The sequence below is a fragment of the Manis javanica genome, chromosome 7 (genome assembly GCF_040802235.1).
Source record: "Manis javanica isolate MJ-LG chromosome 7, MJ_LKY, whole genome shotgun sequence".
NCBI lineage: Eukaryota > Metazoa > Chordata > Mammalia > Pholidota > Manidae > Manis > Manis javanica.
Window position 1 is genome coordinate 45,336,064 of NC_133162.1, and position 107,561 is coordinate 45,443,624.

General features: G+C 46.7%; 1 protein-coding gene and 1 non-coding gene across 5 annotated transcripts; both read left to right on the forward strand.

The window, feature by feature from the left end:
* Positions 1-4,886: 4,886 nt before the first annotated feature.
* On the forward strand, positions 4,887-103,581 carry LRRC20 (leucine rich repeat containing 20). 4 transcript variants are annotated; one of them, XM_036998929.2, is made up of 5 exons: positions 4,887-5,025; positions 10,477-10,621; positions 42,158-42,307; positions 70,860-71,027; positions 101,007-103,581. In XM_036998929.2, exons 2-5 carry the CDS (start codon positions 10,540-10,542, stop codon positions 101,159-101,161), a joined length of 555 nt encoding a protein of 184 aa, XP_036854824.2. In that variant the 5' UTR covers positions 4,887-5,025; positions 10,477-10,539; the 3' UTR covers positions 101,162-103,581. The 4 variants fall into 4 exon arrangements, with proteins under 4 accessions (XP_036854824.2, XP_036854826.2, XP_036854823.2 ...); XM_036998928.2 differs by having other exon boundaries at positions 4,925-5,080; XM_036998930.2 differs by having other exon boundaries at positions 4,940-5,086.
* Positions 100,130-100,233, forward strand: LOC118968485 (U6 spliceosomal RNA). Its single transcript, XR_005056184.2, has one exon. It is a non-coding gene; the product is annotated as a U6 spliceosomal RNA (small nuclear RNA).
* Positions 103,582-107,561: the final 3,980 nt, after the last annotated feature.

A 107,561-nucleotide genomic window follows, 5' to 3' on the forward strand; every position in this document is an offset into this window, starting at 1 on the left:
TTGACCAAGCCACTGGTGTGTCTTTACCATCTCCCTAACCCTTGTTAGTCTGCTTTTATAACAAAGAGAACAGCCCTCAGGAAGTCAACAATACTTTGCTAGAATTTAATAACATAGTTTTGTTTTCTTTACATTTTTTTCCCAGTTTCATAGAGATTTAATTGACTTAGTGTATTTATTTTTAAGGTTACTTTCTATTTATGGCAAGTGATACTAATTTCAATTTACAGTAATGATATAAAATGTCCTTTTAAAATAAACATTTTTAGGTTAAAAATTGAGTCAATTTAAAGGAAAAAGTAAGTAAGTAATAATGTACTGTGCTAGTAAATTGTATTGCTAAGGAAAAAAAGTTCTGATGTATATAGTGTGTGCTTATTTCCATGGTGTAAATTCTCTCACCAAGCCTACTTCCAATACCAAGATGATGCCGCTGAACACTGAGCTGGAAAAAGACATGCAGAATGAGCTGTCTGAGTCAGTACTAAGTTATTCATGCTCACCACTGGGTGGGGCTCAGATATAGCAAATATCAGGAAGTGGTACAGCAATGGCTAAAGATGAAGAAACACTTGATTAAAGTCACCTTTTCTATGAATTGTATTTTCCATAGCAAGGTGCTTGCATCTTAAGGATACTGATTGCTTCTTGTTCATCTTTACAAATCCTGCATTGCTGGAAGGCTGATCATGGTGATTACTACTCACCAGGCTGAAACTTCTGGAAGAGGGACTGGATGAATTGCTCTTCTGCTTAGGAAGACAGTGATTTGGAGTGACAGAACATTCCTGGCTGTTGCTAACTCAGCTCCAGGCAAAGGTGTGGCTCCAGGTGGAGGGCTCTGGGAGGCACAGGATGACGTATGGGGGCTGGCTCACACATGTCAATGGGATTTCATATTTTGTTTCTACCCAAATGTGCTTCTCCCTCAAGGGGTGTATGATAAGGACAAACATGAGAATAGAATGGAAAAGGAAAGATTTAAGACCTTATATTAGTTTGTTGGGGCTACTGTAACAAAGTACCATAAACTGGTGGTTTAACAACAGAAATTAATTGTCGCACAGTTCTGGGGCTAGAAGTCTGAAATCAATGTGTCAGCTGGGATGGTTCCTTCTGAGGGCTGTGAGGGAAGAATCTGCTCCAGGCCTCAGAACTTGGCTTGTAGATGGGCATCTGCTCCCTGTGTCTCATTACACTGTCTTCCCTTTACGTACATTTTTCTGTGTCCTAATTTCTCCTTTTTATAAAGACTCTAGTCGTATTGGATTAGGGCCCACCTATTGACATCATTTTAATTTAATTATCTCTATAATGACCCTATCTCAAAATAAGGTCACAGTCTGAGGTACTGGGAGTTAGGACTCCAACATCTCTTTTTGGGGAGATACAAGTCAACCCACAATGAGTCTTGAGATTGATTCTCAGAATTCTTTGATGAGAAATGATGAGCTCTGTCATAGGAGTTGACTGCTGGCTCTGTTCACTCAATAGTATCCCTTACACAAGTGCTGTGAGAATTTATCTTGCTCAGTGAGGGGTAAACCTTCCCAGAAACAACCAGGTTAACAATTTTGTCATTGCACAAGAGATTTCCTATCTGACAGGCAGCTTGAGAAGCTTTCAAGCACCAGCAGCGGCTGTGTCCAAGCCCTGGCAAACAGCTAGTCCCTCTCTATTTATAGGTGAAGGTTGTATGGCTTCCATCTCAGGTGTCCAGGCTTGGACTAGGTCCAAAGGGGGCCCAGACCTCCAAAAGATGCTCTGGATCTCTTTAGAGGGGCTTATTTGAGGCCAATTGAGCTTCTTCACTGAGAAGCTTCAGCAGGGCTCCCCCTTGCACAGCCCTATCTTCCTGATCCCCTCATTTATTCTGAAACTGAAGGTGACAATGGCTAACTTGTGACTGAAAGACAAAATTTTGCTAATTGTTTGTGTTGAATGAAATCTGTAGTACTGCAATTGAAAATCTTAGCACTGTTCATAAATATTTACTGAGCATCCACTCTATGCTGTATTGTGTGGATATTTATTGAGCACTGCAGAAGATTGCTGAACTAGTCCCAGTTTTCTACCCATCCCCATATCCATATTCCTTGCAATGTAACTGCTGTTCCTGCCATCAGATGGAGTCTACTTCCCTACTCTTAAACCTCTGTTGCACTTACAACTCGGTTTAGTTAATAAAACTGTGAAAGTGATGTAGTGTCAGTTTTGAGCCTAGACCTTGAGAGGCCTTGCACAGTTCCACTCTTGTGCTTGGAGCCCTGCGGCTCCACATGAACCCAACTATGCTAGCCCACTGGTGGATGAAAGACATGTAGCCCAGTTATCTCAGTTCACAGCTAGCCACCCCCCCAGAAGCAGAAGCCTCTGGCTGCCTAGTCACTGATCCCAGATGCGTGAGGGAGTCCAGCTGAGACTAGAATACTTGCCCAGCTGAGCCCAATCTAAAATGCTGACCCATAAAATCATTAAAGAAATAGTTGCTGTTTTAAGCCACTTCTAAGTTTTGGGGTGTTTTCTTATGTAGGGGGAAAAAGTACCCACTGATAGAGCATTTACCAAGTGCCAAGCTCTGATCTATTTGAAATAAGGTAGAGCCTTGGGAGAAAAGACTTGTGCAGAGATGGCATAATAATGGGCATGGTGTAGTAAGTGCTCTGGAGAAGCAAACACACAAGGAACAGAAAAGGTGGCATTTGAGCTGGGGAGTAGTCTTGTGTGTGTTGAGAGGTCCAGGATGAAATTCTTGGGAGAGAGGACTAAGTAAGGTGAGGCATGAATGTGGGATACCCCTGGCTGGGACCATCAGTCAGTGGTATTTACAGACCCCTTACTGTGTATACAGAAGGACTGTACTGGCTATCTCAGGCCTACATATGGCCTAACAGGGGAAAGAAGATATCCAATTGTAGAAACTGGCTAGAAATATACGGTTAATTTTAAGTGAAACAGAGTGAAACTGTGAAGCAAGGTCTGCTTTGTCCAGAATAATAAGGATGTTGGCTTGGGCAGAATGGGCTTCGATCCACTTGTTATTTGTATCTGGCACCTTGTATATATGTGGGAGCAACAGAGTGATAGTGAGGTAAGGGAAAGGTTCCCAGTCTTCCCAGGATGGTGTCAGAAAACATGGCTGCTCAGATGTCCACATCCATGGTAACTCCCTGAGGGCAGGGTCTGTGTCTGGTTCATCTTGATATAATCTAAGACACAGGACCTTGCATACCCTATGCATTCAGTTTCAAAGACTCTTTTTGGAGATGTTTCTCATCATCTTCCCTTTATTCCGACTTACCCATTGTATTCATTTCCTAGGGCTGTTGTAACAAACTGCCACAAACTAGGTGGCTTAAAACAAGAGAAATTTATTCTCTTATAGTTCTGGAAGCTCAAAGTCCAAAAGCAAGGTGTCTATCGAGTTGGTTTCTTTTTGGAGGCCCCAAGAATCCATTTCTTGCCTCTTCCAAGCTTCTGGTCCTTGCCCACAATCCTTATAGTTCCTTGGCTTCTAGACTCATCACTCCAGTCTCTGCCTCTGCCTTCACCTGGCCTTCTTCTTGTGTGTGTATGTTTCTTTTCTGTTGTTACAAGACCACCAGCCATCCTTTACTCCAGCATGACCTTGCCTTAATTAATTCTGTTTGCATGGACCCTGTGGATAAAATGAAGGTTCCTGTGGCCAGGATTCTCACCTGGCCCTGGTTGGCTAGCTCACTGCACACATGTGGGCAATATGTCATTATTGACTCTATATAAAGAGCCCTGCCCAGTGCTCTGAGTGACATGGTGGCAGGGCTGCAACGCTGCAGGAGAGCAGAGCAGAGGCTGGAGTGGTGGCAGCAGCACCAAGGACAGAGTCCCAGAGGGTGGCTGTGTAATCAGAGAGGCCCAGATGCAGAGCCCGGCTTGCTGCATGCAGACTTGTTCTGAGTGGACAGGATTTTAGTGATTGACCTGCCACTGTGGGAATAAAGTTGGGTAAAAAGAACGTTCTACTGTCATTACTTTGGTCACATTGAATCCATAGTGAACTTGCCTGGGGCTGAAACCCATTGGCAAGACAGACCCTATTTCCAAATAAGGTCTGCATGAGATACTGGGAGTTAAGACTACAAATATCATTTTTGGGGAGATGCAAGTCAACCCATAACACCCATCAAGACCCAGGGGAATGTGTGTTCCTTACCTGACTGCCTCAGTCCTCAGGGGCAGAATTAAATCTTCAGGACTCCCACGTAGGGCATTTGACTATCCATCCTCACTGGATGAAGTCTGGAGCTTCATCTCTTTCCTGTTTTCCATAAAGCTGAGTAAAGTGTATGGTGAGTGCTCCATAAATGAAGGCCTGTGGAGCAGCTCTTTCCCTCAGCTGTCATGCAGAGCACTGCACTAAACACTTCAGCTATTAATCCTCACCATGACCCTGTGAAGTAGGTATTCACATATTTTAATCCGTATTTTATAGAAGAGAACATTGGGATATAGAGAGATAAAGTAACTTTGTATAGTCAGAATTATTGTCTCTAAACACCTGTAGGGACAACCTGAAGCCGTCACATGAAAAGTTTCCTATTTCCCATCTAGGCGTTTTTCAAAGTGCACCTGATCTGCTAATTCATCTCCATTCCCTTTATAAAAATAAATCTGGAGCCTCAGCCCTATTGATCCCGGGAACTGTGGTACGTTCCTGTCCACACCCCCGCCTTCCCAAGCGTTTTCCCTCCAGAAGGCCCTCACAAAGCGGAGCCACCATGCCCACGAGAGCGCGCGGGCTACCTTCCCGTGCGCGCCGCGGCCTGGCGCGGCGCTGGGACTCGCGCGTTGATTGGTTGCCCGCGGGATATGCTCCCGCCCCGGCGCCTATTCTGGGGCGGCAATTGGCCGAGTGGCCGTGCGCGCCGAGCCCAGCCCCGCGCGCACCCTCTCTGCAGGCTCCAGCGCGCTGAGGTTGCATGGGGCGCCGCCGGCGGCCGAGGGAGCGTGACTGCGCTGCGCAGGGCGCTAGGAGGCATTGTAGCCGTAAGTGGAGCAGCAAGCGGCCCGGAATGGGACCCCACGCTTCGTGCACCGCAAAGTAAATGTACTCTGAGGCTAAACCCTGGAGTGGCTGGGGGAGAGAGGGAGAGAAGTGTCCCGGTTTCTGCAGTGTACCCTCCCCTCCCCCAGGTCACCCGGTGGAAAGAGCAGCGGTGCATCAGCTGCCGCTTATGCTGTGCGAAGGGGCCAGGCGCCGCGCCGGCTCTTGCTTGCACAGTGCGGCGATCCCGGCTGGGTTCGGGGAGTGGGCGCAGTGGTGCCAGAGAATAGGAATCCCCGGGAAGAGGTCCCGGGAGGGACTCCATCCCCGCGGGAGGCGCCCCAGCTAGGAAAAGGTTTTGTTTATTTCTTTCCTGAGGCAACGCATTCTGGGTTTGCTTCCGCTCTGAGGAGCTGCGGAAGCGTACGTCTCCTCCTCTGGGAAGCGCGGAAGTCCCTGGACCTTTGAGATCACCAGCGTTTTCCCCTCTGCCGGCTTTATTCAACCCAATCCCCGCCTTCCCGGCCAGCAGAAGGCAAAGGACGAGGAGCCATTGACTGTGGGTGCTGGGGGTGGGTTAGATGGGTGAGGCTAGGCGCAGGGACCCTGGCCGGGCCACGGCTCTCAGTCCTGGGAGGCGCAACCCTGAGATGCCTAGATGCCTGTAGCGGAGGGTGCGTGGGGCGCTGCAAACCCCAAGGCTCAAGAACAAGGCGCCAGCCGGTCCCTGTGGGCTTCTTTCCTTTGGGTGGAAAAGTGGGTCAACTCTTTTCAGGGCTTTCGGTGCTACTTGGGTCTGATCCAGCCTGTAGCCTCTCACCTCCCCACGTGCTCCCCCGCTTGCGTGGCCCAGAGGACCCGCTGGAGCCAGCCGTGGGGGAGCTTGCACACATGGCTCAGAACGCTCGAGTTGCCCTAAGGAACAGCTGCCAAGCTCTAAAGTTCCCAAGTGACCACACCAGTAACTAAATATAGGAACAGCTGGTGTGGACGGGGTGTTGCAGCAGCTCCCTTGCACAGATAGATCTCAGACCTCCAGATAAGGTAGAGTTCTCATTGGTGAGGGCAGGAGCCAGGGCAGGGGGATATGGACAGGGTTTAAGCAAAAACTGTTCCTCCTGCAGCCCTGTAAGCAGATAATATCGGGTTACAGATACAGGATGCCGGTATTAATAGCTCCCACAAAGCAGGACAACTTTTTTTCTCGCATGCACTTTATTATGTCCCAACTTATGTCTGTATCTGTTTAATCACCTATTGGTAATGCCTTATTGTAGGAAGCACTTAAGAGTTTGCAAGAACCTGTCTCAAAAGTTATATATCATTTACTTCTCAAAACAACCCAGTGAGGAAGGTGGAATTTCCATTTTACAGATGGGGCTAATTACGACACTTTCCAAACTGGTTGGATTAGGTTGCTGTCCTCAAAACACTCCATAGCTCCTTGTGGAGAACAGAGGTCAGACTTATGGGAGGGCCTTCAAGCCCCCTGCCCCAATAATCTGGGGACGGACTGGCTCTCTGTCTCCCTCCTCTCATCTCTTTGGGTACCTCTGCTCAGACCCTGTCTCTCTTCCTTTTTCCCAGCTGTGTCATATGCCTACATGGCAGAAAATACATGTTCCTTGGGTCTGGCGTGGAGGCCCTACTAATATCTGGCTCATTCTTCCTCTTGTCACTGAGTCTTTCTTATCCAGTGGGAGGCTCATCTGGCCATGTTCTGTCTCTGTACCTTTATTCTCCCAGTGTAGACCTTCTAGAGGATGTTTGTTAGATTTAAACAGTTCTTGGGATCCTGTTGCCAACTCTGGCAAAAGGAAATTGGGATGTATGGAGAAGGATGTGGTGCTGAGACAGCACAGGTTTGAACCCTGTGCGGAAGGGGCTCAAGGATTTGGAGCTCTTACCTTGAAATTTTCTAAGGTTCCCCCTGCAGTCCCTTTGGGACACTCTCTGGCTTTCTTTTACTCCCACCCCTGCCTGGGGGGTTGACCAGATGCTTCAAGGAGCACAAAACTTGAGCCTCTGGGGTTATCTGGGGTTAATCTGGTTCTGAGAGGGCTGCCTTGCATGTTGATTGCTCCCACCGGCCAGTGTGCTGTTTCTTTCATGGGATTGCGCAAGGTTGGGCAGCCAGGATGGTGTTGACACACCAACTTTGGTTGACTGAAATTGTTTATATAGACGGGGGCCCCTCACAGCCTAGGGACAGCCTTTGCATCCTCTGTCACTTATGTGTGAGTTGGACAGTGTTCTCTTTTTCTCAAAAACAGTTTAAAACAAAAGAAAAGGGCAGGGTGGGGGGGGAAGAAAAGAAGGGCAGCTTAATTTTTTTCTTCTCTCCCCCTACCTCCTTTCTGTCTGAGCCCCTGTTATATGCTAAATAAATTTTTGCTATTGTTTTGTCAAAGAGGCCCAGTGTTGGGTTGAGGCTGAGAGTTGCAATCAGTGAAGTCAGACAGGTTTGTAAGCACCCTTTTAGAGATCCACTCCAGACTCCTGTCATCCCAAGTTTTTCCTTCCCTCAGTTCTGGGGTCTGATTACCTCACCTTGGGCCTTATACCACATGTGGCTCTGCCACCCTCCCATCTCACAGCCTTGCCTGTGCCAAAGAGTGACAGGCCTTTGTCATCTGACCTGGGAGAGACACTGTCAGCTGCACTTTGTGAAGGAATCCTTCCTTGTAGAGGGGAGAGGAAGTATTAGGTGAAGGGGGACGTGGTTTCCAAGACACTTAGCAGGAGCCTCTTGGGGGGGTCTAGGGCACATCTGTGTTGTACCCAGAGCATTCTCAGGAATGTAAGAGGCCCCTCCTTCTAGTGACTTGCTCTGACACACAGACTTTACAGGTTGTTCTTTTCCCTGCTTTGATGTCCATTCTGTGACCCATGCTGTAGGCTGTTTGAGCTTGCTACCAGGGGGTGAGGTTTCAGTTTGACTACTTTTCATCAGTGGGCTCAATGGCAGAAGGCACCACTGCCCCCACCTGGTGACAGCTAGCAGAATTGCAGGCATGGTGCCTGATTGAAAGTCATCACCCACCCACTGTTAGCACAGACCCTGCTTGGGTCATTTGGAGATTTACCTTCCCTTTCTCCTCTGCTGTGAGGCCACGATTGCCTCAGTGATGTTCCCTAGAAAGCTCTCTCTCATCCGAATTCAAGTCAAAGCTATTTCCTATTTTCCTCTCTTCATTCTTATGCCCTGTATCTAATAACTGCTCAATGTATGTTTGTGATTTTTTATGATAAATATTGGAAATAGGGAAGGGAGGGAGTATGGTAGGAAGAATTCTAGGCTGGGAGTTAGGAAACCTCAGTTTTTTGTTTCCATCTGGCTGATTTACTTCCCCTCTTGGGTCCTCAGTTTTCCCATTCATAAGGGGTTAGACTAAGTCACGAAGATTCCAGCAACATTGCTGGGACTTGGTCTTCTGAGCCATGTGGTGAAGCTGTAGGGTCCAGTTTGTCATGGTCCTCACTGTCCAGCCCAGACTGTCCTACCCTGGCCCACCTTATGCAAGTTGCCTGCCTGGCATCATTAGGCATTTGAATTTATGACCCTTCTCATTTAGACAGTAATCTTAGAGATTTTCTGTAAGAGTCAATTGACCTATATTTAGGTTTGAAACCCAAATGATCCTCATCCTAACCATTGGGAGATACTAACTAAGCATCTGTGTTCAGTGTGGTATAAAGTGCAGGGAAAATCAAGAGTATAGACGTGCTTCCTGCCCCAAGCTGCCCGTAGGCCAATTGGGGAGACAAATAATGTGTATTAAAAGAAAGCTCATAAACAACCCAAGGGACTTGTGCTAAGGCATTACGTGCTGCTAAGATTCGCAGGGAGCAGAGAACACCGAGGGCTGGGGCAATGAAGGAAGACTTCCTGGAGGTGGAGAGATGGAAATCCTGCTCATTCTTCAAAGATGAGTTCCACTGACTCAAAGTCACATGGGTACTAAACTGGGATTAGATGCCAGCATCATGTCTGCACATGCACTGTTTTATCTCCTTGACTAGCGTTTGTTGAGTACCTACGTGTCCTGGGCCCTGGCCTAGAAAGGTGTAGATATTTTGTTCAATCCTCGAATGAACTCAGCCAGACAAGCGTTATCAGATCTCCTACTCTGATGAACAAACTGTGACTCAGAGTAGTAGAATGTTTCTCAAGGCTTCTTAGCTAATAAATGGCTGAGTTGGGCAATAGGCCTATCTTCAAAAAACAGTCTTCCCTCTGCACAGTGTGTCTCAAACCTTCAGGGTCAGGTTGCTTAGTGGAATACACACACATACCGAATTCACCACTGCCTGTTCCTAAGCAGCTGGGTGGGCTTGGCCAGCTCCAGCTCTGCCTTGCCTGACCCTTGTGTCCAGTGAGTGTAGGTGGGCTTTTTCTTGATGTCTGTTAGCAGCTCTGAGCACTACTGTCACCCCCTTCTCTCTGGCCTTCCCATTATTCTGCCTTTGACCCTCAAAGTGTGTTCATCAGAGCTTGAGCTGTCTGTGCATCTGGGATTGGGATCCAGGGAGGAGGAAGGGCCTGACCGCGGCCTCAAGTTGGCTGTCGCCGGTGGTGCGGGTGACCTCTGTAGTGAGCAGTGGATGTGGAGCTGGGCGGGCCGGATTACTGCTATTTACTCGCTTTGTCCTTGGTCAGGTCATTTAGTTCCTCTCTGTGCCTCAGTTTCCTGCTCTGTAATAAACAGGAGTTGGAGATGTTTCTAGAGTCCTTTATGTCTTTAACACCTCATAATTTTGTTGGTATTCCTCACCCTTCCATAAGCCTCTTCTCCCCCAGTGATCCAATTTCCCTCCTCTCATTTCCCTCCCCGACTCCACTTTTCTCTCCCGGTCTTGCAGATAAACTAAGCATCTGGCTGATAATCAGGTCTGCAGGCTAAAACTCCACTTCCCATCCATGTTGATACAGAAGGGAATTCTTAGAGACTATCTACTAGCCAGACTGTGAGCTCTGACCTGGCAGGGCTGTGTTTCACTTATCTTTGTGTCCCCCCTTCTGGGCATGCAGGAGGATGAGATGGCAAAGGTGGGTAAGATGAACAGGGTGCCAACCAGAGACTGTGGGATGGAGTGACAAGTGCCCCCCCTGCAGTTGGCTATGCCCCACCTCCTCCCCACTGCTCCACCTGTTAAGTGAGTCATAGGCCAGTGCACACCTGAGTTAGGCCCCGGCCCCATGTCTGGTGAGGTCACGCATGTCAATCGTCCTGGTAAACCAGGAGAGCTGGGCTGCCTCCACCCTCTGATGGGCAGATCAGCTGCTCCGAAGGCTGAGCCGGTTGTGGCCTGGGCTCTGGGCCACTCAGGAGGAGGTGAGTGGCCTAGGCCCTCCCTGCAGCCTTCCTGCAGCCTGGGTCCCCAGGAGGGTGGATTCAGGGGTGTGGCCCAGGCTGGTGGGCGGGTGCTTCATGGTTTTGTGTCTTCCCCAGGTTCAGGCTCCCCTGTGAGCAGCAGACCAGCCCCGTGGCTGGCAACAGGACACCCACGTCTGCATGCTGAAGAAGATGGGTGAGGCTGTGGCCAGAGTTGCAAGGAAGGTCAATGAGACAGTGGAGAGTGGCTCTGACACGCTGGGTGAGTGAGGGCAGGGCTTTTCTAACTGCCCTGTAAGTGGTTTGTGAAATATGTTTAGAAATGTAATAGTAAGGAAAGATAAAAGAGACCATATTAGACTGTGCCCTTCATCATGAGAAGCGTTACATGGAACTTCCATTGCAGCTGTGTTTAGTTTGTGTATTCCGGGTCCCAGTGTAAGACATAGTTCCTGCTCTGAATTACACAGAGGTTTGAAAAACACTGAGTGGCGGTTACATCTGCTGGGAGCCTGTCTGCCAGCCCTGGGACTGCTGATGACTCTGGGTATGTTTGTGTCCTTGGACCAGGTGCTGAGTAGCCCTGTGCCCCAGGACCTGTACAGGTGCCTCAAGAGTGTGAATTACTGAATCTTCACAACCTCACTGGCAGATGATATCACCAGGCATGACTGGTCTACAGATGAGGAGGAAATGGAGGGTTGAAGGCAAAGTGGGTTTTTCCAAGGATATCCAGCCAGTGGGTCCCTTTTCATTCTACTGTTTAAGCCTGGTCTTTGGCATATGGAGAGGAACTCACAGGCGGTGGGCATGATGTGCCTGTGTGTGTCTGTGTCTGTCTGTCTCACAAAGGAACATTTCTGTGGAGGTTACTGCCTGAGCAAAGACCCAGAGACTGGACAGGTAGAGCATTTCTGCAAGCAGTCATTGGTCAGGTGTATCTGAGGCTCCTGGGGCAAGGGATAGTAGCCCAGAAAGTAGAGGACACTCGGCCTTCAAGATAAGCTTGTTTGCCACCTCTTCCAGGAAGCCCTCAGCCCTATCCCATCCAGCCTTTGCTCCCTTTCTCCTCTAGTATCCATTTAGTTTGTATATACCGGGTCCCACGGTAAGACATATTTCTTACTCTGAGTCACACAGAGGTTTGAAAAACACTGAGTGTCCCTAGAAGGCAGGGAACCTGTGATCCTTGGCCCCCTATCCCCGCAAGAGCCAGAGCAGTGTCAGGCACTTTGTAAGCACTTAGAGGTATTTGCTGAACTGAGCTAAAGTGAGAGCAGCATCTCTTCTGTCAGCAAACAAACTTGAAGGTTGTCACTAGTTTGGGAGGGAAGTCTCTGGGGGGAGCCTTCAGCCAGAAGCTGATGGTCATGGGCCCTCAGTGAGGAATCTTGGAATCCTGTGGTGGTCACTGATATAGTTGTACTTACCCTAGCATTCAAGGCTGTCCACACTAATATGGCCTGGATTTGAATCCCCACTCTGCCACTTACTAGCCTGCTACCTTAGCAGGTTGCTTAACCTCTGAACCTTGGTTTCATCATCTATGAAATGGGGATGGTAACTGTGCCTGTCATCAAGATAGTTAGTAATAATTATAATGTCTGTAAGGTGCTTGGCATGTAGATAGCTGAATAAATGACAGCTATTATTATTTTTTGTTTTTCCTTCCTGCCTTTTACTATGTTGTTTATGGCTGGATCTGCAATTAGGTGCCTAGGTTGCAAACTACTTGATTAGGGTTGAAGGAGAAAAGACAGCTATTATTTTTTATGTTTTCTCATCTCCCAGGGCTGGAGGTGGGGCCTAAGTCCCTCCCTCCCCCACCATGCACACATCTTCTCCAGCTGTCAGCCAGCCGCCTGTCTTCACATTGCTTTCAAGTGGGAAGTTGAATGCAAATCAACAAATTTCTGCAGGCTATAACCTGTTTCTACCTTAAAATGTCTCAGTGGCATATGCAGCTCAGTCTAAGTGAGACGTGTGAAGAGGGCAGGGGGGCAGGGGCAGCCGATGGCAAAGCGGAGTTCTGACCTTCCGGGGGAGGTGCTTAGTGAGGAGGGGTATCACCAGCAGAGGTGGACCTGTCCGCAGTCAGGAGAGGCTGCTGCAGAGGTGCTGCTGTGGTGTGGGGAGGTGATGAAGGATGCCACCCGCAGGTGGAGAGCCAGGAAGGCCATGTTGAGTCTAGGCTTCCATGTCGGGGAGCAGAGAGTGCGACTCAGTTGCCTTTGCAGGCCAGGTGGGGATGTCTGAACTGAAGAGTGGCCGTCCGCCTGGGTGAAGTGTGCCTAGGGTAGGGCGTGCTGGGACCCGCTCCTCTGCTCTGCCTGCCACCTCCCTGCTGGAACGCTGACTGTCTGGCACCAGAGCCTGGGCCCTTTCCCCAACCACGCTTTCCTGGGGTAGGAAGCAGCTGGTTTCTGATTACCAAGGTTGTGAGCACAGCAAAGCTCTAGTCAACTTTTGAGAGGAGTTAAGCACTTTAACCCTGGTGGTCTTGACCACAGCTCACATGGAGGTGAAAGTTTAGAGGTAAAAGCGTGAACTTTAAAGTTAGGGCTGACCTGTAGGGGGCCTTTTAACCTCTTCATGCCCAGCGAGGAAGCAAAGTGCCAGACCAGGCTTAGAGGAGGACCTACCCCATCACTCTGGCCCTTTGTCAAGTGGAGCTTATCAAGCTCACGCAAACTGAGGGATCTGGGGTCTAAGCAGTCAGCACGGTGTGTGCTGCACGGTGTTGGGGGACTCCCAAGGGTATGTGCAGTAGAGTTCTGGACTGGAGACTAGCCCACCCATGTGAAATAAAGACCAGTGATGACTAGGGCTCCATGCTAGGCTGTCAGATGGACCATAGGTGGTCATAAATCAGAGGTGGGAGATGTTGTTGGCTGTTGAACTAATCCAGGAAGGCTTTCTGGAGGAATTGGGAACTGAAGTGGATCTTGAAAGATAGATCAAGTAACTCAGTATGGTTTTCATGTAAAATAGTAAACCATCTGAAGCTAAAAAACTTGGACCAGAAAATTGCTTTAATGAATTTTGTTATAGCTATATAATGCAAGGAATGTAGCTGTTCACAGTAATGCATAACATTTCCTTATATGCTCGAATGAAGACTGGCTGGCAAATTCTCATATATAATGTGAAGTGAAAAAAACAAGAATTTCAAACTATATAGACAGTAAGATGCCAGTTATGTTAAGCAGGTCTACACATGGAAAAAACTGGAAGGAAATAAACCAGCATCTACTATTCTGCCTTTTCTGAGTGTTCTGTGATGAACATGTTACTCTTATAAGCAGAGAAGAGTAGATTTCAGGGAAGGACCACCTGCCACTACAGAAGCCCACTTGCCAGCAACAGATGAGACTTACGGGGATAGCTCCTCCTCTAAGCCCCTGCCCCTGGGTGTGCAGTGGGCCTCCCTGGGCTCCCCTCCCTGCCTCCCTGTGTACAGGCCCCAGGGATGCAGGCATGATGGATGGCTGCTCCAGAGCCGCAGGTATCTGGCTGCAGAGTGGGAGATCCCTGAGAGACTGGGCTGGAAGAGCTCAGTTACTTGTCTCAGCTTACTTGGGTGGTGACGCAGGTAAGCATCACATGCACTCCCCTGGGTGCTCTTGGGTGCACTCTGGAGACAGGCTTGCTGCTCCCACAACCTGAGCTTTGGTTCCCAGCCCTTGGCGCCCCACTCCAAGCCCCTTCATCCCCTGAGAAGTGGGTTCCTTTCCACCTGGTCCTTAGTCTGCCCCCAAGCTTGAGGTGAAGATAGATCGATCAAGTAACTCAATATGGTTTTCATGTAAAATAGCAAACAGTGTGAAGCAACCTAAAAAACCTGGACCAGAAAATTGCTTTAGTGAATTTTGTTATAGCTACATGATGTCACTTACGCAGCTATTCACAGTGATGCGTGACATTTCATTGTATGCTTGAATGAAGATACATTTTCCGCCAGCCTCTTGCCCTTCTTCAGCATCATCTTCTATACTTTTTGAATGAGTTTTCAAAGAGTCAGGAACTCTGCATCAGACTCCCTCTCCTCTCCATCCACCCCGTGTTTCCCCAAGTTGTTCTTTCTCTTTGTGAAAGCCTCATACCCATCTGGGGCTCCCAGGAGCCTCTGTCTGACCATACCTTTCCCTCTGGCCAGTAGACCATCCAGCCAGGCCTCTCTGAATCCCACTCTTCTCCAGGGGAGAGGCTCTCAAGTCTTGGAGAATGACTTTTAAAAACTGATCCTAATTGAAGAGGAGCAGGATTTGTAAGGCCTGGGAGAGTGTGGGATGGAGGGCAAAGCTGGCTGGCACAGAGGCCTGGGCAAAGGTGGGAAGAAGGAAAGCCCAAGGCAAGCTGGGAAGGAAAGAAGCCAGTGTTTATCTGGGGCTGGTGGTGTGTCAGGCTGCTGTGCTGGGCACGGAGGTTTGTGATCTCTTCATTCTTTCTATATAGTCATGTACTTCCTGGCTGAGGAGGGGTCCAAGTCTGCTGTCCATGTTGACTCTTGCTAACAGTGGATTGTTCCAGGTGGACTTTATGTAATTTTAGGCCCTGCCCCCTCGCTTGGAGCCTTACCTGCTGACCCTGGGTTGAGGGTGTATGTCCTCCAGAGGGCTTGTGTTTGCTTTGAGCAGCTGCCTGAACGTGACCAGCTGAGAAACATGTTTTTAGTTAATTTCTCAGCCTTAGTTCCAGTTTCCCTTGGACTTTAAGGGAAGTGAATATTCAGATCCCAGACCTAAGTAAGGGCAGGCCTGATTTAGAGTCTTTAGGGAGATTTTGTTTATTTTTTAAGCCAGTGCCCAGGCAGAGACAGAACAGCTCTCTAATTACCAAAAAGTGGGTTTTATCCCTAGTTCTCTCACTAAAGGTAGTCCTTCAAAATAAATCCCAGCTTTCTGTAGGGTTCTCAGCTTCAGCTTCCTACCTCAAGCAGGCCCAGAGCTGGGTTTCTGATCCCTCTTGGCCTTTACACCTGACGCCCCTGGTTACCCAGACTGTCACATCAGCTCAGCCAGAAAAGTATCAGAACCTGCCAGCACTCTGTCTTCAAAACTCCTCTCTATTTTTTACTCCAAGGGCTTGTGTTTATTAAATACCAAGCACCATTGTCAGCACTTTACTGGTTTTGACTCATTTAATCCTCACAACAACTTGATGACAGAGGTGATACTAATAACATCCTCATTTTACAGATGAAGGAACTGGGGCATGGAACTTTTTTATCCAGCGTTTCTAAGTGCTTTGAGCACGGGGGTATTCAGCTGTCTCTTGCTGTATTGAAGTAGGAGTTTTGATGTAGGAGTTTTTCCATTTTATAGATGCTGGAGCTAAGACCTGAGGATGGGAGAGACTTGCTGGTGACACAGCTGTTATGAGGTGGAGCTCAGCTCTATGAACCCTGTGTGCCCTACCACCCTGTTGAATCTCAGTGTGAGCATGGTGATCCCTGTGTGACCTGAATGACTCTTCCCTGCCTTGAATTTTGAGAGCCATTGGTGTATGATTTACAGTCTGGAGCTTCCTTCTCCTGGTGGGTTTTGGGGAGCTGGGCAGGGAGGTGTGTTATCTGGGTAGGCCTTTGAATGTGTGTATGTGTGTGTGTGTATGTGACAGACAGAAAGAATGAATGAATGAGAACATGGATATGATCCACCCCCAGGGAACTGAGCATCCAGGTTGGGAGCTTTGAGATAATTAAGTCAGGAGACCAAGGCTAGAGAGCAGGCACATGAACCCCCACTTCCCTTCCATGCTTATCTGCCCTTGGCCAAGTGTTTTTCTCCTGTACTCACCAGCAGATGGCGCCGTGTCACCAGGTGACAGGTTACTGAACCCACCAGGCTATTGATGGGTGAATGCCAGGTTCTGACCTGGGCTTCAGCTCCCAGCCCAGCTCCAGTCCTATATTTACATCCTCAGCTGATTCGCACAGGGATCTGGTTTTTCAGCTTCTTTCTTGAGCAAGGGTACTCAGGAAGTGCAGTACTCATGAAGCACTTAGTATATACTCCCCAAATCAGAGTAACATCTTCCTTTGGGTCAGACACTGCCGCTGGCTGTTTTTTCAACACACATTAACATCTACTGTGTGTACACCACCTGGAGGACCCAAATGCCCCAGGAGGGCCGGTCTGGTGGGGGAGGCAGGTGCACACTCACATACTTGGGCCCTCACCCACATATCCTGTGGGAGGGAAGCAGCCAGGGGCTGTGGTGGGAGCAGTTTTCTTGGCCTGAAGAGGGGCTGCTCCTAGCTCAGAGCCCAGGAGACTAGTGCTGGTAGGAGTGGTGGGTGAGTGTTTTCCTGCAGTATCCCCTGACCTGGACAGTCCTGAGGGTCAGCCGGGCGCAGGTCAGCTCTGTAGGTGTGGAGGAGGAGTAGGCCTCAGAGGGCAGCCCTCAGCCTGCCCTGACCTGTCTGCTGTCCATGAGGACTGGAAGCCTCAGATCTGCCATCCTCAGCTTCCTGCTTCTCAGCTGGGGGAGCAGGCTGGGAGGGTACCAGTTGGGGAGGGGGACAGCGGGACCCATTGCACAGGCCCCTGCTGCTCTCCTAACTCTGCTTCCTACCCAGCATGACGTGAGAGGGTGACTAGGAACCTTCTTCCTGAAACTCTGTCTCTAGACACGGTGTCTCTGGATGGGGGTCCTGCGGAGCTAAGGGCTGACCTTCATCTTTTCTTCTACACCCCTCAGCAGAGCACTTTTTCCCTTGAGGGCCCAGTGCTATTTGAAGTGCAGGCTTTGTAGCCCTAGGTTTCTAGGTGCTGCTCAGTCTTGGCACTGTTGATTTCGGGGGTCGGATAATCCTTTGCTGGAGGGCTTTCTGCACGGTAGATGTTTATCGGCATCCCCAGCCTCTGCCCGCTAGTGCTACTGGCTGCTGCTCTTCTCCCAGTTGTGATGACCAAATCTATCTCCCGGCACTACATACAAAGTGTCTCCTGGGGCCAGAGTTGCCCCCACTGAGACCCAGCGCTCTGGGAGGTGTGCCTGGAGTTGTTGAGCCCACTGTGGTGCGGTCAGCTCTGCCAGGGCAGGACGGGCGCTGAGTGGAGTTTGGTTGGTGAGCTGAGAAGAGGATGGGAGTTTGTTTTGTGGGAAGGGCTATCCAGGAATCAGGAAGCTGAGGTTCTGGACTTCACCCTAACCACACCTGTGGGGCTGGCTTCCTGTCTATAAAATATGGGGCTCTAGTCTTGACCTTTAAAATTTTTCTCTGTGTTAAGCCCTCATTGACTTCCCCTTGCATAGAGAGTAAAAGTCAAGCTTGTACCACAAAGCTGGGGATGACTGACATCTGCCAACTTTTTCCACTGCTGTTTGAACCACTTGTTTGGGGCTTCCCTCATTGCATCCAGCCAGACTGGCCACCTTTCAGTTCCTTGAACTACTAAGCCCTTTCCTACCTCAGGGCCTTTGCACATGCTGCTCCCACTATCTGGATGCTCTTCCTTGTTCTTCATATGGCTGGGCCCTTCTCCTATGTTAAGGTTAAGTCTAAATGTTTCTTCTTTAGGGAGGCCTCCCTGGCCTTTTCTAAGCAGCTTTCAGCCAGTTGTTTTCTTAAAAAAAAAAAAAAGCTGTGAAAATTTATGCACACATAGGAAAGTCTATAAAACCATTCACACTTAGTTCTGCAGGTATTTATAAAACAAGTATTCATGTAGCTGTCATCCAGTTCTAGACAGGAACATCACTAGGACCTCCAGAAGTCTCTGCCGCCCCCAGAGGTTGCCACTGTCTTAACTGTTGAGGTGAACCTTTCCTTGCTTTGCTTTAGTTTGGTCTTGCTGTCCTGTAGTTTTCCTGGCCCTTGGGTTCTGGAGTGAGCAGGGTGTGGGGGATCAGGAGTCTTGCGCAGGCAGGATGTGCCAGTGCAGAGAAATGGGGAGGTGGTGTGTGAGGGTTTTATTCAGATGCAAATAACCTTTGGAAAGAAAAATCCACACCGCGGCTTGTGGCGCAGAAGCACAGGGCCTGACACTGGTGTGCTCTTCTTATTCCAAGGTGAGCGACTGGTGTCGGTGCTCCCAGGGCCCTTCTGAACTGGCTCAGAGAAGTGGACATGGAGGATGGGTGCAGGTGGGTGGGGCTGAACCGTGGATAAAGTGAAGGTTCCTGTGGCCAGGATTCTCACCTGGCCCTGATTGGCTAGCTCACTACACATGTGTGGGCAGTACATTGCTATTGACTCTATATAAAGAGCTCTGCCCAGTGCTCTGCGTGACACAGTGGCAGGGCTACAGGGCTGCATGGCTGCACAGCTGCAGGAGAACAGAGACTGGAGTGGTGGCAGTGCCAAGGACAGAGACTGAGATGGCTGTGGGGGCAGAGAGGCCCAGAGGCAGAGACTGGCTTGCTGCATGCAGACTCACTCTGAGTGGACGGGATTCTAGTGACTGAATTGACCTGCCACCGTGGAAATAAAGTTGGATATAACCCTTTTACCCCAGGAACGTTCCATTGTCATTTTTCGGGCTCACTGAATCCATGGTGAACTTGTCCAGGGCTGAAACCCATTGGCAAGACACGACCCACTGTTGGGCAGGCGAGGAGAGGACCTTGCAGGGGGAGGGTTTCTGGCAAACGTTTGCTACCATGCTGTGTTCTGGCATTTCCTCTTTGTGCCACATCAGCATGGGCTCAGTGGGGGCCTGTCTGGACACCATGGTGTCAGGTACAGAAGGTGCTGTGGAGAGGAAGAGAGCAGCTCAGTGTTGGGAGGTAGCTCTTGGGGTGGAAAGAGAAAAAATTTATTCTAAGGCTCCAACCCAGGCATTTGCACTCAGAGAAACACTTCAAAAATTGTGTATTTCAATCAAAATAACAACAGGTGTTACATGAGCCTGGTGCACAGAGCATGAGGTCCAAAGGGTAATCAGTGAGAAGCCAGGCTTCCTCGCACCCTCTGCTCTGGTCCCCAGGCCTCTTCCTCCCTGGCACAGGGTCCTTGGAACTAGAGGGTAGTTAGGAGTCACAGTTAGGGTCAGGCTGGCTACCGTGAGGGTCACTAGGGATGAGGATGGCTAGCTGCTGTCCTGAGGCTTTGTTAGGACTGCTTCTGACAGGGTGGAAGAGGACCCTGAAGCCTGCTGGTTGGGGCCCAGGTCTCTCTGTTGGGGTTCCCTGACTCCCCCTCTAGAGCTTTGGAAGCTCCAATGGGCACGAGTCCCACCTGCCCCCATTCAAGCCCTGCTGTAGACCTCAGACTTCTGGATGGGGGAGATGGGAGTGGGGGCCGGGGGTGGTGACCACAAGCACAGCTGGCCTGTCCTTTGTGTCCCATTTGCTGCCTGGCCCAGTGTCTGTGCTTGAAAGCACCTGTTGGATGGATGGACCAGCTCCTTCATCCAGTGGGTACTGATCATTGTCTTGTCTTCTCTCCGAGTTCTCCCCTTTCTCATTCCTTTCTCCTGCTGTGAGTACCAGTCTGACCTCAGGGGACTCTGCTCTGTATTTTGCCCATGAGTGGCTTCAGGGCTGAGAGTGATCTGCCCGAGGTGACTTGATAAGTTAAGGGCAGCAGCAGATCAGAATCCAGGTCTCCAGACGTGCTCTGTAGGGCCACATCTTCAAGAGGACATCAGGCTCCATCCCTTCTTTACTTACTGTGTGACCTTGAACAAAATCTTAACCTCTCTGAGTCTTAGTTTCCTTATCTGCAAAAGGGGGCTGATGATAATGTCCTCCCTCAGAGGTGGTTGTCACGATCGATCCAGTGAGATGATGCTCAGTCAGTGTTGGCTACTGTCATCCATGTAGAAGGCCTGAGAAGACCTCTCCAAGGTCTGGCTCAACGTGTGGCCTCAGAGGTGTCAGTGGCCACGATCTCAGCATCCTCTCGTGGCTGTGGCTGCCATTTCTAGTCCCTTTTTGTTCCTTCATGTTAGTGATGAGTCATCAACTAATTACACTAATCTTATTATCTCATATGGGTGGCTGGGTGTCATTTGGTTGTATTCAGTGTGGGATTTACTTCTGATTTTAATTAAATGAGGTTTTTTTTGAAGGTGGCCCGGTGGCTTGTGAGGAAGCAACAGGGATTGTTTGGGGAACAGCAGAGCTGAAGCACATCATTATAATGAGTTTTCATGTAAACACAATGTCTTTGCATACAAATAGCAGCATCTCCTCTTTACTGAGCACTCACCGTCTGCTATGCTAAGTGCTAAGCTTCTTGCGGACATTTCATTTCATGCTCAAAACAACTCTGTTAGGTGGATCATCTTGTCCTCATTTTTTTAAATTGAGGAATAATTCCCATCCACAAAATTCACTATTTTAAAGTATAATATTCCAGTTTTTAGTGTATTCACAAAGTTGTGTAACCATCATCATCAATTTTAGACCCCAAAAAGAAACCCGATACCATTAAGCAGTCACTCGTTATTCTTCTCATCTCCCCCACACCCTAGCAACAACTAATCTACTTTCTGTCTCCATGGATTTGCTTATTCTAGATATTTTATATAAATGGGGTCATATGGTATGTGACCGTTTGTGACTCAGCATGCTGATTTTGAGGTTCATCCATGTTGTCTCAGTATTACGTTCCTTTTCTCAGCCAAATGATGTTACATTGTGTGGCAGTACCTTATTATTTGTTTATCTGTTCCTCCATTGGTGGACATTTGAGCTATTTCTCTTTTTTTTTGGCTGTTGTGAATAATGCTGCTATGAACATACAGGTTTTCGCATGAATTCTTGTTCTCATTTTACTGAAGGGAAAACTGAGGCTGGGGTTTAGTAACTTGCCCAAGGTCCCATAGCAAGAAAGTCCCAGCTCACAGCCTCTGTTTGGATCCCGAGGAAGAGAGAGAGAGCTGCTCTCAGTCGCCGCTGCAGCCTCTTCCTGTTTAGTTCTTTGGCTCTGGTGTGGCTAGAGCACACCCTCACTGCTGGGTGTGATGGCCCCTGGCCAGGGAGCCATAAGCTCAGCTGTTAGCTCTTGAGGCAGACCCTTGGCAGTTACACCATTTACCAGAGAGGTTGGGGCTTCTACAATAGGTTGGTGAGAAAGCACCTCTGAGAGTCGATTCCCACGTGGGCAGCACTTGTCAGCACCTCTGAGCTTGGTCCCAAGGGGATTTTAGTACCCTTTCCCTTGTCCCCATCAAGATGGATCTTGCTTAACCAGACTTCTTAGCACTTGAGGGAAGACATTCCCCCCTTGGGGTAGCTGGATGTTACTGTCTTTAAACTGAGGATATTTGTAAGAAGTAATAGATGCTTGTTGTAAAAATGTCACATAGTACAGATGTCTATAGAGTGGGAATTAAACTCCCTCAAAACCATGACCATGTTCAAGTTAAATGGTCTACACATTTCCAGAAGGCTTCCTTGCCCATTCCCCCCTTAATGTGAAGCGCCTTTCGTTCCTTGTCTAACTACCATCCAGGTTCAGTGTGCTGTTGTGGTGGAACTCTCTGGTTCTGCAGTCCTCAGCAAGCTCCTCCTCCTCTGACTTTTCTCCAGGTGGCGGGATGTGGGGAAAGGCTGGGAAAGGCTGCCCTAGAGATGGAGAGTTAAACACCAGCAAATTCCCCCAAAAGACCTGAAAGCAGGTTGTCCCTGGGGAAAGGTATTTGTCAAGAGGGAGTAGGGCCAGGATTCCTTTTTGTCTTTAGCCTTCTGGAGGTAGTTAGTTTGGTAAATGCCGTACACGACTAACTGTTAAAACCTAGCCTCACTGTGTGCCACAGTACATTGCTGTCAGTCCTTGATGACTAGTTGTTTTGCCTTCTGTCTGTATCCCACACCTGCAGCTTTGGGGTGGCATTTCAGAGACTGGCAGCATGAGACACAGAGGCCCACCTGTTTACAGTTTGCTTCTTCAGACAGGGTGCCAACTCCCAGCCCCTAGCTCTTGAATACACCTGGAAGTGCTGGGAATGTGATCTTCTGGAAGGGGTGCAGGCTCTTCCCAGCAGGCCCAGATCTAAGTTTTCATTTTCATGTTCCAGAAAAACCTGCTTTCTTTATATCTGCCTCTGAATGAGAGTCCCACCCCACCCAGGTCCTCTGATCTGATGCCTTCATACAATCCCATGTCTAATTCTGTTAAACCGAGCTCAGGAGCCAGACAGCCTGGGTTTAAGTCTTTTCTATCTATCCACTCTGTCACAGTTTCCACAGTCATAAAATGGGATTGAACATAATAGTACCTACCTCATGGGGTTGTTAAATTAAATAAGGCATGTCAGGTGCTCAGAAAAGTCTCAGGCACATAGGAAGTACCATAGAAGGGTAAGCTATAATTATGTTGCTATTTTTTAGGACTATCTTCTAACCATGGTAGGCAGAGTGAGTGTAGTGTAGCGTAGACTAATACAGTGTTGTGGAAAGACCCTGGGCTTTGCAGTTGGACCTACTCTGGGCTCGAATCCCAGCTTTATACATAGACAGCCAACTTCACCTAGCCTCAGCTCTCCCCATTAGAGTGCATGTTCTAAGGCACAGATGTTCAGAAATGTTTGCCTGCAGCTTGTAGCCTCTCCTTTTTGATAGGAGTACTGGCCAAAGAGCCTTTGCTTAGAATCAGAGTCACAGAATGTCCAGCTGGTTGAGACCCTCCCCCAACAAAACCCATAGTCTCACAACCTTCATTTTATAGGAGAGGAGATAAGGCCATAGAGAAGTTGTCTTCCTGGGACCCCATGGCTGAGAGCAGAGGGCCTGGGATGAGAACGTGGGTCTCCTCAGCCCAGCCCAGGGCTGCTTCCACGCTGAGGGTCACCTGTGCTTCTTTCAGAGCTGGAAACACAAGCAAGGTGAGAGAGAAGAAGTGGCTCTGTCCTGAAGAAGCTGGTCTGAGGGGAAGCAGGAGGCACACAGGACAAAATAACTTGCCATGAGTAAATGTAAAGCTTCTACATGGGCACGGGCCAGCCAGTGCTCAGTAAGTGTGAGTTACTGTCATCATCACCGTTGCCATAGTCTGGAAGGCCCAGGTAACCACTGTCTCAAACTCAAGAGGCATCTGAGTTGGAAGACTTATTAAAACACAATGGCTAGGTAACCCCCCCATGCCACCCCCAGAGCTTCTGATTCTGTGGTCTCAGGTGGGGCCCGAAAATGTGCATTTATAACAAGTTCTGGGGTGGTGCTGATGCTGTGGGTCCATGGAGCCCACTTTGATACCTACTGCATTGGACTAGCCCTTGCTGTTGAGAGGGGTCCTCAGATTTGCCTGGGAGAATGCAGAATCTCAGGTGCTGCCCCAGAACTGTGGCATCAAAAGCTTCACAGTAGCAGGATTCCCTAGCTAATCTGTTTGTACATATAGTTTGAGAGGTGAGGGTGTAATGCAGAGTTCTCTACCCTCACTGCATGTTACAATCACCGGGGGAGCTCTGGAATCCCCAGATTCCCAAGCCCATGATCACACCAATCAAGTCAGAATCTCTGAAAGTGGGACTCAGGCATCTAGGGTCTGTAAAGCTCCCCTGGGGATTCCAGTGTGTGGCCAAGTCTGAGAACCACCTGCTGGAGTCCATAGTGGCAGCTGGGAGGGGTCTTGGGAAACAATCAGTTCCAATCCTGGCATTTGGCCAAGATGCCAGCCAAGGGCTTAAGAGCTGACAGGTCCTGCCGAAGGTGCCGCAGCCAATAAGTAGACACATCCAGGCTCCTGATACTGGATAATTCTTTTACCAGCTCTTTCAACTTTTAAGTCCCCTTCATTATAGCTCCATGGTAACTACAGCATATCAGTTCCACAGGAATCCGTCGTAAATCTTCTTAAGACTGTGTGCTCATTGGGAAGTCACAATCTCCTGTTTTGTTTCCGAGAAGCTGACCGTTCTGAATGAGAGCTGCATATTGCAGGGAGGCTGTGTGGCACAGCAGGCACGTCCTAGAGGCTCTGCCACTTACTAACCAAGGCCCGTGGCTCTGTACCTCAGATCCTTTCTCTAAAAATGTGGATGGTGGTAACAGTACCCATCTCATGAAGCTGTTGTGAGCATGGAGTTAATATGACAATGCTGAGACCAATGACTTGCACATAGGAAGCACTTTATAAATGTTTATTATTTCATTGACCTGGTGACCTTGGATAAATCATGTGACCTAGAGCAGTCCAATCCTTTAACTTTTCTGTGACTCAGTTTCCTCCTCTGTTAAATGGCGGTAAGTGTAGAACTGACCCTAAATGGTGGTTGTGAGGAATAGAAGAGAGTGTGGGTCTGAAGCCCTGAGCACAGTTTCCAGCACACAGCTGGCATCAGCGAATGGGAGCTGCTGTCATATGCTACAGACTGAAAGCCTACAAGCTTATAGGTGGGGCAGGGCCTGAGTCAAGCTGGTCCCAACTTTCTGGAGGCAGCATTTAAACGGGATTGAAGGTTCTGGGACGGTTTTGCCTGGAGAAAGGCTTATAACATCCTTCATCCTCATGTACATAAAAGATTGTCATGGAGGAGCAGATGTACTGTGTGTGATCCAAGAGGGCAGAGGACCAGTGTGCAGTGGCAGGCTAGCAGTTACCACATGACTGACGAAAGCACTGACAGTTAAAGCTATTCTGAGGGACAGAGGGTGAACCTCGGAGGTGTTCAAGGAGAACTCTGTGCCCTCTGGTGGAGACATTGATGGAATTTCAGGTCTAAGATTGGAGACTGTGTTTCTCAGTGTTACCCCAGTTTGCTTATTGCTAAGAATTGGAAATACTTGTTAAAAACACTAATTCCCCAGTGTCATCCCAGACCCACTGTAAAAGAATCTCAGGGGTAGGGACATAGTACCAGCCTCTCCAAATAATTCTTACTGGGAAGTTCAGAAAACATGAGCTAAATGACCTCCGATTTTCTCCTAACCCTGAGATTCTGTGAATAAAAACATTATGTGGAAAACAGACATTCTGGGTGGGATCAAGTCACACTGGCCCCAGGTTTGCTCCCGTCACCCTGGGAGCCTTGCTTCTTGGCTAGGCCACAGGGCCCATGTGCCTTCCACTTGAGTCTCTGATACTTTCTCTTTCAGCCCTGTGACTTGTTTATCAGGGGCTCCGCAACCCTCTTCACTTCCCCCATGGGGCCCTGTTAGCAGGTCCACCTCAGCAGGGATGGAGCAGGAGCCAGAGTTCTTTGTTTCTAAGAAACAATACAGGCCTGACCCAGCCCTCCTGACTTCTTTCCTTTTTGCATTTTGCTTGCTTTGCCCTGGTTCTGCCCACCAGTCACATTGCACTAGGCATTCATTAGAATTAATGAGGTAGATCCTTAATGAAGGATTTGCGCATTGTGGATAAAAAGCTTCTTTATTAACAACAGTTACTGTCTTAATTAGAGGTTTGGGAAGATGCAGTTTGGCCTTCTTGCAATAATAATTATATGCATACCTCAGATGTTGCGGGTTTGTTTACAAACTACACAGTAAAGTGAATATCACAGTAAAGTGAGTCAAGTGGATTCTTTGGTTTCCCAGTGCATAGAACAATTTTGTTTACACTATACTATAGTCTATTAAGTGGGTAGTAGCATTATATCTAAAAAAAAGTGCACACCTTAATTAAGAAATATTTTATTGCTAAAAATGTTACTCATCTGAGCTTTCAGGGAGTTGTAATTGCTGATTGCAGATCACCATAACCAGTATGATAATAACAAAGCTTGAAATATTGCAAGCATTACCGAAATGTGACACATACACGTAAAGTGAGCAAATGCTGTTGGGAAAATGGTGCCAGTAGACTTATTCAATGCTGGGCTGCCACAAACCTTCAATGTGTAAAAAAACATGCAGTATCTGTGAAGTGCAGTAAAACTTGGTATGCCTGTGTAATTATGGGGATAATTGTGCCTTGTGTTTATTACAGCCTCATTCCCCGAAGCTTCTCTGTTCTCTGCTGCAACTTCATTATGAGTGGCAGTGGGCACTGGGGGAAGGCATGCTTGAATCCAGCTGCTGTCCAGATGTTGGTGTTGTCCCTGTCACTGAGTACCCCTGAGCCCCAGTTGGGGACTGTGGGCATGCATAAACCAGCAGGTAGCAGGAAATGATTCCAGTGCCAGAGCCTTCCTCTCTAAGAAGCAAGGACAAGGCTCTGGGAAATTGCAGAAGGCAGGACTCAACAGTGGTGGCCCAGAGGAATGAAAGCCCTCTGGCCTTTCCTTGTGTCGTGGCCCATGTTTGGGTTGCCTTCCCTCTTTCCCCTCTGATTCTAGTCAACTCTCGTCCCTTAGCATCCAGCCTGAATCTAGGATGATCAAGTGTCCAGAATTGCCTGGGACTGAGGAGGGGTCCCCAGGGTGCAGGACTTTTGGTGTAAAATTGGGAACATTGTGGGCAAAGCAGGACAAGGTGTTCACCCCACTGAAATCTTTGTATTCAGATTCTTCACGTTCCATCATCTTACCAAAATGACCCTGGACAATATACCTATCAACATGGGCCTCATTTTCCTCCTGTAATGGTAAACTCATGGTTGTATGGGAATTTAATGAGTTAATATATAAAAAGTGCCAACTACCATGCTTGGCACATAGAAAATACTCAGTGGTGTTACCTATGTTTGCCTTATTGAGTTGTGAGACCTTTGAGATCACCCAACCTCTGTCTGGTTCGAGAATCCTCCCTATGGTGACCCTCCTTGATCACACCCCATGATGTGGCCCTCACTCCCTCACACAGGAACCTTTTCGTTATGACTGGTGAACTGTTCCTGTATGTCAGCTCTGAGCACCCGTAGAGCATGGGAACCTCTTGTTGATGATCTCCCACAGCTCCTTGTGCATGACCCACCTGTCCCCATTCTGGGTCTTCTCTTCCCTGGATGGGACACCATACTGCCCTTGGTGGGTCCTGGCCCCTGCCTCATTCTGGCTGTGTTCTCTGGAAGTAATAGTGCTGTCTGTCCCTGAAAGCCCGAGCACCCAGCATTGAACTTGGCTTAGCTCAGGGGAGCTTTTTTCTACTTCACACAGTTATAGTAGGTATTGATGGTACCCAACCTCTAAATTAGACCTAGAGAAGAATTTCCTGAGAACAAAGTGATTGGCTCATGAAGAAGGCTTTGGGGCCTCTGTTCCCAGAATCTTGGTGTCTGAACTGGAAAGGACTACAGGCGTTTGTAACCAAGACCCTGGTTTCCTGATGAGATGCTCTGCATAGGCTCTTCTTTCTCTGGCCCCGCCTAGAGGCAGGCACCTGGGCAAGACCTTGACTCAGGGGTCAGGATACAAAATGGTTAGGATCTCTGGCTTCCTGATCAGCCTAACTATTGTCTAAATCTTACTCCCCTACTTTTAGCTGTATGACCTTGCACAAGTCACTTAATTGCAGTTTTCGTATATGTACAGAGGGGAGAGTTCTTACAACCTAGCACATGTGAACAGTCAGTGATACTATTTCTGGTATCAGCATCCTCAACCCCCAGGGAATGAACATGAAGTGTTTTGCTGCTTGTGCACAGATGGGAAGAAGACTGGGCGAGGTTGAGATTTGTTTTAGCTTGTCTGGGTACCTTTACCTCCATGTTCTTGTCTCAGGGACCATGGAGAACTCTTCCCAAGGCCACGGACCTCTCTCAATAGGAAGTGGAGTCCGTGTGCTGTGCTGGTGGCTGGTGATGTGGCCTAGATGGGTGTGTTTGCATCCTATCCCTGTGGAGCCCTCTGCTGTCTGTGGCAGCCAGACCATCTTGAATGGCAGCTTTGCGGTATATCCCTCCCACACACCAGCTTCTGGTGGGCAATGCTGGAGTCAGAAGGTGGAGGGAACAAATGGAGTCCCCAAGAACAGAAGCATTCAGAGGGAAGTCATCAGGCCCAATGTGGAATGGTGCCTGGCGCACAGTAGGGCCTCCATAGCTCTTTGTGAAGAGTAAATGGAAGCAGCAGGTATGGGTTCATCTCGGGCCCGTGGCACCCTCCTGATATGGGGGCCATATGCTTCTGTGACCTGTGTCGGTTGGGAAATGAGGCTGCAGAGGCCCTGTGTTGCTTGACTTGGAGACTGGAAGAGTAGGAGTGTAAGGCTTGGGGGGCAGTGTGGGCAGCTCGGGTGAGAGGGGTGAGGCTGTGGGCTGGGCCCTCAGGGAAGACAGGTCCTTTGAGGACCCTGGGAAATAACTTGAATGGTTTTATGGCTTTATGTCCCTTCTGCCTTCATCATGAGCACTTTTCCCGCTTTGGGGCAGGGGGTGCATTGTATGATTGATTCTTCAGTGCGGACCTGAAAATTCCATCTTGTAGCTTCTGCTCCAATCCAGTAGAGAGTCACCATCTTTCTTTGATGAGTCTGCCTTTCTCGTTTCTCTTATTGATGAGGAGCAGGCTGTTCTCAGTTTATCCTTAAATTTGCCATGATATTTTTTCCAGTAAAAGCTATTTTTTATAGATTTTCCTACTTTAAAATTATAGTATCAGTCCATGAAAAATATTTTTATTTAAATATGTGGTGGTTCTTTACTTATTTTGTATAAAATAAACAGTGGGACTATAAATAGAAGCACATTGCTCAAATCCTTTTTAATAACCATTTAACATTCTGGTTATTTTCCTTTCTATCTTCTCTCCTAGTTATGTATACTTTTTTACCTAGTTGGAATTACAGTGTGCATATAGTTTTTTAATTCTGTTTTAAAACAAAAAAGCCTCAATGCTATACTTTGAACTATTAAACAAGAAAGACAATGAGCAGCCGTAGATTGATAATACTATTTAAGGAGATCTGCAAACATATGGTAGGGAGTAAATGCCAGAACTCCACATAGAAAAATATTGAGAGACACGAACAGTGTTTTCCACAGGGAAAATAACAGTGGTTAATTAACCATGGAAGATAATCAGTCTCATTATTGATAGAATTGCAAATTAAAGCAAGGGATATCATTTCCCCTGATTGTATTAGCAGAGATTGTGTTTTAATGATCCTTCTACTCGTTGGACAGGGTACATGTAAATCAGCATAAATATTCTGGAAAGCAGTTTGGCAATACATATCAAGAGCCATATATTTGTGTACTAATTTTACTTTCTCCCTTGTGAATATCTTATATTGTTTTCCCATCTTTCTCTGGTGTCTTAATTTTTAAAATTGAATTATATTGAGGGTTTTAAATAACAAAGGTAACTCTTTATGCATCCTATTTATAAATTCTTTTTCACAGTCTGTTGTCTTGCCTTGTTTTTTTAAGCACCCGGATGTTTTATATTTTTTATACAGTTAGATTTGTTAATCTGTTCCTTTGTGGTTCTTTTTATGGCTCATAGCTTTAGAAAGTTATACTCACTTAAAAGGTTGTATAAATGTTAAATTCTGTTTACTTTTTATTTCTAAAATTTGATTTCAAAAAATATTCAAGTGTAAGAATATCTAGAGTTTATTTGATTCTGAGGTTGAGAGTCTCTCTTTTGTTTTCCCCAAATTGTTATCGGTTATTCTGACACCGGTTATTAATCCTTCTCTTCCCCAGTGTATTTGTGAGGCCTAATTTAGCACTCATTAAATTATGTAGTATTTCTGGACTATGTATTTTCTATGAGCTATTTTTCCTGTTGTCCCCTATGTTAATTATTGTAGCCTTATAATAATGGTTATCACCTTCCCTATCTTCTTCTTTTAGAGAGAAGTTTATCCTTTCTTATTCCCTCAGATGAAATTTAAAACCATTTCATGTTAACAAAAAACACCTCTTTTGGGATTGGAGTAGGAATTACATTAAATAGTCTATAAATTAATTTATTAAAAATATGACCATCATTTCAACATTCTGACTTGCCATGTTATGTTATGTATCTTCACATATGTATGAATCTCTTTTAAAACAGCTTTGTGAACTTTGCTACTTCTCTTAATATTGGTCAGATATGTTTTACATTATGATTATATATTTATATTATTGTTGCTGTTTTGTAATAGGATCCTTAAAACCCTATTTTCTTGCTGGCATATAGGAATATTATTGAATTTTGTATATTTATTTTGATTTGCCACTTTGCTGAGTTTTTTTTAATTTGCATAGTTTGTCAGGTGACTACTTCGGGTTTTTGAGGTTATGCTGTCATTTCATATGTATATGAAATCATTTTGTCTGTTTCCAAGGTTTGTTTTCTGTTTTGTCAGAACTTCCAAGACCATAGGCAGGGATACTGGGGATGGGAGGCACCCTTATTTTGCTCTTTGTTTTAAAGGGAAATTGTCTGACATCTTCCTTGATGTTGTTCCTCATGTGTATGAAATCTGTCCCTTTTACCCAAAGGAGTGGTTATGATTTACAACAGCCCCAACAAAGACTCCTTTCTGCGCTTTGCACATCTGGCAAAAAGCACTATGGGACTCATAGTTTGGAAGTGTTTACTCTTTCTAGAGCTCCTACATTGACCCGAACTTTGTACCTGCAGAGCTGGTCTGGTTCCAGCACTTGATTTCTGTCTGCTAAGAGCTTGACTGCTGGGGATTTGTTTCTTCCAGCACCTGCTGATAGAAAGGCCAGTGCCTGACACTGGGCAGCAGAAGGGCTGAGCTCATCTTGGGTAGCCTCAGATCAGAGGAAGCAGTAAAGACACTTGTGAATAATTTGCTCTACAGAGGACCCCTGTGGGCTGCCAGTCATCTAGACTTTTGTCCTTACCCTATCTGTCCTCCTTCTTTCCTCAGACCAGCCAGTGAGGTCACCGATACCACAGCCCTACCCTCTGAGCCTACTGGATTTCTGCTGGCTCTGTGCTTTGGGGGTCTTCCCAGTCCAGGGGGAAAGGAGACACAAAAAAGAGTTAATACAATACATGATGAAGAAGTGTCATTGGCACTAGGTGAGACTCAAGAGACTGGAGCAACTAACTGCTTAGGGCAGCCAGAGAAGGCTTTTTGGAGAAGATGACATTTGAGTTGGTCTTAGAGAAAAGTAAAAATTTTGTGAGGCAAATGAGGGAGAAGGGCTTCTATTATGATTATTTCTAGACTGCATCACTGTTGCTGTAGAGAATAGGTCTTTAAAAGCTATGGCATATAGGAATATTATTGAATTCTGCACATTTATTTTGGAACAGTCTGCAAAGGCTTAGAAGCCTTGGGGAGAGCCTGGCTTCTTTTTTTTTTTTTAATTTTTTATTAAGGTACTATTGAATTACACTCCTATGAAGGTTTCACATGAAAAAAAATAAGGTTACTACATTTACCCATATTATCAAGTCCATACCCCGATGGAGTCATTGTCCGTCAGTGTAGTAAGATGCCACAGATTCACTATTTGCCTTCTCTGTGCTACACTGTTTTCCTCATGACCCCCCACACCATGTGTACTAAACATAATACCCCTCAATCCCCATCTACCTCCCTCCTGACCCGTCCTCTCCTGCCCCTCCCCTTTGGTAACCACTAGTTCCTTCTTGGAATCTGTGCGTCTGCTGCTATTTTGTTCCTTCAGTTTTGCTTTGTTGTTATACTCCACAAATGAGGGAAATCATTTGGCACTTGTCTTTCTCTGCCTGGCTTATTTCACTGAGTATAATGTCCTCCAGCTCCATCCATGTTGTTGCAAATGGTAGGATTTGTTTCTTTCTTATGGCTGAATAGTATTCCGTTGTGTAAATGTACCACATCTTCTTTATCCATTCATCTACTGATGGACACTTAGGTTGCTTCCGTATCTTGGCTATTGTAAATAGTGCTGCAATAAACATAGGGGTGCATATGTCTTTTTGAATCTGAGAAGTTGTATTCTTTGGGTAAATTCCAAGGAGTGGGATTCCCGGGTCAAATGGTATTTCTATTTTTAGTTTTTTGAGGAACCTCCATATGCTTTCCACAATGGTTGAACTAGCTTACATTCCCACCAGCAGTGTAGGAGGGTTCCCCTTTCTCCGCATCCTCGCCAGCATTTGTTGTTCTTAGTCTTTTCTGTGCTCGGGGAGCCTGGCTTCTCTGGGGAAAAGACAAAGTGCTGAGAGATGGGCCAGTGTGGCAAGTTCTCCTGGGGTTCAGGAGTTGGTGTTTATCACCAGTAATCAGGGTGATCCAGGAAGATTGGCAGAAGAGGCAGGATGGGAGCTGGACTTGAAGCGTAGAGAGGATTTGGATAGAGTGGGAAGGGGAGTGTGGGATGGGAGAGATATAGAGAAATAACATTTGAAGCCTTCCTGCTATATACCTGCCAGGCATTGTGTAAGTACAGGCACACCTCATTTTATTGGGCTTTGCAGATAGTGCATTGAAGGTTTGTGGCAGCCCTGTGTTGATCAAGTTTATCAGTACCATTTTTCCAATAACTTCTGCTTACTTTGTGTCTCTGTGTCATATTTTGGTAATTTGTGCAATATTTCAGACTCATTCATTATTATTATGCTTATTAATGGTGATCTGTGATCAGTGATTATGACTCACTGAAAGCTCAGATGATGGTTAGCATTTTTTAGCAATAAAGTATTTTTTTAAATTAAGGCATATACAGTTGACACTTGAGCAACATTGGGGTTAGGAGCACCAAACTCCTGCAATTGAAAATCTGTGAATAACTTTTTTTTTTTTTTTTTTTGAGAGGGCATCTCTCATATTTATTGATCAAATGGTTGTTAACAACAATAAAATTCAGTATAGGGGGGGTCAATGCTCAATGTACAATCATTAATCCATCTGAAGTCTAATTCTCGTCAGTCTCCAATCTTCTGAAGCATAACGAACAAGTTCTTACATGGTGAACGAATTCTTACATAGTGAATAAATTCTTACATGGTGAACAGTACAAGGGCATTCATCACAGAAACTTTCGGTTTTGATCACGCATTATGACCTATAAACAATCAGGTCAAATATGAATATTCATTTGATTTTTGTACTTGATTTATATGTTGATCCCACATTTCTCCCTTTATTATTATTATTATTTTTATTTTTAATAAAATGCTGAAGTGGTAGGTAGATGCAAGATAAAGGTAGAAAATATAGTTTAGTGCTGTAAGAGGGCAAATGTAGATGATCAGATGATCAGGTGTGTGCCTATGGACTAAGTATTAATCCAGGCTAGACAAGGGCAGCAAAACATCCACGGATGCAGAAGATTTCTCTCAAAGCAGGGGGGGTGAGGTTCTGAGCCTCACCTCTGTTGATCCCCAAATTCTCACCTGATGGCCCCCCTGCGACTGTGCCTGTCTTAGGTTGTTCCTCCCTTGTTCTTACCCGTCTCTGGCTAACCAGTCATCTTCCGGGGCCATACAGGGAAATGTAAAGTTGGTAAGTGAGAGAGAAGCCATATTGTTTGAAAAGGTTAGCTTTTTACTTCTTTGCAGATTTATGCCCTGTGGCTTCTATGCCCAGCACTTGTCTCGAGGTATCTTTACCACCTGGAGGAATTATGATACTCGGTAAATTCGATATGAGGCACGAATTCTATTTAAGGGTTGTAATTAGGAAGGAAGAAGAAAAGCTATAGAGGTAGCATATGGGAGGATTGATTATTTCTTTGACATATCTTCTTGTAGAGTACCTTAAGTATGTATAGGTTTTAAACTACTAACTAATTTGCACACACATATTAACATAATAGGAATATGGTGACATAAACAAAGCAAATCTATAATTACCATCCATCTCCAGTGAAGCCAAGAAAACCATTTAGGCACCCTAGGCATTTGTGAAAATTTGTCTGTGATATGATGGATATTGTCCAACTGTACTTGAACAGTCTGAGAGAAATCAGACAAATTAGAGCAGCCCATTTCTGGGATCTGTTCACATCCCATATGTTCTTTTAACCGTAGATAGTCTATAGTCATAAGATTTTGGAGCGCTACAACTTGCACCCCTCCCAACTCCTGGTTGAGTTCCAACAGTACAGATCCGGTCAAATTCGTTGTCTCACTGTATGCACATGCCAGCCTAGACATCTCCCTCCTCATTCCAATGGCAAGTCCAGGAGACGGTGGGGTGGATTGTCCGGATCCCTGTGGAGGCTCTTTGATGATCATCCCCCGGCACAAGTCCTCCAGAGAGTGCTGATGCCGGAAGCTCCTCCTCATATCGTATCTTAGTTCATTTTCTGGGTATCCAAGCTAGGCCTTGATCTTCTGCATAGAAACAAACAGACCCTTTGCCCACACTTTGACATGCCCTCTATACCACTGTGCAGAACTCATTGGAGGTCAGCACACAGTAACTGCTTTTTTTTTTTATTAAGAGAAAGGAATATTATCAGAAAAGAGTACCTCCATACCTGATCATCTGACACCCTTTAAGTGATCAACATTAGGGATATTTAAAGCATGCATTGATCTTTGATTTACCAATAGTTTTATCCTATCAAGGAGTAATCCCCCTATTCTTTCTTTCTTTCTTTCTTTCTTTCTTTTTTTTTTTTTTTTAATTTTTAATCTACACTTACATGAAGAATACTATGTTTACTATGCTCTCCCCTATACCAGGTCCCCCCTAACAACCACATTACGGTTACTGTCCATCAGCTTAGCAAAATGTTGTAGAGTCACTACTTGTCCTCTCTGTGTTGTGCAGCCCACCCTCCCCTTTCTCCCTCCCCCCCGTGCATGCTAATCTTAATACCCCCCTTCTTCTCCCCCCCCATCCCTCCCTGCCCACCCATCCTCCCCAGTTCCTTTCCCTTTGGTACCTGTTAGTCCATTTTTGGGTTCTGTAATTCCACTGCTCTTTTGTTCCTTCAGTTTTTCCTTTGTTCCTATACTCCTCAGATGAGTGAAATCATTTGGTATTTCTCTTTCTCCGCTTGGCTTATTTCACTGAGCATAATACCCTCCAGCTCCATCCATGTTGCTGCAAATGGTTGGATTTTTCCACTTCTTATGGCTGAGTAGTATTCCATTGTGTATATGTACCACATCTTCTTTATCCATTCATCTACCGATGGACATTTAGGTTGCTTCCAATTCTCGGCTATTGTAAATAGTGCTGCGATAAACATAGGAGTACATCTGTCTTTCTCAAACTTGATTGCTGCGTTCTTAGGGTAAATTCCTAGGAGTGGAATTCCTGGGTCAAATGGTAGGTCTGTTTTGAGCATTTTGATGAACCTCCATACTGCTTTCCACAATGGTTGAACTAATTTACATTCCCACCAGCAGTGTAGGAGGTTCCCCTTTCTCCACAGCCTCGCCAACATTTGTTGTTTGTCTTTTGGATGGCAGCTATCCTTACTGGTGTGAGGTGATACCTCATTGTAGTTTTAATTTGCATTTCTCTGATAATTAGCGATGTGGAGCATCTTTTCATGTGTCTGTTGGCCATCTGTATTTCTTTTTTAGAGAACTGTCTGTTCAGTTCCTCTGCCCATTTTTTAATTGGGTTATTTGTTTTTTGTTTGTTGAGGCGTGTGAGCTCTTTATATATTCTGGACGTCAAGCCTTTATCGGATCTGTCATTTTCAAATATATTCTCCCATACTGTGGTGTTCCTTTTTGTTCTATTGATGGTGTCTTTCGCTGTACAGAAGCTTTTCAGCTTAATGTAGTCCCACTTGCTCATTTTTGCTGTTGTTTTCCTTGCCCGGGGAGATATGTTCAAGAAGAGGTCACTCATGTTTATGTCTAAGAGGTTTTTGCCTATGTTTTTTTCCAAGAGTTTAATGGTTTCATGACTTACATTCAGGTCTTTGATCCATTTTGAGTTTACCTTTGTATATGGGGTTAGACAATGGTCCAGTTTCATTCTCCTACATGTAGCTGTCCAGTTTTGCCAGCACCATCTGTTGAAGAGACTGTCATTTTGCCATTGTATGTCCATGGCTCCTTTATCAAATATTAATTGACCATATATGTTTGGGTTAATTTCTGGACTCTCTAATCTGTTCCACTGGTCTGTGGCTCTGTTCTTGTGCCAGTACCAAATTGTCTTGATTACTATAGCTTTGTAGTAGAGCTTGAAGTTGGGGAGTGAGATCCCCCCTACTTTATTCTTCTTTTTCAGGATTGCTTTGGCTATTCGGGGTCTTTGGTGTTTCCATATGAATTTTTGAATTATTTGTTCCAATTCATTGAAGAATGTTGCTGGTAATTTGAGAGGGATTGCATCAAATCTGTATATTGCTTTGGGCAGGATGGCCATTTTGACGATATTAATTCTTCCTAGCCATGAGCATGGGATGAGTTTCCATTTATTAGTGTCCCCTTTAATTTCTCTTTAGAGTGACTTGTAGTTTTCAGAGTATAAGTCTTTCACTTCTTTGGTTAGGTTTATTCCTAGGTATTTTATTCTTTTTGATGCAATGGTGAATGGAATTGTTTTCCTGATTTCTCTTTCTATTGATTCATTGTTAGTGTATAGGAAAGCTACAGATTTCTGTATGTTAATTTTGTATCCTGCAACTTTGCTGTATTCTGATATCAGTTCTAGTAGTTTTGGAGTGGAGTCTTTAGGGTTTTTTATGTACAGTATCATATCATCTGCAAATAGTGACAGTTTAACTTCTTCTTTACCAATCTGGATTCCTTGTATTTCTTTGTTTTGTCTGATTGCCGTGGCTAGGACCTCCAGTACTATGTTAAATAACAGTGGGGAGAGTGGGCATCCCTGTCTGGTTCCCGATCTCAGAGGAAATGCTTTCAGCTTCTCGCTATTCAGTATAATGCTGACTGTGGGTTTATCATATATGGCCTTTATTATGTTGAGGTACTTGCCCTCTATTCCCATTTTGCTGAGAGTTTTTATCATGAATGGATGTTGAATTTTGTCAAATGCTTTTTCAGCATCTATGGAGATGATCATGTGGTTTTTGTCTTTCTTTTTGTTGATGTGGTGGATGATGTTGATGGATTTTCGAATGTTGTACCATCCTTGCATCCCTGGGATGAACCCCACTTGATCATGGTGTATGATCCTTTTGATATACTGTTGAATTCTGTTTGCTAATATTTTGTTGAGTATTTTTGCATCTACATTCATCAGGGATATTGGTCTGTAATTTTCTTTTTTGGTGGGGTCTTTGCCTGGTTTTGGTATTAGGGTGATGTTGGCTTCATAGAATGAGTTTGGGAGTATTCCCTCTTCTTCTATTTTTTGGAACACTTTAAGGAGAATGGGTGTTATGTCTTCTCTGTGTGTCTGATAAAATTCCGAGGTAAATCCGTCCGGCCCTGGGGTTTTGTTCTTGGGTAGTTTTTTGATTACTGTTTCAATTTCTTTGCTTGTAATTGGTTTGTTTAACTTCTGTGTTTCTTCCTTGGTCAGTCTTGGGAGGTTGTATTTTTCTAGGAAGTTGTCCATTTCTTCTAGGTTTTCCAGCTTGTTGGCATATAGGTTTTCATAGTAGCATTAATAATTCTTTGTATTTCTGTGGAGTCTGTCGTGATTTTTCCGTTCTCATTTCTGATTATGTTGATTTGTGTTGATTCTCTTTTTCTCTTAATAAGTTGGGCTAGAGGCTTATCTATTTTGTTTATTTTCTCAAAGAACCAGCTCTTGGTTTCATTGATTTTTGCTATTGTTTTATTCTTCTCAATTTTGTTTATTTCTTCTCTGATCTTTATTATGTCCCTCCTTCTGCTGACTTTAGGCCTCATTTGTTCTTCTTTTTCCAGTTTTGATAATTGTGATGTTAGACTATTCATTTGGGATTGTTCTTCCTTCTTCAAGTGTGCCTGGATTGCTATATACTTTCCTCTTAAGACTGCTTTCGCTGTGTCCCACAGAAGTTGGGACTTAGTGTTGTTGTTGTCATTTGTTTCTATATATTCCTTGATCTTTATTTTGATTTGTTCATTGATCCATTGATTATTTAGTAGCATGTTGTTAAGCCTCCATGTGTTTGTGAGCCTTTTTGTTTTCTTTGTAGAATTTATTTCTACTTTTATACCTTTGTGGTCTGAAAAATTGGTTCATAGAATTTCAATATTTTGGAGTTTACTGAGGCTCTTTTTGTATGCTAGTATGTGGTCTATTCTGGAGAATGTTCCATGTGCACTTGAGAAGAATGTATATCCTGTTGCTTTTGGATGTAGAGTTCTATAGATGTCTGTTAGGTCCATCTGTTCTAGTGTGTTGTTCAGTGCCTGTGTGTCCTTACTTATTTTCTGCCCGGTGGATCTACCCTTCGGGGTGAGTGGTGTGTTGAAGTCTCCTAAAATGAGTGCATTGCAGTGTATTTCCCTCTTTAGTTTTGTTAGTATTTGCTTCACATATGCTGGTGCTCCTGTATTGAGTGCATATATATTTAGAATGGTTATATCCTCTTGTTGGACTGAGCCCTTTATCATTATGTAGTATCCTTCTTTATCTCTTGTTACTTTCTTTGTTTTGAAGTCTATTTTGTCTGATATTAGTACTGCAACCCCTGCTTTCTTCTCACTGTTGTTTGCCTGAAATATGTTTTTCCATCCCTTGACTTTTAGTCTATGCTTATCTTTGGGTTTAAGGTGAGTTTCTTGTAAGCAGCATATAGATGGGTCTTGCTTTTTTATCCATTCTATTACTCTGTGTCTTTTGATTGGTGCATTCAGTCCATTTACATTTAGGGTGACTATTAAAAGATATGTACTTATTGCCATTGCAGGCTTTAGATTCGTGGTTAGCTTCTTTAGTATCTTACTGCCTAACTTAGCTTGCTTATTGATCTCTTATATACACTGTCTGGAGATTCTTTTCTTCTCTCCCTTCTTATTCCTCCTCCTCCATTCTTCATATGTTGTGTGTGTTTTTCTGTGCTCTTTTTAGGGGTGCTCCCATCTAGAGCAGTCCCTGTAGGATGCCCTGTAGAGGTGGTTTGTGGGAATTGTTTAATCCCGCCATCATATTTAAATGATAGTCGTGCTGGATACAGTATCCTTGGTTCAAGGCCCTTCTGTTTCATTGCATTAAGTATATCATGCCATTCTCTTCTGGCCTGTAGGGTTTCTGTCGAGAAGTCTGATGTTAGCCTGATGGGTTTTCCTTTATAGGTGACCGTTTTCTCTCTAGCTGCCTTTAAAACTCTTTCCTTGTCCTTTATCCTTGCCATTTTAATTACTATGTGTCTTGGTGTTGTCCTCCTTGGATTCTTTCTGTTGGGGGTTCTGTGTAATTCCATGGTGTGTTCGATTATTTCCTCCCCCAGTTTGGGGAAGTTTTCAGCAATTATTTCTTCAAAGAGACTTTCTATCCCTTTTCCTCTTTCTTCTTCTTCTGGTATCCCTATAATACGAATATTATTCCTTTTGGCTCGGTCACATAGTTCTCTTAGTGTTGTTTCATTCCTGGAGATCCTTTTATCTCTCTCTATGTCAGCTTCTATACGTTCCTGTTCTCTGGCTTCTATTCCTTCAATGGCCTCTTGCATCTTATCCATTCTGCTTATAAATCCTTCCAGGGATTGTTTCACTTCTGTGATCTCCTTCCTGACATCTGTGATCTCCCTCCGGACTTCATCCCATTGCTCTTGCATTTTTCCCCTGCATCTCATCCCATTGCTCTTGCATTTTTCTCTGCATCTCTGTCAGCATGTTCATTATTTTAATTTTGAATTCTTTTTCAGGAGGACTGTTTAGGTCTGTCTCCTTCTCAGGTGTTGTCTCTGTGATCTTTGTCTGCCTGTAGTTTTGTCTTTTCATGGTGATAGAGATAGTTTGCAGAGCTGGTACAAGTGACCGCTGGAAGAGCTTCCCTTCTTATTGGTTTGTGGCCTTCGTCTCCTGGGAGAATAGTGACCTCTAGGGGCTTGTGCTGGGCAGCTCTGTGCAGAGAGGGCTTCTGCTTCCTGCCCGGTTGCTGTGGGGTTTATCTCCGCTGTTGCTGTGGGCATGGCCTGGTTGGGGCTGTTCCTCCAAAATGGTGGAGCCCCGCTGGAGGGGGAGCAGCCAGGAGGCTATTTATCTCCGTAAGGGGCCTCTGTGCTCCCTGCTGCCCAGGGGGTTAGAGTGCCCAGAGATCCCCAGATTCCCTGCCTCTGGTCTAAGTGACCTGTCCTGCCCCTTTAAGACTTCCAAAAAGCACTCTCCAAACCAAAACAACAACAGCAACAATGAGAGAGGGAACAGAAAAAAAAAAAAAAAAAAAAGGAAAATACACGTGATTTTTTTTTTGTCCCCAGGCGCCGGTCCCAGGCACCCGCTCACTGGTCCCGCTGCCCTGCCTCCCTAGCACCAAGGTCCCTGTCCCTTCAAGGCTTCCAAAAAGCACCCACCCACTGGTCCCGCAGGGAAAAAAGTGCGATATTCTTTGTCCTCAGGCGCCGGTCCCAGGCACCCTCTCACCAGTCCCGCCGCCCTGCCTCTCTAGCACCGGGGTCCCTGTCCCTTTAAGGCTTCCAAAAAGCACTCGCCAAAAAGAGAAAAAAAAGGGGAAAAACGCGTGATTTCCTCCTTCCTCAAGTGCCTGTCTCAGGCACTTCGCAAGGTGCTGGGTTCTTGCAGGTGTGGATGTGGTCTGGATGTTGTCCTGTGTCCTGTGGTCTCTATTTTAGGAAGATTTTTCTTTGTTATATTTTCATAGCTCTATGTGTTTTTGGGAGGAGATTTCCACTGCTCTACTCACGCCGCCATCTTGGCTCCGCCCTCTGTGAATAACTTTTAACTACTAAAACTTAACTACTAGTAGCCTACTGTTGACCAGAATTCTTACTGATAACATAAACAGTCAATTAACACATATTTTGTGTGTTGTATGTATTATATACTATATTCTTACAAAAAAAGTAAGCTAGAGAAAAGAAAGTGTTTTTTCAAATTGTTGCAAATCTCTAAAAAATTTTCCAGTGTATTCATTGGAAAAAAATCCATGTGTAAGTGAACCTTCCCAGTTCAAATCCATGTTGTTCAAGGGTCAACTATACATTGTGTTTTTAGATGTAATGCTATTGCATACTTAATTGGCTATGGCATAGTGTGAATATAACTGTTATGTGCACTTGGGGAACCAAAAATTTGACTTGCTTTCTTGTGATACTCACAGTATTGCAGTGGTCTGGACCCAAACCTGCAGCATCTCTGAGGTCTGCCTGTACAATGAGCACTTTTTATTATATTTAATTTTCCCTGGCAGTCCTGCTAGGTAGGTGATGAGACCCCCATTTTACAGATGAGGAAACTGAGGCTCAGGGAACTTAAGTGACTGAGATGAGCTGGAGACTAATTTATGAGCCTCCGTGCTTTCAGTGTTTCCCTGTTGCCATATGTATAACACAGCCCTACTGAGATTACTAAACAACAAGTTCCATTTTATGGATAATACCACATTTTGCTTATCATTTATCTGTTGATTGACATTTTGGTTGTTTCCACCTTTTGGCTATTATGACTAATGCTGCTCTGAACATTCATGTGTGATGTGTTTTTGTGTGGATATATGGTTTTATTTTGGGTATGTACCTGGGAGTGGAACCGCTGGGTTATATGTCAAGTGTAGGTTTAACCATTTGAGAAACTGCCAGACTGTTCTCCACAGTGGCTTCCCTGCTGCCGTTTGCACAGGCTTGCCTTCAGAGTGACAGGCCTGGGAAGAAGGTCAAACCATAGAGTCTGAACTGCCTCTTTTCAAAGAAGTAGACTGTTAGAAAGTACTGTTAAGACTGCAGCTTCATTGTTGAGTCTTGGTGATTCCAGAGGGACTTGTGGGTTCTGCAGGGCCTCAAGGACACTGCTGTAAGTGCTGATCATCATTGTGCCAGCAGAATCTGCCTTCTGCATCCATTGCTGAGCTATTAGAGAAGGTGCTAGAATAAAACCTAAGGTTCAGGGTGCAAGATAAGGACAAGTGTGGTTAATGGTGATGAAGCCTCTTAGAAGGGGACAGACATGACGGCTAGGAGAGAAAGGAGTCTGGAAGGAGTGACAGGGTCAGGGTGCAGGTGGTTTGGTTTGGGGCAAGTCCTTGCGTGGCTGTGGCTGCCTCTCTGATGTCTCTTTGTTCTTTGCAGACCTAGCCGAGTGCAAGCTCGTTTCCTTCCCCATCGGCATCTACAAGGTCCTGCGGAATGTCTCTGACCAGATCCAGCTCATCACTCTGGCCAACAATGAACTCAAGTCCCTCACCAGCAAGTTCATGACCACGTTCTGTCAGCTCCGAGGTAGGCCCAGTCAGCTAGCCCTGATCCTTCAGGCTCTGACCCTGTCTGGGGGGTGTCTCCAGGGCCAGACCCCCATCAGTTGGACTCAGCAGATCATTCCAGGGGAGGCTTTGTGGATGGACTGTCTTCCCCACAGCTTGGAAATCTCTGCACATCATTCCTGCTTCTTTCTGCCTGTGAGTCTGACTGGCTAGTTCAGTGCTGTAGGTCCTAGAATGGTTCTCTTGTTGAACAGACTAGTGGGCATTCAGGGTCCTGAGGCCTAGGAATAGTTTTTCCTCGGTAGAATAGAGTGAGCCCCTTCCCGCCTCCCAGTGTAGCATTCTTCTCCCATGCTGCTTTCTCAGTTCAGGAGTGACAGATGCCAGGGTGCTGGTGTTTCTTCTGCTGGGCACACAAAGACCAAGTGGACAGGGTGCTTGGCAGGGAGATGGGCAGAAGCCACAGGTGGGAACTGCAGATGCTTCAGATTCTTTTGAAAGAGCTTCTTTGGATGGACAGGCAGGATGCATCAACCACTGCTGTGTGTGCATCCCTGTCCACAGAGCAGTCCTGCTGTCCCTCTGTGAGCATCCACTGCCACTCAGTGGCCCGTAGGGTGGAGCTACAGCCTGGACACTTGGTATGTGTTTGTGAAATGGTGGGGCCTGAGAACTGGGGAGGGTGCAGGAGGCATAGGAGACGTGATTCCTGCCTTCTAGAATTCTCTATCTGATAGGGGCATGAAAAGGGTCTAAGGAGCTGTTTAGAGAAACCAATGTATAAAATGCTGATAGAACTTGAGGGACTTGAGCAATCATATCTCATACGGCTTATTTTAGGCTTTCTAGAGGAGATGTGGGCATTGAGCAGAGGCCTTAGGGGAGAGGGAGGCATGAATTGGCAGACTTGGTCCAGGGACAGGAAGCAGCTTGTACCTGGCTCAGGAGGGACCTAGAGGCAGGACCTGGAAAGGCCACCAGCTCGGTGCAAACACAAGGGCAAAGAGGAGGGGTTGGTCTGTGTAGTCGTTTCTGAGGGAAGCTCCTAGAGCTCATTGATTTGTGCCTAAAAAGCGAAAGTCCCCTATGACTGAGGGACAAGGAAACCTAGGCCAAGACTTGTTTTCCCAGAGGCTCCTGTGGGTGCTTATAACTAGGCCTACTCTAGCCATCCTTCCTTCTCGGGTGGCTGCATCATCACACAGGTGTGATGGGTCCTCACAGTCAGCAGGCCCCTTGGGCCAGCAGCTCTCAGCCCTGGCTCAAATTACAACTATCTGCGGGGCTTTTCTACAAACATAGTTGGCTCAGCTATACCCCAGGACCAGTTGAATCAGAATCTCTGGGCCTGAGCCTGGGCCAGGCATCTATTAAACTATACCAGTCATTCTAATGTGCCAGCAGCTAAGGTTGAGATCATGGCTCAGGGGTTATAAATGCAGGTGCCTAAGAGACTAGCATGTAAGTAATGAGTGACTCTGATTGGGTAAATGGTAAGAGAGAGTGGTGGGGACTGTGGCAAACTAGTACACTCCCTGCTCAGCTTCTGCCCTGTTCTTCAAGCACCATGAGATTGTTCTGATTGTTTTATTCATTAGAAGTTTGATATGGATTTTCAGGTGAATTTTACCAATTTTTATATAATATGGAAGCTGATAAAACATATTTGCAAGCTAGATTTAGTCCAAAGGCCACCAGTTGGGAGAATCTCCCATGAAATACTAGGCTCTCTCTGCTGTCTCATTCCATAGGAAGGTCAGGGAGAGAAGGGACTCGTCAGGAGCAAGCAGTTCACCCAGGTTGCCCACCTTGCAGGCCAGGGCTGCCTTTCTAGGCCATCTGTGTTAGCTCAAGGGTCCCTTGGAGATGTTTGTTTTCCAGAGGAGAGAAAGATAGAAAATGGATGGGGGTTGGGTGGTTGGCTAGGACGCTCAGTAAGGGCACAGTTAGGCAGCGGGGCTTCCATTTGCTGAGAGGAGAGTTCATTTGTGCTTTCCTTCATTCAGCCTTCCCTTGAACACCTGCCATGTAGCAGACCTGTGTCCAGAGGCTGGGAAGCAAAGGCCAGTAGACCAGGTCTGTCCCTGGAGGAGCCCAGGGTAACGGGACAGAGTTATCCACAGCACTGGTTATGGGGTACTGTTAGGCAAATCACTGGGGCTGATGAGAAGAGGGACTAATTCTTCCTGAGAGTGGCTTGGCATGGAAGCAAGGGCTTTCCAAGGACTTGAAATGGGCAGCTTCTTGTGGGATGTGTAAGAGACCCTCTCCATGGATAAATACACTCAGGAGCCCTGCATCCTCACCTTAGCCAGGGAAGTGTTTTATTGTGATACCCTTCAGGTTGGAGCCTGTTGAAGGATGCCGTTGCAACTCCCTGTGGGGCTGCTGGTGGCTCCCCACTCCCTGTTGGATGACAAAGGGAAGGCGGTGCTGTGGCCGGTAATTAGATTTCACAGAGGCAGTAGCAGATAGCAGGAAGGTGACAGGAGGCAGGGAGGCGCTGGAGCTGACACCACCTCCTCTCTGCTCCAGCAGAGACAGTGCTGGGCCCCAGCCTTTGTTGTGGTTTCCTTTTCAAATAGAAAAACCTCTCTTCTCTGTGTGAAGAGGAGGCTTGAGCATGCTTTGCTGGGCTCTGCACAGTCTGCCAGCATCCTCTTCTTGATTCTTGACAGAGCATAGGCTGCTTTGGTGCTGGAGAGAAAGCTGTCTGCTTATTCCCTGCCTACCAAGTTGTCTCCTGTGGGTGCCCTGTGGACTGTCTTCTGCTGAGCTCATGGCCCCTCAGAGTTGGGTCATCTTTAAGTGATTCCATCCCCTTGATAGCCATCACCAGTTTTATGGAACGAAAAGCACAAAAGCCAGTGGTGTAAATGGAATCTGTCCAAAGGGAAGGCGAACCCTTGGAGAGTGGGTCCCAGTGTCTGGCTCTGACTCTTATGTCCCCTCTTCTCCTGTGTTCCTACCTCCCCACCTCCTCCCAATGCAAGTCAGCCAGGTCTTTTTATTGAGCATGTCCTGGGCCTGCCAGGGCACACCTGTGGAAATAAACGAAGGCCACCCAAAGGAAAACACACAGAGGCTGTTCATTCAGAGCTTGCTGTAGCGAGGGCGTGAGTCACTGTCACTTGCACTTGGCAGAGACTCAGAGGCAGGCAGAGTGGGAAGGCTTTATAAAAGTGGGTAAAAAAGATGGTTTCAGGTAGGCCCTGGTTAGGGGCACAGCCCTGGGGATGCTGGAGACAGGCCAGCTAGTAGCAGGGCAGCCTATGGGATTGGTTAAGGTACATACTTGGCTTTCTCTGATTGGTCCTAAGTTGGAAGTAGGGACAAAAGTTAGGGAAGCTGTTAGTTATCAAGCCCTGGCCACTTGGGGCCAGTTGTTGTAGGGATATTACTCGGCTTCCTGGCTTGTCAGGAGAGAGCAGTCTGACTTCCTGCAGGTCTCACTTAGAGCATATGAGCTTCCTGGGCTGGTTACTGGAGCTCATGGGGTGGTTTCCTGGGCAGGCTGCTCAGATGGTGGGTCGGAGCTCTGATTTCACATTTGGTCCTGCCACTGTCTGCTCTCTCACATTCAGTCTCTCCTAGCCTGTCTTTCAGCTCAGTTCAGCCATTCCTACTGAGCACCTTCTCTGGCCTAGCCATGGGCATGAACAGGTGAGTCATAACTCAAGAGTCCAAATCCACTGGGCACTTAGCCCTCCTAGCTTCATGCTGAGTGTTTTCCACACATCATCTCATTCAGTCCTCCTAGCACCCAACCTTTGGAAAAGAAAAAAGAAAACTTAAGACCTAGACCTGGACCTTGAGGAAGCCCCTCTGGGGCGTGGGTGTATAAGAAGACAACACCTCATAACGTGAGGGTCACACAGCAGACATTTACTCAAAGCCCGCTGGGCGTGTGGAGGAGGCAGAAGTCAGTTCTGCTGTGGTGAGTGGGTGTGTGCTTCTGCTAGGGCTGCCTTCACAAAGCAGACTGGTGGCTTTGACAGCAGACATCTGCTTCTCTGAGCTCTGGAGGCTGGAATCAGACATCCAGATGTGGGCAGGTTTGGTTTCTCCTGAGGCCCATCTCCTTGGCTTGCAGGTGGCTGCCTTCTCACTGTGCCTCACATGGTCTTTCCTCCGCATGGATCCCTGGTGTCTCTCTGTATGTCCTAATTTCCTCCTCTTACACGATACCGGTCAGTTTGGATCAGGGCCCACCCTAACGACCTCCTTTTGCCTTGATCACCTCTTTGAAGACCTTATCTCCAGCTGCTGTCACATTGTGAGGTACTGGGGACTAGGGTTGCAATATACAACTCTGGGTGGGGGGACACAGTTCAGCCCCATAATAGTGGGGAATCAGAAAACTTCCAGAGGAAATGGCTTAGAGGGTACATTTGACAGATGCTTAGGAGTTTGTGAGATTGAAAAGGGGGTGTTCCTGAGGCATCTTTCAGGGAGATGAGAGGTGTGTTTGAGATATGACTAGAAAAATGGTATAAGACTGAATGTTATAGAGCAGGGGGTTATGGTGTGTCATCAGGGACTGGCTGGAGGGAAAGTTCTGCCCAGGCAAGAACACCTGGGAAGGATGCTGGGCCTAGGGGATTGGGTAGGCCTATGCAAAAGGATGAGAAAGTTGTGAAGTACAAGAGAAGTGGTGTGAGTCAAGTTGTGAGGCCAGGACGGTATGGGAGGTGACATCAGAACCAGGCAGGAGAGGTCTCATGGGCCAGATCCATGTCAACAGGACCTCAAATGCCAAGTCCCAAGCTTTATCCAGCTCCCAAGGAAGGTTATGGGACCCTTCCACCTGCTCAGAGTGGATTAGTCCCCTGACAGGGACAGCCTGGGCTGGGGGAGGAAGGGCTGCTGCAGGGTGAGGCTGGGTTTGGGCTGGTTGGGGTGGGGGGTGGGGTTCATTGTGGGGGTGGGTAGCAGGGAGTCTTGGCTGCTCTCTGGTCAGGCTGGGTGCCTCCGTGGAGGCTAGCTGGCCTGAGGCCCTGCAGCTGGAGAAAACTGGGCCTGATAGAGGCTGGCCTGTCAGAGCTGGGCTCCAGAGGGCTCCTAAAAAGGCATTGAGCTGGGGAGCAGTCACCTGGATGGACCCTCAGTCAGAGGAGAGTTGAGATCTTCTCTCTGCCTGGTCTGGTTTTGTGCTGTGATTTTCCCAAAGCAACTGGCTTCTCGTCCTCTTCCTAATGTTCCCCCAAGTGTGTGTTCTTTGAGCTCCTCTAACAGGGAGATGCCCACCAGCCATAAGCCCCAGGAGAATGTGCTGGGGTCCCCTCCTCAAGCCTGGGCCTCGCACGCAGTGACATCCGGGAGATGTCGGTAGAGCAAAGACTCCTGGCTGCTACCAGAGGGCTGTTGTCATCACCGCAGCGGTCTCCCAGGGGCAGCAGGGCATTGTTTGCTGAAAAAATGGGTATTTTTTGTCATCCTCTCAGCTGTAGCGCATCAAGAGAGTGGGAGGAAAGCACAGGGCTTTATTTTCATTGTGGCAAGTCCCTGGTGCCAGAGGGCATGGCGTGTCACTTCCTCTGGGCTCACCCTGGGGCCCCACCATGACTGGCACCTGGGAGTATGGGGCAGAGGGAAAGGACAAGCTGGCTTGAAGAAACTGGGTTCCTGCTGACCGGGGGGATGGGGGAAGTTGAAGGAAGACAGGGCTGATCCCTCTGTTCCTTAGGTCATGCCATCAAAGGAGCCACTGCCCACAGGTCAGGGATCTTGGAAGTATTTGGGGGCAGGAAGATCGTGTATGTCAGGGCCCCAGAGGCTTCTTTCCTGGTATTCTGGGAAGGGAGAAGAGGAGGTAGCGAGGTCAGTGGGTACAATAATGACCCAGAGCTGGCAGAGCCAGAGAGCCGTCCTCAGAAAGTCCCTCAGGCAGGAGCCGGGACATGTGGCCCAAAAGCATGGGAGACTCTGGGGTCTCTCCCAGTCCTACTTTGCCTGGGCTTTCTTTTCTTTAGCAGATGGCACTTAGTGGACAAAGAGGGAGGAAAAAGGGGATCCTTTTCCCTTGTGTTGGGAAAGCAGGGCAGACATTAAGGCTTTGCAATGGTCATTTGAATGTTGACATCTTGGGTTTAGTCTGGAATCAGGCAGATCTACTGAGTTGGGCATGAATTTTATGGTTTCCTCTGCACAGGCCACAGCGGGGTCTGGGAGGGTCCATCTTACATAAGTTGTCTACAACAGGAAGCTCCCAGTTGCTCATGATCAAGAGTCCCTAACCTGATAATTGAGGCCTTGATGAGATTGTGGCCTTCTTGCCATCAGTCTTCAAGGGCATCTGTCCTCTGGGGTCACCTGGCTGAGCTCAGTAGGGCAAAGGCCAAGCTGTTTGTGCCCCCTGCATGCTTGTGCGTAGTGGGTCATCCCTCCCTAACAGAAAGTTAGAGGAAACTAAATGTCATGGGCTTCAGCATCCTTAGGATAGAATCCCAGAGATGGGATTACCAAGGCTGGCATGAGCATTTGAGGCTGTTGGCATACACTGTGAAGTCATCAAGCATTGATGTCACCCTGAGCCTGAGACCCACCAGGGGGTGAGGACCAGCCTGCCCTGTGGTCAGGCTGAACCAGGACCCACAAGGGAGAAGCTGGGCTGTTTGGTGCTCAAGGCACAGATGCCGAGTTCCAGCCCAGTTCTGGGGTGCAGTGTCTTCCATTCGCCCTGTGAATACACTCTCCACGCTGATCCTAGCCCTTCCTTCCTCCTTTCCTCCCTGGATGCAGCCAGTGGTGAGCCCCAGCGAGACTGAGGAAGAGTACAGAATAAGATGAGTGAGTGTATTCCCCTGCCCACCTGACCAAGGTGAGGTCCACCTCGGGCTGGCTGAGCCCCCCTTCTGAAGGTCACTTCCCTCGAGGCAACCTCTATACAACTCTCTCCACCCAGGGTTCCTCTGGGTGGGAATAGCTCCCTTCTCCTGACCTGAGTCACTGTATGATCCCCTGAGGTTCCCCTGTAGCCTCCCACACCTTTGTAAATAGTTTGTTGTAAATAAACCCTCCTTGAACTATCCTAATTTGAGTGCCATCTTTTTTTGGTTGTGGCCTTGACTGATGCTCTCTGCCACTTATTAGCTCTGTAACCATGGGCAGTTTGTTTAACTGGTCTGTGCCTCAGTTTCCCTCATGGTACAGTGGAATAGTAATGGTCTCTACCTTATAGGCCTCTTGTGAAGATTGAATGGTTAACCCCCACACAGCCTGGGAGGTAACAGGCATTGAGTTACCTCCCTGGCCCGTGAGAGTAACAGGCATTGAATCCGTGAATGGGTGGCTTCCCACCACATGGTCAGCAGAATAATGACCCCCCTGAGATGTCCACTTCCTAGTTCTTGGAACTGTGACTGTGCTGCCTTAGACGGCAAAAGATACTGCAGCTGTGATTAAGTTAAGGACCTTGAGATAGCCTGGATTAAGTGGGGGGTGCCTATGTAATCACAGGAGTCTTTATAAAAAGGCAGGAGGGTTAGAGTCTCAGAAGATGTGACAATAGAAGCAGAGATTGGAATGATGTGGCCATGAGCTTCCAGGGGCTGGAAAAGTCCGGGAACAGATTCTGCCCTAGAACCTCCAGAAGATATGTAGCCCTGCTGACACCTTGATTTCGGTCCTCCAAGACCTGTTTGGTCTTCTGATCTCCAGAACTATAAGGTGATAAATCTATGTTGTTCTAAGTCACCAAGTTTATAGTAATTTTTACAGGAGCCACAGGAAACATACACAGGGTCAGAGCTTCCTGCCTCAATATCCCCACCTTGCTTGCTTTTCCTGCTCTCCCGCTCCACCTTATTGTGGAGCCAGGGCTGTGCCCTGAAGGGGAAGCCTTCCCCAGGGAACTGCTGGCCTGCTTTTCTCAGCTGCCTTACTTCCCTCAGTTCCTCCCAGTGTCTGCACCCTCCTGTGGCACACAGGCTAGGTTCCGGCAGAGCTTGAGGTTAGACTCAGATGTTTTGTTAAAACCCCTAGTAGGAGCTGCTGCCCCGGCCACTGTAGTGGTGGCTGGAGAGTGCAGTGGGTGAGAGAGGAGGTTGAATTGTCCCAGTGGGGCAGAACCTGGGACCTGCTTTCCTCTTCAGCACAGCTGGGGCCTGGGATGCTGGTGGGAGGTGGCTAGCTCTCCTGAGAACATCCAAGCAAGATAACTATTGTTCCATCTGAGTCCTTGGCAGCACAGTAATTGTTTCTTTGATCTGTTACAGCTAAAGGAACTGCCTAAGGATTGCTGCTTTAAAACAACAGTGTGTTACTTCCTCCAGCTCTGTGGGCCAGCTGGTCTCTGCTGGTGGTTCTTCTGCCCCACATGGTATATAGGCTGAGGTCACCTCTCTGAGGAGGGAGGTCCCACATCCCCAGGATGGACTCCAACAGGGAGGAAGTGCCGAGCTTAATCTGGGCTTGGACATCCCACAGCATCACTTCTGCTGCATCCTATTGGTCTAAGTGGCCACAAATCCACAAGTCCAGCCCAGATTGAAGAGGTGGGGAACTAGTCTCTACCTCTTAATGGGAGTTGCTACAAAATCTCACCCAGAGGGCATAAGGGATGGGAGATACTGCTGGATCATCGGGGAAAACAGTCAGCACAGTGGCTTTTTTAGTCTATTGGCTGGAGCACAGGTGGATGCCGCCTTTATCATTCCTTGTTTGCCCAGCTGTCCAGTGCCTACTGTTTGCCATCTGCTGTGCCTGAAACAGATATAATTTACCATTGGGGTCTGAAAACCTGCCCTGGCATTTATTTCCAAGCTGTGTGACCTTAGGCAAATTATTGGACCATTCTGAGCAGCTACTTTCTTATCCTAAAATGGACATGATAATATCTCATGGGAAGTATATAAATCTCATATGCTATTTATTTGGTATCTTTATTTATATATCCTTACAAACCAAACTATATCCTTTTTTCTGAAAGTGACAGTAATAAATAAAATAAATTCCCTTTAGAGGGAAGTTGTAGGCATCCTGGAAGGTATTCCTGCCAAACAAGCAGAAGAACGTATCCTCTGTCCTGGATCTTGACAACCCTGGAAATCAGCAGGGCCTGGCACACCCCTGCCACCCGCCTGGGACTCCTGTGCACACCTGGAACCCTGGAACATTGTGATTCTGCATAAACTCTGATACCTCAGCATTCCAGGACCCAAGCTAACACTTCTCGCCCCTGTGTGACAAGGGACTTCACAGTTACCCTTCATTTCCCTGTGCTGAACTCTAACGCACATCCCCTTTGCTCCTGGTTCTGAGATTTACAAGGGTTTCCATTTCCTGTCTGCCCTCCTTACCCACTTGCTGTGCATGTCTCTAGTGTTATAAAGCTCTAATGCTTCATTGGAAAATAGATTTCTATTACTTGTATTTGAATAGGCAATAGATGCCCACAGCATAACATTCCAAGGTTCACAAAGGGTTGTAGGGAAAAATAAGTGTCCCTCTTACTCCAGTCCCCAGATATCCAGTTCTCCTGCCCAGAGGCAACTACCATTACGAGTTCTAGAGATATTTTATGCCAACATGAACATAAATGTATTTAATGTTAGCATTTATAGTATACCACAATTGTAAACACTTGGCAAGTATAAAATTATTTAAATCTATGTAACCCTGTAAGGTCAGAGCTATGTTTTAGATGAGGAAACTGAGGCAGGGAGAACATAAATAACTTACCCGAGGGCACACTCAAGAAAGAAGGGACCGGAAAAAAAAAGAAAACAAAGAAGGGACTGGGTATATACACTGTTTTCAACCTGCCTTTTTTCCTTAGCAATATGTTTTAGAAATTGGTCTGTGTCAGTACAGTGAGAGCTGCCTTATTCTTTTAATGGGGGCAGCATGTGTAGCACTTCGTTTTAGTTTGTTCCAGACCCAGTTAGAAGAGTTCTCTCATCCTTTCCTTCTGCCCACCCTAGAATGGATATGGCTTTGGAAACTTTACTCCTGTCTCCTCCCGCCTCTGTCCCCTGTGGGCAGCAGCTGCCTCTGTGCTGAGCATGGGCCATTTGAAGGACACTTAGTGCCCCACTTGAATTGCTGACTGCTCTGCAGGGGGCCTTTTCAGGCAGGAACATGATTGCTCATTGATGCAGGGTCACAGGTAAGGTGCTGATTGATCCTCAGCGGGCAGGTATTTTTGGAGCTGGCTTATTCCCTTGCTGTCTGGCTACATAATTACTGCAGGCCAGTCTTGTCTGTTCTTTATCAGCAGGCTTCCTTTACCCAGTGACGTTAGTCTCAAACCACAGAGTCAGCCTTGGCAGTTGTCCAAGATAAGTATGATGTGGAAGTAGTAAGAACTTGGGGAAGGAGAGGTCCATTAACAGATACTGGAAACGACAGTTCAGTAGGGATAATAAATAAGGGAATGTCATGATGGTCTGCTCTTGGGTGGGGATGGGGTTACTCTTGGGAGTGGGATGAAACAGTCTCTTCTCCCAGAGCCCCTGTCTATTCTGGGGGGCCCAGGCTGCTTGGCTTTGAGCCCTGGCATGAGAGAGCAAGAAGAAACATCTGGAGCCCCCTAGGACCAGAAGACCCCAACTGTCTGTGTCCAAGTGAGAGGGTGGTGAGACCCTGGGCCTTCTTGTGACACCAGCAATGAGAAAGAATGTGTCATGACACCAGGGGTGAGAGGGAAAGCTAAATGCACCTGCGACTCCATTTAATCAGAAGCTCACACACCTGCCCATCAGGTGGCTGGGGCTGTTGGCTGCACTTTTGTTCTAACTCTGAAGTGAAAACAACAGAGAAAACCTCAGATGCCTGGATTGGGGCAAAATAAAGTCCCAGGAGTTAGACAAAGCTGAGTCTTTGATAGGTCTGGGGGCATCTATCCCAGGGAACCTACTTTCTTTGCCCTCCCTTGGTGAGAGGGCCTGGAAGTAGTTCCACGGTTTGGTTCCCACTCAAAACCAACCAGGATTATTATGAACAACTTTGCACTCATAAATTTGACAACTTAGGAGAAGTGGTCCATTTCCTTGAAAACCAAACACTATCAAAACTCAACCAATACAAAACAGACAACCTACATAGTCCTATAACCATTAAAGAATGGGATTCATTAAAGATATCCCCCAAAAGGATGAGTTTCATTAAAGTCTATGGGCCCAGATAATTTCACTGCAGAATTCTATCAAACTTTTAAATAAGAATTAACATTAATTTACACAAGTCTCTTCCAAAAAATGGAGAAGAAAGACACCAATTCTATGAAGCCAGTATTAGTTTAATTTCAAATCCAGATAAAGATAGTACAAAAAGAAAAACTACAAACCAGTATCACTCATGAACAAGGACACAGAAATTCTCACCAAAATGTCAGCAATCAAATCCAGCAATGTATAAAAAGAATTATAGGCTATGAACAAGTAGAATTTATCAGTTTTTCCAGATATGCAAGGCTGGCTCACCCTCACTGAATTTGAAATTTAGTCAGTTTGATGTATCATATCAAAGGCTAAAGAAAAAGAATCATGCAATCATATTTGTTGGCAAAGAAAAGGCATTTGACATGCTTCAACACCCATTCATGATTTAAAAAAACAAGCACTTCAAGGTTTAAAGATGGTGGTGTGAGAAGTGAGACAGAAACTTCCTCCTAAAATCACATATAATACAAAAATACAGCAAATACAATGAATCCTGAAAAAGCGACTGGAAAGAAGGTTGCGACAGACTGCCTACATCCAGGGAAAAGAGAAGACCTCACAGAAAAAGGTAAAGTAGCAAAGCTGCGATCCAGAGGGACCCAAGCCCTTCTCCAACCAAGCTATTTGGTGAGAGGAAGAGAAATGGAGTGGGGAGAGGGTAGAAGCCTAGGACTGCTGAACACCCAGCCCTAGAGATCTGCTTCAGGAGGATGAACCCACGTTATGTGGTGCTCTAGAGAGTAGTGGGGCTGGAAAGCAAAGACAGGCAGAATACTTGGAGAGACTGAGATTCCAGCTGCTTGTGGAGAACAGGTACTCAAGTGGCCGCTCCAGGACAAAAGAAAGGCGGACACTTTGAAAGACTTCCCAATGCTGAGAGGGCTGCTAAAGGGTCAAGGATTACACAGAGCTTGCTGCTCAGGAGAAAGGACAGGTGGACAAAATTGTCCCAGCACACTAGCCCAGCAGGTTGGGAACTTTCAGGAGCTTCAGGTGCTCCATCCCTGTGGCTGGTGACATGCACTAAGGCCCCACACCGCGATACCCAGTCTGCTGCTCCGGCTGCCCACCTGGCACCAGTTTGCAAACCTGCCCCTGTCATGGCACCAGGCCAGCCAGAGGGTGGCTCCGCCTATGGCAACTACAGGGGCATAATGCACAGCTCTTCCCTTTTTGCTCGGCTCACTGGCCCTGACAGCCAGGAAGCAGGAAAGAGCTCTTTCTTCCTGGGAGGCACCAGTGCCGCTTGCCTGCAACACCCACCGTCGCTCCAGATGCTGGGCAGCTCCAGAGAGTATAGCTTCTGGGCATTAGAGGGTGCTGCCTACACAAAGTTATTATTTCAGAGTAATCAATGCAAATATGAAATGGCAAAAGAACCTGGTACAAATCAAATCCCACAAACACCAGAAAGAGAGCTCAGTGAAACTAAAATCACCAATCTTCTTGATAAAGATTTCAAAATAAAAATCATAAACATGCTCACAGAGCTACAGAAAAATATTAAAGACCTCAGGGAAGACTTCAAGAAAGAGATACAAACTTTGAAAAATACAGTATCTGAAATGAAACGTACAATGGAGGGATTTAAAAGCAAATTGGATGAGGTAGAGGAGATGGTAAATGACATAGAAATTAGAGAACAGAAATAAAAAGAAGCTGAGGCACAGAGAGAAAAAAGGATCTCTAGGAATGAAAGAATATTAAGAGAACTGTGTGACCAATCCAAATGGAACAATATTCACATTATAGGGGTACCAGAAGAGAGAGAAAAGGGGATAGAAAGTGTCTTTGAGGAAATAATTGCTGACAATGCCCCCAATCTGGGGAAGAAAATAGTCTCTCAGGCAAAGGAAGTGCACAGATCTCCCAACACAAGGGATCTAAGGAAGACAACAACAAGACATATAATCATTAAAATGGCAAAGATCAAGGACAGAGTATTAAAAGCAGCCAGAGAGGAAAAAGATCACATACAAAAGAAAACCCATCAGGCCATCATCAGACTTCTCAACAGACACCCCACAGGTCAGAAGGGAGTGGCATGATACATTTAATGAAATGAAACAGAAGGCCCTAGAACCAAGAATACTCTACCTGGCAAGATTATCATTTAAATTTGAAAGAGGGATTAAACAACTTCCAGATAAGCAAAAGTTGATGAAATTTACCTCCCACAAACTGTATTTTGGTTGGGCTTCTATAGATGGAAGTGATCCTTATGCTAAATAGCTGTCACCAGAGAAAATAAAACGACAGTAAAGGAAGTACACCACATTACTAAGCAAATGCAAAATTAAATCAACTAACCTCCAAAGTCAGTCAAGGGATACATAAAGAGTACAAAATATGGCACCTAATATATATAGAGAGTGGAGGAGGAAGAAAAAAAAGGGAGATAAAAAAAAGAACTTTAGATTGTGTTTGAAATAGCCTACTAAGTGAGTTAAATTAGACTGTTAGATAGTAAAGAAGCTACCCTTGAACCTTTGGTAAACATGATTCTAAAGCCTGCAATGACAATAAATACATACCTATTGATAATCAGCCTATATGTAAATAGACTGAATGCACCAATCAAAAGACATAGAGTTACAGAATGGATAAAAAAATACAAGACACGTCTATATGCTGCCTACAAGAGACTCACTTCAAACCCAAAGACATACATAGAATTACAGTGAAAGAATGGAAAAAGATATTTCATGCGAGTAATAGGGAGAAAAAAGAAGGAGTTGCAGTACTTGTTTCAGACTTCAAAACAAAGAAGAGACAAAGAAGGACATTACATAATGATAAAGGAGTCAGTTCAACAAGAGGATATAACCATTATAAATATCTATGCATCCAACATAGGAGCACCCAAATATGTGAAGCACCCAGCATAGGAGCACCCAAATATGTGAAACAAATACTAACAGAATTAAAGGGGGAAATAGAATGCAATGCATTCAGTCTAGGAGACTTCAACACACCATTCACTCCAAAGGACAGATCAAGCAGACATAGAATAAGTAAGGAGACAGAGGCACTGAACAACACATTAGAAAAGATGGACCTAACAGACATCTACAGAACACTGAACCCAAAAGCAGCAGGATAAACATTCTTCTCAAGTGCACATGGAACATTTTCAAGAAAAGGTCATATACTAGGCCACAGAAAGAGCCTCAGTAAATTCAGAAGGCTTGAAATTGTACCAATCAGTTTCTCAGACTACAAAGGTATGGACTAGAAATAAATGATGCAGAGAAAATGAAAAAGCCTACAAACACATGGAGGCTTAACAACATGCTCCTAAATAATCAATGAATCAATGACCAAATAAAAACAGAAATCAAGCAATACATGGAGACAAATGACAATAATTCAACACCTTAAAAATCTGTGGGATGTAGCAAAGGCTGTGCTAAGAGGGAAGTATACTGCAGTACAGGCCTACCTCAGGAAAGAAGAACAATCCCATATGAATAGTCTAAACTAACAATTAACAAAACTAGAAAAAGAAGAACAAATGAGGCCCAAAGTCAGAGAAGGAGGAACATAATAAAGGTTAGAGCAGAAATAAATAAAATCAAGAAGAATAAAACAATAGAAAGAATTGATGAAAGCAGGAGCTGGTTCTTCGAGCAAGTTAACAAAATGGATAAACCCCTAACCAGACTTATCATGAAAACAAGAGAGTCTACACACATAAACTGAGTCAGAAATGAGAAAGGAAAAATAACTACAGACACCACAGAAATACAAAGAATTATTAGAGAATAATATGAAAAATTATATGCTAACAAATTGGATAACCTAGAAGAAATGGACAACTTTCTAGAAAAATACAACCTTCCAAGGCTGACCCAGGAAGAAACAGAAAATCTGAACAGACCAATTACCAGCAACAAAATTGAATTGGTAATAAAAAAAAACTACCTAAGAACAAAACTCCTGGACCAGGTGGCTTCACCGCTGAATTTTATCAAACATTTAGTGAAGACCGAATACCCATCCTCCTTAAAGTTTTCCAAAACGTAGAAGATGAGGGAATACTTCCAAACTCATTCTATGAAGTCAGCATCACTCTAATACCAAAGTCAGGCAAAGACACCACAAAAAAAGAAAATTACAGACCAGTATCCCTGATGAACATAGATGCAAAAATACTCAACAAAATATTAGCAATACGAATTCAAAAATATATCAAAAAGATCATCCATCATGATCAAGTAGGATTTATTCCAGGGATGCAAGGATGGTGCAATATTCGAAAATCCATCAACATCATCCACCACATCAATAAAAAGGACAAAAACCACATGATCATCTCCTTAGATGCTGAAAAAGCATTCAACAAAACTCAACATCCATTCAAGATAAAAACTCTCAACAAAATGGGTATAGAGGGCAAGTACTTCAACATAATAAAGGCCATACATGACAAACCCACAGCCAACATCATATTTAACAGCAAGAAGCTAAAAGCTTTCCCTTAAGATTGGGAACAAGACAAGGATGCCCACTCTCCCCACTTTTATTCAACATAGCACTCGAGGTCCTAGCCACAGCAACCAGACAACAGAAGGAAATAAAAGGCATCCAGGTTGGCAAGGAGGAATTTAAGCCATCCCTGTTTGCAGATGACATGATATTGTACATAAAAAACCCTAAAGACTCCACTCCAAAACTACTACAACTAATATCTGAATTCAGCAATGTTGCAGGATACAAAATCAATACACAGAAATCTGTGGCATTCCTGTGGACTAACAATGAACTGGGAGAAAGAGTAATCAGAAAAACAATTCATTCACAATTGTATCAAAAAGAATAAAATACCTAGGAATAAACCTAACCAAGGAAGTGAAAGACCTATACCCTGAAAACTACAAGACACTCTTAAGAGAAAGTAAAGAGTACACTAATAAATGAAAATTCATCCCATGCTCTTGGGTAGGAAGGATTAATATTGTCAAAATGGCCATCCTGCCTAAAGCAATCTACAGATTCAATGCAATCGCTATCAGAATACCAATGGCATTCTTCAATGAACTAGAACAAATAGTTCTAAAATTCATATGGAACCACAAAAGACTCCAAATAGCCAAAGCAACCCTGAGAAGGAAGAATAAAGCTGGGGGGATTATGCTCCTCCAGTTGAAACTCTACTACAAAGCCATGGTAATCAAGACAATTTGGTACTGTCACAAGAACAGACCCATAGATTAATAGAACAGAATAGAGAGACCTGATATAAACTCAAGCATATATTGTCAATTAACATCTGATAAAGGAGCCATGGATATACAATGGGGAAACGACAGCTTCTTCAACAACTGGTGTTGGCAAAACTGGACAGCTACATGTAAGAGAATGAAACTGGATTATTGTCTAACTCCATACACAAATGTAAATTTGAAATGGATTAAAGACCTGAATGTAAGTCTTGAAACCATAAAACTTAAAAGAAAACATAAGCAAAACTCTCTTGAATATAAACATAGCAATTTTTTTCTCAACATATCTCCTCAGGCAAGGGAAACAAAAGCAAAAATGAGCAAATGGTGCTACATCAAACTAAAAAGCTTCTGTACAGCAAAGGACACCATCAACAGGACAAAAAGGCATCCTACAGTAAGGGATAATATATTTATAAATGACATCCAACAAGGGGTTAACATCCAAAATATATAAAGAACTCACATGCCTCAACACTGAAAAAGCAAATAACCTGATTAAAAAATGGGTGGAGGGTCTGAACAGATACTTCTCAAACGAAGAAATTCAAATGGCCAACAGACACATGAAAAGATGCTCCACATAGCTAATTACAAAGGAAATGCAAATTAAAACCACAGTGAGATACTACCTCACACCAGTTAGGATGGCCAACATGGAAAAAGCTAGGAACAAATGCTTGTGAAGATGCAGAGAAAGAGGAACCCTTGTACACTACTGGTGGGAATGTAAATCAGTTCCACCATTGCGGAAAGCAATATGGAGGGTCCTCAAAAAACTAAAAATAGATATACCATTTGACCCAGGAATTCCACTCTAGAAATTTACCTTAAGAAAACAAGACCCCAGAGTCAAAAAGATATTTGCACCCCTATGTTTGTCACAGCACAGTTTACAATATCCAAGATATGGAAGCAACGTAATTGTCCATCAGTAGATAAATGGTTTAAGAAGATGTGGTACGTATACACAATGGAATATTATTTAGCCATAAGAAGGAAAAAAAATCCTACCATTTGTAACAACATGGATGGAGCTACAGGGTATTATGCTCAGTGAAATAAGCCAGGCAGAGAAAGAGATGTACCAAATGACTTCACTCATTAGTGGAGTGTAACAACAAAGCAAAACTGAAGAATAGAACAGCAGCAGACTCACAGACTCCAAGAAGGGACTAGCAGTTACCAAAGGGAAGGGGTTGGAGAGGGTGGATGGGTAGGGAGGGAGAAGGGGATTGAGGGGCATTATGTTTGGCACACGTGGTGTGTGTGTGGGTCACGGGAAAGGCAGCGTAGCACAGAGAACGCAAGTACTGACTCTGTGGCATCTTTCTACGTTGATGCACAGTGACTGTGGTGGGGTGTGGAGGGGGACTTGGTGATATAGGTGAATGTAGTGACCACAGTGTTGCTTATGTGAAATGTTCATAAGATTGTATATCAATAATACCTTAATAAAAAATAAATAAAAACAAACAAACACCTCTCAGCACACTATGACTATGGGGGAAATACCTCAACTTGATAAAGAACATCTTAAAAGTCCTGTAGCTAACACAAGACTTGGAATGCTTTACCTCAAAGATTTGGAACAAGGCAAGGATATGTGCTTTCATCCTGAAAGTTCTAAGCACTGCAATAAGACAAGAAAAAGAAACAAAGGACATAGTTTAAAAATGAAGAAATAGAAGTGTCCCTGTTTGCTCATGACATGATTGTCTACTTAGAAAACCCCAAGGAATCTACAAAAACAAAAACCCTCCTAGAACTAATAAATGAGTTCAGCAAGTTCTCAGGATACCAGATCAACATAAAACCTACGGGATCATGCACACTCAGTCCTCAGAATGCTTTCCTTGACTTCCTGTCTCACTTAGAATAAATGCACTATATTCCCAAGGTCTCTGAGACACCGCAGTCCCAGTCTTATCTTTACTGCTTTTCCTCTCTCACTCCACGCTCCAAGGACACTGACCTCTTTTCTGTTCCTTGCATGTGCCAAGTTCTTCCTATCCCAGGGCCTCAGTTCTTGTTACTTCCTCTTGTAACTTTTCCCTGGGCTCTTTGCACATCTGGTTGCTTCTCATCATTCACTCTGACCTTAAATACCTTCCTAGCAATCTGAAATAATCTTATTTATCTATTTTTCTTATTTATTACCTCCTCCCCCTACTAGTATATAAGCTCATTAAGAGAAGGATCTAGTGTTTGCCCCCATTTCCCCACAGTCATTCAGTGCCTGCCCAGTGGTGGGTGCTGACTATTATGTGTTGAGTGAGCGAGTAGAGAAGTCAGTCTTTCTGATTGACTTTCCTGCAGGCATTGTGTCCCAGCTGCATCTATCTTCTATTTTCCCTTTTCATTCCTGCCTGTAATGTTAGTTTTATAATCTACTTAAAAGGCTTATAAAGGATTATAAAAGCCCTCATAATCCAAGAATTACATTTCATGGATCTTCTACCTCTTTAACAAGTAATTCCATTTATTGAGTGCTTTTACTTTTCAAAGGTTATCCTTTTCATGGTCAAGCACCAGGCTGAGCATGTAGGTGCTTCATAAATATCTGTATTGTGAGCACATCCTGCCTTTCCCAGTACTCTCAGCTCATCCTTGCTGCCCTGCTCTGAGTGGGCAGGAAGACTTTTAGCATAAGGCCATCCAAAGAGAGGGTGGGCCCAAGGACACATGGGTCAGACCAGAACCAGGTCCTCTTGGTTCTCCCCTCTTCATTCATTCACCACTACCTAAGCAGGAAGTTGCTAAGTATCTACTCTGCAAACAGGTACTGCAGGGTTTAGGCATGCAACACTGGGGAAAGGTGGGTGCTGGAATGGCCCCCTTCTCTCGGGGAGCCTGGATGGAGTTCAAATCCTAGTTTGGGATTGGGAGAGGAAAGTCAAGTATCTGAGGGAGAGGTTGGTGTTTGGTCACTGTGTGCAAGTTATTTCATCTCTCTGTAAATTGGGGGTAATTGGTGACAATAAAATTAAAATGATGATTTCACATAAACCCCTAGAGTAAGTACCTGGAACATAGTAGTGCTCAATAGATGTTAGCTATCATTGTTACAAAACCCATACCCATTGAGCTAAATTTTGACATCGAGCAGAAGGTGTCTGTTCTGAAAACCCTGCCCCACTCAAGCTCATCACTTAAAACACTTTCTTAATGAAGCAGGAGCTTGATTGACTGCAGTGGGCTAACAGTGCATCTTTAGAGCACATCTGGGCTGCCTTGGAAGCCAGTAATGGTAAGCCTCTCCTTCCCATTTCAGGGCGGCCTTTTTGATAACTCTAATGCAGTTAAGGAGCTGAATGCCCAGGGTGCAACCCTGCCGGCCCAGCTATCATCCCCTCTGTGCCTTTTGCTTCTCAGAAAAGCTGCGCTAGGGGAGAGGCTGCCCTTAGGCAGGTCCTCCTTGCAGCTGAGCCTTTTCTTAGAGCCTTCTGCTAAAAACAAGTGTGGGCCTCTGAGAGCAGCCTTCCCTTGGGAATATGAAGCTGGGGCAGGGGGCAGTTTTGTGTCCTAAGTCTTTTAATCTTTAGAGCAGTGATCTCTGGAGAAGGATACACCAAGCAATGACTTGGGAAGCTGCCTAAGCTCTATTGAGTGGAAAAAGCAGTTCTCAAAAGAGCACATAAATTATGATTCCATTTTTGTTTTTTTAAAACAATACCTGTCTATCCATGTACCCATCCATTAGTATGTGTATAGAAAAATATGGAAAAATGCATATGAAACAACACTGGTCCGCTTTAGGGGTGGAAATACGTGGGATTTTCATTTTTCTATGTTCTATAGTTTTGTGATATCTCTATTTTTAGAATGAGCATGCACCACTTTTGTAAGCAGAAAGTACATTTAAATAATAAATGTATCAGTGAGGACAGGAGGCCAGTTTTGCACCAGGAACAAATAATCCCAATTTCAGTGGCTTAAAACAACAAAATCTTGTATTTACAGTTGGGATAGCATTCTGGTTTCCGTGAGAGATATCAGCACTGTTCTTATGTCTGAATGCTAGGCTACCTGCCACCTGCATTAGGGATTGAGGACTGGACAACTCTTCTTGAGAAAATTGCTTCAGCACAAGCAAGTCTATGTGCAAAAAATATTAAAACAGTGATAACAAATATCTCCATTGGTGATAACAGATTTCAGCAACAACATCTGATTTTAAGCAGTGCACCTGCCTGAAGCTTCTTCAAGATAAACTTGAAAGCATTATTCTTGCTTAGCTAAAATCAAGTGGCCTTGTGTGTGTCAGGGTGTTGAAAGTCATAAGTAGAGTGGCTAAGAGCCACTGGACCCTGGAGCCAGGCTGGCCTGAGGTCAGAACTTGGCTGTGCCATTTCAAACATCTTGATCTGTAAAGTGGGATCCTATCTATACCCACTTAAGTGGGTCGTCATAAGGGTTAAGTTGAGGTAAAACATGGTAGACACTCAAAAAAGGGTACCAGCATTTTATGAGTGCTCAAGGAGCTTCGGTGTATTTATTACTAGGTAACAGGTCACCTGTGTAGTCATCTCCAGAGCCTGCCTGCTGTTCCTGAGAACATTGACCCAAGGAGTCCAGACTGAGAGCTATGCCTTTGGGATGGATTGCCTAGTCAGCAGATAGTCTGTAGTTTCATAGGAGTGAGTGTTGTCCTTTTCCAGAATGGGGTCCCACCAGATTCCAGACCCACTGCAAAGTCATAAGGGTCAAAGTAGCTCATAAAGAAGAGCCTATTGTTCAGCGTGGTTCTTGAACAAACATTTCTGGAGGCAGGAATGCCTTGTTTGGTTTGTACTTTTTAATTAACTGTGCTGGGTGAGTGAGCAGTCTTCACTTACACCTAGGGCAGCAGAATGTAGGGAGTTTGCATTGGATTGTAAAGTCTGAAAGGGTAAGCCTTCCACAGGTCTATCAGGCTCTGAGCCTCTCCACTCACAGGGCCATCATTGTCTCTATTCAACTCTGCTTAAAAAGTGCTTTGTCTTCCCTTTTGGAGGCAGCCCATAGTGCTTTTGGAGCCAGTTTCAGATTTCAGCTGCCTCTCTTACTTCCTGTGTTATGTTGGGCTAACCATCTGATTTCTCTGTACCCCAAGTTTTTTCATCTCTAAAAAAAAGAGATGATAAAATTTACCTCTGAGGTGCTGCGAAAATTAAAGGAGATGATGTGTATATAGCACTTGGCATATAGAAGGTGCTCAATAAGCATTTAATTCCTTCCTTTCATAAGGTGTAGGAAAGAGAAGGGACATTCCTTGTTTTACAGTCTGGAAAGCCCAGCCCATGGACACATGGTGGCTTGCCTAGGATGACTGACTCAGAGACTAAGCAGGGATTTGACTAGTGGTGGGTCTTTGCATCCACTGACTCTGTAACCACTTTTCACTGGTTCTAGGCCCCATTTAAGGAACATGTATTGAGCGAGCATTCTGGGGAGAGGGTCCCTGCCCTCTTACTTCTCTCCCAGCTGCAAGAGGAGTGGGTGTGATCATGCAAAAGCCTTAGGGCAGTGTTCATTCTAGCAGCACATGAGGGAAGGAGATTTGCAGAGCCTTTGAGTCATGGCTGAAGCAAGATGGAGACATAGAGAAAAGCTATTGAACAGCAGGGAAAGAGTCCCAGCAGGTCACGCTAAGTATTTATTAAAACATCAGTCACATGAAAAGCTTTCCAGCTCCCCAGCCATGGAGAAGCTCCCAGCTGATTTTGGGCACATCTCTCCAGCAGGTGGCTCAGCTCGTCTTCTGTCCTGTGGACATACAAACTGGGCTTCATGTGGAGGTGTGTTCAGCCTCTCAGACAGGCTCTGTTCTGCCATCTTTCCATGCAGCCCTGCTCCAATCTTGGCAGCTGGATGGCTCCCTCTCCCACCCTACTTCCCCGAGGAGATGGGGCTCTCTTTCCACTTCCCCTTTCCTTTATCTGTGGATTTCAAGGAACATGGAAACATATGACACCAGGCGTGGATCTGCTATGTGTGTGTCACCCTGGGCAGGTTACGTGACCTCTGTGAGCCTCACTTCACTCATCCATAAATTTGGGTGGGAATTTTGGGGGAGGATTATATGAGATTTCACAAACAACTAATGAATACATTGCCTGGCATATAATGTCACTCAGTAAACATTCATACATTCATACCTGTCCCTTCTGTCTCCTTTGTCACCAGCCCCTTTGTCACATACTTTGTGGTCAGCATTGGGTCCTTCTGGGTCATTGCAGTCCTGGCTTCCCTGCCCCTATGCAGGCTGCACATGGAGGCAAGCTCCTAAGAGGCCCCAAGAAGCCCCCTCTAGGGTTCTGATCTGCTTTGGGGCTGTAATTAGACTCAGGCCCAAAAAGATTTGATAAAAGGCTGTCTTTTTTTTCTTTTAAGTAACGATTCTGAACGTGTAAGTAAATGCTCTTTCCCAGCTCATCAGCAGTTACCCTTGTTGCCCCCCGAGCTGTGGGGTCTGGCCCTGTAGTGTAAAGGGTGTAGGCCAGCAGGCTGTGGGACCACCTGCAGACTCATGCACTCTGTGTGATGCTGAGGCCCTGTTTATGAGGTCCCCGCTGCTCGGCCCTCCACACACCTGCTCCACAAAGGCCTCAGGACCCTGCGGAGGCATCTGAAGCAGCAAGGGATAGTTTTGTGTTTACTATAGTTTCAGGCAAAGAGCATTTTCTTCTCTTCTATGCCCAAGTTTGGGGTGGTTAGAAATGTCGCGCGCTCCGTCTTCGCCGGCAAGAACAGCACGTAACAACAGCAGGATTCTTCTGCAGAAAGCTTTATTCTTCAGCTCTTTGTGAAACAAATGAGTTGGGCAGGACCCAGAGGGGAAGGAGAGGCTTGCTTATATAGTTCTCATGCTCTGACTTGGTTGGTGCGGCTCCATATGCCTTATTAGCATAACCATTTGGTGGGTCTCATTGGTCTTTATGCCAAGGCGCAATTAGCATGTAGTTTAGTGGTGTGGGATGATTTGTCATTAGGAAGTTCGGGGCCTTCCGGCTGCCCTGCATGGGGCGCTATTTTCTGAGCGCGGCTGCCAACATCTCCCCCTTTTTTGTCTAACAGAAGCTCAAGGCGGAACTTGCCAGCAGAGGCGGAGACAGAGGCCTGACCTCTATCATACTTCCTGATGCCCCCTTTTTGGAGAGGGGTTCTGGGCATCTACCCCTATGCAGTCAGGCATGCCTCTCAGAGGGGTCCAAGACCTCTTGCAGTGCTTTGCCTCGCATCCTCTGGCTGGCGTTGGGACCGCTTGGTACAAAGGGTTTGGACCCTTTTTCTCAACTCTCTTGCACTATGAGCTTCTTAAAGAAAGCTGTGATTAAGCATTGAGGTACTCGGGCCTGGTGCAGTGCCACATGGGCTCAGGGTGCAAGAGCTACCTCAAGCTAAAGCTGAGCTTCCTTCTTAAGCATATTGAGCCACACTTGGGAAGAGGCGCCAATGTCTATCGCCATTAGGGCTTGAGCAAGGATCACCTTGTCCTTCTTATGTTGATTGCGGAGTCTGCATAACAACCAGAGTAGGAGCATGAGACCTCCAAGCATGAACACGCCCATCCCAGCCATGCCCGCCCACTCCTTGACGTGGGAGAGCTCTGAGGAACTAGGAAGAGAGTCCTTCTGCTACGGAGATATCTAGACGGGTGGAGTTGATGTGGATTATTTCTCGCCGCAGTTCTTCTAGTGCTCCATCAAAGTCCTGGGACCAGTTTCCTGAAAGATACTCGGCAGATTAGTGAAAGTATTTAATACTTCTCCTCACACCTGCTCCACAAAGGCCTCAGGACCCTGCGGAGGCATCTGAAGCAGCAAGGGATAGTTTTGTGTTTACTAAACTTGTGCCATGGTATAGTTAGCACTGACTCCATAAGCCCGAACGGATTCTGCTAACTCCTTAACTTGTTTATGGCTCAGGGGCTGGTGAGAGCGTACACCGTTATCCTCAAATACAGGAAACATTTGTCTAATTGCCTGAAGAGTATCTGGGTGGCAAAAGGAGAGTGCGCCACTCACGTAAGGTGGCGGGGCAAAGGGCGTCGGGGGACACCCTGCTTTCATTTTTTCCTTGGTCCGCTTTTCAACTTTGCTGGTTCCCTTACTTCTACACTCTGCGGTTTTATTTTCTTCCCCTTCCTCTGCGGACGTTAATTCCTCCTCAGATTCCCTATTGGAGAGTTGGAGGTCCCTCAACTCTTTCCAGGGGTATTTACTATTTTCTCCGAGGCGATCGTCACTCGCTTCTCGGGGCTCTTTCGCTTTTGCCCTAGGCGGGCTTTCTCCCTCACTCTGAGGTTTCTTTACCTTCGTTTTTGTGGCCTTTTTTCGGCCGCGCGCGCTCTCTGTTTCCCGTTCCGTTTCTGACATGCTCTCTTGGATATCTGTCAATGCTCTCTGACCTTCTTTTATTACCTTTTCACATCTCTCATCTTGCAGACAAGCTCTAATCAGTTTCCAGAGGGGCCTGGTGCCTCCCCTCAGGCTACCCTCCTCCTCCTCTCTATCAAGATCTTTCCCCAGTTTGTCCCAGCTCGGGATTGAGAGGGACCCTGAACAAATGAACCAGGGGGCCACACGGTCTATCTCCTTCACAAAAGATCCTAAGACTTTGCTGGAGACCTTCAAGTTTCACTCTTTGAGAGCTGTCTGCAGCGCCGTGACTAATGACGGTGCATTCCCCATGGTGCCTCCTTATTTACAGAGAACCATCAACCATTATCCTAAAAAGCAGGGGCCTCTCGGAACTTACCCCTCCGGGCTTTCTTCTGACCTGCAGTTCTGAATCCTCTCCAGATGTCTGAAGGGTCCTCCCTGTGCCGGTGATGTTCTGGTTCCCGGGATTCGGCACCACTTGTCGCGCGCCCCGTCCTCGCCGGCAAGAACAGCACGCAACAACAGCAGGATTCTTCTGCAGAAAGCTTTATTCTTAGTTTCAGGCAAAGAGCATTTTCTTCTCTTCTATGCCCAAGTTTGGGGTGGTTAGAAATACAAGTCTAGTAGGTAAGTCAGTACTAATTGGATTACTGGATTCACTAGGTGCCATGCTTGTTTTACGGTATCTATCTGCCTGTCTGTTGTCCATCCATCCTTCTGTGTAGCTCACATATGTAGATTGCATAGTATTTATTTTGTGCCTACCTGCTTAAAGCCTTTTTCATGTATTAATTAACTTAAATTCACAGCAATCCTATAGGAAGGTCTAGTACTGTTCTCATCTTACAGATGAGGGAACAGAGTTAAAGATAAACAATTTGCTTAAGGTCACACAGTCAGGAAGTGTCAGTCTGAATCTGAGCCTGAGGACACCAGGCTCGAGCCTGCGTTTGTCATGCCCGCCCCATACAGCCTCTTACTGCAAGCCATGGGAGGAGGCTGAGGGGCCTCTCCGTCTGCGTGGGGCCGTCCACTGCGTAACCCCGCAGACGGGATCTGCCAGGAGGACGCAGCAAGTTCCAGGAAGGGAGGACCCAGAGGGAAACGGAAACCAACCTGGTGACAGCCGAGACAGCTGAGGACATCGCATAGCACTGAGTGGCGCCTGCCGCCGAGCTCAGCAAATGGAGCTGTGCCCTCGAAAATGCCCTGTGATCCCCAGATGCTGCCCTCTAAAGGCCAGGTTGGCTCCCCGGGTGGCTCATGAGAGGCTCACTGGCAGGTTGGCTGTGAACCGGGGATTTGGAAGTGTCACAGCAGCCAGACCAACAGAGCAAGGCAGGCTCATTCCAGAAGACGAGGGCTTGGAGAAACACTCCGCACAGGAGCGAGCAGCCAGGGGGACTGGGCCATGTTCTCGTCTGAGAGCAAATGTCCATTCTAGGGAAGTGGCTTCTGAGAGACCTCTCAAGGCAGCCACCCCCTGGAGGGCATCTGGAATATGCTCTCCACACCCATCTCCACTGGCGTAGATCTGCCTGGGGCCCAGATTCTTCACCTGGCAATAGCGTACAGTAAGAGTTGAATAATTTTAGGGAAAGCAGTAACAATTTTTTCCATTTTTATCTAAGTGAAAAAGAACAAATCAATTTAAGGAAAAACAATGATATATGTAAAATAGAATTTGGCAAAATTGTAAGGGTCACACTCAAATTCATTCATTTATTCATTTGTGTACTCATCAAATGTTTATTGGGTACTCACTGTGTACCAGGCAGTTGTGGGCACTTTTCTAAAACAGAGGCAAAGCCCCACCTCATGCAGCTTCCATCTTTATCCCTTCCATCCTGGGGGGAGGCAGACAATGTATAAACAAGTTGTGTTAGGTAACAATGATGCCAAGAAGGTAAATATCACAGGGAAAGGGGACAGAAACTGATGGAGAGGATCCTATTTTGGAGAGGGTAACATTTGAGCAAAGATACAAATGAAGTGATGTACAAGCCTTGCAAATATTTTGGTAAAGAACATTGTAGAAAAAGGGAACTGCAAATGCAAAGACCCTGAGGCAGCAACGTGCTCAGAGTATTTGATGAAACACTGTCTGGCAAAGGCATGCTTGGGGGCTAGATGTTCTCCAGTGTCCCTCCCAACACTGTGACATTCTAACCAATGTGGGTAGGGACATTTTCTGGCTTCAGGCGTGGCTACCAAAGAACCTGACTACTGGAGGGGTCTTGGGTTTGTGTGGGGCGAGTTGTGGTTCTGCTGATGGAGCCTTGAGTTCAGTATTTCCCTGAAAGTGGGAAAATAAGAGGCAGGCCAGGACCCCTGCATCACATATCTGCCTCCTAAGGAGAGAAGAGTCATATTCATCAAATATTTACAGAGCGACTATAAGGTGCCCCTCAGAGGGAGCTGTATGGAAGGAGAAAACAGGAATCAGCTACTGTTCCCACCCGCCAGAGCCGCAGTATGCAAGAGCAGGGGACCTGCAGTATGGCTAGTGCTCAGGTGTGTGTGGGTGCAGAGGGCTCTCCAAGTGGGGCTCTGCCCTCACTGCACAACCCTAGCAGGGGCTCTTGGGACCTGAGAGCAGCTCATCTCCCCCAATTCAGGGTGGCATCATGGGGGATGAAGAGCGGGTACCATGGAGTGCAGAGGGAGGAGCAGGGCCTGCTATGTAATTGATGGGGCCCAGTGCAAAAACGGAAATGCAAGATTCTCATTCAGAAAGTAGGAGCAAAATGCCACTAAAGGACCATAATAAGCTTTTTCCTTTCTTCTGTGGTCTCTCTCTGTGTGCCATGGTGCTTTTCATTTGCCATTTAATGTCCTTCTAAGTAAGGAAAACTTAAATAAATTATTAGCATGACTTTTACCACCCATCATTTTACTGTGCAGTGCCAATCTTAAATGCATATATCAGAGCATTTAACTTGCGTCTGGGCCCCAAGCCAGGTGCTTTTTCCATTGAATGGATTTAACCCTCCAACAACCATCTGAGGCAGGTGTTATTATTAGACTCTTTCTACAGGTGAGGAAACTAAGACCTACAGGACCTAAGTAACTGAGTGAAACTTGTAGGAGGCCCACTTGGGTTTGAGCCAGGCAGTGGGGGCCCCAGATCCCCACTCTTAAGTCCTACATTATGCTGCCTCCCCACTCCCCATTGACTCTTGGTTTCTGCCCCTCATCCCTGTCCTTGCCCAGGGCCCCCAAAGGCTCCCTCCCAGCTTCTCTCTGTGGAACACAGCATTTTAGCTGCAGCCTCCACCATGCCTGGCACTGCCCTGGCCAGATTCCCAACAGAGGGATCCCCCCAGCTGCTGGTCAGCTTTCAGATCAGATGCTCTGAGGGCAGGAAACCACACTCATCTGGCCACCTGAGGCTGGGCAAGGGAGCAGCGTCATGTCACACAGAAAGCTTAGCCACCCCTGGTGGCTGCTTGAGCAGGGAGGGTGCTGAAGTGTGGTGTGCCTCAGATGGGCTGCCCAAGCTGACCTGTTCTGTCAAGGCTTGGAGTGAGGCCTTGTCTGAGGGAGTTGCCAGCGCATCCTGACCTTTGGGCCCAGGCTTCTGTTAGGGGAGCCTTCATTCCAAGACCAAAGCAGGGAGCCCAGCTGGATGATGGGTGGCAGGCCCCAGGCAGTGGCAGGAGCTATGCCTTTTCTCGCATACACTGGAATCAGCCCCTGTGGGGACCCTCCTGGCAGCCTGGGGTTTCCTGCTGTCTCCTCCAGGGGCAGCCAGCAGTCCCTGTGGTCTCTAGGTTGCTCCCTCTCTCCTGTCCTTTCTCTTCCTCGCCTACACGCAGAACTCCACCTGGAAGGGAACTTTCTGCACCGCCTCCCCAGTGAGGTCAGCGCCCTGCAGCACCTCAAGGCCATCGACCTGTCCCGGAACCAGTTCCACGACTTCCCTGAGCAGCTCACCACCCTGCCAGCGCTGGAGACCATCAACCTGGAAGAGAACGAGATCGTGGGTGAGTGGAGCCAGCCCACCATCCCCTGCCCGTCCCTCTCTCTGCGTTTCTACATCTGAGCTGTCTTTCCTGAGGGGGCTTATAGAACCCAGGCATGGGGCCCTGGAGTCAGACTTGGACAGACATGAGGGCAGGCTTGGGCTTCCTGGAACGAGACAGCTAAACATAGGCACTGCACCTGGGAAGGTAACCGCTCAAGGCCCTGCCACTGCTGGGGGCTGAGTTGGACATTAGCTCTCACCTGGCAGGGAGAAGGCATCAGCTTTCTCCACAGCAAGTCCTGACTAGCTGGGCCACCTTGGACCACAGCTGTCTGTCTCCTGTCTCCATCTGCCAGCCTAGGCTGTCTCTAAGACCCTTCAGCTTAGACTCTGTACATGTTTACTCCCTGATCCCTGCCCTCCTTCCTGGCCTTCACAGAAAGCACTTCACCATTATTAAGCAGGGCCATGAGGCAAAGCATGTGTCAAAACATCTCTGTGCCTTCTAGTACAAATACATGTGCCCTAGGCAACAGGAGAGTCTTGGATCCTGGTCTGAGATGTGCCCTCTGCAAACAACAGACCCCAGTGAGTGCTTCCCTTCTAGCCGTTACATACCTCTTGGTCTCATCAGGACCTGAGCATCCTCTCCAGCTTTTGTCTAACCACCCCCCACACTCCAGGACCCAGCACTCACCAGGCTCCCTCTGCACCCCTCCTCTTCGGCTCTTTCCAGCTGCCTTGGTGTGCTCTGGAAGCCAATCTCCAGCCCCAGTTTCTCCACCTATGACATTGACTCTAAAATTGGTGGTGTCAGTAATAACCCCCTTTGGTTGTGCTTTTATTTTTGGAAGTCCTTTCATAGCTATTATGCCATTTGATTAAAAGTAAGAGCTCTCTAGTGGTTTTTGAGCTGCTTGATGGAGAGCAGCCTGCCTCATGTGGTGGTGAGTGATGGTTCTGTGAGGGATGCTGTTGGCAGGACGCTGGCCCTGGCTGAGTGGAAGGTGGGGCCCGCTAACCACTGTGGTTCTAGGTCCCTTCTTTTACAGATGGGTAAATGGAGGCTCAGAGAGGTTAGGAGAGTACATCAGGTGGCACAGTGAACCTGCAGTAGTGCCAGGACAAGAGTATGTGATTCTAAAACTCAGCTCTATGCCTGGGATCCCTCGCCTGGCATCTGGGAAGGCCGTGGGGATGGACTCCAAGACCAGGGTCCCTGAGTGGCTTACCCCTGGATTGGCCCCCCTGGTCACCTGGGCCCTGGTGCTGCCTTTAGGTGGAAGGAACATGCCCAAGGTACCTTTTCACTGTGCTGCCCTGACCACCCAGTGTCTTGCTCTGAGCCCTTCCTTCGTGGCAGGCCCTGCTTGTGGACCTTTCCTCCCCTGCCTCATAGTCTTTGAGGGTGTTCCTGTGCCTCCACTGCTTTGCTGCTTATCCAAATGGGCAGTAACCCGGCAAGGTTCCTGCAGGCTGATGCCAAGACCAGAGCTGGGTATGGAGGTGCAGGCAGGTCAGGACAGGCTTTGGCCATCGGCTTCCGCACTTCCTCACGGCTTCCTGGGAAGACTCACATCACCTCTCTGAGCCTTAGCTTCTTCTCTGCTTTCAAACAGAGGTTCTCCCAGCCCACCCAGGAGGTGGCTTTCCCCCAGGCAGGGTTGTGGGGTGAGTGGGCATCTATGCTGACTGAGTGTAGTACAGGAGTGACTTTCCCCAAAGTGGCAGTGCATGGTGGCACATGCCCTAATCCCTCCTTTGCCACAAGGCCAACAGTATCCCTCAGCAGCAACAGCTCCCAGAGCAAAGATCACTATTGTGACTCATTCTGTCTTTCAGCAGAGTGACAGTAATAACTATACTTGGAAGCATGTTACAATTTACCAAGAATGCTCATGCACAGTCCTAAGGCAACAGAGTGATCGTCCCCATTTGATAGATACAGTAACTGAGGCTCTAAGAGATTCCCCTCCCTTCAAGGTCAAATGTTTGTTGCACACCTGGCCAGATAAAAGTGACATCAGTCACTGGGCTGCAGTTCCCAGTCAGTTCAAGCTGTGAGCGAGCCCTGTGCTGCCCAGTCTGGGCCAGGCCTGCGGGATGTGGAGATGTAGGGGACCACCCCTGCTCAGCAGACAATTCTGGTTTCCCTAAGTGCCCAGCAGCTCCCAGAGGTGCTCAGTGAATCCCAGGGGCTGTCACTGCGGGAGGCCTTGGGGTTCTCCCATCCCTCCAGATGGGTCACGGAGGCAGCTGTTGTTCTCTTGATAGAGTCTCCCCACTTCTGTTTTCTACCTTTCCTTGATCCATTCCTGGTTTTCTGAATTGCTTCCTAACTCCCAAACCAATGGGAGGTTCAGGCCTTCCTAGCTCAGGTGGAGGGAGAAGGGTTGTAATCAGCGAGAAGAGGACGGAGGCTGCGCAGCCCTTCATTATGGAAATAATTTTGCACTACTCACCGGTTGTAGCTGATCTGCAGGATCTCATGATGATAATTGTAGTACGAGCTTAGGGTGCCTGAAGAGTCGCTTATTTTTCCCTTTCAGAGCCCTCAGGGGATATTGGGAAATTTGTAGTGTTTTTTGAGAAATAAATTTGAGATACATGAATTGCCTTGAAGCCTCAAGTAATTAGAGAGCAGGCAGCTCTGAAAACAGCCCCACCTTCAGCCCAAGGAGGCTTGCTCTGAAGGGGCCTCCCCAGTAGGGGCCCCCAGACTGGCCCCAGGAAGACCTGGAGGCCTGCAGCATTCTGGAAGGTGCCAAGGCCAACTCCATCACCTTCTGGTTTCTGAGTAGTGCTGCTACCTATTGTCCTTCACTCTCTGGGTCCTGACGAGGGGAGTCAGGGCTCCAGTCCATAGAGGGGAGAAGCGACAGGACTGGAATAGGCATTGTGCACGAGAGAGGCAGGGACACTTCTGTCTGCTTCTTGATACCAGCTGCCCGTAGTTGTGCTGCTCAGAAGAAGCTGCATGTCCTCAGGTCATATATCTGGGTAACATGTGGTGGCCTCTTTGCTGGCCACCTTGTACAAATATCCTGTGGTCTGTGGGTATGGTATGGTCTCCATGTCCCCTGAGCTCTGGAGCCGCCCTGCTCCCTGCTGCACCCAGCATTGAGCCTGGTGTCTGGCATCCAGTAGGTGCTTAGCTGGTTGAGAGCAGGAATTCCGAAGCCTGGGAGGCCCCCTAAAGTGACTGAGGCACGAAAGAGCAGATTGTTTCAAGTTGCTGGCTATGACCTGCTGATGAGTTAGGAAGTCAGATCAGTAGACTGAGACCAGCATGTGATGGCATGCATTCCTTGGAGCATGGTAAATGCTGCTTTGTTTTACAGTGTGCATGTACACACACACACACATGACATATGCACTGGGTCATGGTGTAAAAATGTATTTATTACTCTGGGTCATAATGAAAAAAGCATTGAAAGCTACTCCTATGAGTTGTCCTGCAGAGATTTGGGGGGGTGTTCTCTGCCAGCCTGGCATCCTGTGTCCCGGCTACACCACAATCTTCCGTCCTCTCATCTCCACCCATGTCTCTGTCCATTGTGTCACCACCACTCTGCATTTTCCTGGTGGCTGGTTGGTGGGAGTGGAGTGAGGATGGGCAGTGAGGCCTCGACTGAGGGAGTGAGCTCTCTACTCACCTGAGTGTGGAGCCAGGTAGAGAGCCAGTCCCTACCCCATCCATCCTCACCAGCCCTCCACAGCCTGCGCCCTCAGTCAGGAAGTCCTGGCCAAGTCCCACGAGCCTAAGGTCTGGGCCAGGTTCAGGTGAACACAGAGTAGTGCAGATCAGGGGACCGCTTCCCTCCCCAGCTTGTCCCCTGGTGCACACACAGCTACAGGTGTCCCCATCCCAATGGGAGGCTTCCTGGGTCCTTGGGGACAAGCCTGCCAGGACATGGTCACTTTTTCTAGGCACTACCAAGAAGGAGAAAAGGATTTGCAATTCAGACAACAGTGAATTACAAGTTTCTGGATATGGGATGGTCCCTATATTTTCCAAGCCAGAAGCTTCCAAGTATTGATAAACAAGACTGCTTGGGGAAGGACTTCCTGGGTCCTTGGGGAGAATTAGGGACTACAAAGATGAGTGAGGTGCAGGTCCTTACAGCCAGGAAGAGAAGTGTGAGTGCAAGAGATTCTGAGTTACTAGATAAGACAGGTGCCAGGGAGGACTCCCAGGCCAAGGGTGATGTCCATGTGTCACTGTGAGGTGGCAGTCACAGGAGAGCCCAGAGATGGTGTCAGAGGAGCCAGAGGCATTTTCTTTATGAGCAATGACAGTGGGGACATGATGGGTCCCTCTCATCAAAACTAGGAAGTCAGCTCTTTCTCCCCAGCAGCTGTCACATGACTTGAAGGTGGGGGCAGGAGCAGCATGAAGACCTGCTTGTTCGCAAGTACTTGACGCTGCATGGCGACTCAGCAGATTCCTGGAGCATGTGGGGGTGAAGAGAAAATCATTTTGCTTAGCAGGAGAATATTTCGATTAAGCTAGAATTTAACTTTCTGTAGCCCTCAATTTCTGCGGGTTTCTCCCCAGCGTATCCACTGTTCCAAAGAAAGCAGGATATCACAGGAAAACACCCTCTTATTAAGAATTTAATAAATATTTGAAAAAGCATAGTGTCTGTGTTATGTAGGGATGCTTTGAGCTGCATCTACTTTATTCTGTCCTCATACTGTTTTACCTCTTACTGTCAAGGCCAGTATTTCTTAAAGTGGGATTCCAGGATGAGCCGTATCACCTGAGAACTTGTTAGAAATGCACGTTCTCAGGCCCCTTCCCAGACCTCCTCAGTCAGAAACTGGGCGGTGGGGGGTTGTTGAACAAGCCCTCCCCTCCTGGTGATTCGGCTGTGTGCTGATGTTTAAGAACCCCTGCTGAGGCTCTGGCTTCTTAAAGTGTCAGGCCCGGACCAGCAGCCTGGGCATCACCTGGGAGCTTGTTAGACATGCAGAACCTTGGGCTCCACCTCTAGCCTCCCAAAGCAGGATCTGCACCTGAGTAAGATCCCCAAGGGATTTCTGTGCACAACAGGCTGAGAAATGCTGCTCCGGGGTCTTTCCCTGAGGCACCAGGTGCGTCTCGGGCAACTGGCTGTGCTGATGTCCCTGTCATCCTCCCAAGCAAAGCTTCTCCTTCAGCCTCACCAAATTCCTCAGGGTACACACCTAAGACCCTACATCTGAATCCCCTGGGGTGCTTGTTAGAAAGGCAGGCTCCCAAGTCCACTCTCAGACCTATCAAGTCAGAATTTCTGTGGCCGGGGCCCAGGAATCTGCATTTTTAACAAGTGACCTAGGTTGGTGCCGGGGGTTATTGATTGAGAATCTATGTGCACTGACGTCTCTACATCTTCTCTTCCTGTCCCCATATGCTCCCAGTCAGTGCTTGGCCCTGCCTCCTCTGCCTGCTGAATCATCTGTGGCAACCGGTTCCTCCTTTCATATTTCACACCCGCCTACCCTCCTTTGTCTTTCATCATAGTTTGTCTGGGCATGGTACCAACCCACAAACATAAGGTTTCCACAAGTACAGGACCCTTGTCCCTGGGATACAAGAATGGAAATGGGGGCCACGTGGGGACTTGGAGCCTGCCTGGCCCAGGGCATCACTGGGGGCCCAGGCGCTGTGTCGCAGCACCCTCTCCCTTCCCTGGGCAGGCAGGGGCAGGGCAGATCCTTACAGGAAGCCAGAGCTTCACTCTGGCCTCCAGCAAGAGAGGAAAGCCTCCAGGATGTGGTGTCTCCACCAGCCCCACTGGCCTGGGGCACAAGTGCCCACCAGGACCTCAGGATCCCGTTCTCCTGGCATTCACATCACTGTTCAGCCTCACAGAATAAACTGATCTCCACCATGGGGGCAGCCCATTCCTTTATTTCACTTTGGGGGCTCAGCCAAGCTGCCCCCCAGTGAGAGGTTCTGCAGGCCCTGGTTGCTCTCAGACCTTACCTGTGGTCAGTGGGATGAGAAGAACACTGTGTACCAAGGGCTGAGTGAGTGGTGCACGTGGACATGGGCGGAAGAGAACTTTTGGAGGAGTGAGAGCCAGAAGGAACCGTCCTTTTGTTCCACAGCACAGCCCCACTGTTCCTTTGGTGAGACAGGAGGAGACTCTCAGTACTAGTTGTTTCACTGGAACCCAGGAAATGGATTTTATTTATTTTTATTTATTTATTTTTATTTTAGTATCATTCATATACAATCACGTGAGCAACATTGTGGTTACTAGATTCCCCCCATTATCAAGTCCCCACCACATACCCCATTACAGTCACTGTCCATCAGCGTAGTAAGTACTAAGTCACTCCTGGTCTTCTCTGTTGTACTGCCTTTCCTGTGCCCCCAACCTACACTATGTGTGCTAATTGTAATGCTCCTTATTCCCCTTATCCCTCCCTTCCCACCCATTTTCCCTAGTCCCTTTCCCTTTGGTAACTGTTAGTCCATTCTTGGAGTCTGTGAGTCTGCTGCTGTTTTGTTCCTTCAGGTTTTTCTTTGTTCTTATACTCCACAGAGGAGTGAAATCATTTGGTACTTATCTTTCTCCACATGGCTTATTTCACTGAGCATAATACCCTCTAGCTCCATCCATATTGTTGCAAATGGTAGGATTTGTTTTCTTCTTATGGCTGAATAATATTCCATTGTGTATATGTACCACATCTTCTTTATCCATTCATCTACTGATGGACACTTAGGTTGCTTCATTTCTTGGCTATTGTAAATAGTAGGAAATGGATTTTAAACAGAGGAAACCCTGGAGGAGCAGAAGTGGAAATATGCTCTACTTGATCTAAAGAGATAAAAGTGTACAGACTTTTCAAAATCTAATAGTTGTGGATGCCTAGCACAGCTCCATTATCTCATTTAATCTGTGCAAGCCTCCCTTCTGGATAGGTGGTGTTATCTTCCCTTGACAGCCAGAAAGGGAGGCCCAGAGAGGTTAAGCAGCCTGCACAACATTGTGGAGGCAGGATTTGAACCCAGGTCTTTGGTGCTCCAAAGCCTGCCAGGCCTTAATTTGATGGAGGCGGAGGGTGTGGGTAGCTGCATGGAGAAGCAGGTGCAGGATGCCACGTGTCTGGTAGGCACCCCAAAACAGTGTGCCATATCCAGTTGGCAGGGCACAAGGGGATAGCTTTCCCACCTGCCTCCAGCAGCTCAGGTGGGAGTCCTGCAGTTGCAGAGAAAGCAGCTCTCCCCAGGAGGGGTCACACTTGGAGACCTTGCTGGCTGATATTTTACAAGGGGCTGATTAGCAAACACATTTTCCATAGTTCCCTGCCTACCACCAAAGGCCAAAAGTCCCTAAGGCAGGTAAAAGCAGAGAAGCTGGCCTATGCCCTCCTTCGCCTTCCTCATGAGGCTGCCGGGCTCTGTTGGGGACAGCGACGGTGTAATCTGAGTGTGGATTCATAAGTGGTATGCTCTGTGACCTCCAGCAGCAGTGAGCTGCTCTGTCCATAGCTTCTGCCCAGAGCTGTAAAAGTAACACATGAAATGTGGCTGGTTACATCTTTTGAGCTCCATTATTTCCTGTTTTGCACCACTAGGGGTTTAACTAATCTGTGGTTGTGGGCAGTTGAAGCCCTGCCAGGCTTTAAAGGAAAGACCCATTCCTAGTGAGATCTCACGTTAAGGGAAACCATGCCAAGGGCGAGGGAATCTTGGCCCAAGCAAGTGCTTTTTGACACAAGGCCCAGCCTCCTGGTAGACCAGACAGTGACATAATGGGGGACTCAGGCCTCTCCAGCTTGCCAGGGCAGGTGCCTGGATCTGTAAGTGCCAGCCAGCTGCCCTCAGAACTTCCCCTGCACCAAAGAAGCAGCTCAAGCCATGAGCAGGAAAGGCTTCTCAGTGTTTCCTTGGGCCTGTCTCCCTGTCTTCACTCTGGGCAGCACAGAAAGGGAGATAGATCCTCACAGTGATACGAAAGCAGAAGTTAGGGCCGACTCCTCTTCTGTCTCCTTCACTCTTCTCCTTATGACATGTGGCCCCCTTTAGGGTAAAGAGCCTCTGAATTGGACTCTACCCAGCCCTGACCATGTTCCAGTGCTCCCTCCCCTCCCTCAGCTTCTCAGAGTTTTATAGCAGGAAAGCCATGGGTCTAAAGCTCCACTCCCATCATTAACATGAGCAAGTCAGCTCACCTCTGCGATCTGCCATCTCCTCCCTGCTGCAGAGCTGGGAGGACAATTCCACTCTCTGGGGCTGGAATCAGGGTTCACTGTGATCACTTCCCACCATCTGCTGGTCCTTCTGCCATTCAGTCTACTTGGAATCCTGACCATATGCGCCCGCTCAGCCTCCCCTCCTGCCCTCCCCTCCACTCCTTGCCCTCCAGCTTACTGGACCTCTTTTTGCATTTACCTGGAAGCCAGGACAGAGATGGTAGGGGACACTGATAAATCTTTGGACAGAGGCTAACCAGTGGGCGACAGCATCCAGGACAGCATCACCTGGTCAAAAAAGTTTTTTCTAAGTTGTCTTCCAGAGGATTCTGAGTGGTCAGCCCCCAGCAGAATTTGGGGCTCCAACAATAGATCTAAGCTCAACTGTGGGAATGTGGAGCTGCCCGCCCCTGGGCACTGGGTTTGGATTTCCCTCTGAACAGTCAGCTGGTGACAGTCTGAGCCTTGCCCTGCACCCCTAACTCATTCCTACCTGATGGTTCCCTTAAGAGCTTTTCTTCTTCTTTTTCCAATTGTAAAGAGGATTTAGAGGCTGACAGTGACCTGAGCAGAAAGATTTGTAAAGTTGGTATCAGCAACCTTAATTTCCAAGCAAGGAGTCATTTGCACTTCCACCCCCACCCCAAGGAGAAGAACCTTTGTGGGGAGACAATTATTTTTCCTGTCACCTGCATGTCCTACCACCCCTCACTTCCATACACTTGGCAAACACAGGTGAGGCAGTTCTAGTCCTCTTGCAAGTGTAAGGTACATGCATGCCTGCCAGCTCTGAGGGAGGGGATAGCAGGCACTTGAGAAGTGACCCCAAGTCATTCTTTTCTGAGACCCTCCCAGGGGCATCTAACCAAACAGCTGGAGGAACCAGAAGAGGCCCAGAGCAGCCTGGGTTTGGGGGTAGGGAGTGGCATGGGACCCAGGCCTTTCAGCCGCCAGAGTGCAGGAGGAGAGGTGGAGAGAGCAGAGACTTCAGCAGGGTGGAGGGATGGGCCCAGGAGAGCAAGGATAGGAGATCTGACTGGGGAGCTAAATGCCAGGCAATTCAAGTCACTTCTTTGGCTGTCTCCAGAGCAGCCACTAAGACCATGTTATTTCTGAAGAGAATTTTTATGATCCAGCTTTGACTGCATAGTGGACCCAGGGGCGTGCAGCAGCCAAAGGCTGTGGGCCCACTCGAAGCCCATTAGCCGACCCATGCTGCCAGCCAGGCGCGTCCATGGAAGAGGGAATTGTAGTGGGCTTTTCTCCTCCTTTCTCTTTTCCTGCAGCTTGTACTTAAGTTAAAAAGTGTCTCTAGGATTAGTCTTCCGGAGTGTTAGTGGATTCTTCAGACACTCTGGGCTCCCCATCCTCATGATAGGTGCCTGCTGCGTTCTCTACCCTTCAGTAACCCATCCTCCTCAGGGAGCACCTTATGGTTCTCTCTGCTGGCCCCTGTGGCCCCACAAGGCAGAAGACTGCCTTACAAATGGAAAGCTGAGGTTCCGAAGGGCTAAGGGGCCTGCCTGAGTTTGCACAGCTTGAAATGACAGATCCGAGGCTTAGGGCTTGACTCTCTGCCCTCTCCACTCTCCCGAATGGCCTCTCTTTCTGGAGGGCACTTGGACCCCCTGATCCACACAGCCTTCCCTGAGGGCTGCAGTACTCAGCTTGCAGGATTGTCATGCCTGAGGGCAGGGGCTACATCTGTTTTTCTCCTGTGCCAGCACCCACCCCCAGCATGCTCAGTCCAGGGATTTGCGGGTTGGGGGAGGTGCAGTCACTGCCCCCTCCTGGTGCCCTCCAAGCCTTCTGAAGGGACAGACCCTTCAGGCTTCATGGACAGCTGTGAGGGAGGAATGTGGATGTGCATGTGGCCTGAGAGCCCTCTTGTGACAGGCATGGTCTCCTGTCCATCCAGGTTACCATAGTTTGCCTGCTTGTCTCCTGTGGCATTTGGAGTGGGGGCATGAAGCGCAGCTCAGCTCAGCACAGCATCCATGTTCTTAGTTCAGGTCTCCAAGCACCAAGAGCTGTGTCAAGGCTGAGATATGCGGAAAGCACCAGCTGCTAGGCCAGCCTGGATTCTTGAACATGCATGTGCCTGCAGCCACCCAGGGAGGCTCAGGCAGCCTCCCAGAGGCTGCACAAGGCATGAGGCACTAGGGCTGCGGCGCTGCTCCTCTGCATCTTTACACAGCCCCCGAGGTGCCATTGTAAGGAGATGTCCCGAAGGTGCAGGCTCCACACTCAGCTGGCTGGGATTCTCGGGGACAGAGACAGAGAATGTGAAGGCCCTGAAAATCGGGCATTCTGGCTGAAAAGAGACCATTCAGGTCAGAAGTGGGACAGCCAGGCATGTGCAATCTCTCTAGTGCACTCCCATTGGGGGCAGGGCATAGGTGCTATGGGTGCCATGATTTATTTCTAAGCTGTCGAGGAAGTCAGAGAACTTGGGCCCTGGGCCACCAGGTTAGGAGTGCCTAAGATCCCAATCCCAGACGGGACCTTACCTGTCATGGGGCCCAGCCCCACCCAAAGTGGGAATCAGAATTCTGTCACTGGTCTGTTCTGGGAAGCTCACTCAGTACCCCTTGCCACCTTCCTGGGCCCAAACTCTTCTTCCTCTCAGTGTCCTTTTAGACGGTTGGTGCCACAGGAATGAAAAATAGTGCTCTGGAGTGACCATTTTCATCATCTTGCCTATAGTGGGTCCCACTGGCATGAAACAAGTTTGCCAGCCAGTAGTGCTAATGACTAATGAAGTCAAGCTGACCTTGGGGTGGTAATTTTCTCTACATACTGCCCACTCTAATTTTGCCATTATTGATTACTTAAAGGTTCTACAAATACAGACGAGAGTCTGGGAAGGCTATCCATAGAGGGAGGCAGGCTGGATCCATCTGCACAGGTGGGAGGAGGGTCAGACAGGGCATGGGGTCACTGGCTGGCACCTTGTAGAATGATAGGAAGATGCAGTGGACTGTGCCCCACAGGTACCAGCGTTCGTGGTATTCAGTCCAGGTTGGGGTCCTTCCTTGCCGTGGCTGCTCTGGCTTTAGTCCCCACTTAGGACACTAGACCTTGAAACTGAAGCCCATTACCACCACCACCAAATGCTTGTGGGCCACAGGAAAGTCAAAGGAACTTTATCTTGGCTTCGTAAAAGGATTCTAGAACCTCATATCCTACATTTTGCAGTCACAGGCTGAAAGAGATGAAGTAGCTCTGGAATGCCTTATGGACTGGTAGGCTCTTGTTGTTTTAATAGTTATCTGTAATAATATTAACAGTTGGAATGTCTAACAATAGAAACAGGAGTCAAAATAGCCATAATAATGTGACCAACTTGTAACCTGAAAAGATGTTTACAACATGTCATTAAGAAAAATATATTAATCTCACAGTATCTGGGAGGCTATTTTTGAAATACAGATGTATGTACATATACACATGTGCATATTAAAAAACTGATAAGACCATATACCAACATATTAACCATGATTGGTTCTAGATGGTGGAACATGGGTGATTATTGCTCATTAATATTTTCTCTCTTTCTGGTTAATATCCAAAATATATAAAGAATTTTTTTTTAAACCCAATTAAAAAATGGGCAGAGGACCTGAACAGACATTTCTCCAGAGAAGAAATACAGATGGCCAAAAGGCACATGAAAAGATGTCCCACATTGCTACTCATTAGGGAATGCAAATCAAAATCATAAGGAGATATCACTTCACACTGGTTAGAATGGCCACTATCCAAAAGACAAGAAATAATAAATGTTGATGTTGATGTGGATGTGGAGAAAAAGGAACCCTCCTGCACTGTTGGTGGGAATGTCAATTGGTGCAGCCACTATGGAAGGCAGTGTGAAGGTTCCTCAGAAAACTAAAAGTAGAAATACCAAAGACCCAGTAATTCTACTTATAGGAATTTATTTGAAGAAAACAAAATCCCTGATTTGGAAAGATATATGCACCCCTATGTTTATCACCACATTATTTATAATAGCCAAGTTATGAAAACAACCTAAGTGTCCATCAATAGATGAATGGATAAAGATGTGGTACATATACACAGTGGAATATTATTCAGCCAAAAATAAAATCCTGCCATTTGCAATAATATGGATGGAACTAGAGGGTATTGTGCCTAGTGAAATAAGCCAGGCAGAGAAAGACAAATACCATTTGATTTCACTTATTTGTGGAATCTAAAACCAAAACAAAACAAAATGACCAAAATAGCAGTAGACTCACAGACACTGAGAAGTGACTGATGGTTACCATGGAGAAGGGCAATTGAGGTGGATGAGTGGAGGGAGTGAAGGGCATCAACGGGCCCAATCATAATAATATAAATTGATCATGGAGAATAGTAGTATGGCATGGAGAATATAGTCAGTGGTTCTGCAAAATCTTCCTATGTTGACAGATAGTAACTGCACTAGTCAGGGTGAGAATTTAATATGTGTGACTGTTGAACTACTGTGTTGTATATTTAAAACCTATACAAGATTGTATATCAATGATATTTCAATAAGAAAAGTATTTTCTCACTTTCTAAATTGGATTACTGGTGCTAAAGGGCCAGTGATCTCTCATAGCCTTGGTCCACAGAGGCCTAGCCCTAACTGGCAAGTGTGTACAGAATGAGTCAGGCCAGAGGAAGGGGCCCAACTGTTAAATGTACTTTGGTCAGAGTTGCTTAATCAGGCAGTGTTGGTGGGTTCATTGTGTGCCCAGGGTGATCCTGCACCTGAAGGAACTTAAAATCCAATTCAGGAGGTAAAACATTCATTCATTCATTGCCCCATTCATCCAACAAATAGTTTCTGAAGCACTGCATTTGCAGAATGAGCACACATATGCACAGATAGCAGATTGTGATGCATGATACAAGTCTGGTATAAACTGTTGCAAGAGTTTGGATGGGGACCAAAGGTTGTGACATAGGAGGTGGCCTTTGAACTGGAATAGAGGGCTCAGCAGCTAGAATAGGAGGGTCAGCATGACCCACAGGAGAGGGAATAGCTGAGGCCCCTCTTCCTCTCCAGGTGAGCCAAAGTCCAAAGACCTGGCTTCTCCCATCATGCCACCAATGTGCCATGTGGCCTTGGGAAGCTCATTTAACCTCTCCAAGCCTCAGTTTCCCCATCTACAAAATGCAGATCATTCCATTTCCTCCTCTCCACCCTCCAGCCATCTCCCCCTCTTGTCAGGATGTTGTGAGCATAAATGTTCTTACTCTAAGCTTTACCAGAAGCTCCTCGTTGGCCTCTTGGGCTTGTTGCTTGCTGAATTGGTTGCTCTGGCTTGTTGATTCTGCCAACTTTGACACAGGCTGGTGGCCCCATTGCTTCTTCCTCTCAGCTGTTCAAATGGCTTTAGCGATTAAATCAGGAGACAGAAATAGCCCTGATCCCCGCTTTGCACCTGAGAAGGCCATCACTCCTGCAGCAGAGCGGTTTGGAGAATGCCGCCACAGACCCCGAGCAGCTGCTCCGTGCCAGACTTGGCAGTGACAGGCTGAGAGCTCAGGCAGCACTGGTCTCTGCAGGCCTGGAATGGCAGGAATTTGCCCTGAGGCTGGGCTGCAGCTGGTCTTTGTGCCATACCCAGCAAGCTTGCGGCAGGGGCATCACAGGGAGACCCTCCTGCTCTGTGCAGGCTGCTGGCCTCCATGACTGAAGAATGGAGGGGTCATGCAGTCCAGAGAGAGAAAAGTCCTAGTTCAACCCTTTCTGGAGAAACTGAAGCAGAACCAGTGGTCCCAGTGGCAAGTGGGGAGATGGGGTGACTTAGCCGCTCTGAGCCTCAGCCCCCATCTCTGAAGGGAGGCTGTATTGACAGTTGAAGTTATGACACCCTCAGCCTGGGTCCAGCCCTAGTGGATTGCTCAGTGAAGCCTGCTTTATGCGATTACCTTCTGGGGGCTAAGGGGCCAGTGGAAGGAGACTGGCCCTGGCCTTGGCGTGACCCCTCTGTGCTATGGGATGAAGCACATGGGCTTTGGGATCAGGAACTATCCTGTCTTCACTTACTGACTTGGTGAACTTTCAAAGAAAAATAGAGCTGAACAGTAGTTAAAGCAGTAAAAACAGATTTTATTCAAGACTATTGCAATAAGGGGAAAGTGACCTCAGTTTAGAACTAGGCTCAGTTCCAAATATAGCATGGGCAAGGGGGAATTTACAGCCAAGGAGCAGGGTAGGGGGTCTAGATGGAAATTACCAAAAGGGAATCATCAGCGGTGGGGCATTCTAGCTAAACTGACCTCATAGGATTCCTTCTGAAGGCAGAGAGTGATCAGACATCACGTGGGAGGGGGTGGAGGATGCGGGACCCAATTAGATAGAGTGGAGGATTCTGGCTAAACCAATTTAGCAAGATTCTTTCTAAAATTTGACAATGAGGGATGAACACAAGCACAAAAGTCATGCCTTGTTAAAAAGTTTAGGGGACCCAGAGAGGAGTTAAAGAATCTTTGTCAGTACTGAGAATCTGAGGCTCAATTTCCTTATATGCAAAATGGGTCAGTGTGAGGAACCATCTAGCATAGAGCCTCAGGTACTGGTTCCCAGAAGCAGCCTCCTTTGCTGGGCCCCTGGGCCTTGGTTTCCTTCTGTGTTACGTGGGGTTATAATACGCTGTGAAATGACTCTATCTCTTAAAAGCCCAGTGCAAAGGGGCTTTCTTGTCTGGGCAGTGGGGCAGAGGGGATGGTGTCTGGCCCACCCACCTGCACTGCTGGCTCTGCTGTTGTCTGTGGCCATTACAAATCTGTTGCTAATGTGAAGGTAAAGGTTCCACGTCATGACCCCTTTTCTTTGCAGGCATTATTTGAAGGGAAAAGGGGGGCCCGACTCACAGGAAGAGAGCCAAGAATGACTGTGGGCAGCCCCTTTCTTCAGTCCCCATTCCAGCAGTGCCGCCACCCAGTAAGGGGTGGGTGGAGCAGGCTCTGCAGCTGTGTAATGTGACATTAGCATCTGAATGAACTCTGTGGAAAGCAGAAGGTAGGTGGGAACTGATAGCTGTGGATCTTGCTTGTCTCCCAGGAGAGTTCTCTGTAGCTGCATCCTGAAAAGGGGCCTTGTCTCTGCTTCCTATTCTGCCTGAACCTCCAAGCTTGCCTTGGGCTCTGGGTCTCTCCCCACTGCCTCCCGCACTTTCCCGTCCTCTCACTCTGTCATGTAGGTTCCTGCCTGCCACGTAGGTAATGACCAGCCCCACTCAATGCCCTATTTCCAGTCTTCTTGCCAAGGACCCAGGTCCCAGCCACTACCTACCCTAGTAATGCCCTCTCAGCTGCCCACAGTTTCTTTTTGTGCCCAGATGTATATGTGCCAGATATGGTTTGGCCCTGGGGATTCAGGGACAAAGAAAAGACTCTTCCCTCAGGACCTTAAAGTTTGCTGTGCCCCCAGGGTTTGCAAGGCCTTGGAGTAGATAGGCCACTGAGCTAACAGGCAGAGCTGGGCCTCCAGGGAGCTCAGAGCCAGGTCACCCTAAGGTGCTAATAAGCGAGGGCAAACTCCAGGGAGGGGATCTGGCTGCCTCATCACCAGGCCCTGGGATGCCTGCACATCTATGTTCTAAACAAGCCTCTATCTCAGCATCAGCCTGGCTACCTCATGGCTGGATGATCTGAGTCAAAGTTCCTTCTGCCCACTGTGCCTCAGTTTCCTTACTTCCTCCCAGCTGTGAGGTCTCTCTGTCATGATCTTTACAGACCCTGGCAAGCAACCCATGTAAATGAGTACCTTGAGGGACCTTCCAGTTGGTTCTCTCAGCCCTCAGCAGAGGTCCCGTGTAGGGCTTCTAACCTATGAGTGGTGTTAAGAGGCTCAGGGAACTGTAGAGCTTTCAGGAAAAATCTGAGGCTAAACACCTCTTCCCTTCCCACATGATCTTACATCGGGTTATCTCGGTGGTGAACTCCGACTGAGACTCCGCTGGCCAAGCTGCTAGTGGCTGGCATCTGCACGCTCAGAAGCTGTAGGGTTTGTTTTCAGATTGGGGTGGAGCTCAGCTGGTGTGTTGGTGCAGGCACCAGAGCAAGGGGTCCTACACTTACAGCGCTAGCATACTGCATGCAGTTGTCTCATCCAGTTCTCATGGTCTCTCTGCAAGGTGGACAGAATGACCCCCATTTCACCAGTGAGAAAGTTGAGGCTCAGAGATCCTGCCTAGGGCAACACAGTCAGTCATGGAACAGCGAGTCTTATCTCTCTGACTCCAAAGCTTTGTTTGGTGTCTTAACCTGCCCCGCTTCCGCACGATATCACATGAAGTGAAGGATCTGGGAGCATTCACCTGAAGAACAGGCTGGGCTCCATGTTTCACAAGTTTTATCAAGGACAAGAAGGGACAGATTCTGGAACCAATCTGAGAAGATCTCCAAGAAGTCCTTTCTCTCAGGGTAGGTCAGCAAGGGAATGCCTGTCATGGGACTCTAAGATTCTGTGACTTCTGACCTGTGCACCTGGTACCTCATGGAGGTGGAGTCCCTGGGCTGTGGAAGGGAGCTGTTCCTGGCTGAGTGGCCCCACATTGCTGTCAACATCCTGGTCACGATCCCCAGGAGCTCTGCAGGAAAACTGTTTTCTGTCTCCTATTACTAAGGGACCTTTGGAGGGTTCTCATAGTTGGGGAGGGGGAAGGAAGATGGTGGAGGTAGTGGAGGGAGCTGGCCTGAAGACCATAGACTGTGGAGCCAACTGGCCTGGCCTCATATCCTGGCTCCAGCACTTCCTAGCTGTGTGACTATGGGCAGTTTACCAAACCTCTCTGCACTTCATTTTCCTCATTTATAAAAGGGAGGTAATAGTACTTAAACAAAAACCACCATCGACCACAAACTTGACCCAAAGCAGAGATGAGATCCTGGAGGCCCTAATCCATGCAAATTTAGACTGTGCTGAGAACACCTTGGGCTGATAGCCTTGGGGAGAAGAGGCTCCTGGGAACTCCCACCCCCACCTAACCCAGCTGAGCACGGACATTGTGGAGGTCACTGTGAACCAGCAGGTGGCAAGCCAGGGCCCCAACTCAGCTCTTAAGGTGTGTCTTTGCATGTCGAGTCTTCTCTGTAAAGTGGGCAGAGGGGCATCTGTGCTGCTGTCCTCCCATGGCTATGGAGGGATCAAATATGGAAATGATTAATAAACTTGAATGACTTGCACGTCTGAAGAACTGTACTGAGTTGGTGACCTACCCTTCCCATCTCCCAGAAGAGCTAGGGGGTAGTTTCATCCCTTTACCAAGTCCAGAGGGAAGGAGAGTCTGTCTTCAGAGGATTCAGTTGCAGGCACCCTTGCCAAAGGGTAGCCAGCAGAACCCGGTGTGGGCTCTCTCACCCACTTCCTAGGCACTGGAGCCCTGGGCACTGCCGCCCCGTCACCGCAGAGCTCTCAGGCATGGGAAGAGAAGGATGTTACAGAACCCTTGCTGAAGACCTGGGGTGTGTCAGCCTGGAGGTGCGGGTGGGCATGTCCAGGCAGCCTACCTTTTCCAAAAGGGCTGGGGAAGCAGGGTGACTGGAGCTCCAAGTAGACTCAACAGGAGTTCTAGAGTGCAGTTAGATGAAGTACATACACATATCCTTAGACCATTGATCCTGCTCCTAGGCTTTCCTCCAAAGACATTGTCACACCAACCTTTAAGGACAGAAGACGGCCACCTATGTGCCCATCCCAGCACTGGCACAGTGGAGAAGTAGAGTGTGGTGGGGACACAGGTTGGCGGTCTTAGCAAACAGATGAGACATGCACAGGCCTTATGGGTGGATTGCAAAAAGTGGTTTAGTTGCTAGCACCATTAGTACGGGCACCAGTACCCTTCCCACTGGAGGGAACCAGGACTTCTTGACAGCTGATTCCCAGGCTGGGGCAGCAAAACGTCAAGATGAGCCTTACTAGAAAGTAAGGAATTGCATCCAAAGTGCAGTCAGGATTCTCTGGAGCCAGACTGAAAGGGCTCCCACTGGCCAAATCTGGGGTGATTTTACCAGCAAAATAAATATAATAAGGAATTGTAAACCACTAGAAATACAGGAGTCCACATTGATAATAAGTAGATAAACGGCAGTGAAGGGGAGGTTCTTGCTTAGAGTAAAATGCTGAGCAACTGTCAGAGTTGGTAAACATCATTTTGCAGCCATTGTCAAGATCAGATCAGGCAAGAATCAGCAGCAAATGTTAAATCTAGGGGTGATAGATGCTTGATTTTGAGGAGGAGCAGGATATTTGACGTGCCCTTAAAACGTGTCCCCACAGACTTCTTGTTAGTTGCAACGGAGGGAAAAACAGACACGCTCAACAGTAATTATACAGTGGAGAAATCAGGTAACATCTGGGCTGGGTGATGAACATTAACATCACTTAGGAGGGACAGATGGACACGTGTGTCTCCGATGTGATAAGAAGCTCATGCCGCCTTGGTGGTCTTTCAGCTGAGGATGTGTATTCCAGTCTGATCACCAGGAACACCAGACAAACACAAAGTGACGAACTCTGTATTAAAAAGGTAGGGCTGATGGTCGTGATATGCGTCCAAAATGTCAATATCATGTAAGACAAAGGAGCCCAAGAAGATATAACAACTAAATGCAATACCTGACCCTACGCTGGATCCTGTATTAGAGCAAGGAAAAGCTGGAAAGGACGTTATCAGGTGATCTGAGAAAACAAATATGGGCCATGTTAGATAAGTGTTCTATCAATTAAGTTTACAAAATCTCTAGCTGCGGTTATGTAAGAGAATGTCCCTATTAGGAAATACACAGTGAAGTAGGGATAAAGGGCCATGATGTATGTGTATTGTCTTCAGATAATTCAGAAAAAGGTGTGTGTGTGTGTATAGAGAGAGTGTGCATGCAGAAATGATAAATAAGGTTAAATGTTAGTCAAAGGTATATGGCATATTCTTTTTATCTTTGTAACTAAATTCAAGGTCATTTCCAAATGAAAAGGTAAAAAGAAAAGAATACCTTGAGATAATCATATTCAAAATGTTCCAAATAAAAAATTCTTGCACTGAAGGTCTAAAGCCAGATACATACTAGATGTTTCCACTGATAATCAGTTCAGAAACAGGCCATATTAATCAGTGAGAAAAATCAGGAAGTGTAAACTGCAAAGAGGCACAGGGAGTTCTTGAAATGTTTTATAGCTTGATCTGAATGGCGATTCACATGAATGTGTACATATATTTACAACTACCTGCACTTTAAGCATTTTACTGTATCTATATAAAAAAAAATTTTAGTGGAGCTTAGTGAAAAAGTACAGAAATAGAATGAGAGCTATAGCATAATACCATTGACTTAAGTGAAAAATATGTGAAAATGTGCCAATGTGGTCCAAAATTAAAACAACCACAAAACAAAAAAACTCTTAACTCTGCCCAGTGTGCAGCGCCCAAGAGAGGCAGGCGCTGCTACCAATGGACTCATAGGCCTGAGGCCCTGGCCCTGTCCTGGGCTGGGGTGGGAGGTCAGACGGGATGTGGACTGCTCACAGAGTTGGAGCAGGGCAGAGCAAATGCAGCCTGAGCTTGTGCCTGGGCTTGCATTTAGAGCCTCCCAACCCTGGGCCGTATGTCAGCATTGGCTCCTGGGCCTCCACTGCCTCCTGTGTCCAGCCACTGTTTTGAGTGCTTTGTATTAACTCCTCTGATCCTTACAAAAGCCCCACTCAATGCCCTATAGGTGTTATATACCTCCCATTTTATAGATGAGGAAACTAAGTCACAGAAAGCTTGATTAATTTGCCCAAGGATACAGCTAGGAGATGGCAGAGCTGGGATTTGAACCTGATGTTCTAGATTAGTCTATAAACCACAATATGCATGCTAAGTAGACCCTCCCCTACACAGTGGTCAAAAGTGGGGAACAAACATTAGGTTATCCCATAGGCTCCCTGGGCCCAGATGGGAGGGCCTGACTCTCTGGGCTGAGAGGTCCCATAGTTCTTGGTGTTCCAAACTAACCAGCATCTGGACCTGGAAGCTTCTAAATGTCACTGATACAATCTTCCAGTGCCTTCCCTCCCTATGCTCTCTGTCTGGCATCCTATCCCTGACTCTTTTGCCCCTACTACTCTCCAGCCACAAGTGCCCCTCCCCTTTATTCAAGTCCTGTCTATCCTTCAAGCCAGAACTCAGCTCCCACCCCTGTGCCCAGCCTGGCCAGCCTGAACTTCTGTAGTCTTTTTGGAAACATGGATTCCAGCTTGGGCTCAACTTGTAGTCTTAGGCAAGTTACTTCTCTCAGTCTCAGGTTCCTTTAATAATGGAATCTAACACCCATTGAGTACAGTGTGGAGTACATATATTCCCTCACTCATCCTCAAAGAGCCCCGCAAGTTATGTATTATTATTATTACTCTGATAGGAAGTTTACTGATCTGCTTTAGGTACACAGTTGTTACATGGCTGATCTGGGACTTGACCTAAGACTGAGTGATCCCGCAGGTTAGGTGTGAGGAACTGCCAGGTGTCACCAGGTGTTAGTTAATATAGCTGCGGCCTTGTTCCAGTCCTTTTTTTTTTTAATTGAGGTAGAAGTCACATAATGTGAAATGAACCATTTTATTTTATTTTTTATTTATTTATTTTTTTGAGAGGGCATCTCTCATATTTATTGATCAAATGGTTGTTAACAATAAAATTCTGTATAGGGGAGTCAATGCTCAATGCACAATCATTAATCCACCCCCAGCCTAATTCTCACCAGTCTCCAATCTTCTGAAGCATAACGAACAAGTTCTTACATGGTGAACAAATTCTTACATAGTGAATAAGTTCTTACATGGTGAACAGTACAAGGGCATTCATCACAAAAACTTTCGGTTTTGATCACGCATTATGAACTATAAACAATCAGGTCAAATATGAATATTTGTTTGATTTTTATACTTGATTTATATGTGAATCCCACATTTCTCCCTTTATTATTATTATTATTTTTTTTTTAAATAAAATGCTGAAGTGGTAGGTAGATGCAAGATAAAGGTAGAAAACATAGTTTAGTGTTGTAAGAGAGCAAATGTAGATGATCAGGTGTGTGCCTGTAGACTATGTGTTAATCCAAGCTAGACAAGGGCAATAAAACATCCACGGATGCAGAAGATTTCTCTCAAAACAAGGGGGGTGAGGTTCTAAGCCTCACCTCTGTTGATCCCCAATTTCTCACCTGATGACCCCCCTGCGACTGTGCCTGTCTTAGGTTGTTCCTCCCTTGAGGAATCTTACCCGTCTCTGGCTAACCAGTCATCTTCCGGGGTCATACAGGGAGATGTAAAGTTGGTAAGTGAGAGAGAAGCCATATTGTTTGAAGAGGTTAGCTTTTTACTTCTTTGCAGATTTATGCCCTGTGGCTTCTATGCCCAGCATTTGTCTTGAGGTATCTTTACCACTTGGAGGAATTATGATACTCGGTGAATTCGATATGAGGCATGAATTCTATTTAAGGGTTGTAATTAGGAAGGAAGAAGAAAAGCTATAGAGGTAGCAGATGGAAGAAAACATGGGAGGATTGATTATTTCTTTGACATATCTTCTTGTAGAGTAACTTAAGCATGTGTAGGTTTTAAACTACTAATTAAATTGTGCACACACATTAACATAATAGGAATACAGTTACATAACCAACGCAGATCTAAAATTACCATCCATCTCCAGTGAAGCCAAGAAAACCCGTTAGGCACCCTAGGCATTTGTGAAAATTTGTCTATGATATAATGGATATTGTCCAACTGTACTTGAACAGTCTGAGAGAAATCAGACAAATTAAAACAACCCATTCCTGGGAACTGTTCACATCCCATATGTTCTTTTAACAGTAGATAGTCTGTAGTTGTAAGATTTTGGAGTGCTACAACTTGCACTTCTCCTAATTCTTGGTTGAGTTCCCACAGTATAGATCCAGTCAAATTTGCTGTTTTACTGTATGCACAGGCCGGTTTAGATATCTCCTTCTTCATTCCCATGGCAAGTCCAGGAACTGGTGGGATGAATGCAGCTACAACTGCAGCATCGCCTGGATCTTTGTTGAGGTTTTTTGATGACCATCTTCTGGTATGACTCTTCCAGAGAGGGCTGATGTTGGAAGTTCTTCTTCATATCATATCTTAGTTCATTTTCTGGGTAGCCAAATTAGGCTTTGATCCTCTGTATAAACACAAACAGACCCTTTGCCCACACTTTGATATGCCCTTTATACCATTGCGTAGAACTCATTGGAGGTCACCACACAGGAACTGCTTTTTTTTTTTTTTAATAGAAAGGAATATTATCAGAAAAGTGTACCTCCATAGCCGATCATGTGACACCCTTTAAGTGATCAAAATTAAGGATATTTAAAGCATGCATTAATTGTTGATTTACAGTTAGTTTTATCCTATTAAGGAGTAATCCCCCTTCTCTTTCTTTTTTTTTTTCTTATCTTTAATCTACACTTACATGAAGAATATTATGTTTACTAGGCTCTCCCCTATACGAGGTCCCCGCTATAAATCCCTTTATAGTCACTGTCCATCAGCATAGCAAACTGTTGTAGAATCACTACTTGTCTTCTCTGTCTTGTACAGCCCTCGCCTTTCTCCCACCCCCCCATGCATGCTAATCTTAATATCCCTCTTCTTCTTCCCCCCCCTTATCCCTCCCTACCCACCCATCCTCCCCAGTCCCTTTCCCTTTGGTACCTGTTAGTCCATTCTTCGGTTCTGTGATTCCGCTGCTGTTTTGTTCCTTCAGTTTTTCCTTTGTTCTTATACTCCACAGATGAGTGAAGTCATTTGGTATTTCTCTTTCTCCGCTTGGCTTATTTCACTGAGCATAATACCCTCCAGGTCCATCCATGTTGCTGCAAATGGTAGGATTTGCCCTCTTCTTATGGCTGAGCAGTATTCCATTGTGTATATGTACCACATCTTCTTTATCCATTCATCTACCGATGGACATTTAGGTTGCTTCCATTTCTTGGCTATTGTAAATAGTGCTGCGATAAACATAGGGGTGCATCTGTCTTTCTCAAACTTGATTGCTGTGTTCTTTGGGTAAATTCCTAGGAGTGGAATTCCTGGGTCAACTGGTAAGTCTGTTTTGAGCATTTTGATGAACCTCCATACTGCTTTCCACAATGGTTGAACTAATTTACATTCCCACCAGCAGTGTAGGAGGGTTTCCCTTTCTCCACCGCCTCGCCAACATTTGTTATTGTTTGTCTTTTGGATGGAAGCCATCCTTACTGGTGTGAGGTGATACCTCATTGTAGTTTTCATTTGCATTTCTCTGATAATTAGTGATGTGGAGCATCTTTTCATGTGTCTGTTGGCCATCTGTATTTCTTTTTTGGAGAACTGTCTGTTCCTCTGCCCATTTTCTAATTGGATTATTTGATTTTTGTTTGTTGAGGTGTGTCAGCTCTTTATATATTTTGGACGTCAAGCCTTTATCGGATCTGTCATTTACAAATATATTCTCCCATACTATAGGGTTCCTTTTTGTTCTATTGATGGTGTCTTTTGCTGTACAGAAGCTTTTCAGCTTAATATAGTCCCACTTGTTCATTTTTGCTGTTGTTTTCCTTGCCCGGGGAGATATGTTCAAGAAGAGGTCACTCATGTTTATGTCTAAGAGGTTTTTGCCTATGTTTTTTCCCATGAGTTTAATGGTTTCATGACTTACATTAAGATCTTTGATCCATTTTGAATTTGCTTTTGTATATGGGGTTAGACAAAGGTCCAGTTTCATTCTCCTATATGTAGCTGTCCAGTTTTGCCAGCACCATCTGTTGAAGAGACTGTCCTTTCACCATTGTATGTCCATGGATCCTTTATCAAATATTAATTGACCATATATGTTTGGATTAATGTCTGGAGTCTCTAGTTTGTTCCACTGGTCTGTGGCTCAGTTCTTGTGCCAGTACCAAATTGTCTTGATGACTATGGCTTTATAGTAGAGCTTGAAGTTGGGGAGTGAGATCCCCTCTACTTTATTCTTCTTTCTCAGGATTGCTTTGGCCATTCAGGGTCTTTGGTGTTTCCATATGAATTTTTGAATTATTTGTTCCAGTTCATTGAAGAATGTTGCTGGTAATTTGATAGGGATTGCATCAAATCTGTATATTGCTTTGGGCAGGATGGCCATTTTGATGATATTGATTCTTCCTAGCCACGAGCATGGTATGAGTTTCCATTTGTTAGTGTCCCCTTTAATTTTTCTTAAGAGTGACTTGTAGTTTTCAGAATATAGGTCATTCACTTCTTTGGTTAGATTTATTCCTAGGTATTTTATTCTTTTTGATGCAATTGTGAATGGAATTGTTTTCCTGATTTCTCTTTCTATTGGTTCATTGTTAGTGTATAGGAAAGCTACAGATTTCTGTGTGTTAATTTTGTATCCTGCAACTTTGCTGTATTCCGATATCAGTTCTAGTAGTTTTGGGGTGGAGTCTTTAGGGTTTTTGATGTGCAATATCATGTCATCTGCAAATAGTGACAGTTTAACTTCTTCACCAATCTGGATTCCTTGTATTTCTTTGTTTTGTCTGATTGCCGTGGCTAGGACCTCCAGTACTATGTTAAATAGCAGTGGGGAGAGTGGGCATCCCTGTCTAGTTCCCGATCTCAGAGGAAAAGCTTTCAGCTTCTCACTGTTCAGTATAATGTTGGCTGTGGGTTTATGATATATGGCCTTTATTATGTTGAGGTACTTGCCCTCTATTCCCATTTTGCTGAGAGTTTTTATCATGAATGGATGTTGAATTTTGTCAAATGCTTTTTCAGCATCTATGGAGATGATCATGTAGTTTTTGTCTTTCTTTTTGTTGATGTGGTGGATGATGTTGATGGATTTTCGAATGTTGTACCATCCTTGCATCCCTGAGATGAATCCCACTTGGTCATGGTGTATGATCTTTTTGATATACTTTTGAATTCGGTTTGCTAATATTTTATTAAGTATTTTTGCATCTACATTCATCAGGGATATTGGTCTGTAGTTTTCTTTTTTGGTGGGGTCTTTGCCTGCTTTTGGTATTAGGGTGATGTTGGCTTCATAGAATGAGTTTGGGAGTTTTCCCTCCTCTTCTATTTTTTGGAAAACTTGAAGGAGAATGGGTATTATGTCTTCCCTGTATGTCTGATAAAATTCTGATGTAAATCCATCTGGCCTGGGGGTTTTGTTCTTTGGTAGTTTTTTGATTACTGCTTCAATTTCGTTGCTGGTAATTGGTCTGTTTAGACTTTCTGTTTCTTCCTCGGTCAGTCTTGGAAGGTTGTATTTTTCTAGGAAGTTGTCCATTTCTTCTAGGTTTTCCAGCTTGTTGGCATATAGGTTTTCATAGTAGTCTTTAATAATTCTTTGTATTTCTGTGGAGTCTGTCGTGATTTTTCCGTTCTCATTTCTGATTATGTTGATTTGTGTTGATTCTCTTTTTCTCTTAATAAGTTGGGCTAGAGGCTTATCTATTTTGTTTATTTTCTCAAAGAACCAGCTCTTGGTTTCATTGATTTTTGCTATTGATTTATTCTTCTCAATTTTGTTTATTTCTTCTCTGATCTTTAATATGTCCCTCCTTCTGCTGACTTTAGGTCTCATTTGTTCTTCTTTTTCCAATTTCGATAATTGTGATGTTAGACTATTCATTTGGGATTGTTCTTCCTTCTTCAAGTGTGCCTGGATCGCTATATACTTTCCTCTTAGGACTGCTTTCACTGCATCCCACAGAAGTTGGGGCTGTGTGTTGTTGTTCTCATTTGTTTCTATATATTCCTTGATCTCTATTTTAATTTGTTCGTTGATCCTTAGATTATTTAGTAGAATGTTGTTAAGCCTCCATGTGTTTGTGAGTCTTTTTGTTTTCTTTGTAGAATTTATTTCTACTTTTATACCTTTGTGGTTTGAAAAATTGGTTGGTAGAATTTCAATATTTGGGATTTTGCTGAGGCTCTTTTTGTGGGCTAGTATGTGGTCTATTCTGGAGAATGTTCCATGTGCACTTGAGAAGAATGTGTATATCCTGTTGCTTTTGGATGTAGAGTTCTATAGATGTCTATTAGGTTCAGTGCTTCCGTGTCCTTACTTATTTTCTGCCTGGTGGATGTATCCTTTGGGGTGAGTGGTGTGTTGAAATCTCCTAAAATGAATGCATTGCAGTCTATTTCCCCCTTTAGTTCTGTTAGTATTTGTTTCACATATGCTGGTGCTCCTGTGTTGGGTGCATATATATTTAGAATGGTTATATCCTCTTGTTGGACTGAGCCCTTTATCATTATGTAGTATCCTTCTTTATCTCTTGTTACTTTCTTTGTTTTGAAGTCTATTTCATCTGATATTAGTACTGCAACCCCTGCTTTCTTCTTGCTGTTGTTTGCCTGAAATATGTTTTTCCATCCCTTGACTTTTAGTCTGTACATATCTTTGGGTTTGAGGTGAGTTTCTTGTAAGCAGCATATAGATGGGTCTTGCTTTTTTATCCATTCTATTACTCTGTGTCTTTTGATTGGTGCATTCAGTCCATTTACATTTAGGGTGACTATTGAAAGATATGTACTTATTGCCATTGCAGGCTTTAGATTCGTGGTTACCAAAGGTTCAAGGTTAGCTTCTTTAGTATCTTACGGCCTAACTTAGCTCGCTTATTGAGCTGTTATATACACTGTCTGGAGATTCTTTTCTTCTCTCCCTTCTTATTCCTCCTCCTCCATTCTTCATATGTTGTGTGTTTTGTTCTGTGCTCTTTTTAGGAGTGCTCCCATCTAGAGCAGTCCCTGTAGGATGCCCTGTAGAGGTGATTTGTGGGAAGCAAAATCTCTCAGCTTTTGCTTGTCTGGGAATTGTTTAATCCCGCCATCATATTTAAATGAAGTTGTGCTGGATACAGTATCCTTGGTTCAAGGCCCTTCTGTTTCATTGCATTAAGTATATCATGCCATTCTCTTCTGGCCTGTAGGGTTTCTGTTGAGAAGTCTGATGTTAGCCTGATGGGTTTTCCTTTTTCTCTCTAGCTGCCTTTAAAACTCTTTCCTTGTCCTTGATCTTTGTCATTTTAATTATTATGTGTCTTGGTGTTGTCCTCCTTGGATTCTTTCTGATCGGGGTTCTGTGTATTTCCGTGGTCTGTTCGATTATTTCCACCCCCAGTTTGGGGAAGTTTTCAGCAATTATTTCTTCCAAGATACTTTCCATCCCTTTTCCTCTCTCTTCTTCTTCTGGTACCCCTATAATACGGATATTGTTCCTTTTGGATTGGTCACACAGTTCTCTTAATATTGTTTCATTCCTGGAGATCCTTTTATCTCTCTCTATGTCAGCTTCTATGCGTTCCTGTTCTCTGGTTTCAATTCCATCAATGGCCTCTTGCATCTTATCCATTCTGCTTATATATCCTTCCAGAGTTTGTTTCATTTCTGTAATCTCCTTTCTGGCATCTGTGATCTCCCTCCGGACTTCATCCCATTTCTCTTGCGTATTTCTCTGCATCCCTGTCAGCATGTTTATGATTTTTATTTTGAATTCTTTGTCAGAAAGACTGGTTAGGTCTGTCTCCTTCTCTGGTGTCTCTGTGATCCTGTAATTTTGTCTTTTCATGGTGATAGGAATAGTTTGCAGAGCTGGGACTAGTGACAGCTGGATGAACTTCCCTTCTTGTTGGTTTGTGGCCTTCCTCTCCTGGGAGAATAGCGACCTCTAGCGGCTTGTGCTGGGTAGCTTCACGCAGACAGGGCTTCTGCTTCCTGCCCGGCTTCTGTGGAGTTTATCTCTGCTGTTGTGTGCGTGGCCTGGCTTGGGCTGCTGCTCCAAAGTGGTGGAGTTGCATTGGAGGGGGAGCAACCAGGAGGCTATTTATCTCCGTAAGGGGCCTCCGTGCTCCCTGCAGCCCAGGGGATTAGGGTGCCCAGATATCCCCGGATTCCCTACGTCTGGACTAAGTGTCCTGCCCTGCCCCTTTAAGACTTCCAAAAAGCAGCCACCAAAACAAAACAACGACCACACACACAAAAAAAAATGGCCACTCGTTTTTCTTTATTCTCCGGTGCCAGCCTCGGGCACCTGCTCACCATTCTTGCTGCCCTGTTTCCCTAGTATCCAGGGCCCTGCACATACACTGTGTCTGTGCTCTGGTCCGGATGGCTGGGGCTGGGTGTTCAGCAGTCCTGTGCTCCTTCTCCCGCCGGGAGCTGGGGGGAGGGGTGCTCAGGACCTGCAGGGTCGAGGTTTGTATCTTACCCCCTTTGCAAGGCGCTGGGTTCTCGCAGGTGTTGATGTGGTCTGGATGTTGTCCTGTGTCCTCTGGTCTTTATTCTAGGAAGAGTTGTCTTTGTTATATTTTCATAGATATATGTGGTTTTGGGAGGAGATTTCCACTGCTCTACTCACGCCACCATCCTGGCTCCGCCCCCTCAAAATGAACCATTTTAAAGTGTACAGTTCAATGGCACTTAGTACATTCACAGTATTCTGCAACCTTCACCTCTACTTAGTTCCAAAATACTTTGGTCACCCCAAAGGAGACCCTGTTACCCATTAAGCAATCATTAATCCCCATCTCCAGCACCTGGCGACCACTGATCTACTTTTTGTCTTCATGGATTTGCCTATTCTGGACATTTCATCTACAGACATATCTTGGAGATACCGTAGGTTCAGCTCCAGACCACTGCAGTAAAGCGAGTATCACAATAAAGCAAGTCAAATGAATTTTTTGGTTTCCCAGTGCATATGCAAGTTATGTTTATACTATACTGTAGTCTAGTAAGTGTGCAACAGCATTATGTTGAAAAACAGCAAGTCAAAATGAAGTTTTTGGTTTCCCAGTGCATATGCAAGTTATGTTTACACTATACTGTAGTAAGTGTGCAACAGCATTATGTTGAAAAACAATGTAAATGCCTTAATTAAAAAATACTTAATTGCTATGCTCACTTTGGCAGCACAGATACTAAAATTGGAATGATACAGAGATTAGCATGGCTACTGCACAAGGATGACATGCAACTTTGTGACGCATTCCATGTTTAAAAATAAAAATTTATTGCTAAAAATTACCATCATCTGAGCTTTCACCGAGTCATAATCACTGATCGCAGATCACCATAACAAATATAATAATAATGAACAAGTTGGAAATGTTGTAAGAATTACCAAAATGTGACTGACATGAAGTGAGCAAATGCTGTTAGAAAAATGGTGTCAGTAGACTTGTTCAATGCAGAGTTGCCACAAGTCTTTAATTTATAAAAAATGCAGTATGTGCAAAATGCAGTAAATGAGATATGCCTGTAAATAGAATCATACAAGTGACATTTTGTATCTGGCTTCTTTCATTCGGCATAATGTTTTTGAGTTTCATCCGAGTTGTAGCATGTGTCACTACTTCATTCCTTTTTGTGGCTGAATAATACTCCATTGTTTGGCTATGCCACATTTTGTTTATCCATTTATCTATTGATGGACACTTGGCTATTGTGAATGGAGCTGCTGCGAACATTTGTGCACAGTATTTGTTTGAGTACCTGTTTTCAGTTCTTTCATTTCTATCCAGAAGTGGAATTACTGGGATATATGGAAATCCTCATGTTTAATTTTATTTTGGTGGTGCTTTCCTGCATGTGTTATAATGCCCTGGTGTCCCCAAGGGTCCCTCACAAAGAGCTGGGCACCAGCAGCTGAGCTCCATATGCAGTGGGTGATGGAGAGTTTCTCTCCATCAGTGTCAATGTCTTCTTGTTCCCTCATCCTTCTTCGTCTCCTTAGCCCCCTGGCTCCCTTAACCTATCCTCTCTCCCCCACAGATGTGCCCGTGGAGAAGCTGGCCGCCATGACCGCCTTGCGCAGCATCAACCTCCGCTTCAACCCACTGAACGCCGAGGTGCGCGTCATCGCCCCACCCCTCATCAAGTTTGACATGCTCATGTCCTCGGAGGGGGCACGGGCCCCTCCACCTTAGGTCTCCCTCCTCATGCCCACCCGGCAAGGGACAGAGGCCACCTGGCCTGGCACCCTGAAGGGAGGGAGGGAGTCCCAGAGGCTCATGAGAAGTTAAGCTTGGGGGTGCCGGGGATGGGTGGGCCAAATAGCACACGGTAGGAGGGGGCACAGCTGGTCCAGGATAGATAGCTTAGAGCAGTGGTGGGCCCTGGAGTGCCCCAGAGAGAGGAGGTGAGTGGGCACTGGAGCCGAGACTCACAGCTTCTGTGTGAAGTTAGGCAGACTCCCACTCTCTCAGAGCCTCATTATTTATTTGGGAGAAGGGGCAGTGGCGGGGGCCTTCGCCTCCTTTGGGCTCCTTGAGGCTTTTCAGGCAACCCATGCCTCCAAGTTACCTTCAGATCATTTGGCACCTTCTGAGCCCACAGATGAGCATCACTGAGCATTTTCTGGGCCCCTGTGATTCTGAGTCCTTGTTACCAGTTCTGAGAGCCAGTCACTGCCCTGAGAGGAATAGAAGACAATTTCCATCTATTTATTGCTCCCTGAGAACCGACCCAGATGAAACCCTTAGTTCCCAGTCCTCACCTTGTGGGTCTCTGGATTGGTGGGAGCCTGAACCGGTAGTCATGGGAAGGCTGTGGAGAGAGCATGGCTGATGCTCAGTAGGGCTGAGAACGTGTATATAGGAGCCCAAGGCCTATTGGGCCAGGAGACCAGGGAGCAAATCAGGCCAGCTCTGTCCTCACTCACGATCAAGAAATCGGGTAGGAAATTGAGTGTTCCTTGGGGCTGACCAGCTGTGCCTGGAATCACCCTTTGAGCTGCAGAAGAGGCGGCATAGAGAGAAACAAAGCCATCTGTGCCCGTGGCTCTGGTCCAAGGTAATTAGATGGCCGTCCTCACTACAGCCTCCCTTTGGCAGCAGCCTGGCTGCTTTGTTGTTGCTCCTCCTTGGGGCCGAAGACACTATGGACCATTGGATTTGTGGCCAGTCAGCTCCCAGTCATCTCTAGGTCTTCAACCTGGGGTCTAGGGTGTGGCCAATCGATAGGATGGCCAACCATTCCTGTTTGCCCAGTACTGACAGGTTTCCTGGGACAAGGGACTTTCAGTGCTAATACCGGGACAGTACCCAGCTGGTCCCCCTACCAGGAGAGAGCCTGAGGCTCTTGCTTTCTGATGACATCTGTGGCTTAGAGAGCCCCCGACCTCCCGATCTCCCAGGTATCTACCTCCCACCTTCTCATCTGTGGAGCAGGCAGGCTCAGAGCCCACAGCCCACCTGGTCTGGCCCTTTGTCTTTGTCTCTGGGAGACACTGAGGCTCCAGGACTTGTGACAAGCATGACCACCCAAATCCTATGTGCACGGACAAGTAGCCACTCTTCCACTGCTAGGGTTAAGCTGTTCAGAGCTCAGACCACGGCTCAGAGCAGTAACCCTTTCTCAGAGTGCTGCTGTCCCCTTTCCCCCTCCCCAGCCCTGGGCCTGTCCCAGCCCAGGCCTCCCATCTCTTGGAAAGTTGCTGACAGGTTGGGTCACTGGTGGCCCATCACTGAGCATTCAGTGTCCTAAGAGATGATTTGTTTGCTCTGCTCATCTTACAGGCCTGGTTGGCCAAGCTCTGGGAAAGGGGTTTTTGGGGTGAGGAGGTCTATACAGGATCTCCAGAGCTATGGAGTCCAGCTGTGCACATTGGGGACAAGTGAGGGCTACAGTTTAGCTCAGGACTGGCCCCGTACACCCTCTCTGCTGGAGTGAGGTCTCTCCTGGTCAAAGAAGGGGTGTGCTTTTCTGACATGTACATAGGCATTTTATGGCCAGAGCCTCACAACCTGAAGTGTGGTCTGTGGACCAGAAGCATCAGCATATGGGGGAGCTTGTTAGAAATGCAGAGTCCCAGGCCCCACCCCAGCCCTCCTGAATCAGAACCTGCATTTCAACAAGATCCCCAGGTGATTCCTACAAGCACTTTACCATTTGAGAAGCAAAGGCCTGGGGTGACCCTAGGGATGTCCTCAGAGTGGAGAATGAAGATTCTCTTGCCCCCTGCTACTTACAGGGCTCCGAGTCTGTGCTCATCCCTCTCTGTAAACCAGCCCCAGGAGACCCTGGGCCTCTTAGAGCCTTTCAGAGTCTACACGACTCTCCAGTGAAAGGGTGTGACCCAGAGTCACTAGGGGATGAAGGTTGGATTTACCTGGTTCTCTGGACACCGCCTTTCGGGTGAACCTCCATCTGCCAAGCTCCTGCTTCCCCAGATCCTCACCTCTGGCCCTTTGAAGGGGTTGCTTCAGGAAGCTGTATTCTACTCTGCTGGGAGAGTTTGCCCTTGCCTGCCTAGGAAAGCCTGGGCAGTCAGAGAAGCCCCCAGATCAGAGCCCACAGTGTGAATAAGCCCTTAGCCTCAGTTGCAATAAAGAATGCATTGGTTTCACTTGCCTGGTTGATGTTGAACTCATTCCCTGACTCCCACACAGACCTTATAGGCTGGGTGTCAAACCCAACCACCTCTGAAGTGGAGGGGCTGCCCCTCTTGTAGAAAGCTTGAGATAAAGCTAGACTGGCGTGATACTCAGAATATTTGCAGATGGGCACAGGCTCAGCCAAGCAAAATTGATGCATGCCCTCCAGCTGCACTGCTGCAGAGCAACCAGACATCAGCCCACGGGGAGCCCTGTATGCCTGGTAAAGGATCAAGGGGCCCATTCCCCCACTTTTCCCCCTGCTGATACCAGGAATTACACCTTTAGCAATTCACTGGGGGGCCATGTGATTCTCAGAGGGGTCTGTGCACCAGCAGCAGCCCAGGGAACCGGTTGGACATGAAAATTCTGGGCCCTCCCTCATCTACAGAATCAGACACAGTGAGAGTGGGGCCCAGGACTCTAACGCAGGCCTTTCAAAGTGTTCTGATGCATGCTCACATTGAAGACCCACTACTGGGTTCAAGGCTGAGGTCAGTTTTTGTTTTATTTAGTCTTTGAGTTTGTCTTGCGTTTTAGGCCAGACACTTCATTATTTTTTTTTTACAAACACATAGAGAGCTTAGTGGGTACCAGGCAGTGGCTAAACATGTTACAGACACTAATTTATTTAATCCCCGTAACAGCTCTAGCTAGTTTTGTGAGCTGACAAATCCCTTTCCTCTCCCGGCAGGTTGCCTTTATGTAAAGTGGAGGGCTGCTCCGGGAGATCCCCAAGCTCCTGGCCTGGGAGCCCTGCTCTAACTTTCCCCTGTGGATTAGCCTGTACTCCGGCTGCTGCCCATCCCAGCCCCAAAGGTCAGACAGAGGACTCTTTTCTTGTCAAAGGCTAGCGCACCAAAAATATCCCCAGATCCATCCATTGGTCAAACTAAGCTCCTGACTCTTCTTGCAGGATAGGAGGGCTCTCCAACTTGCTGGAGCCTGACTAGTGTGTCGTCATGGGGGAGAGAGTCGTGGTTGTTGGGCGATTCTGGAATCTGGCTTCAGGTGGGGCTTCCAGTGCAGGCGAGGACACCTTGACTGGCACTGGGTAAAGATCATGACAGAGGTTAGGAGCGGTGACACAACAATCGGGCATTTTGAGGCGAGGGGTCCAAGGAGTCTTAAGGTATAAACTCTGCATGGTAATGCTGTTTACTGATTGTTGAGCAGTCAAATGATTCGTTCAGGAAGCTCCTGGAATGAAGAATAAAGTTATTTACAACTTATACTTCCTGGGCGAGTTTCCTGGGATCGTGCTGTTATGTTGAAGAAGACGGTAGAATAATAAGGTCTTCTTAATGCAGACAATAAGCTGTGTGGGGCTAGAGGTTTTTATTATTGAAATAAAACTGACATATAACATTGTATTAGCTTCATGTATATAACATCATTATTTGATATATGTGTATATTGTGAAGTGATTGCCCCAATAAGTCTAGCTAACATCCATCACCACATGTAGAGAGTTTTGATTCTCAATCACCCCAAAATACCGTGTTGGACCTTAGAGCCCTGCTTTGGAGCTGCCCTTCACGTAAGATGTGCCTGTCCCTTTGTAGAAAGCCAGCTCTGGGGCAGGGAACAGTTCCTGGAAGGGTAAACTTTGGCAGCTGCCAGGAGCTGACCAGGGCCCTGGGAGAGGTGCCAAGGCCATGAAGAGCAGAAATGGGAGACGATGTGACTCGGGAGCACTGGGTGGGACATGGGCTGGACGGGCCCGGGAGCAGCCAGGCCACGTTATGGACTTGTGTCTCAGGGCCAGGTGGGCCAGACCCATCCCTCAGAAAAGGGACACTGGCCTAGCTGCTTTAGCTCCAAGCAGGAGCACTCACTGAGCGCCTCCTGTTTGTCAGCACTGGGCAGTTTTCTCATTTCCTTGTTTTCTCATTTGATGTTAGCAACACCCTCTCAGTGCCCACTCTCCAGATGAGGGCACAGGCTTAGTTTGGGTTAGCATGTGAGTAGGAAGGAGCAGGGCAGAGCTGGGATATGAGTTGTAGGCTGGCTTTTGGGGCAGAAGCAGCTGTTTTCTCCTGCTCACACATTCCCTGTCCCCCCCCCCGCCCACAATGCTGTGCAGAGGCCTCTCTGAGCCTTGCTTTCCTCATCTATAAATTGGGTGCTAACACTGCTTTCCTTAGTACCATAGGGATTAACAGCAGATGATGTTGGTCAGTAACCTTGGGTGAGCAGCATTATGCCCATTTCATACCCCTGAGAGCCTCCTCTCCCGTTTGTTTTTGCCTGCCTTTGTGTGGGCACAGCCCTCAGCTTCCAGACAAGACCTCACCTCCCAGGCCACTGCAAAGCACTTGTGCATTCCTGGAGCATGCATGGGCGATTCACTCCCATGAGGAATGAGCAGATTTCCAGCTCACACTTACCCCAACTTCACATTTCAGCAGTCTAGGAAGCTCTGTCTCAGGCCTCTGAGGACAAGTAATGACTTGGGATGATGAGCGTTCAAAGTTGGCTAGCAGCCAGCTGAGGCTCTGCTCCTGTGTTTATGTACATCCCAATTCTTACAGCCAAGGGACCCAGGCACCCTCTTTCCTGTAGAGACAGGAAGCACTTAAATCAGGATGTCTTCAAGGGTGGAGACTGCTGGACTGCCATGTTGCACACTCCAGTGGCTGTCATTCACAGTGTGTTCTAGGCACCAGTTACATAGAAAAGTGGGAATGGGCCCTTGGAGTTGTGCAAGAATGGAGCTGGATCTCCAGACTGCCCACCAGAGTCAATCACTGGAGCGTTTTAAGATGCAGATTCCCAGGCCCACTTGTGCCCCAATAAACCAAACTTGAAGCAGGGCTCACACCTCTGCACCTTAAGTCTATTTTCCTCCTTCACAGCACCCAGAGGATCCTTTTAAATTCTCAGTCACTTGTCTGCCCCGAGTTCCGCAGTGGCTGCCCATTGCACTTCAACCTATAAGCCAAGTCCTTATAACGGCACTCAAGGCTCAACATCTTCCCTCTCATTTCTCTGATGTTGTGCTTCCTGCTCCTTCACTGTGCTCAGGGTACACCAGCTGCTGCTGCTCTCAGCCCTCTGCCTCAGGTGGGCTCAGGCCTCAGGGCCTTCACGTCCCACCAGGAAGTCTGCTTCCCAAGGAGTGGCAGGGCGTAGGAAGTCCTCCTCACTTTGGTCTTCCTGTCCTTCACCAGCCATCTGTTACGGCTGGGGCTTTTCCCAAGTGGAGTGGCCGGTAGCATGCATGACCTGAGAGCATGGCAGCCCCCCAGTGCCCCACTAGCCTGCCACTGTGCCTGAGGTCCCATGGGTGTGACAGCATTGCTTTTGTTTAAGTGCTCCCTGTGTGACCTTATTCCAACCCCCAAGGACCGTAAAAGGTTTTCCCACAGACAAAGCTGAGCAGTTAGACCAGGCTACTCAAAGTGGCCCTCAGGTGAGGTGAGCAGCATCAAAAGTCCCTGAGCAGCATCAAAAGTCCCTGAGAGCATGTTAGACCTGCAGAGCCTAGGTCCCTCCCCAGACCTGCACCAGAGTCTGCATTTCAGCAAGACCCCCAGTGATCTGTGGGCACGGTAAAGTTTGAGAAGCCTAGCTTTCAATGACTTTGAGATCCCCTCCCACCTCAAAGTCCCTGTGGTAGGTGCCATAGCGTAACATTCAGAAGTTAAAAATGAATCTTATAGGTACAGGATAAATGTGTCAAAGATTTTATTCAACTCATGAATTAATGAGGGAACCACTAAGATGGTAAAGCTGGCTCCAGAGCATCTGAGGAACTGGAGTTTACATAGTCCTTAAAAAAATGTTGGAAGAAGATTGATACTATACACAACACTGTCAATGTCCTTCAGGGCAATAGTCAGCTTTGGGGTTGGCTTCTCTTCTACTGGACACAAATCCACAAGTTAACATCTAACTTCTCAAAGTCTATGCCTTCAGTGGCAACTTATGAAAGCATAACAGTACACAC

What these genes read in the sequence shown, in the direction of transcription:
- LRRC20 (XM_036998929.2), top strand. Translation starts at nt 10,540, where the DNA reads ATGCTGAAGAAGATGGGTGAGGCTGTGGCCAGAGTTGCAAGGAAGGTC. An exon ending in CACGTTCTGTCAGCTCCGAG is followed by an intron (nt 42,308 to 70,859) that starts GTAGGCCCAGTC and finishes GCCTACACGCAG; the next exon opens with AACTCCACCTGGAAGGGAAC. An exon ending in GGAAGAGAACGAGATCGTGG is followed by an intron (nt 71,028 to 101,006) that starts GTGAGTGGAGCC and finishes TCTCCCCCACAG; the next exon opens with ATGTGCCCGTGGAGAAGCTG.